Genomic DNA, 144,179 nt, shown 5'->3' with positions numbered 1-144,179 from the left:
GATTTAGTTGAATCCTCAGACTTGCGAGTTAGAGGCGAGTACGTAGGCATAGTTGACCGAACCCCAATAACATATCTGGTGTTGATTTTATTTTCCGCAATTTACTTTCTGCACCTGTATGTTTATGTTTATCGTTCAAATATTTGATTGGGATTGTGAATACATAGAAAAACCCTAGATTAGTTGAACCTAGGGGATTAATTTTTTAAATATCCAATTCACTCCCCTCTTAGTAATACACCAAGGCTAACAATTGGTATCAGAGTCACATTGCACTAGACTTAAACTTTTTTGCAAAAAGATTGCAATGACTCAATTTGGTGTATCCCCATTCGGAGAGGGATGATCACCTTTCAGTCTTCCATTATTTTGTGGTGTTGATTACACTACCTAGAAAATTAAAATGAGCATATTTATAAAATCAATGGACTGGAGGGCCTAGCAGGTGATTACCAAAGGAATTTGTATGTCAGTAGAAAATGATATTTATTTGATACATGCAAATTCATATGCCATGGAATTATTATATTGTGCTTTAGCTTCTAACATCCTTCTTGAGATCATGGCATGTAAAAGTGCACAAGAAATCCGAGATGAACTTGAAAGAACATATGGAGAATCCCAGGGAAATGAGACCACCACTCAAGGAGTGGTAAGTGATAGGGAAGTGGCATTAACAGAAGAAGAGGTATATGATTCTAACTCAAACTCAATTGATGGTTCTTACATTAACTGTTGTGATATGTCGAATGCTGAATCATCTGTTAAATACCATGATAATTCTATTGATGATGCATGTGATATTTCTTATGATGAATGCTATGTTGTGTCATATGATGAATCATCTAATATTCCTTGTGATAATACTGTTGAAATTGCATGCAATGATTCATATAACAAATATGATACATCTTATCATAAATCATGTGCTGAAGTGATAAATGAAAGCATGCCCTCATTGAAAAGCTAGATAAAACTTTATTGAAAATGAATAAATTTCTAGCGAAGTTATCTAAACAGAAATTCATTTTGAAAAGGGAAAATAAAATCATGGCAAAGCATTTAGGAAAAATAAAAGATTATTATGCCATATTAGAAAAGAGAAAGATTAAGAAGATCTTAAAAATTATCTGCTTAGAAGAAGAAATGGATGATTATTTTAGAGCTACACTCAAAGCTATAAATGAAAAGAATAATCATAATAAATCCTTAGAGATTAAAAAGAAAAATATTTTTAAAAAAGATTTAGGATCATCATATAATTCCCACTATCATGCCTCAATAAGTAATCATAAGAATTGTAAGCATAACCCTTCACATATTTATAAAACTTGCTTACATTATAAAAGAAAAGGGCACAACCGATTTACTTTCTCATCCAAAAGTGCTCGAGGGTTAGAAAAAGAAATGATGTGGGTGATCATGAAAGCAAACACTGTGGGGTCTATGGAAGAACGGATTCCAATAGAAATTGTATAAATATTTTAATCTTCCCTTAGTTTTTAGGTTTTGGGGTAACGATGACCGCAAGGCTAGGAAGTGGTCTCTGCTTAAAATATCAAATCTTGGTATATGAATGTGAATAGCGTACATATGAATATATACAGTTGCATGCATCAAACCACGCACATAAACACTTTAACTCGTTCTCAAAACAGAGCATCCCTGGTGGTGGACAAATGATGATACTTATCCATAGTTAAAAGCAAATGATATGCCATGTATGTTAATAGATGCAAATTTAGGGCTTACTGAAGTGACTTTTCATTTAACTTTCACTCATTTTTCAAAAATATTTTAACATTCATTTTATCATAATTATATTTGTACATGGTTTTTTTTAAAAAAATTTAACAAAATTTCGGCAGCATACTGTCTATAAATTGGACATTTTTCTATAACACCTATACCTGAAACATGATTGTTTTTACAAAGTAAAACATTTCAAGCATGCAACAACCTAAATCTAGTACCAGCATGCAATTCACAATGTACGGCACTAGCCATGCAGTTGGCGTTCAACACAAACATGTATTCCAGTAGTTCAATATACAATTCATATAACACAATACCATCCATCAAGAAAATATTATGAGAAAAACATTAAAACACAATTCAACTAAGGTTTTTTAATTTTGTCTAGAAGGTTGCTTTTCAAGCATTCTTGATGCAACTTGGGTTGTGCATGAAGTCTTTACTTAGATTGTAAGAAGGCGTGTGATAGATTGAGTTGGGGTTTCTTGAATTCAGTTATGGACATAAAAAGCTTTGCTTATAGATTGAGGAAATGGAATTCGGTTTGTTTTTCTTCTATTCAATGATAGTGGTGGAATCCTGGTTTACATCTTTCGTTTTCTTCATGGCAGTCTATTATTTCATTTTTTGTTCAATTTGGTAGAAAATGTCTTAATTAGAGTGCTAATTAGGTGTGAGGCTTGTGGTCTTGTGGAAGGTTTGTTGCTTGGCAGGAATGAAGTATGTTTCTCATGTGCACTTCGTTGATGATTTTTAAAAGGTTTTAAGATTGCCTTTTCTTTGTTAGAGATTTTTGAGCTTGTCTTTTGTACTTAGGATTTAGTTTGCTAACTTGAGTTTGACTATAAAAATTTTCAATATATAGGAGGTTTCGAGTTGTGATTCTTTAATGGGTTTTAATGTTCATAAGTTGCTTTCACTTATATGGCATTTAGTTCTTGACCTTTCACTGTATTCTATACATTGTTGTTCTTAGCTAAGTGTTTTAGATTTTCAATGATAAGCCTAAGATCGCCTCTTTTCTTACGAATATCAACACATGAGAGGTGTGAGTTAGAATGACTTTAAGTTATAACTGATCATGTATACGTTTCTTTGTAAATGGTTTTATTTTGGAAAAACTTTAACAAAATTTTGGCAGCATGCCGTCTGTAAATTGAACATTTCCCAAAAAATTCCTACACTAAAACTTGATAGATTCAAGCAAACAAATCACAATAATAAGCATCATGCAGATACCAGTGAGTGCGAGAACTTAAATCCACTACCAACATGCAATTCATAATGTACTACATCAGCCATGCAGTCGACGTTCAATGCATAATTGATCATGTGATTTAAGAGGCATAGTTACTATTTTTTTTAAAGAAATGATTCTGTAATAATTGCTTAGACTTGCTAGAAGAACTGTAGACAATGCATTGCTAGTGAAATTGATGGAGGACTACATTTAGCACTCATGGATGCCATAACTCAATTTTCGTATGGTTTCCTATCCCACGCACATGGACAACTTCTCAAGTTAGAGGCTACAATTTCTTTAATTAGGCCATTTTAATTTTACAATTATTTGACAGCTTTTTTAAGATTGTGTTTCAAAGCATAAATTTTGAACTTTCATTTTGTATTTGTATCTAGTTGGACAAAATTGGTTTGTCCAAATCCACAAATGCAAATCGGCTGAAATAAAAGCTCCCAAACATAGGATAAATGTGTATTATAATTTGTAGAAACTTTAGTGAAATGGCCTCACCTCTCCAGCTACTCCTATGCAGCATTGCAGCCACATCAAACTCTCCTGAAGATAGGATTTGATTCATACTCTAAAACAAGAGATGGTGTGCGCACGACCTAGTAATTTCTCTTTCCCATGTTATTTTTGCCTCATCCTTTAAAAATTGTAGCATCATTCTTAATTTAACAACATGCAATAGGTAAAAATACGCTTTTTGTTTTTTGTTTTTACACTAGAGACAGGTGACATTCAATTTTTGTTCTGCATCCTCGGACAGGAAACCAAAAACATGTGATCTCTATGTTTTATGCAGCAAGTTTAACCATAACAATTCATCCCCAAAGTAGCCTTCAAGAACCTAACTGTTTAGGGACTAACAAGAGCTCGATAACCTGTAATGCAACAGGATGATAAAATAGCCCATTCCACTAAGCAAAATACTTCTAGCCGTTTAAATCTTGTTGCTCACAAGGGGTTGAAAATATCCCGTATTTTTTAAAAAATACATAAAAGTTCATCATTGAAAAAATTAGCAAATCAAGTCTCCCTAGGCAACTTCCCCAAACAAACCATCAATAAACATCAAAAACTTAATTTGTCAAGTGAAGTGTTGATGATCTACCATATGCTCCTAGTTTCCCTAAGCAAAAAACAACAACAATAACAAGAAGTCTAAAAGTGAAATGAAATGAAAACTTATTTAGCAAATTTTTATGACAAAAGGGAAAATATGAAGAAATATTTCGTTTTGGTCATTAGAAATAAAAGCAAATATATATATATATATATATATATATATATATCCTTTATTTCTTAAAAAAGAAAACGAACTTTCTTACATCTCATTCTGGCAAAATCTTTTAGCCTCTTTGATCTTATATTAATCATATCTAATGGTATGCATGAATGGAGTAAAATAAAATAAAATTCATCCTTATATTTGTCTATATTTATCATATAAATTTTTTTTTATTTCATTCCAGTACCAAACATTGGGCTAATATTTATTTAAGCAATGAAATCAATATAGTTAATGCAGACACTTAAAAACTGATAAAAAAAAACAAAAACAAAAACAAATTCTGAACAATCCCAGAAACATACTTTGAAGGCTGGATCTGACGATTGATCTCCTAGGCAAAGGCGACGAACCCGGAGCATCAGCGGCTGTGACGAAGAGATGGAGAGGCTGATAAAAAGAGTCTAGAGGGATTAAGGGATGGAGAGACAGAGAGAAAGAGACTGGAGAGACGAAGAGAGAGGGAGAGATTGAGAGACAGAGAGAGAGACCGGAGAGACGAAAAGAGGGGGAGAGATTAAGAGATGGAGAGACAGAGAGATAAACCAGAGAGACAAAGAGACAGGGTGAGATTGAGAAATGGAGAGATAGAAAGAGAGACCGGAGAGACGAAGAGACAAGGGGAGATTGAGAGATGGAGGGAAAGCAATCAGATTGGGGAATCCGCGTGTGTTTTTTAGTGTCAAACAATTAGTGAGGAATCTTAAATTCGTCACTAATAGTGTTTAATAAATTTGTTTTTTTTAAATAAGGGAAGTATTAGTGAAGGTTCTCAAATCCGTCACTAATGAGGGGCCATATTGATGAATTTGTATATTCGTCACTAATACTCTATAACAAAAATTTTGATTTTTTTTTTAAATAAGGGAAGTATTAGTGACGGTTCTCAAATCCGTCACTAATAAGGGGTCAATAGTGACGAATATACAACTTCATCACTAATAGTCTGATGAAATGTTTATACCATTTTCTCTTTTTATAACCCCAAAAATGCTATCAACCTCGAACTTCTCTAAGCTCATTTATGTGGTGGTCTTGAAAAGGATAAATTTGTAATTTGGTGAGACACATCCCAGTAAAGGAAGAAACAATATATATGAAAACAGTGTGTGGTCAACATGAGATTTATAAATAACATATTAATTTCATTTGCAAACCATTAACATGAATTCTGAAATCATTTTCTCAACCTAATCATACACATGCAAAATATTTACCCACGAAACTACCCAAGGATAGGATGATTACCTGCTCATACAAGTAGCACCCCTCTACTCTGGTACATTAGGCAACCCAAAGGTCACAGCAGAAGCATACCAGGGCACTCACCTTACTCAATAAGCCCTCAAGTGATAAATTAATCTCGTACTCACACAATTCATTCAAAAGTTTACCAGCAAAGGCTCTTGAGAATAGGAAAATCTACCCGCCCATACAAATAATTTCCTTCTGCCCTAGCATGTTATGTAGCCTAGTGTCACATCTGATACAACCAGGGCACTCGCCTTTCTCAACAAGCCGTCGGGCGAAGAGTTTGCCCCGCCCAAACGTAACATGTTCTACTAGCATAAATACTGATAATACCATAGTATGTTATTCTATCTGTTATTTCAGTAATACACATCCGTTCATGTTCTTAGCTTTAACATTGCATAGCATTTCACTTTACATAACCTTTCACATTTTACATCGTTCACATTTCATATTTCACATTTCATATCCATTTCATTCACACTTCCATTTTATTTCATTTTCATTTCATTCATTCGTACTACAACTCCTTTTAACTGTACATTAGTTAGTCCACATAGAAATACGCTAAAATCTGCTAACACAACTCCTTTTAGCTGTCATCAATTAGTCTATAGCTCTTTTTAACTGTCATTGTATACATGGTTTCATTAACAACCACAAGCAACATAATTCATATCACATTTTTATTCTCAGTGCATTCCTTACATAACCTGCATCTTGTAACGACCCTCAATTTCTTAATATAAAATGTCACGTAATAAATAAAATGGTCAACCTGAACCTGTGGGTAGTGGGGACACCTGTCAAACACAGCAGAAAACCTAGCAGCAGTAAACATAAAATCTCAAACATCCAATCATAAAACATAATACCAGAGTTTTCTATAACATTATAAAACTGTACTTCTTTACATCCTCATATACATCAAAATATCACTAGGGTCGAACACAAAATAACTCTGACCCTATTACAAAATCTTACCATTCTCACAGGGTAATCTCACTAGCTCAACGGCGACCTTGACCCGCCGGTCTCTCAGGGGCTCCTGAAAAATTAATTAAGTTTGGGGGTGAAATACTTCTCAGTAAGGGAAAATAAACTAAATACAGTTGTGTGACAATATGAATATTTAATATAATTATACGTATACAATACATTTCATATTTCATAAACGTTCATCATACCATACTGAAAAATCACATGCTTTCGCATTTTCTAGTAAGTTATATCATACATAAAACATTTGTTATACTGATAATACTGAAAACATATACCCAAGATGAATAGCTAGCTGGTGTCATGTATTACCTCCCATGATGGGTTGTGCAGCCCGAAGGGCGGACTCGACAATGGCTGGCCGACCACAACCGAGTCAAATATGTCTGTAAGTACGATGAGCCCACCACACCCTGGTCCGGACTGCCAGGTGGACGTCCACACTCTACTGAAAGCCACATCGACTATCCATCTCTCATCCCCTCGTGGGATGGTTAGCACCAATCTGACGTAGATATTTGATCTACAATATAGCTACGATATCGAGCGCTTGAACTGAACTAAACTAACATCCTGGTTGTGATAACATATAATACATGATCATATATATAACATCATTACGACCTTGTGCTGAAAATATAGTAATTACGGCCTCGTGCTGAAATCATGCATAAATACGGCCTCGCGTCGATATCATAAATATGGCCTCGTGCTGATAACATAAATACAGCCTCGTGCCGATAACATAAATACAACCTCGTGCTAATAACATAAATACATGGCCTTACGTCAAAATCGTTTCAGGTATATATATATATATATATTCTGAAAATAAATCATTTGTCATATATTCGTTAAATTCATCACAACATAACTCATCTTTTCACAATACCTGAAATCATGCTTTGTTCATAAAATCTTTCACATCATAATACATTTCACATAAAATAATATTCATGCCACACATATACTGTTAAAAGTCATACTTCATATTCTAAAATCGTGATTTTCCGGCATCTCATACATACATATATATTTTAATCATCACAGCAGTATTTTCCCAATCGCACCTTTCATTCATAATAAACAATATAGCATATGCTTTTCTGAAAATAAATTTACTCATAATTAATAATAATTTACATGGAAAATAACTGCTTTAATTTATTTCCTTACCTGGCTACTGAGAAATTCGTTAGGACCCAAAATTTCACGCCATTGGCGTTCGAAATTTAACTCCTACAATTTACATTTTTCTCAAATTAATTAATCTATTTCTTCAAAATAATACTCATCTAGCCTTACCTAGGCTCCATATACCTCAAATTAATATTTAAACTATTATTTAACATCCCCACTTAATTTTCTAAATTTTTCCTGCGAGTCCTAAAATTACACCCGCGGCGCTCACCCAGGCCCTAAATTCCAAAAATCCTACTTCAGTCCCAGTTGCTTAATATTTTAGCATTTTTAAATTAATGCTAATTAATTAAAAATAAGCCCCTTAATAACCCCTGCACCCCAAATTTGGGGTTTTGGCCCGACACCCCCACAAGAATTTCGTCCCACTAGACTTGTAGAGAATCATCCCTAGATTCTCGTGGTGGTGTCCATTCGTCAATTAGGCTTATATTTTACAAGAAATTAAAGAAAAAAGGAAAAATGGCTTACCCTAGGGAATACGCTTGCGTCGCTCCTACCACCCGATCCGCTCCGATAGAAATGACGGCAGCGGCGAATGGGGTCCAGTGGTTTTTTTGAATTTTCGATCGAACGAAAATCCGTCATGAAATTGAGGAGAGAGGGAGAGAGAATGTGAGGAGAGAGAGAGAGAGTTCAGAGAGTTGCAGAGAAAAGAAAAGAAAAGAAAAGAAGAAGAAGAAGAAGAAGAAGAAGATAATATAGGGGGGGGCGTGAATTCAAATTAAGAATCCACCTGAAGCTTTTTCGAAGTTTCGGGTGGTTTAACACACACACACACACACACACACACACATATATATATTTAATTAATATTAATAATATATTTTATTAATAAAAATAAAAATAAATTTTAATTATTTTTTTTCTTTTTCTTTTAAATCTGATTGATTAATTAGTTCATTAATTAATAAATAAATTATTTATTTATTCATTTTTTTTTATGAAATCATTCCACTAATATTTTCTCTCTCTTTCTGGGGTTTTTACACATCTCATACGTATAACATATATTTGTATAAAATTTATATTTAATCATGCCACACAATTTAGTAATAAAATTCATACATTCCCTGTAAAATAGGTGAATCAACTTTTAATGTTCATATACTGAAAATATTCCTTTCATTTCTTACATAATTATCCTGAAAATATTATTCACTTTTATTGGTTCATTTTCACATATACATAATTAAATAAGCAGCCTTAAGCTCAAAAAATATAATTTACATGATTGACAATTTATACCCACATGAAAACTCATATACATATATAACATAGTCCATTTTTATTTAATTCATAAAAACCTGATTTAATATATATAATTTCCCCCTTACCTGAATCCTTAAACTACACCGACAGGAATCCCGCACAGATGTTCGCGACGCTCACCCGGATCCTGATTCAAAAATCCTAGTTCAATTAAATTGACCCTAAATAAAATACTATTTTAATATTTTCTAGACCCTTAAATTCTAAATAAATAATTATACCCTCAAATATTACCAATTTTTTTAATTCCTCAAATCTCACTCGCTTTGGAGTGGTGCTTAGGAAACCCAAATTGAATATTTACTTCAGTGAAAATAACGACGATCGCAACTAGGACCACATGGTGGTGTCCAATCGTCGATTTGGCTAAAGAACTACGGAGAAATTGAGAGAAGCTTCCGCCAACGGAAATCTCAATTGAAAATTTCAATTGGAAATCTTCACATATTGCTTTGTGCAATCCTATTTATTTATATACCTTTTTATCTTTCATACTATACCTTTTTATTTGTTTATTTAATACATTAAATTAATTAATAATAATATTTATTTATTTATTTTCTGGGTTACTACTTATTTTTTTTTAAATAAGAGAAGTATTAGTGACGGTTTCCAAATCCGTTACTAATAATAGGTCAATAGTAACGAATATACAAATTCGCCACTAATAGTCTGAATTTTTTTTTTTTTTTAAATGAGCAAAGTATTAGTGACGGTTCTCAAATCTGTCACTAATAAAAGGCTAATAATGACGAATTTGGATATTCGTCACTAATACTCTGAACTAATTTCTTTTTATTTTTTTTTAAAAGGGAAGTATTAGTGACGATTCTCAAATCCATCACTAATAATGGGTCGTCACTAGTAGTCTAAAACAAAATTTTTTTATTTTTTTTAAATGATAGTAGTGACGGTTATTTAATCGTCATTAATGAATATCTTTTAGTGACAGATTTAATTCGTCACTAATACCGCAGAAATCGTCGCTAATATTTTTGCGGGATAATTTATGCGCGAAAAATATTTTCCAGCAATTTTTTATTTTATTTTTAGTAATGAAATTATTAGTGACGGATTCATTTCGTCACTAATAGTGTCGTATTAGTAACGATTACTAAAACCATCACTAATACCCACTTTTAGTAACGAAATTGACTTTGTCACTAATAAATGTGCGAGTACAGTTTTACGCAGTTTTTTTCGGTTGATTTAATGATTAATTAAAATGTGCATTATTTTATATAAACTCATGTTACCACACACTGATAATAACCTACCCGTCTTATTGAGAGGTGTCTCAACCCAATATATTCTAACATTTCAGGGCCACGAGAGAATCGAGCCTAGCGCTCCAGAGGAGGACCTAGAGAGAGAGAGTATTGGAAGAAAGTATTAGAGAGTAAATTTTTGTATGTAGAGATGTTTCTATACACATGAGATTGTAGTTGTATTTTTTGGAGAATGGTCTCTGTGTATATATAAATATATATAGAGGATGACACTAGAACTCTGATTTATTGTATTCTAAGCTGGTATTGATAATTCTACTGCATATATGCATGTTTGGGATATACAGATATAGTATCACAGGTGGAATAATAATAATAATAATAATAATAATAATAATAATAATAATAATGGTAGTAATTTGGGGGCGTTACAATGTGGTCAACCGCCAAATATTGAGATATAGATCATGCACCTTACCCTATTTTTATCCAAGATTTTGTTTCATTTTTATCTTTTGCATCTTCCTAAGTATAGGTCATGGTATTATGTGAAATTGCAAGGGTTTTTCTGATATTTTTCCACTAAAATTATATTTTTTATGAGAATAAACATGATCACATATATTTCTCTCAAATGCTTTCAAAGGTTTTTCTAAAGTTTCAAAAGATTTTGGAGTTATACACACTTGATGCATCTTTTGGGTGTTCTTTGAGCTTTTCAATGGATCTTAAGTCGCGTCGGAGAAAATGGTTTTTAATCATATAAAACTTGTTTTCAATCTTTATTCTTAAAAAATTATTAAAGAATCCTTTTCCTAACCTATAATTAAAGGTTTTTGGGAACTTCAACATTTTCCAAAGGTTTCAATATTTTTTCAACAATGATTTTGCAAAGGATCACTTAAAAGATTTCTTTTCAAGTTGTTTTTGAAAATGTTTTCAAACTATGGACGACTTGATTCTTCTTTCGAGGATATGCAGGCAATCTACTTCACTATATGCATTGTTTCATCTTTTTCATGTTTATATGTCTTTTGGGTATTCTTTGTATTGTTTGCTTAATGTTTTGTTTAGGCATTTTGTGAAAGTCTTTTAAGGTCGATTCTTTAAAAAAAAATCATTTTCAAATGGGATGTACACACACGCACACACAAGGTAAGCACGACAACCATTCAACGGAATGGGTGTTCTACGGTGCTAACCCTTTGAGTTTTCAAGAATGAGGATTTGAAACGTTACCTTCCTTACGCCCAATTGTTCTCCTGAAATCAATCTTTTCAAAAGGTTTTCCTTTATTTTATCTCTCTAAAAACAAAATAAAATGGCGACCCCATGTTGACCTTATAGGTCACGCCTGGTTTTGATAATGGAAAATACTCATTGTATTTAATGCATATTTGAGGTTATGTGTAAGAATCCAAATTGACAGATCATAATGCACAAAGAGAAAGTGAAGTTGAAGACCGAATTTTTATTTGTATTGTATTTCACTTTTATTCAAAGGGTCTATAATAGTAAATAGGACTTGGTCTATAATAATCATACGCACCACCTGTATGATACAATTGGTAAGCTAAAACTAAAAAGGATAAGCTCAAAATGAAAATAACCTTAGAAATACGTCGACCGACACCAGATTTTTTCAGTGTCTTCAAAAAGACTTAGAAAAGACCTTAGGACACTCACCATTGCACTTGTATGTGTTAGGCACTTAAATAGGGTGATTGTATAATGAAAAAGGACCAAATTACACAATATGTGCACCTATACAGGTCATTTTTGCCCTAATCGACCGAACCCGGTTTGGGTCAATTGATTGACCACTGTCCAATCGACCGAGCTTCTAAAGCTTATTTAATGCCGGTTGACTGAACCCCCTAGAAGTCAACAGTTTGACTTCCTCGTCAACCGAGCGAAATTTGTATTACACCAACCTAGTCGACTGAGTTCCCACGTGTGGGAATCCAACAGTCTGGTTGACCTACCAGTCTAGTTTATTCTAGTCATGCTTGACCGAACCTCGCTAATTTGGAAAAATTACCTCGGACATACCTTTCCGATCGACCAACTCAGGTAGTTCATTTTTGGCCCAGTCGACCGAACCATATGAACTTGTGTCGACCAAAAGTATTCTGGTCGACCGGTGCTCTCGGGTTGCCCTGCATTTTTACCGTGGTTAACTATTTTTTAACAAGGTTAAAATTACTAAGTGTCATTAAAACTTTTCTAATAATCTCAACCTTGTCCCCAACGGTTATAATTCATGGGGTGTCTATATATACCCCCTCAGGGGTAATACTCAGGCACAGCATGGTGGTCAGCAAGGGGGTACAGCCCAGGCGAGGGTGTATTCCCTAACTCCAGCCGATGCTGAGAATGCGGGTGATGTTGTCACATGCATTATTTACATGCTTTCTCATAAAGCTGTTGTATTATTTGATTATGGGGTAACACATTCTTTTATTTCCCATGGATTTATGAAACTGTGTGGATTAGAGGTGCAACGGTTAGGTTATGAACTAGTAGTAGCTACACCATCCGGGGTTGCGGTCGGGTGTGGCAATGTAGCCCGTGACTTTTCGGTTGAAATACAAGGGAGGATGCTACCAGTTGACCTAGTGGTGTATGACATGTTTGGCTTTGATATCATCTTTGGGATGGACTGGTTATCATCCAGTTATGCCAGTATTAACTGCCATAGGAGAGAGGTGTTGTTCAGACCGCATAGAGAACAAGAATTTCAATTTTTGGGCTCGTGTGTGCCTTTTGCATCACGAATCCTTTCTTGTAACGACCTCCTTATCTATTTACTTATTATTATTATTATTATTATTATTATTATTATTATTATTATTATTATTATTATTATTATATATGTTAACTGTTCAGATACCCCCTGTTATGGAACTCGAGCCTCAGAAGGCTCCAGGGTGAATCTGAATATAAAATTATACCTATGCAGTAAAAACGTAATCTATTCATCCATACACATCATACAATACCATAAATCTATATTTCTCTACCATAACTATATAATACATCTCTCTCCAAAATATCTATCCCAAAACACAAAACCTTACACAAACTTACCCTCTAAACCAGGGTAATCAATATACTCTCTATCCGCGAGCCTGATCTGCTCATCCAGCTGGCTCACCTGTATAATCTATGTTTTCAACTTTTCATACTGCTAATATCATACCATACTCATCATATACTGTAAAGTTGTATACATATACATAACTGTGTTTTATCCCTGGAACTCTGTATGTCATGATTTGAACCCTTGTGATAGGGTTGTGCGGCCCGTAATCGGGACTTAATCTGGTCAGCCCTCCAGATAAGTCAATATACTCTACACTACCTCAGCCCGGCCAAACTGCATCCACTCCTAGGCTTGGGACTGGCTACTACCTCGTCAAACCGGCCCCCTCCACCTAGTGAACTGGGGAGCTGCATACTCTCCGAGCACGGTCGACGGTACCCACACACTATCTGAGATATGTGGTTGCACTCTATCTGTAAATAGCAACGGTACCGTGCTCTGTATTCTATATCTGTACTGTATTTGTCTGAAATCTTTCCATGGGGATCTAATACTATATATATACATATATACTCTTTTACTTTTTTCATTATGTTTCCAAAATTACCATAACGCTATCTTTTTGTACTGTAAATACTGTAATCTTTTTATACTGTATCGGTAGCATCTTGATGTTATCTCTGTATATCCGTTTGCATTCTTTGTCTATATACTCTGTCATATAAAAGTTGTATATGCATGCGTATCTTTCTGTATAATCTTTGTGAATATATAACTATATCTATATATTCTATATAACTCCATATACTGGAAAAACTATATAAACTGTATATACTATCCATATCTATGTATTCAGTATAGTATGATACAATGTAAAAACTATATAAGTTCTTCATCACATAAATATCTACTCAGGCCACACAAGCATTTAAAACTTATATTCTGTAAAATTAGGTAATAAGCTAGTATATACATATGTGTAAAATCTCTGTTAACATTATAACAATTCCTAGCATAGCATATTTCCCTTACCTTAACTCTGAAAAGCTCCTATAAAATTCGGGCTCTATACCTCTAGAGTTCTCCACTCAACACCCTGAAAATCAAATCCCCCAGAATAAAACATCAGTATTTTCTTACCTACAACATTTCTTATAACTACGAGAAAGGCATAATCTGAATACAATGCTTTATCCTGAATTTGGGATGATTCTCAAACCGACTCCCCCCACGATCAGCTCCGGCAGACTTGCTGAGAACTTCGCCAGGAGTGTCATGGTGGCTTCAGATCTTCAATCCGGCAAGAAAGACAGCTGGAATCGAAAAGAGAAGGGGTGGAAGACGTTTTTTGAGAGAGAGAGGAGTTTCTGGCGTCTCCCTCGTCGATGAATTCCAGGCTGCCCCAAAACCTCTCTCGGTATTTTCTCATTGATGAAGCTCGCCCTCATCGACGAGGTCCTGTTGTACCCTCGTCGATGAATCCCCTGTATTTGTTGACAAGACCCTGATAAATTATTGCGATATTTTCTCAAAGTACAATGTCGTTACATTCTCCCCTCATAAAATTTCGTCCTCGAAATTTACTATCTGTATTTCCTTCCATCATCCCATAAAGGAAAAATGGTCTACCTATTTTATTACTTACCCTCACTTATGGCGGAGGAATACTGTGGTTACATTTATGTTCTGGGAGATTACATATATAAAACTGAAACTACCTACTCACTAGATCCATACATGCACCTGCAAAAGAAACTTATCTAACTATTATATTTTACCTGAGTACCTTTGTACCTCTTCAAATAATTGCGTGTATTTCTGTCTGATCTGCTCATTGAGCTTCCAAGAAGCTTCCTCTATGGCCTGATTCCTCCACAAAACTTTAACTAACTGTATTTCTTTACTGCATAAAGTCTAAACCTTTCTATCCAAAATCTGTACTGTTACTTCTTTATATGCCAATGAATCCTTGAGCTCAATCTTTGCATAGCTAATTATGTGGGATGGGTCTGGGACGTATTTCCTCAACATGGCAACATGAAACACGTCATGAATTCGAGTCAAAGCTGGCGGCAAAGCTAGCCTATAGGCAACAGACCTTATTTTCTTAAGTATCTCAAAAGGACCAATACACCTAGGGCTCAACTTGCCATTCTTTCCAAACCTCATAACTCCTTTCATAGGAGTTATCTAAAAAAATACTCGATCTCCCACATCAAATTCCAACTCTTAGTGGCAAGTGTCTACGTAGCTTTTCTGCCGACTCTATGCGGTACTGATTCTTTCTCTAATTAATCGGACTTTGTCGGACGCTTGTTGTATTATCTCAAGACCCAAAACTTGCCTTTCACGTACTTCATCCCAAAAAAGAGGAGAACGACATCTCCTGCCATATAATGTCTTGTAAGGTGCCATGCCGATACTAGCCTGATAGCTATTATTGTAAGCAAACTCAACAAACGACATTAACTGAATCCATCTGCCTCCAAAATCAAGCACACAAGCATGAAGCATATTTTATAGTGTCTGAATAGTCCTCTCAGTCTGACCATCTGTCTAGGGATGAAAAACAATGCTAAAAGCTAACTGCATACCTATAGCCTCCTCAAAACTTTTCCAGAATCGCGTAGTAAACCAAGGATCTCGGTCTGAGACTATGGATACAGGTACTCCATGAACACAAACTATCTTTTGAACATATATCTCTGCCAGTCTATCCATGGAAAAACCAATTTTAATAGGGATGAAATGAGCGATTTTCGTCAGACGATCAACAACCACCAAAATCGCATTCAATCCCTGTCGTACTGGTGGTAACCCCGTAACAAAGTCCATCGAAACATGGTCTCATTTCCATTCTGGAATGAACAGTGGCTACAATTGTCCTACCAGTCTCTGATGCTCAGCTTTAGCCTGCTGACACGTCAAGCATTGCTGAACAAATTCAGCTATCTCCCTCTTCATTCCACTCCACCAGAAATACTCTCGCAGATCCCTGTACATTTTAGTACTGCCGAGATGGACTGTGTATAGGGATCTGTGAGCCTCCTCCAGTATAGTTCTCCTGATCTCGGCATCTGCAGGAACACATAGCCTCATACGAAATCACAGAGCTCCGTCATATGATATGCTAAACTCCTCTCCCTGACCATCCCATACTCTAGCCATCACCTCTGCCAACTCCGCATCATCGCTCTGAGCTGCTTTAATCCTCTCGTATAGTGTAGGCTGAACCACTAGACCAACAATAATTGCCTGAGGACTCTTCTCTACCAATTCCATACTGAGCCTCTCCAAATCCATCAAAATCAAGTGTTGAATCTCCATAACTGCCAGTACGGGTCCCCCTAATTTCCTGCTCAGAGCATGTGCCACCACATTCGCTTTTCCTGGGTGGTAACTAATCGTGCGATCATAGTCTTTAATAAGTTTTAGCCACCTTCTTTACCTCATATTCAACTCTTTCTGGGTAAAGAAATATTTCAAACTCTTATGATCTGTGAAAATCTCACACTTTCCACCATATAAATAATGCCTCCAGATCTTGAGAGCATACACCACTACAACAAGCTCTAAATCATGGACAGGATAATTCTTCTCATATTCTTTAAGCTGTCTGGACGCATATACAATGACCCTGCTGTACTACATCAACACGCATCCAAGACCCTTCAAAAAGGCATCACTGTATATTACGAACCCATCCTCCCCTGAAGGAATAGCCAGTACTGGAGCTAAAACTAACCGTTGTTTTAACTCTTGACAACTCTGCTCACAGTCGTCCGTCCATTCAAATTTTATATTTTTCCTTGTAAGTCGTGTTAATGGACCTGATAGCCTGGAGAAACCATCTACAAAATGTCGGTAATAACCTGCTAATCCCAAAAAACTCCTAACTTCCTTCTGTTACTGTTTCCATTTCTCTCCCTCTTTATTATTTAAATACCATTATTTTTCGGGTCGTTACATTTCTGCTATGCTAACTAGGAGGCTACTTCTTAGGGGGTGCCAAGGGTATTTGGCGTTTGTGAAAGACATGCCAGTAGAGGAATGGGATCTGGAGATGATCGCGGTAGTGCGCGAGTTTCCTGACGTATTTGCAGAAGACTTGCCAGGTTTACCTCCAGACCATGAAGTGGATTTTGCTATTGAGTTAGCTCCAGGTACGACGCCTATATCGAATGCTCCGTATCGAATAACTCCAGCCGAATTAAGGGAGTTGAAACAACAACTTTAGGAACTGCTGTACAAGGGATATATTCGACCTAGTGTTTCTCCTTGGGAAGCACCGGTGTTATTTGTGAAGAAGAAGGATGGGTCGATGATGATGTGCATCGACTACCGAGAACTGAATAAGGTGACGATAAAGAATAAATATCCACTACCTTGGATCGATGATTTGTTTGACCAACTTCAGGGCATGCATGTCTTCTCCAAGATTGACCTACGGTCTGGGTATCACCAACTGAAGGTGAAAGCAAAGGATGTCTCAAAAATTGCATTTTGAACACGGTATGTCCATTTTGAATTTATGGTTATGCCTTTTGGTTTGAGTAATGCACCTGCAGCCATTATGGATTTGATGAACAGGGTCTTTCATGAATATCTAGACCAGTTCGTCGTGGTATTTATTGATGATATCCAAGTGTATTCTAGGAATACTGCAGAGCATGAAGTTCATTTGAGATTAGTATTACAAATGCTTAGGGATAAGAGGTTGTATGCTAAGCTAAAGAAGTGCGAGTTCTGACTGGAACATATTGCATTTCTGGGGCACGTGGTGTCTAAAGAAGGTATATCAGTGGACCCGAGTAAGATAGAAGCAGTAGTGGACTAGACGAGACCGAAGAATGTTGAGGAGGTCAGAAGTTTTCTAGGTCTTGTAGGTTACTACCGTTGGTTTGTGGAAAGGTTCTTTAGTTTAGCAGGTCATTTGAAAAAGCTCCCACCGAAGAACGTGAGGTATGATTGGACAGATAAGTGCGAGTTGAGTTTCTAAGAGCTGAAATGGCGACTGGTCACTGCTCCAGTTCTGACTCTTCCATCCAATGATGGTGTCATTGTTATTTATAGTGATGCTTTGAAATAGGGTCTTGGCTGTGTTTTAATGCAGCAAGGCAAGGTAGTTGCTTACGCTTCTCATCAACTCAAAGAATACGAGAAGAACTACCTGACGCATGATATGGAGTTAGCAGTGGTAGTGTTTGCACTGAAAATTTGGAGGCATTACTTGTACAGTGAAAAGTGTGAGATTTTTACCGACCATAAAAGTCTTAAATACTTTTTCACCCAGAAGGAGCTCAACATGAGACAATGCAGGTGGCTTGAGTTGATTAAAGACTACGATTGTACTATTAGCTATCACCTAAGGAAAGCTAATATGGTAGTCGATGCTCTGAGCCGTAAGTCTGTGGATGCGTCTGTTTTGGCAGTGGAGGTTCAACATCAGATTTGTATAGACCTTAAAAGGTTGAGTTTGGAGGTGGTAGAAGGAAACCATCAGGTTGTCCTTGCTAGCTTGGTGGTACAGTCGACTTTACAGGAGAGGATCCGTGTGGTTCAGAGGGAGGATCCTGAGTTGGTTTAGATTACGGAAGGAATTCAAATTGGGTTGAAACCAGATTTTAGTGTCTCCGGTGATGGGATATTGAGATTTTGCGGTAGGATTTGTGTACAGAATGATGCCATGATTAAACGAGTCATTATAGAGGAGGCACATCGTTCACTATACACTGTACATCCTGGTAGTACGAAAATGTAGTGGGATTTGAGGGAATCTTTCTGGTGGTTCCGGGTTTTACATCTAGTTTCTGGAAGAGTTTACAGGATGCCCTGGGATCGTGACTGACGTTCAATACGTCTTTTCACCTGCAGACGGATGGACAGTCGGAGAGGACTCTTCAGACAATAGAAGATATGTTGTGGGCTTGTGTACTTGATTTCGGTGATAGTTGGATATGATATCTGCCACTTGTTGAATTTGCATATAACAACAGTTACTAGGTGAGCATAGAGGTGGCACCTTATGAGGCTTTGTATGGTCGTCGGTGTCAATCTCCGTTGTACTGGGATTAGGTAGGTGAACGAAAGATACTGGATCCAGAATTAGTTCAGCAGACCTCTGAAAAAATCGAATTGATTAGGGAAAGAATCAAAGCACCTCAGAGTTGACAGAAGAGTTATGCTGTTACTCATTGACGAGAGTTGGAATTCGAGGTAGGAGATATGGTATTCCTAAGAATCGCTCCGATGAAAGGGGTGATGAGGTTCGGGAAAAAGGGGAAGCTAAGTCCTCGGTATATTGGGCCTTTTGAGATCTTTGAAAGGATAGGTTTGGTTGCTTATCGAGTGGCTCTACCTCCATTTTTATCCAGAGTCCATGATGTATTTCACGTGTCTATACTGAGAAAGTACGTACCAGATCCATCACACATACTGAATTACAAACCACTAGAGATCAGCGATGTCTTATCGTATGAGGAAGTACGAGTGCAGATATTGGATTGGAAGGTGCAACAGTTACAGACAAAGGAAATACCTCTCGTAAAGGTATTATGGCGTAACCATGCAGTGGAAGAAGCTTCATAGGAATTAGAATCTAAAATATGCCAAAAGTACCCACAATTATTTGATGATATATAAGTATGTATAGTAGTGTAAATGGTATAGATTAAATGGTAAGATCTTTGGGAGAGTTTTGTTTACATATGTAATCCTCTGATGTATATTGTGTGTGTAATCACAGTATTCCTCTGCCATGTGTAAGGTTATGTAATGAATTTGGGCCAAAGTCGCTTTGTGGGTGACTGTCAACTCTTTTGTAAAACGGAATTATAAGAAAAGATTATGTTTAGTAATGGTTAGTAAATTTCGAGGATGAAATTCTTATAAGTAGGGAAGATTGTAGAGACCCAAACCCGAAATAAGATGGGTTCGTCGATGAAGGAGTCACATTTGTTGACGAAGTCCTTTAGAGCCGCGTCAACGAAATTCAAAGTCTCGTCGACGAGCAAATACTGAGCGGGTCAGAGAAACATCCGGAACTTGGGCTCAGCGATGAAGGGGTGGCTTCGTCGACGAGTTGTGTGGTGGATTTGTTGACAAAGACGCCACCCCGTCGACGAGTTGGACTTGGTCAAAGGCCCTATAAATATCCATTTTAGTTGCTTAGAGGCTAAGTTTCTCCCAAAGCTATCTCTCTCTCTTTGAACCAACGAAAATTTTCTCTCTCTAAGATTCTTTGTCATTCGACATCCGTTTCAAAAAACGGAAGTTGCTGGGGGGATCAGAGGAGGAAGTTCTACAACTTTAGTGGATCAAATCGTTGTTTTGAAGATTTTCGGGTTTTCCAAAAATCAAGGTAAGGATCTGATTTCAATTTTGATTGGATATTTGGATAGTAGTCGAAATTATAGTAAGGTTATGTTCTGTGGTTTTTAGGTTTTGAGGATCCCGGGTTGTCGATCTGGATCATTTCCGTACGTAGTTTCATCTCGAGTTTAAGACAAGGGTAATTTGATTACAACATCGTTTTTGAAAAAACTAAAGCGCTAAAAAGTTAGGTTATGCTTATATGTATGATTTAACTGCTTATTTGCTAAATTCTATCAAGTAGAAATGTCGGTTTTACGATTTTACGGTTTGTGGCAAAATGAGGATTTTGGTGTATGATCTCCAAATCTTACGAAAATTACTTATTTGCATTTATATTGTAATATGATATGCTTGAATCCTTTACTTTTCCTTTTAAATGATGTTTACTGGATTTACATCATTTAGCGAATTTTTGGACTAAACTCGTGTGATATATGTTGAAATGAAAATGTATGAATTTTCTATACTATTGATATAGATTATGGGAATGGAGTTCCAATTTGTTATACTAAGTATGTGGAAAACACAGGTCGGTGATACACCGAGCTGTATCAGTACACAAAAAGGGGTAAACTGAGTGGATAGGCACCAGTTTGAACCCGATGTGATTATCTGAAATTGTGAAAATACTGAAATTGTACAGGTTACTATATTTTGCTATAAATTGTATATATGATACTGGAACCATAGCTTGGGACCAATAGATGTTGAAAGAAACTTCAGTAAAAAGGGGTTGAAAAATACTCCAGTTCGGGGGTTGAAATAAACTCCTATAGCTATGTACCGATGATGGCAGTACAGTGCAACCATACATGAGAAATCAGTATGGGTACGTTAGATGGTCGATTTGCGAGGAGTTAGTAATTTGTTGGTAAAAATAAACCAGGGGGCAGTCGGACTATAAAATATGCTCGGCTTTGTCTGCACAAGCAGGACATTGTCAGAGGCAATCAGTGCACAACCCGTGCCACGGGGTAAACAGGCAATTGTCATATCAAGTTGGAGGTGTTCTAATAATCATATGCATGATTTAAATACTTGATGTGCAGATAAATGTTATATGATACAGTATTATAAACATATGTTTCAAACGTATAAGTTTGTATGAAAATGTGCATATATGCAGTCACACACTATTGTAACAATTTCTTCCTTATTGAGAGGTGTCTCACCCTATTATACAATCTTTGTTTTCAGGTCCATCAATACGTCGGTCCTAGTAGCTAAAAGGACTGGGTAGATTGTATTTTGGTTTAGCTTATGTAAGCATTCGAATCATGTAGCAAACTTAGATGAAGGTCCTTTCAGGAGGATTGTAATAACATGATCTATTCTATGTCTGGATTTATGTACTTGTGGATGTATTAGTAAGCTCTGGTATAAGTCTAGTAGAAATTCCAATGAATGTTTATGTTTTTCCGCAACATTTACATTGTAAATATGTATGGTTTACACCCGTAGGTCCCTATTTAGGGCGAGTTGTCTATGTATCTTGAACAGGTACATGTATCTTGTATTTGGGTTAACGTTCTGGTCCGTATAAAGGGTCGGGTCGTTACATCGTGTGCCTTGTTTATATTTTTGCACTTTATATTTACCGCATATGTATGTTATAGTGTGAATGATGCGCTTGATTTAAATTTCCGTACATTATATTTATTAGCGCACTTGGAATTGTATAGAAAGACCATAGGTTGTATTACATAGGTATTTCATTTAACCTAGGAGATGAATTTTAAAATTTCAATTCACCCCCTCTCTTGGGAATACACCAACTTTAACACCTCGTTTTAAAATTTTATTTATGGTCACCAATTATTGACAACCCAAGCCGGTCTTTAAAAATCCAATGTCAACGCCACCATTTATTTTTCTCTCTCAAAACAAACTCAGAATAATTGAAAAATAATTGCAATTTGGATATTCACTTCAAGTAATTTTTAAAAATAAAAAGTAAATGAAAAAAGGCCCATTTTAAGAGTCTTTGGAAGCAAATTGAAAGAGAATCTCATTTTGGGAATGAGATCGATCTACATAGAGTGCATCTTCTCTCTCTCTCTACCCCCCTCCTCCTTTCTGAATGGTCTCGAACTTATCTCTCGAAAGGAAAGCATATCCCACTGTCTCTTCATTTTCCATTGGTGAGCATCAACAGAGGAAAATCATCACAATTACTAGTTTTCCAACTCACATCCAATGCATATATCCTCTTATCCTTAAAATTTTGTGAATCTAGGCGCTTCAAGTTTGATTTGAATTTTTAGATCAAATAAAATTGTTTGAATGTGATTTAAAATAAATCTGTTGAATCATGTTTCAGAATCAGTTTGAACAAAAATTAATTTGCGAAGTCAGTACAAATGGAAATAAGTTTTAGGAGTTGTTGTGGATAGGCTTGAATCATTTCCTAGAAATTATTATAAGTATGCCAAAAAAAATTCATGTTTCAAATTTAGTTAGGATGTTTGCATGTTATAAATTGCTTAAGTGATTAAGGAATTAGTTAGTAGAACCATTTTTTTTATGAAAATTTGATTAGAAAAATTATTGCAAATGTGGTTGAGAACTTTTCTAAAACATTATGAGCATGATATTAAAAAAACAAAAAGTAAGTGTGTATATAATTGAAAACCAACTGGGTAAGGCATTTTGGATAAGACATTCTAAAAATAGATTAGGATTGGTTTGATAAAACGTGGAAAATCAAACCAATCAGGGGAGAGCAGAGGGAAGTAGAGTAATTGAGAAAACTAGAAAGAGAATCGAAGAAAAAGAGAAAATGGGGAAAGAGAAAAAAAATTGAAGAAATAGAGAAATCCAGGAGAGAGAAAGAGAACCAAAGAGAGAAAAATTGAATTGAGGAAAGAGAGGATAGTGGATTAAGAGAAAATAGAGTATAGGGAACAAAGAAATTGAGAGATGATTGAAAGGAATAATGTGATATCAAATAGAGAGAGTTTATAGAGGAAAGAGAATTTGGAGAAGAGAAGAGAAGAAGAAAAAAAGGTGGTTAAGGCTTTGACACGCTCCAATAGCAGCAATAAAGGCTGGCGAGGCGATCAGCGATGACTGGTGGTGGTTGGTTGCATACAGAGGGCGGTGATGGCTAAGCCACAACCCTTGGCCCCCTTCCCTGACTTGGAGAAATTATATAGGGAACCTCCCCCTCCACGTGTCTGTGTGCCTGTTTTCTTAATTATACACTTACTAAAAATGAGCCTTTTTTTATATTAATGAATGTAGGACCAATTTGCCACATGTTTAATATTAAAGAAATAGAGACACAGACACATGGAGGGGGAGGTCCCCTATATAATTTCTCCCTAACTTGGATGCGAAGTTTTGGAATTGGTGTCATCCCAAGAGGGGGGTGAATTGGGTTTTAAAAATTTTTTTGGTTAAATTAAGCATTTCGCCGATTCACTACATATCATATCTCATTCAATGTACATGCGTGTATGTAGAATAATTTTAACATTGAAATTAAACATACACGTGCGCAGTATATCTTATTTAAATCAAATGCATGTATGCAAATAATTATGTCATTAAACAAACATTCATACACAAGCTGAAATTTAAGTGCAGGAATTTAAATAAGATAGAGAGTGAGAGAGAGAGAGAGAGAGAGAGAGACACAAGATTTCTTATCTAGGTTCGACCAAACTAGCCTACGTCCCCGCCTTGGGCATACCCACCCAAGGATTCCACTATACCAGCTCACTTATAGGTGGAGCATAAACCATTTACATCCTCTCCTTACGGGGCGAGGAAAACCCTAACTCAATTACTAGTTTGAGCCAAACTTGTAACGACCTGCATATTTTTTCACATATTTTTTTTATATAATAATATCATCATAAAATCAACACCACACATCTCACATTCCAGCTCAGCAGGTCACAATCCACCTGAACCCGTGGGTACCAGGGATATATCAGAACATACAGCAGAAGTCTAAGCAGCAGAAATGTACAATCATATACATACTATCATATCATACATCGCAATGTACCAGAGTTACTACAATCACTGTACTTTCATGCATACATCCCAAAAATGAAATCTAGGGACAATTCCCACAAAACCATACTATCCCTACCAAAAACTTACCCTTCAAAAAGGGCAGATAAACCACACTAATTCTGCGGGGCCTTTCCCGCTCTCCTATCCGGGGCTCCTGAAAAGTTAATAAGATTTAGGGGTGAGACACCTCTCAGTAAGGGAAATAAACTAATACCAGTGTGTGGCAACATGAGTATTCCGTGTTCTACATATAGCATATTCAATACTGTTTTATCAAATCTGGGAAAACATATAAATAAATCAAACATGGCAGAACATACTGCATTTTCATAACATATCTCATCTCATATCATAATAATAATAACATAACATAAAACATTCCTGGTAGGTTAGCTGGTTGTTGTCATGTTTTACCCCCACATGACCGGGTTGTGTGGCTAGAAGGCGGGACCTGACAATGGTTGGCCGACCACTGCCAAGTCAAACAGAAGTCTGTAGGTCCGATGGGTCTGCTAGACCTGGTCCGTACACCAGGGGCGATCAACACACTACTGATAAACCACATCGACCATCCAATCTCACACCACTCCGTACAGCGGCGTTAACACAGATATCATGATCAAGAAAACCATGGACACATAGCAGCGGTACCGTGCAAGTGCCAGCCTAGACTAAGCCAACCAGGTTCTGATATCATATAATGTATACTAAAATTGTGGTACATAGATATCTCATATCATTTATTTCACATCAATCATATCATTTTGCATATATACGTGTATCATGAAAATCATCGGCCTGTATGCCAGTATTACACATTTTATCATAGCTCGGCCCGTACGCCGGCAAATTACAAAGTACAGCCCGTACGCTGGCAAATCACATAGCTCGGCCCGTATGTTGGAAAATCACATAACACAGCCCATACGCTGGCAGATCTCATCCACATAGCATGGCCTGTACGCCGGCAAACATATCCACAAAGCACGGCCCGTACGCCGGCAAATCATATACATATATATATATATATAAATATCTCGGCCCGTAGGCCGATTTTCCATCATAAAAATCCATATCATCCACATTCCCAGAAAACAGTATTTCACAACAGTTTTATACTCATGTCACACTGAACAAATTTTCCATGTATTCAACATATAATCATTTAAACAGTATTTTCCAAATATAAATCATATGTATAAATATATTTATTTTTCCTGAAACAGATGTTATATATATATATATATATATATATATATATATATATTTACATGCATTTTCTGAAAATAAAATTAGCTTAGGTTATCTCCTTACCTGATTCCTACAAGGCCCCTAAGAAAGTCTTCTCCGCACCCGCAGGGTTCCCAACTCAACACCCTGAAAATGGAAATTCCTGGTATTAAAGTTCAGTATTTCTAAGCATATAATACTTTCCCCAATTGTCAAAGACCCAAATATTGAGTAGAAAGTTTTTACCCAAAAGTATTCAAGTCTAATACCTGAGGGATTTCCTGACCAATACTCTAAAACTAAAAACCCCAGTATTTAAATTCAGTATTTTTATGCGCACAACATTTCTTATAACTAGCGTAAGACCAAATATGGCTTAAAAAGCCTTACCTCAACTCTAGGATGATTTCCAACTAGCTTTGTTCCACGATCCGCTCCAGCAAATTTGGAGAGAACTCCGCCAGGAGCGTCGTGGTGACTTCGGATCGTCGATACGACGTATATGTGGCCCAAAAATAATGAGAGAGATAGAGAGAGAGATGAAGGGGGGGGAGAGAAGGAGAATAGCTTAATTAGGAAGTTAAATCCGGATTTTTCATATTTATAAGACAACAGAATTCGTCGACGAGCCCGACCTTCGTCGACGAGTCCGACCTTCGTTGACGAGTCCTTCACAAATTTCGTCGACAAAATTCACTCCTCGTTGATGAAATTCAGTCGACTCAAAAACCCCCTCTTGGTATTTTCTCGTCGACGAGCCCCCTGTGTTTGTTGACGAAATCACTTAAGCCTTTGTCAACGAATCCCTTGTATTCGTCGACGAAGCCCTGCTGATCCCCTTTTTCCGTTTTTCCTCCCAAAGTTCAGTGTCGTCAACAAAGTCGATGGCCTCCTTTTGTTTCCGATCTCTATTTCCCTCTCTTTATTATTTAAATAACATTCTAAATTTGGGTTGCTACATCCTCCCCTCCTTATAAAAATTTCGTCCTCGAAATTTGCCGTTCACTTAACTCGTCATCCCTTAATAAGGGAAAAGGGTCTACTCATTTTATTACCTACCCTCACTTATGGCGGAGGAATACCGTGGTTACATTCTGAGTTTTTAGAGATTACATATACACAAAAAAACCATTCTCCCAAAGCTAAAATACTACACTAATTAATCATTATATGTACCTACAAAAGAAAATACCTATCTACTTACTTTTTATCCCATCAACTTTCTTGAAATAGATGCGGATACCTCTGTCCCATCTGCTCCTCGGATTCCCAGGAAGCCTCTTCTACCACATGATTCCTCCACAAAACCTTTACTTGGGGAATTTTCTTGTTACGTAACTTCTGCACTTTTCAATCCAAATTCTGTACTGGTACCTCCTCATATCCCAGTGAATCATTAAGCTCTAACTCGTCGTAACTGATGACATGAGAAGGGTCTGGGATGTATTTCTCCAACATAGCAACATGAAATACGTCGTGGATTCTGGACAACACAGGTGGTAAAGCTAGCCTGTAGGCTACCGGTCCCACTTTATCTAGAATCTCAAATGGACCGATAAACCTAGGACTAAGTTTACCTTTCTTCCCAAATCGCATAACCCCTTTCATCGGAGCTATCTTCAGAAATACGTGATTACCCACGTCAAACTCTAAATTACTGCGGCGATGGTCGGCTATAAGTCTTCTGTCGGCTCTGAGCTGCACTGATCTTGTCCCTAATAAGCCGAACTTTATCACACGCTCGTTGCACAAGCTCTGACCCTACTACTCGCCGCTCACCCACTTTATTGACATCTCCTTCCATATAGAGCCTCAAACGGTGCCATGCCAATACTGGACTGGTAACTGTTATTATACGCAAACTCTTCCAATTGCATGAACTGGGTCCAACGACCCCCAAAATCTAGTACACATGCTTTAACCATGTCCTCTAATATTTGTATTGTCCTCTCAATCTACCCATCTGACTGAGGATGGAATACCATACTAAACGATAATTGAGACCCCAGAGCCTCCTGCAGACTCCTCCAAAATTGTGATGTGAATCGTGGGTCTCGATCCGACACAATAGATACAGGCACCCCATGAGAACGTACTATCTCCTGAATGTAAATCTCTGCCAAATGGCTAAGGGAGTAGCTGATCTTGATAGGAATAAAGTGGGCGGTCTTCGTCAACCGATCAACAATCACCCAGATGGCATTCTGGACATGCAATGCCGTCGACAGTCTTGACACGAAGTCCTTCGATATGTGATCCTACTTCCACTCTAGGATAAATAACGGCTGCAACTGCCCTGCCGGCCTCTGGTGCTCAGCTTTCACCTGCTGGCACGTCAAACACTGCGCTACATACTCGACAATCTCCCTCTTCATACCACTCCACCAGTACAACTCTCGTAGATCCATGTACATCTTCATACTACCAGGATAAACTGTATATAAGGATCTCTAAGCCTCCTCTAGAATGGTCTTCCTGATCTCAGTATCAGCAGGAACGCATAATCTAGAATGGAATCGCAAAGCTCCGTCATCTGCAATACTAAACTCCTCCCTCTGTCCACTCTGTACTCTGTCCATCACCTCTACTAATTCTGGATCCTCCTTCTGGGCAGCTTTAATTCTCTCCTGCAGAGTAGGCTGTACTACCAAGCTGGCAATACACATTAGAAGATCACTCTCCACCAACTCTATGTCAAGTCCCTACAGATCCATAATGATCAGATGCTGGATCTCCATAGCTGCCAACAATGGTTCCATGGACTTCCTGCTCAATGCATCAGCTACCACGTTTGCTTTTCCCGGGTGATAACTGATGGTATAATGAAAATCCTTTATCCGCTCCAACCACCTTCTCTGCCTTATATTCAGTTCCTTCTGCGTGAAAAATTACTTTAAACTTTTGTGGTCAGAGAAATAATCTCACACTGCTTGCTGTACAGATAATGTCTCCAAATCTTCAATGCGTGTACAACTGTAGCCAACTCAAGATCACGTGTAAGTTAGTTCTTCTCGTATTCTTTCAGCTATCAAGATGCATACACCACAACCCTGCCATGCTGCATCAACACACAGCCAAGCCCCTTTAAGGATGTGTCACTGTAAATAACATACCCCTCGCCCTTTGATGGGATAACCAATACTGGTGCTGTGACTAATCTCTACTTCAGCTCCTAAAAACTCTACTCACAGCAGTCATCCCACTCAAATCTGACATTCTTCCTCTTCAGCTGTGTCAAGGGTCTTAATAAAGCTGAGAATCCCTCAACGAAATAACGATAATAGCCAGTTAGCCCCAAGAAACTTCTGATCTCTTGGACATTTCTCGGTCTAGCCCAATTCACTACCGCCTTAATCTTGCTAGGGTCCACAGATATACCATCTCTAGATACAACATGCCCCAAGAATATGACCTTCTCAAGACAAAATTCATATTTACTGAACTCGGCAAACAACTTCTTTTCCCGAAGTGTCTGCAAAACCTGCCTCAAGTGCATCTTATGCTCCTCATAGCTCCTCGAATAGACCAGTACATCATCAATAAACACAACAACAAACTGGTCTAGGTATTGGTAGAAGACTCTGTCCATCAAGTCCATAAATGCAGCAAGAGCATTCGTCAGACCGAACGGCATAACAAGAAACTCGTAATGCCCGTACCTGGTCCTTAAAGCCGTCTTCGAGATGTCTTATGCTTTCACTTTCACCTGATGGTAGCCATATCTGAGGTCAATCTTCGAATACACCCGTGTACCCTGGAGCTGGTCAAACTAATCGTCGATACGGGGTTGAGGATACTTGTTCTTGATCGCTACTTTATTAATTTCCCTGTAGTATATACACATCCTCATAGTCCCGTCTTTCTTCTTCACAAATAAAACTGAAGCTCCCCACGGAGATACACTGGGTTGTATGAAGCCTTTATTTAGTAGATCTTGCAACTGATTCTTCAATTCCACCAACTCTGCTGGCACCATCCGGTATGGTACTTTAGAAATCAGTGCTGTACCAGGAAGTGTGAGTGCACTCAGAAGAAATCCACAGCCATAAAACCAGTTTGTAAATAGTGTGAGTACACTCTATAAATCGTAAATTACTCTAGCGAGTATTCACAACATTTAAGTCATCGAGGTTCTTAAAACGTACAATTACAATTTATGCAATATAAATAGTATCATAAAAATCACATCATTTCTTAATATAAAACTTGTATTAAAATCTCATCATTATTTGCAATTGAAAAGCAAGGTGTAGTCCCAAGAGGGGGGGTGAATTGGACTTTTAAAAATTTTCTTTTAATTCCTTTTAAGACTTCTTTGTATTTCTTTTAACCAATTATTGACTTGTTTGTTTAATTTACCAATCACACAAGAGCTTAGTTCTTCTAATCCACAACACTATTGTTTAAACAAACAAATAATCAATTAATCAACCAAACCAATTATCCAATCAAACACAACATTCAAACCAAGATATATAAGAAACAAGATTTCGACTTTTGTTTGTTTGCAACCCTGTTGTTAATGCAATCCCTTTGATATCGAAATATCTTTCTCAAAAATGATTTTTTATCAAAACATTCACACTATTCCCAAAATTCAAAATTTAAATAAACTCTTAGTTAATTTATCTTTGGAATGTTAACCAAGTAACGTATCCCGTATGGTTTTCGCAAAATATGGTTTAACCAATGTACTCCCTTTCGGTTTTTGCAACCTATATCAAAATTAGACTTTAAGTTTACTTGATTTCCAAATATACGTAGTATATATGATTACCAATTAAACCATCCACGCCATTTAAATGCGCTAAAAAATAAAAAGTAAGGAAAGAGAGAGTGAGACCGAGATTTTTACGAGGTTCAGCTTATACCCAGCCTATGTCCTTGCCTTTGACAAACCACCAAAGCATTACTAAAATCAGTTCCTTTTCCGGGCGGAACAACACCTATTACATTACTCCTTTGTTAAGGCTAGAGTACGCCTTCTCCAAATGATGTACCCTCGTTCAGTCACTCCTTCAATTAGGCTAGAGCCTGCCTCTCTAAGCAATATCCCCTTGCTTAGCCAATGATACAAAAAATCTTTGGAATCGTCAATCTACAAGATACAAATCAATTAGATGTACAAAAAGTGCTCTCACAAAGAGCTGATTATTACACTTTGAAAAACTAATATACTTCAATTCAAAAAATACCAAAAGATTGAAGCAAGAAGCTCAATGTAAATAGCACCAGTTTACTTCTCTTTGATGAGGATCAAGAACTTAAATCATACGCTTTAGAGAAGATGTAAAAAAATCAGAGTTTTCTCAAGAAATTCGCAGCAATTTAGAGCTTGAAGCAGCTAGCAAAATGGCTTTGTGTGAAAGTGATTTTGAAAGAATGTTCAATACTTCGTTGGTTTTATTTTCATAAACCATGTATATATAGGCTTTCAAAACATTCACATTCATGCTGCCCAAGTTTACTTGGAGTGCTCCCTAAGTTTCAAAAAAGATTAGGGCGCAAGTCAACTAAATTTGAAAATAAGAAGTTTCAGAAATCTGCTCGTTGTCGTACCTCAGTCGCCTAAAGTGCAACCTCGGTCGCCTAAAGTGGGTTTAGGAGCCTGAAGATACAGGGTAAGATGCCTGAAGACACATTGCCTGTTTGAAATCGATTCAACAAAATCTTCGATCGCCTAAGGTTTCCACCTCGATCGCCTGAAGTTGTCTTTCTCTAATTTTTCTTCCCTTTTTCAAAAATATTTGACTTCCTTGCTTTCTTGCTTTTGAAAAAATATTTTCTGAGATTTTTAAAATAAAGTCTTGAAGTTCATATCAATCCCCTAATAAGCTTCTTTTCATTCACAACGATATTTTTACCATTGAAGTTCTAACATGAAGATTTCCTAATCAATTTAAACACTTCTTTTTCTTTGAAAACTTCATGATTATCTTTGAGCTTTGAGTTCATTCCATCTTCAGCTGTCTTTGAACTTCTCGTTTTGATCACTTCATGACACATCATACACCTTTGAGCTTATTGGTGATTTTTCGAAATTTTGTTGATTTTGGCTTTTTAAGATTCTTGAAAACATCATTACTTGAACACACAATGATATTAAACATTTCCTTCATTTGTTACTATCAAAACAAGAGGTGAAAGTCTTGTTAGGCTAACAATAATAAAACATGTAATAAATATAACACAGTAAAAATCTCATACTTGCTCATTTATGCAATAAGATAAGCTAATGCTATATGATTTACGTGTTAATCATTATTATAATTTTATAAATTATCTGGTATATTTAAATAAAAAGCGGGTATGATCAAATCTATACATTTTAATTTAACTTAGATATATTTAAATAAAAACCGGATAAGATCAAATCCACTTAATTTAATTTAACTCACGTATATATTTAAATAAAATAGATATAATTATATTCAAGTACTTAATTTAAATTAGGTATATTTATGAAAAATCAAACATAATGTAGTCTACTTACCTTAATCTACTCCTCTAATACGGTTTATGATGAATTCTTAAAGTGAGTTGGTATAATTTAGCCCACTTACCTCATCATGATTCACACACATACTCCGGTATAAATGTATTTTAAAGTTTATTTATTTTTGCGGTATAATTATTTATAAAAAGTAACACCCTAAACCCCTATCGGATTTGGGGCGTCACATTTGGTATTAAAGACCCAAGATATAGGTTCTATAGACTTTAGAAATAATTTTGACTAAAGTATAGATATAAATTATGATAAGGGTAGGAATGAGTAGATTAAGATTTTTTTTTTAAACTTATTATTTTATTTTGCTTTAAATAATATATTTTAATTAAAATTATATTTAGCAAAATTTTGAGGATGAAATTTTTATGAGGGGAGAATGTAACGATCCCAAAAATATGTATATATGATTAATGTAAAAGAAAAAACTAAAATTAAAATTTTAATTAATTAAATAACAAATAAAATTAAATTATTAATTAATTAATTATTTAAATAATATATATTTATATATATGTATATAATGATAAAGATAAAAGATATAATATAATATATATATATATATATATATATCCCCCCCTAATGCCCTTTATCCTCCCTCTCTCCCATCGGTCACTCCCTCTTTTTGTCCCTCTCTCTCTCTCTCATTTAATTTAATATATTTACTTATTTATTCATCTATTTCAGTTCTTAATCCGTAAGAAACATATAAAATTACAAAAATACATTTCCTCCAATTCCCTATAAATAGGATCAGTTTTAAAATTCATTTTTATGAGAAATTTCAAAGAAGAGTTGATTGAAAGGTAAGTGGGCTTGATTATGTTAGTTTTTTATTAAAATATTTTCAAGTTTATTTATCTTTGGATAATTTAGAGTATTATTATATTCTTTTAAAAATACATACTTTTAGTTCAAAAATCGTATGACATGAGCTTATTTGTATTTAACTACGCTACATGTTAAATATGGTAAGATTATACCTTAAATAAACCTCAAATACATTTATACCATGACTCATGATGACGTAAGTGGGCTACATTATATCAACTCACTTTAAGAAATCTTCCTAAATCGTATTAGAGGAGTAGATCAGGGTAAGTAGGCTTGATTATGTCAGATTTTTCATAAATATACCTCATTTAAATTAAGTACTTGAATTCAATTATATTTGTTTTATTTAAATATATACCTGAGTTAAATTAAATTATGTGGATTTGATCATACCCGATTTTTGTTTAAATATATCTTAGTTAAATTAAAATACGTGGTTTTGATCATACTCGTTTTTTATTTAAATATATTTGAATATATTTTGCTAAGAAATATTATAAATTTTCTCAGGCAATTTATAAAATAATAATAATAATAATAATTAGCACGTAAAACGTGTGGCATGAGCTCATCTTATTACATAAATGAACAAGTATGAGATTTTTACGGTATTATAATTATTACATGTTTTATTGCGAGTAATGATGAGATTTTAATACAAGTTTTGTTGGCCTTACAAGACTTAAAATCTAGTTATCTTGTTTTGACGTTAACAAACAAGTGGAATTTAACATATTTGTGTGAGTAATGTTGTTTCAGGGCTCATATATGAGAAAGTAAGGTTAAAGTGCCCACAAGGATCAAATATGATGAAAGCAAGGTCAAAGTGCTCACAATGATCAAATGAAGCTTAAAAGAGTCAAAGCATGGATTTAAAGATGATCTATTAAAACTTGAAGAATATGAGAATATGAATGATTTGTTGAAAGCCAAGGAATGTTAAAGTCAAAAGAGCCAAAGAAAAGTAAAGTCAGGAAGCTCAAAGAATATGAAAGCTTGAAGAAAAGATGGACTCAATCCAAGGACAAAGCATGAAGACTCAAGAATCTAAAATGTTAAAGTCTTAAAAGTTTTCATGTAAGTACTTTAATGTTTAAAATATCGTTTGAAATATTTTGAAGCTCTTAGGTTAACTTCTTAGACCTAGATACCTTTTAAAATAGTTGGAAAATATTTTTATAAGGTCAAAAATTATTTTAAAAGGGTTAGAATCATTTTTGGAATGAAAAGCACAAAAAAGAGTTCTTCCAAATGCTGTCAGTTTTTATATAGCTGCATTGAGGTGAATTTTTCCATATAAAAATCTCATTATTTTAAAATGTATTCAACACTAAAGTTGTAGTATTTTATCTTATCTTTATTTTGACACAAAGAACACCTAATTTGGAGTTATACAGAAAAAGTTATGGCCAAAACACTGAATTGGGGTCACTGTTGTTAGACATCTGAACACTGTTCACGGGAGGGACTTTAGATGACTGAACAAACGACCTCAGACATCTGAAGAATAAGTTCAGACATCTGAAGATTTTCTAGATAGAATATAAAGAAGGTAGTAGCAGTTCAGATGTCTGAACTCGCGACTTCAGACGTCTGAACATTGTTCAACGGGCAAATTTTTAAATTCTAATATTTTAAAATATAGCCGTTTGAGCTCCAAACTTTCTAAAAATTAGGAAACTCTCAAAGGAAAATTTTGCAACATGGAAACAAGTTTTAAAGGCTATAAATACATGGTTTTTCAAATCAAAATACATCCAAGAATTGAAAATTTTGTTTTGAGAAGCTGACAGTACTCTTGTTCTTCCTAAGTTCTCTTGGTCACTCATTGAAAAATTCTTTTGCTGAGAATTTTGAAGCGCTGATCCTTCTTTCTATGAGTTCCTACTGCTAATCCTCTTCTAAGAAGGATATTGGTGAATTCTACACTTGAACTTCATTGTATTTCATATTGATATTTTACATTCAAAATATATAGTGCTGAAATTGTACTAACTTGCTCTTTGAGAGAGTATATTTGTACGTAGATCTTATCTTGTGTTTCTTATAGTTCTTTGACGTTCCAAGGGTTGTTTGGATCGTTGGTTAAGCAAGGGGACATTGTTTAGAGAGGCGGGCTCTAGCCTATGTAAGGAGTGACCGAACGAGGGAATATCGTTTGGAGAAGGTGGGCTCTAGCCTTAACTAAGGAGTATTGTAATCGGTATTGTTCCACCCATCAACGGAATTGAACTAGTGAATCCTTTGGTGGTTTGCCAAAGGCGAGGACGTAGACTAGGTATAAGCCGAACCTCGTAAAAATCTCCGTCTCATTCTCTCTTTCCCTTACTCTTTACTTTCAGTGCATATTTAAATTGTGTGGATGGTTTAAATTTGAAAATCATATAAACTACATATATTTGGAAATCAAACAAACTTAAGGTTTAATTTTGATTTGGGTTGCAGAAACCGAAAGGGAGTACGTTGGTTACACCATATCTTACGAAAACCATACGGGAGTACGTTACTTGGTTAATATCCCAAAGATAAATTTACCAAGAGTTTAGTTGAGTTCTAGATATTGAGAAGAGTGTAGATATTGTGTTGATTGAATGTTATATTGCACATCATATTGAGGAAGTAAAACCATATATACAGGGCTTACAATTTTATATCCAAGACCAACAACAAAAGGTATATTGTGATTGAATGGTATAAAAGCTTGAGATTGATTCGATAGTGTTTGTATTCCAAGAGTGCTAAATCTTGAATGATTTCATCAATTTAATAATGCTGCAGTGAACTTATATTTGATAAATAAAGTGTGGTTGTGTTGGTGTGGAGATTGTGATTAATTGTTTGAATGTTTTATTAGCTGTGTGGTTGATTAAAGAGATTAAATTGTTGTGTGATTGGGGAAATTAAACAACAAGTTAAAGAACTGGTTAAAAGAAATAAAGAAGTTAAGGATTCTTAAAAGAAGTTAAAAAGAAAGTTTTAAAAGCCAATTCACCCCCCCTCTTGGGAAGCTATTCATAATTTCAAGTTTTATGTTAAGAAATGATGAGATTTTTATGATACTTTTTTTATTGCATAAACTATAATTGTATGTTTTAAGAATCCGGATGGCTCGAATGTTATGAATACTCGGTACCATAATTTAAAGAGGAGTATAAGTGTAACCACGTTGTTGTATAAATGTTGGTGGATTGCAGTCGATTTATCCTGAGTGCACTCCTGATTCCGGACCTAGATTTAATAAGAAAAATTTCACTTACAAACATAATGTTTTAATTAGTTTGATCGACCAACCAATTAAATCCAGTATTCAAACCGCACAACTCAGTTATGAGGGTAAACATGACACCACAGGCTAAAAGGAGTTTTTTATACATATTTATATATTTATATGATCAAAGTCATTTATTAGGCCTAAACAATGATTTGAAGGAAAAGTATGCACATATATATATATATATATATATATATATATATATACATGGTCATATTTAAAGGGTATATGATGATTTTCAGTACAAAAAAGTATACACGTATATGTGAACAAAGCCCCATTTAGTTTGACTAAATGATGATGTAAAAGAAAGGTATAAAGGAAAATATATATAGTTGGGGGTGAGCAAACGGTTAGTTCGGCCAAATTCGGTTAATTAACCGAATTAACCAAAAATTTCGGTTAAAGAATATTGTTAATTGAACCGACCGAACCATTGGGCCTCACCGAATCGAACCTGACTGAATTTCTTTTTCGGGCAATTCGGTTAACCGAATTTAACCGTGAAATAAGGGAAGGGGCAAGCCGAGAAGGGGTATCTAGACTGAAATAAGGGAAGGGGGGAAGCCGGGAAGGTGTATCTAGACTGATGTGGAGGAGAGGTGGTTAGGGAGACAATTGGGCTCGGGAGAGGGGGAGTTGGGGGTGGTTCTCAGTGAACTAGTTCGTGCACGAAAGAAAAAAAAAATGAGAATGAGAAGGAGCTTGTGTGCTGGTGACGATGGCCGCTGATGGCGATGGTGATGGGCGCAGGTGATGGCATCACGTGAAGAGGACTGAGCTCGGGTGAGCGAGACAGAGGTAGTGAGGGCCTTTTGACTTCTAAGAGTAGTGACTGTGTTGGTGACGATGGCCGGCGACGGCGACGGCGATGGGCGCAATCTATGGCATTGCGTGAAGATGGTGGTGCGGAGGATTGAGCTTGGGTGAGCGAGAGAGAGGCAGTGAGGGCCTTCTGACTTCTGAAAGCAATGAGACTGAGAGGGAATAACCGGATTTTCATTTACTAATTTATATTTAAAATTTAATTAATTATTAAATCGGTTAATCGGTTAACCAAATTAATATTTTATATTCATCGAACTGAAACCCGATTCACCGAAATATTGGAAAGCAAAACTGAACTGACCGAACCAAATTTTTTAACTGAACCGAATTGACCAATTTCGGTCGGTTAATTCATTTTTCCATGAATTATGCTCACCCCTATATATAGTTATATGCATACGTCTAATTGGATAAAAATGATTTACAAGTACTAAAATTCAGCTTTAAACTGCTTAATTATTAAGTGAATTTTTTCACTATAAAACTCATCTTAGCCTCACACTGATAATAATTTAGTCTTTACTTATCGAGCATCATTTCACCCCAACTATTATTTCACATTATAGATACCTATACAGGACGTACTACAAATTAGGCATAACGAGCGTCTGGCGAGATTAGAAAATATAATTTAGAATAAATATTTGTATAATACTAGTTAAAAATGTTCTTACATTTCACAAGATGAAAATATTGTTATTTGAGATACCTATGTAAATGCGGTTATTTATTACTCCGGTGTACAACATTGAGGTTTCAAATTACTTATGTTGCTTATATTAAATTATTTATAGAAAATTGCACCCTAGACCGCTGCTTATAGTAATCACAACCTCGAACCCAACCGAGTTTTAGGGCGCTACAATTGTGGTATCAGAGCCAAGTTGATAGGTTCTGTAAAATTTAGCAAATAATTTTATGAGAGTATATGTATGAATTACGATGAGGGTAGGAATTGGTAGGTTAAGATATTTTTAGCCTATTATTTTGATACGTTGTAATTTATGGTTCTAAAATAAATTTTATCTTTTTCTTCAGAATGAACCCCATTGATAACAACATGAATGCTGAATGAAGTAATAATAATATGGGAGCTTTCAACGAAAAAGACATTAATGTTACTACGGTGCTATGTGGGGTAGCCCAGCAAGTCATGACAGAAATTCTACAGAACTCTAAGGGACGGAATTGTCCACCCACTGATGAGGATTGTACAATTTAGCAGTTCACCCACAGGAACCCCCAAACTTTTGAATAAAGAGATGATCCAATCATTATAGAAAATTGGATCCAAGAAATGAAGGAGTTACAAAAACTCATTCGCTGTGCGGACGAGCAGAAGATGTTATACTCCGCTTTCAAAATGACCGGTGAGGCCAAACACTGGTGGAATTCCATGAGACGTCTCCTAGAACAAAGGCCAAAACCAGCAACCCTTAGATGAGAACGCTTCAAGGAGATCTTCTTTAGGCGATATTTCCCCACTTCCACTAGATATGTCAATGCAGAGGAGTTTACAAATTTAATCAATGGGAACTTGACCGTTCAACAATATGTGGTCAAGATTATTGAGCTATCTCGATTCGGCTTGTACTTAATTCTAAATGAATCAAAAAAGGCTCAAAAATTTCAAGCTGACTGAAACTCGTCGATGAGGGTGCAGGTTCGTCGAAGAACTTTCTAAAGGACTCGTCGACGAATCCAGCCCTATAAATAGCTGAAACTCGAATTTTTAACCAAAATTTCATCGCAGAACCCTTCTCTCTCTCTCTCCTACGACCCCCTCCCCTTCTCTCTTCGATCTTGGCCCCATTTCTCGCCAGATTGAAGATCTGAGGCCATCACGACGCTCCTGGCGAAGTTCTCTGCAAGTCTGCCAGAGCAGATCGTGGGGAAAGTTGATATGAAATTCATCCCAAATCCAGGGAAAGGTATTTTATTCAGATTATGCCTTCCTTGTAGTTATAAGAAACGTTGTAGGTAGTTAAATACTGATATTTTGTTCAGGAGAAATATTGTTTTCAGGATGTTGAGCTAGGAACCCTACGGGTATAGGGCCAGAATTTAGTAAGAGCTTTTCAGAATTAAGGTAAAGGAAATATGCTATGCTAGAAATTTTTAATATGTATACAGTATATTATGAATGAGTATTTACAAGCATGTATATCAGATTATTTTCCAGAGAATTATGAATATTATTTTTAAAGCATAATTACAGAAATTGAGCATGAGACTACGTTTATTCAAATTTGTGGCGTGAGTTTATTACAGTACCCTATATATAGATTTTACAGTGTTACAGATATACAGATATTCAGATATTTCAAAATATTAGAAATGAATGAGACTTATAGTATTTTCAGAGAAAAACATGATTTCTAGACCATAACACTCAGACAGTTTGTTCAGACAGATTATATAGTGATAGCATCAAGATGCTTCAACAGATATACAAAATATACAGATATTATATATAGAGCATACAGATATTATATACAGAGTATACAGATATTATATACTGAGATCTTATACAAATATTATAGATAGTATAGACAGAAAACACAGATATTACAAACAGATAATATATTATATATTTCAGTCAGATATCGCAGATAATACAGTTCAAAATTTTAGTGTTATGGTTGTTTTTGAAATCATGTTAAAAGTAGTAAGATGAGCATATATTTATATATGTATACGGTATTACACGATATCAGATCCCTATGGAAATTACAGACAGATATAATCACAGCAAAGTATGATACCGTTGCTAGTTTTAGACACGTGAAATCACATGATTCAGATAGCATGTGGATTCCGTCTAACCGTGCTATGAGAGATTTGCAGTCTCTCTAGCATGCTGGGTTGAGGTAGCTGGTTAGACGATAACAGAGGTTTGAGATAGCCCGGAGTGATTGCAGTGGGCCAGGATCAACATAGATCATTACAGATTAGCGAAGGATAGAGATTAACTTACCTGGAGGGCCGACCAGAGTAAGTCCAACCTACGGGCTGCACAACCCTATCATGAGGGGATATATCATGATATACAGATCCCAAGGTATAGTAGAAGTTCCTATGTACAGATATATCATACAGTAGCAATTTATACTATTATATTAGTAGTACCTTCAGATAGCAAACTCAGATACACAGTTATATTTTAAAGATTACATGACAGATATATATATATATATATATATTCCGTACAGTTTATTAGTTTTCTCAAATTACAGTATTATTTCAGTATTTTAAATATTTAACTCAACCGCCACACACTAGTAATAACATATTTCCACTTACTGAGCGTTGTCTCATCCCAGTGACTTATCATTTTTCAGGAGATCCAGTTAGGCTAGCATATTAGGCTCACGGTTAGAGGTCGATTTAAGATGCCCTTGTGGGAAGGGTAGGTATTTTTGAGATAACAGTGTTTTGGGATAGTTTCCAGAATATAGTGACGTCACTAGGTTTTTTGTATTGTAATTATATTTCAGATTTCTATAGTTTTCTGGTATTGTATTGTACATAACAGTTCTCAGTTTTGTGTACCTCTGCTTAGATATGTATGACAGACAAAATTTTCCTCAGTGCTCTTTGGGCTTGGGATGTTATTTTCAGTATTACAGACAGATGACATTTATTATATTTAGAGAAAAAAAATGTTCAATAAATAGCAAGTCGTTACATTATTATTATTAATTAATTAATTAGGTGATTAAGTAAATAAAGTAATAAGTATATATATACATACATATATATATATATATAATTATATACTTTGTCCTTTTCCCCATTCCTGTTCCTGAACATGCAATATACCCCCTAATTAATGCTCTTTTTTCCCTCCCCCTTTCTTCTGTCTTCCTTCTTATTTCCCCACGTAAACCCCCTCCCCATGCAAGATATATCCTTTCTCCATTACTTTTTCTTTGTTTGTTGCCATAAGAAACCCCATATTCTACCTCATTCTCTTGTTTACATTTAAGACAAGAAATTGAATTTGTTTTCCACCCCCACATGCATGCATCACACCTCCTGCTTACATTTAAGTGTCCTACATGCGCGACAAACCTCTCTCTTTCTCCAACGTATAATCGTTTCATTCAAAGTTTATCTTTCCCTAATGCATGCATGCGAGACCTAGGTGTTATAACGCCCCGACCCTTAATATGGCCCTAGACTGCTACTATACATACAGACTACTTGTATCTGATAAACATACATAAACAACCCGCCCTAAATAGGGACAAACGGGTGTATCTCAGACATATCTGTAATCACGCATAGCGGAAAACATAAACATTCCCATTCGGAGTTCTATTAGACATATACTAGAGTTCTATCTACATTCCTCAATACAGAGGATCCATGTTTAAAACATAAACATATTACACTCACTTACATTCTACCAGGCTAACTACCCAGTACTGATACAAAAAAGCTTAGGTCCATTCCCTCTAGGAGAACTAGGACCGATGTCCTGTAAGACCTGAAACAGAGGTTGTAAGACTGGGGTGAGACACTTCTCATTAAGGTGGAAGATATTACAACAACACGTGACTACATGAGTTTATTCCAGTCAAAAAAATTTGCACAACATTACATACACAGTACAGTACTATCAGAGATAGATAAACATAATACGTCATCATTACAAGCAAGAGTCCCTGAGGTTAGGGTAGAGTACAGGCTCATACGCTATATGATTCCCTCAACACGATACTCAACCCTGTGACTTTACCTATTTCAGTTTTTAAATCATGTATATGAAAATTTAGGACAATGACCAACTTTGAAAGTTATGTAAATATGCCTAATTACCCCTTGGCACGGGTTGTGCACCGATAACTCTAAAAGAGCTCTATTCGTGCAGGCACTGTCAAGTATTACATATATAGTCCGACTGCCCCACCTGGTCCATTATTTCACCAGTGGCCCCATTCACTCCTACAAGCCGACTTTCTTGATACCCACACCAATTTACATGTGTGGTTGCATTGTACCTTACTAGCAACGGAACCGCACCTCTGGCTATTTAAAGCCTCTAATAAACTGGAGTATCTTTCAACTCCTTTAGTAAAAAGTTGTGGTCTCAATCAATCATATATATAATTTACAGTAAAACATAACATCTGTGCAGTTCAAGTATTTTCACAATCATAATCATGCAATCTTTCATGCATTTTTCTTTCCTATCAGTCAGTGGTGTTAACCAGCACAAACGCTCTTGGTTCAACCCCTTTTCCATAATAAGCTCGGTGGTTAACCAACACCTATTTTCCATATTTTCAAATATCATAATGGAATTCCAGTTTTCTCAGTACATTCACAAATATAATAGTCGAATATGTTCTAATTCATATCACATGTCACATTCGTTTCATCTAAAACTGCTTTAATCAGTATATAATTCGAAAAATACCATTTGGGTATCAAGCAGTTCCTACCTTAGTTTTAAAGCAATTAAAGTAGTTTTAGAAAATTTAGAGGTCGTATACCAAAACCCCTATTTTTTTCCTAAAATCATAAAATCGTAAGAAACAACATTTATACTCGGTAAAATTTTGCAAATAAGCAGTCAAAATGTGCAGTAAAACATAATCTATCTTTCTAGCGGTTCAATTCTTTAAAAATACTGATGTAAACAAATCCCCTTACCTTAATCCCGAAAACTGAAACACAAACAGATTGATCCAAAACAACGACTCGGGATCCCTGAAACCGAAAAACCGAAAAACATTACTTCACTATAATCATGACCACTACATAACTACCGAATTAGAAATGAAATCAGATCCTTACATTGTTTTTAGGGAAAAACCCGAAATCCTCAAATCGAAAATCTGATCTACTATAATTGCTAATCCTCAAATCCTCAAATCCTCAAATCCTCCTAATCCACGTAATGATGTCGGATTGTTGATTCCGACAACAAACGACACGAAATCCTAGAGAGAGAGAGCATTGGTTCGAGTTCAAGAGAGAAAGAGAATGAGATAACTTAGCAAGGAAGAAAAGGATATTCTATTTATAACTAGGTTGACCCGACCAACCTCATCGACGAGTCGGAGTTCTCGTCGACTATCCGAAGAAGACCGCTCGTGGCTGAGAAGGTGACCTCATCGACGAGCCTGAGATTTTAGAATCTCTGAAAATCCCTCGGCATCTCCTCGTTGACAAGCCCTGGCGTCTCGTTGCCTAGCCACAGAAGAAACCTCGTCGACGAGAAATGGAGCCTCGTCGACGTGCTTTATTATTTTATCCTTTTTAATTTCCCTTCTCTTTTCTTTATTTATTTTCCAAATTCGGGTCCCTGCAGGTGTAATTATTAAAACTTCAATTCATACTTCCCCTGGCTGCATAAGCTACATGCAAACTTGCAACACACATCCGGTTGAAATTAAAAAAAATGTCATTCTTCAATCCTGTATAAATTAGAACAGCTCCTTAGTTAATTTTCATAATGAATTTCAAGGAGAAAAATTAAGGGAAGAGTGGGGGGAAAGAGTTAGTGGTAGACAAAAAAAATTTTGGTATGCTTAAGATTCTTACTCTCGCACTATTTCCAAACTCATTTTGGAATTTGTTATTTTATTACGTTAGCGGGACGAATTAAGGTGAGTGGGTTAGATTATGTGAGATTTTATTTTAAAATATACCTGATTAAATTTGAGTACATGAATATGGTTATATTTGTTTTATTTAATTATATACTTGAGAAAAATTAAAGTACGTGGGTTTGATCATGTCAGTTTTTATTTAAATATATTTGAGTTAAATTAAAATATATGGTGGTGATAATACCAGCATTTTATTTAAATATACTCGAATATATTATTATATATTTTCTCAGGTAATTTATTAAATTATAATTAGCACTCTAATTGTGTGGCATGAGTTTATTTTACTGCATAAATGAGCAAGTTTGGGATTTTTATGGTATTATATTTGTTACGTGTTTTATTATGAATAATGATGAGATTTTATTACAAATTTTATATCAGAAAAATGATGCGATTATTATACTGCTTTTTTTTTTTTGCATAAATTGTAATTATATGTTTCTAAAACCCTCATGGCTTGAATGTGGTGGATGCTCGGTACCGTAGCTACACATAAATACGAGTACAGCCACACTGTTGTGGAAGTGTTGGCGGTGGATAGTGGATTTGTCCTGAGTGCACACTTGCTTTCGAACCAGGATGTGATAGGAAAATTGTACTTGTAGACATATTACAATTTGATTTAGATTGTTCGGCCAAACAAACTAAGTCCAGCCTTCAAACTGTATTACAGATAATAATTGGTTTTTCTTAGTTGTTAGTTAGTTTCATTTTTCAGTTTAGTTTGTTTTCTGTTGTTTCTGTTTCTTCTTTCTGTTTCTTCTTTTCTTCTATTCTCTGGTTATATATACAGAGATCTCAAATTGTACAAGGCAGTTTTTGAATGAGAGAATTCTTTGGCTTTGTCTTGAATCTTCTCTTTCCTCTCATTACTCTCTCATTACTTTATTTCATGGTATTAGAGTAGATATCCTAAGAGAGTCTACTGCAATGTCCATTTTGCCTGCTTCTGCATCTGTTTTTATGTCTAACACAAGTGTAAAGAGTAGTCCATACCATTTACAGAATGGTGATTCACCAAGTGCAATGTTGGTGCCCAATGTACTCACTAGTGAGAATTATCATACATGGAGCAGGTCCATGATGATGGCCTTGAAGGCGAAAAACAAAATTGGCTTTGTGGATGGATCAATGGTTTGGCCAACCTACACAGATCCTTTAAATGCATTATGGGAAAGATGCAACAATATGACATGTTCTTGGATTTTCAGTTTCGTGTCAAGAGAAATTGGAGCTAGTATCATTTGTTCACAAACTGCAAAATATATGTGGCAAGATCTTAAGAATAGGTTCACACAAGGAAATAGGCCTAGAATTTTTTTACTCGTAAAAGATTTATCAATACTGGTTCAAGAAAATATGTCGGTAAGAGATTACTATATGAAATTCAAGTCTTTGTGAGATGAATTGGCTAACTACAATCAAATTACCACCTATTCTTGTGGTATTTTAAGAACTTCAGAAGTTCTTAAAATATCAAGATAGACAACATATTATTCAACTCTTGATGGGATTGATTGAATGTTTTTCTCATATTAGAGGTCAGATTCTAATGATGGAACCTCTACTACAGATCAACAAAGTATTTTCTTTAATGGTTCAAGAAGAGAAATAGAGGAAAATTAGCAGAACTAGTGCAATTGACAGTGTAGCCTTTATTAGTAAAATGCAAACTCAAATTCTTCCGGCAAAAGATTTGTTCCTAGAAATCAACAGCAAAGGAGAGCCAAATTGTTTTGTACCCATTGTGGGTTGAATAATCACACGGTTAATAAATGCTACAAAGTACATGGCTATCCTCCTGGATTCATATTTAACAACTCTCAGTATAAAGGAAAGTCTTCATCAGCAAACTATGCGACAAGCTAACCTCTCGATACAACCTCTGTGTCTTCTAATCAACTACCTTTCTCTCATGAGGACTGTCAAAAATTGTTAGCTTCAATTCACTCGCAATCTAATAAAATCAACTATTATCTGTAATAGACCACACAACCTGATCATAAGGGTAAACATGATATGTATGGGCCAGAAAAAGTTTTTTATACATATTTATATATTTATGTGATCATGGCAATTATTAGGCCTAAACAAATGGTTTGAAGGAAAAGTATGCATATATATATATTTGTAGTTGTACATTGTCATATTTAAAGGGCCTACATGATGATTTTCAGTAAAGGAAAGTGTACGCGTGTTTGTGAATGATGATTTTCAGTAAATGAGAGTGTATACGTGTTTGTGAACAGAGTCCGTTTAGTAGGATTAAATAATGTTGTGAAAGAAAGGTATAAAAGAAAGTATATATAGTTATATGCATATTTCTTTTTGGATAAAAATGAATTACAATTATACAAAGGCAATTTTAAACAGTTAAATTGTTAAATGAGTTGTTTTTATACCGGAAAGCTCATCTTGGCCACACACTAATAATAATCTAGTCCATACTTACTGAGCGTCGTCTCACCCCAATATTTATTTCATATTTCAGGACGTATTGGAAATTAGGCATAGCAAGCATCTGGGTAGGACTAGAAAATGTAGTTTAGGATAAATGTTTGCGTAATATTAGTTAAAAGTTTTTTTATATTCCACATGATGTAAATATTGTTACTTGGAGATGCCCATGTAAATATGGTTGTTTAGTACTCTGGTTTATAATATTTGAGGTTTTAAATTACTTCCGCTGTTTATATTAAGTTATTATGGAAAGTCGCACCTTGGACCCCACCGGATTTAGGGTGCCACACAAGGCCCTTGGAAAAGAAACAATAATCACGTGGGACAAAGACAACCAATGGGAAATCAAATTTATCAAAATAATCCACCAAGCACACATTGTCCAAAATGCAATCAAAGACATTGGGGTGAATGCCGAGTTGGATTAAAAGTTTTCTATCAGTGCTATAAATCTAGCCATATTGCATGAGATTGTCGTGTGCCGTAGAATAATGCATCTACTCCTAATCAATGCATAGGAAACAATTAGGCACCCTAAGGCAACTATCAAAAGAACACCGCCCAGGCGCGTGTCTACTCTCTCACTCTAGGAGATGCAGAAAATGCCAGTGATGTGGTAATAGGTAATATTTCCATATTCTCAAAGAAAACAGTAGTATTATTTGATTGTGGAGCAACGCATTCCTTTATATCTATGAAGTATGTTAAAATGTGTGCGGTGGGAACCCAACCATTAAATGCTGAATTATCTGTGGTTACACCAACAGTGACCTCGGTAGTATGTAGAACGATGATTAAAGGTCATCCAATTTATATTTAGTAAAGAATGTTACCTGCTAATTTAGTAATATTTAATATGCATGGGTTTGATGTGATTATGGGGATGGACTGGCTAGCTTCCACCTATGATAGTATAGATTGTTACAAGAATGAGGTAGTGTTCAGACCTCTTGGAGTGTAAGAGTACAAATTTGTTGGATCATGCGTGCACTTCTCACCATTAATATTGTCAACTATTCACTGAAAAAGGCTACCCTTGGATGGATGTCAAGGGTATCTAGCATGTGTGAAGGAAGCACCGTGGGAAGAACTAAGGCGTGAGGATATCACAATAGTGAGGGAATTCTTAGATGTATTTCCTAAGGACTTACTTAGGTTACCTTCCGATTGCGAAATTGAGTTCGCTATTGACTTTCTTTCAAGAACAGCACCAATATCTAAAACTCCATATAGAATTACTCCAGCAGAATTGAAAGAACTAAAGGAGCAGTTACAATAGTTATTAGACAAGGGTTTCATTAGATCTAGTGTGTCACTATGGGGAACACCAGTTTTATTAGTTAAAAAGAAAGACAGGTTGATAAGAATGTGTATTGATTATCGGGGAATAAATAGGGTGACAATTAAAAACAAGTACCCACTACCCCGCATAGATGACTTGTTCAATCAATTCCAAGGAACACAAGTCTTTTCTAAGATTGATCTCTGATCAGGGCACCATAAAGTGAAAATCAAGTCAGAGAATGTTCCAAGGACTGCATTCTGAACTAGATATGGTCACTACGAATTCTTAGTCATGCCATTCGAACTGACTAATGCTCTTACTGCATTTATAGACCTTATGAACAGGGTCATTCATAAATATTTGAATTAATTTGTGGTGGTCTTTATTAATGATATCTTGATTTATTGGAAGAGTCTCGAGGAACATGAGAACCATTTGAGGTTAGTCCTCAAAGTACTAAGAGAAAAGAAACTCTATGCCAAACTTAAGAAATGTGAGTTCTGACTGGAAAGAATTACATTATGAGGACACGTGGTGTCCGGGGATGGTATTTCTGTGGACTCAAGTAAGACAGAGGTAGTAGTAGATTTGGTGAGACTGAAAAATATTCACGAGATTAGGAGTTTCTTAGTCCTTGCCGAATATTATCGCTGATTTGTGGAAAGGTTTTCTAAAATATCTGGTCCACTAACGGGGTTGACAAGAAAGAATGTGAAGTATGAGTGGACTAATGAATGTGGGTAAAGCTTCCAAGAACTAAAGCAAAGACTCATCACTGCTCCAATGGTGACAATTCCTTCAAGAGAAGGTAGTTTTGTGATTTATATGATGCGTCTCCGAAAGGGTTTGGGTGTATACTAATGCAACAGGGAAAGGTCATTGCATACGATTCTTGACAACTCAAGGAGTACGAGAGGAATTATCCTATGCACAATTTGGAACTGGTAGCTGTGGTATTTGCGCTGAAAATTTGGAGACACTATCTGTATGGTGAAAGGTGCGAGATTTTCACATACCATAAAAGTCTCAAATACTTATTCACGCAAAAAGGAATTAAACATGAGTGATTACGCATCAAAGATGCGTAATTGAGCATTTAATTCATACATTAAAGATTATAATTTTAACTAAATGTCCGATTATGTTCAATACTTTAATCCGCGAGCTTGTTTGTTAATTTTTAGATAATTATCCTATTTTACCATGAATTTACGTATATTCGTGCTTTATTGTTACATAATAATTTTTGGAAACTGAAGTCGAGATAAAAATGAAAGAAACTGTGCATCGGGTGAAGAACCATGGGCATGCGTGGGGCTAAATAAAGACGCGACCTTCATGGAAAGACTTTGAAAATTAAATTTGAAATTAAATGTACGTGACCGTATGAACGAACACGTATCCGCATCGAAGTGTGTATGCTTGAACGTCGAATGGTGGGTGTGAGGCAACCGAATACACTGCAAAGGAATTAGGTGTGCACGTGATGGAGTGGGCTTGCATGCGTGCATTTGGAGGCCCACGGTCGTGTGTGAGCGGGCTTGAAGCAAGAAAAGTGGGCTAGAAAAAAAGAAATGAAAAATAACTCGTGTGCAGCCATGTAGTGGAGTGAGGCGCTGGGTGTAGCTAGTAGTAAGTAAAGGAGGAGGGAAATAAAAAGATAAAAAAGAAAAAAAAAGGACAGGAAAGGCTAAAGCAAAAAGGAGGCCATGGTTAATTTTGAGGAATAGGGTTTTTGTGGGGAGTGTTGTTGCGTGTGGGTTTTTTTTTTGTATTTTTTGAAGACCTTGGGAGTTGCGCCGCCCTACAGTGCGTGGAGACCTGAGTTCCCTCTTCCTCACAACAGCCATCTTCCATCTCCTTTGCTCTCTCTCTCTCTCTCTCTCTCTCTCTCTCTCTCTCTCTCTCGTGTTAATTAGTTATTATTATTTATTTTCATTTTGTCATTCAATACATGCTTTAATATTTAGTTTGGGTTAATCTTTACATTGAACACTCTTATTTGGAGTTAATGTTGAATTTAAATTCTTGTTTAAGTTAGTTGGTGCATTAATTTACTTCATTGTTAAAGATTTTTTCTTAGTTCACTCTCTCTCTCTTTGTGTCGTTTTAACATTTGTTAGAGTAGTGTTAAATTTAGTCTTTTTTTATTTATTTAATGTCATTATTAAATTTAAATTTTGTTTGGGGTTATTTATAGTGGTTGCTTTTATTCTCTCTCTTTTAGTCTTGAGTCTTAAATATTTGTTGGAATTAAATTTTATTTGGGTTGTTAAAGTCAGTTTGTTTTTCTTTTAAATTAAAGTCATTAAATTTAGTTTAAGTTATACTAAGTGTTGAGTTTGCTTTGCTGAATTTATTTAAAATTACTGTTGGATTTAAGTATTTGTTCAAGTAGTGTGTTTAGGTTATTTTATTGTTGAAGGACTTTTGTTTAGACCTTAAGTTAATTTGTTTGTTTGATTTTGTTATAGTTTGTTAAGATGGTGGAATGGATTGTATCAAGTTAGCTTCATTAGTTCATTTGTTGAATTGCAGGGTAGTTATTCTCTTGTTTATGCATGTTATGTTTTTGTTTTAGGTTTTATTCTGTTTTAATTTTGCCACAAATTTCCAAAACCCCCAAGATTTCAAATCTGAACCATGTTAAGTAAAATTATTTTCTTATTTTCTTTTCCTGTTTCGCGCTAGTTTAAAACTAATCTGCATTCGCTAAGGAGACAATATGGCATGTTTGAGCTAATTATTAGACGACGTAACTCCCATACTTGAGATAGCCATCGTGCTACTCATTTTTAGAAGTGAATCAAGTTTTTGGTACCGTTGTCAGGGAATGCCATAATTAGTTTTAAACTAGTGCTTCTCTTGTTATTTTAATTTTTTTCGTGAAAAAAAAAAGAAAAAAAAATTTCAAGAAAGTATGGCTGCACCTACACCGCACAATCTTATGCATTTTGTGTAGCCTGCATGCATCACTGCATCATTTTACACTGTTTATCTGATAACGCACTTAATTTCATGACTCAGCATGGGAGGATGTCATTGATACCTCAGTTATATAGGATGAAGTTCGAGTGTCCTTATCGACACCTGGCGAAGTTTGAGTTAACTTGCAATATTTTTTTTCCTAGTGCTAGAACTGATGAATTTACTAGACTTCGTTTATTTGCTTCCTCTTTGAATGATAGAGTGAAGATGAGGTTTAATTCTTTGGTGCCTCATTCTATCTCTAGTTGGAATGATATGTGCTAACTTTTTGAGTCCGATCTCTATTTTCATGCTGACAAATTGCCAGTGTCTTATGTGTGCATTTAGTGCGTGAATAGATTTTCATTTCAGCATAGACATATGATACTGAAAAATGGAAGTCCGGAGGAACTTAAGGCTCACATCAATCTGGCGCATTCCATGAAACTAAAGAGCAAGACAGAAGAAGACATACACTTTCTATTGTAATTGCATTTGTTTTTATATTCTGGTCTGTAATAATGCATTGCATGAATGATGTGAATGGATAGCTTAGAATGACCATAAACAAACCCTAGAGACCAGCACTTTCCACAAAAACTCATTTCTTAGATATCTAACTGGTTTGGGTTAAAGATTAGGGCTACAAAGAAGTATTACAAAAACTTTGGTTGACCTTCGGTCGAACGACGCCAGATTTTTGGGACAAATTAAAAAGCTAAAAGATCATAGACTGACTTTAGGTCCCAAATTCTCACATGAAAAGTCTCCATTATCTTAGAATCAATTATCATGTGAATAGGGGTGACTTCATAAGAAGAATAGGGATGAATTGCACAAGTTTGGGGCGTTCGGTCGACCAAACCCCAACACAGAGACAACTTCGGTCGACCGAAGTTCCCAAAGGTCAAAAATTTGATGAGTCGGTCGACCGACCAGGAATGTTCTCCAACACCCTGGTCAACCGAACCTCCCTGGGGTCAACAATTGACTCTTCGATTGACCGACCAGAAAATGAACTCCAACGCTCTAGTCGACCGAGCATCCTTGGAAGAAGCCCCAACTGCCCGGTCGACTGAACCTCCTAGTTCAAATTGATCCATTCAACCAAACCGCAAAGATTTGGGATATCACCTTCAAACCCTCAAAATGGTCGACCATCTTCTTAGTTCAATTTTTACCTGGTCGACCGAATTGGGCACCACAGTCGACTGAACCATCAAGATGGTTGATCGACCCTCTCGGGTTGCCCAATATTTTATCAAGTTTAAACGAGGTTAATTTTAATTAAACATCATTAATATTTTTCTAAAAGGACCTCTGTGTCCCCAACGATCATATTTTTCCCCATATCTATATATACCCCTTCATTTGTCTTAATTAGAGAGAGAATAGAAAAATCATTAAGAATTTTTTCTCTAAAATTTTTATATTCATTTTGGTCATATTCTTTCAATCTTTTTCAAATTATACTACTCATACTTCCTCTCTCTTTTACATATCTTTGAAAAATCATTTTGAAAGAGAGCACTTAACTCTTTGGGCATTTATTTTCTTCATTCAAAGCTTATACCCTCACTTGTTCTTTGTTTATGTAAATTTATGTTGACTCTATGAGTCCAATCTGGTTTTGATAATGACAAATTACTTGGTATTTGATTTGTGCATTGAGATTGTGAATAGGAACAATGTTTAGCATGCATGAAAAGATAACAAGTCATGGAAGCCATGAAGATTAAAGAATACATATCTAGGCACAATCCATGGAACTAAAAGAGTTGAAGAATGAAGATGCAAGCGACAAGTTCGAGAACGTCATGGGAATGGGTACTTAGAACTAATGTACTTACATATTCATATGACTTAATTTGAGGCTCAACATACCCTAAAATGACCTTAGGACTCATGCATCTCATGAACATCATTAGGGGATATTTATGGACTTAGAAATATTTTTAAAACCCTGGAAAATAGTTTTATAAAAGAGTCTAGAAAGAGAGCAAAATAGATTTTTTGAACTAAAAAGGAAAATCCAGGATTTGGTAACTTCAGTAGACCGAAATCAATGTTTAGTCGCTTGAAGAATTTCTTCAGGAGACCGAAGATTAAGTTCAGTCACCTGAAAAATTAATGGTGAAACACAAAACCTTGTCGAAGCACCTCAGAAGACTGAACTTAGACTTCAGTCGCCTGAACCCGACACTTTAGTAGACTGAACCCCAACTTCAGTCGCCTGACCCAGTGTCCACGTTAATTTTTTCGAAACTCTAAGGAGCTTTAGTCATCTAGGCCCTTAACCTCAGTCGCCTGAACTTGCAAGAAAGTTTAAAATTTTAATTTTTAATGAAAGAACATGTAAGCTATGTTTTGATCCAATTGTTGAGATATATTATAAGGGCAAGATACCTATATATTGAACATCTAAACCCTAGTGCGTAAGTTAAGATCAACAAGAACAAGTAGAACGATAAGAAACAACTATAAAAGGAAGAAAATCAAATCTTGGGAATACGATTGAGCATATTAGCACAGATTGGGAGATCACACTACTGAGGTTGTGATTGGTAAATCACACTACTTGTTAAGAGTTATTCTCATAGAGTTTCTTCATCCAAACTGATTTGCTGATTGATATCTATTTTCAAAGAGCTTATCATTGCAAAATCCATTTTTGAATATTTGTTAAGAGGTTGATCTTGAGTGTGCATATATTAAATCATTTTGATAAGATTACCACTTGAGAAAAGCTTTTGTTATTGAAAAGATATTTTTTATTCAAGAGAGTTTTCATTCAAAGACTTAATATTTTTAATATTCCAAAATCTACTTGATTGAAAAGTCTAAAGGTTATTTATATACATTTGAGAGAAATATTGTTTGTGACAAAGTGTGTTTCAAATCTTTGCAATTTTCAAAGCTTTTTATGTATTCAAAGATTTAACCTAAATTCTCCAAAGTGTTGACTTATATAAATAGTTTTGGGAGATTTGATAAAAGGGAAAGTTAGTGAATCATACTCTTGCATCTAACGATTATATCGTTACAAACATTTTGAGCTCCAAGTTTAATCATATGATTATGTGTTAGGAATTTCAATTGTACTCACTAGCTTTGTTAGAAGCAACATTGAGTGTTTTTCAAATTTGATATTATATTGTAATCACGGTTCACGTTGTGAACCGAATTTGAGGAAAGAATTGTATCTCTTGTAAGCAGCGGAGTAGGAGGAAATTGAAGCTCTTGTAAGATGCGGATGTAAGGGAAGCTCCGTCCCAATTTAAGGAGCAAAGATTATAGTGGAATCATTGAGTGGGTTGCTCAGGGCGAGGTTGTAGGCCGAGTTGGCTGAACCTTATAAAATCGCGTTTGCATTCTCTTTTCCCTTATCCTTTTAATTTCTGCAACGCACTTCGTTACTTATATTGCATGTATGTATGTTGAATAACCACACACGAACTTGATAAGTGATTTGTTAAACTTAGAAAGAGGGACTAAAAGGTAAATAAGTTTTAAAGAATTTTAAAATACTCAATTCACCCCCCTCTAGGGATTACACCTAAGTCAACAATTTATTTTTGAGAGTTAGCTGTTTGGATCTCCCATATATTTTATTGATAAATATCATTGGGGGAAAATTTATATTAGTTATTTTTGAAAGACTTGAGCACATATAACTTGTGCTAGGAAAGTTTTTTTGCAATCGTGCTTGCACTCACATATACTATTTTGCAAGTTCATTTGTAAGCAAACAAAAACCCTAGATTCTCCTGCACTTTATTTAGGAAAAACATATTTAGAGAAATATTCTATTATGATTTAAATCATTGAGCATCCATCATATATATTTTTATTTAAGGATTATTTTTAGCAAGAAAATAACATACTCACACTGAGCTTATTTTCACATCATACGTGAGTGTATCTTGAGCTGTATTGTTGTACACATCTGCTTAGCGTAAAAAGCACACTTGATTGTACACAAATTATTCATATTTGTTGTATTCCAGGCATGGACCTGAAGAGGGAGACTAGCCTTGTTGAATAGTCCCGGATTGGCTTAGACTCAATTAGGAAAGTTAGGTGCACCATCCTAGTAAGGTGTAGGTTGAGGTCAGTCTCGTTAATTGATCTGACTATAAACGGTGCTGCTCCACTCGTTAAGTGAGCATTAGTAGAATCCTCGAACTTGCGAGCTAGAGGTGGGGACGTAGGCACAGTTGGCCGAACCCAGATAACATATCGTGTGTCTGTTTATATTTTCGCAATTTATATTCCTGCACGTGTATGTTATTGTGTGAATGCTGCGCATGATTTAATTTCCGCACATTTCATTTATCTGCACATTTGGGTTTATGAGTATATAGACAGACCTTAGGTTTAATATTACTGCTGCTTATTTGAACAAACTTAGGAAAAAATTTTAAATACCCAATTCACCCTGCCTCTTGGGAATACGCCAATTCCAACAATATGGAATGTGAATTTCAAAATTACTTTTCTCCCTCACAGCGAGCTCAATTTTTGCATGAACAAAGCAATCACTTTAAGCAAAGAGCTGATGAGAAATTTCATGAAAGTTAGGAGCGATTTAAAGATCTGGTCAATATGTGTCCCTACCATGGATTTGAATCATGGCTCTTGATAAACTATTTCTACACTGCGTTGACTCCTGAATCGAAACAGTTCGTTCATACTATGTGTTCAAGAGATTTCTTTGACAAGGAGCCTAGTGTGACATTGGGTTTCTAGATTATTTAGCTGATTATGCTCGGCAATGGAACGCTAGGATTGACAAAATATCAATTACAGCTCAACCATTGAGAGCGATACATGGTGGAGAGTGGTATGAGACACTTGAAGATACAACTGAGATAGATGAAGTTAAAGAAAAATCAGAGGAAGCGAGCCCGAGAGTGAAGAAGTCAGTTAATGAGGAGGCCGAGACTAATAAGGAGTACCAACTTGTGGTACCGTATCCTCGAAGATTGGCAGTTGTGGAACCGTCTCTCCCTACTGGAGTAAATGTCAACGAGTGCAATGCTGAAGCAAATCCCTGCAGTGGTAAGGTGATTGGTACACCTGATAAGGAGGGTGAGCAGAATGGTGAGAGCTTAAATTTCAAGAAACCAGGTAAAAATTCTAATGTTGATGTTTCTGAAGAACCGAAGGTAATTGTTCTGACACTTTTTCCTTAGAGACTGGTTCTTAAAGAATTGAATTTCCTGGAAAATATATTGAATAAAGATCCTTTCTTGTTAAAACGAGGAAGATAGTTTGCACATGTTTTGTCTGGTACCTTAGAATGCATTGACTTATTTAAGGCTAACTCTCGTGCATGTGACAAGACTGATTCACTGTGGCGACTCAAATTTGGAGACTCGTCGGTTCAATTTATAGACCTGCACCCACCAAATGAAATTCCTCCAGAGCCTCCGACAGACATACCGTGATGTTTTTCTTTCCTTTGTTCTTCATTTTGTTTTATTTTGTCTTATTTTTGGTTTATTAGCACGTACATTTTCCTTTAACTTCAGTTTTTCTTTTCCCTTACCGCTCTACCCAGGTACTCCTCTACTTCCCTTATTATCATTCTTTTACTTCTCTTTTCAAATATTGAGGACAATGCAATATTTTAGTTGGGGGGAGAGAATTTGCAAGTGCAATTGTGTGCTTCCCTATGATAGAATTTTAATGTGAAAATTGCATATGATGTTTGCATGTTTGTTAGGTCCACCTTTTGGGAAATACTGATATTGAGCTCAAAGCATGCTAAATTCCTTATTTGTGAACGTTACATGCCCAATTTTTTTTTTCTTTTTGAGGATATGGAACATGTATGATATAATGCAAATCAAAGTTTAAATCAAAAGAGAGCTTTATCCATTTCATTTAGTTGTAACAAAGGGAAGGAGGTTGAGAGTCTAGCTACACACACTACACAGGTTATAAGACTTAGAAATACTACCTTAGATAATTTCCGGTTGATGTTCACTTCAGTTTTTTAGGACTATAATGAATCATGTCCTAATGGCTTAGAAAAAAAGGAAAAAATAAAAAATAAATGAAGCAAATGAAAACAAGAAACAATCCATGGATCAATTGCAAAAAGAAGAAAAGGAGAGAAAATAAAAAAATAAAAATAAAAAATAAAAAAGAGGGGAACAATTGTGTCTTGGAAATGGTTACTTATTACCGGGATCTTAACTAAATAAAAAGTGAGTACCTTTTAAAGTGTAGTAATGTGACCTACTATTGGGGTCCTAACTAATCAAGAAAGTGGGTGTCTTCTAAAGTATAATAGTGTGAAAGCCGACAATATAATGGTTTTGAATTAGAGTAAGACCATGCGGTTGTTTTAGACTAACTATTGTGTTTGAAACCGTTAATGTTCGCTGGTGGTCAATCTTGAAATTCTGATCCTCTCTTGTACACGTGAGCTTCGTTACACTCCATTATCTTGATTGTTTTACTAAATGATGTATAAATCTCTCAGTTGATACTTAACTTGGATTAATCTGTGTCTTGTAATCCTAAACTCATTAAGTATATTTCATGGCATGTAATTTTCATAAGTATTAGAATTTTAGTTGTTATTCCCCTAGCTTGAATGCATTCACGTTATTTGCTAGGGACTAACAAAACATTAGTTGGGGTATGTGATTACGCGTCAAAGAGGCATAATTGGGCATTTAATTCATGCATTAAAGATTATAATTTTAACTAAATGTCCGATTATGTTCAATATTTTAATCCGTGAGCTCTTTTGATAATTTTCAGATAATTATCCTATTTTACCATGAATTTACGTATATTTATGTTTTATTGTTACAGGATAATTTTTGGAAACTGAAGTCAAGATAAAAATGAAAAAAACCGAGCATCGAGTGAAGAACCATGGGCGTCCCTCTTCCTCACGGCAGCCATCTTCCATCTCCTTTGCTCTCTCTCTCTCTCTTGTGTTAATTAGTTATTATTATTTATTTTCATTTGTCATTCAATACATGTTCTAATATTTAGTTTGGGTTAATCTTTACATTGAACACTCTTATTTGGAGTTAATGTTGAATTTAAATTCTTGTTTAAGTTAGTTGGTGCATTAATTTACTTCATTGTTAAAGATTTTATCTTAGTTCTCTCTCTCTCTCTCTCTCTCTTTGTGTGTTTTAACATTTTTTAGAGTAGTGTTAAATTCAGTCTATTTTTTTTTTATTTAATGTCATTATTAAATTTAAATTTTGTTTGGGGTTATTTAGAGTGATTGCTTTTATTCTCTCTCTTTTTGTCTTAAGTCTTAAATATTTGTTGGAATGAAATTTAATTTGGGTTGTTAAATTCAGTTCGTTTTTCTTTTAAATTAAAGTCATTAAATATAGTTTAAGCTAAGTGTTGAGTTTGTTTTGCTGCATTTATTTAAAATTACTGCTGGATTTAAGTATTTGTTCAAGTAGTGTGTTTAGGTTATTTTATTGATGAAGGACTTTTGTTTGGACCCTTAGTTAATTTGTTTGTTTGATTTTGTTATAATTTATTAAGACGGTGGAATGGATTGTACTAGGTTAGCTTAGTTAGTTTATTTGTTGAATTGCAGGGTAGTTATTCTCTTGTTTATGCATGTTATGTTCTTGTTTTAGGTTTTAATATGTTTTAATTTTGCCACAAATTTCCAAAACCCCCAAGATTTCAGATCTGAACCATGTTTGAGCTAATTATTACATGACATAGTTCCTATACTTGGGATAACCATAGTGCTACTCATTTTTAGAAGTGAGTCAATGAGACAGAAAAGATGGTTAAAATTGATCAAAGATTATGATTGCACCATCAATTATCACCAAGGAAAAACCAATGTGGTAGTAGATGCGTTAAGTCGAAAGTCATTGAATGCATCAGTCTTAGCAATGATGACTCAACATCAAATCATGATGGATCTGAAAAATTTAGGTTTGGAAATAATAGAGGGAAATCATCAGACTCTCATTGCGAATCTGGTAATCCAACCGACCTTATTGGAAAAGATTAAGGCCGCACAGATGAAAGATGCAGAGTTTGTGAAGATTATGGGTAAGGTAGATAGTGGACTATGAGTGGACTTTAGCATCTCAAAAAGGACTAGTTCCAACTCAATATTTTGACAAAACAACCAAACAATTATATTGGGCAAGTCAAACTAAATTAAGAGTAAAATACATATTATCAAATGCCTGTATATGTAATGTCACGCCCCAAGCCCGTAGATGGGTCCTAGGTGTGAATATAGTTACCTAACCTATCTCTGAATCAATTAAAACATACATGATACAATACCAAACAAGGACCCATCCCCGTGGGGTACACGGCTGCCCTTAAAACATAAACATACGCATCCATACTCATCAAATATACATTGAAATACGGTCTTTCTATACATGTACAGTACCATACCAGAGTCTATACAAAGCGAGGATATACATTCCCATAATTACAAAACATACCCCGGGTGTCTACAAAAACCATTACGACAACCCGGTTACAAAAAGAACTCGTACCTAAAAAGGCATTAACCGCAACTAACGACGCCCTCGCTTCCAAATGCGAGGATGCTAATTACGGCTACCTGAAGGACCTGAAAACATTTGTACGTACATTCGGGGTGAGACATCTCTCAGTAAGGAAGAAAGCAGGTTATATTGGTGTATGGCATACCAGTGTTATTTTATGTAAAACATAACACCATACAATACAATATAGTTTGAAAATATTTCCATACAGTTCCAGTATTTTCATAAATCCATTCCAGTGCATACGATACCCAAACAGACGGTCAGTGTTGTCACACTAATACGCAACTACTCTATGAAACCCAAAGCTTCACAGCGATTACGTTGCCAATACGAGCACCCAATATCTCATGGAAACCGAAGCCCCACGGCAATATCGTTGCCACTACAGTGTAGAGCACACCCATTAGTGACCAGCCGGAACACACAAGCGATATTTAACACCCTCGGATATAGAGTCGAACACTCTCGCCCACGGTTTTGACACCAGCACATGGCGCAGCGTACGGTAATTAGACGCCACTAGCTGATTTCACAAAACCTTGAATCATTTTGGAACTCACGTTCCTATACTCATCACCATACAGTAATTAGCCGCCACATAGCTGTTTTACAAAATACCTGGAACAATTACATACAACCATACATTCCACACTTATTTGGTTTTCGGCAAATCATATCGTTTTCCAATTCAAGCATATAGTTTTATACAAATATGGATATCAGTAATCCCAATAATACAGTTTAAACTAAACAAATGGTTTTCCAAACAAAGTAGAGATGATACCCAAAATCTCCAAATTATCCCGAAAACTGTAACCTAAAAATCCCGTATTTTACCCGATAGATTTCTCCAAATAAGTTACTAAAACATACATATGATCGTAACCTACAGGTTTACTGATCCCGATTTCAAAAGTAACTGATATAAACTGAATCCCCTTACCTTAACCTGAAATCCAACTACGAACTCTACAATCCCCACAACTACAAATCGAGACTCCAAAACCTATAAACCACAGTACAATATATGCTTACAACTCGTACTACTACACATATTTCGAATTAGAAAAGAAAATCGAGTCTTACCTCGATTTTGGCCCGAAACCCAAAACTACTCGAAACGAGATTTCAATCCGCTAAAAACGTAGAGAATCCTCCCTTGATCTACGTAGTCACGTCGAATTTATGAATTAGGCGACGAACGGCGAAGAAACCTAGAGAGAGAGAGTTTTTCAAGTTTTAAATAGAGAGGGAGAGGATATTTTGAAATTACTTAGCTCCAAAGTAATGGAAACTGACATTTATAGCCCTTGACTCGGCCGCCCTCGTTGATGAAATGGCGCCTTCGTCGACAAGCCACTGAAGATGCCTCGTTGACGAGACGGTGACCTCGTCAACGAGCCTGAGATTCCCGGTTTCCTGAAATCTCTCAGTTTCTCCTCGTCGACGAACTCTAGTCTCGTCGACGAACTTTGATCAATTTACCAATTTACTCTTCTTTTACATAATTTATCCATATATCAAAGTTCGGATTCTTACATGTAATAATGACATTTTTCTCAAAACTCAATAATTCTACGAGTTTATTCTTGTTGATAGTGGCCTAATCACTCGCAAAAAACATTTTGACAAAAAAATGACAAAAGGGTTGCTTTTTGCACGATTTAAATTCGAGAAGTTTTAACCCTTCAAAATTGGAATCAATTGATTCGTATGGGCAAAATATTTTCAAAACCATTTCAACATCAAGAATGTTCTTATCTAGACTATAAAAATGTCTGGTATAACACATTTTATTTTTGGAATTTCAATCACTCCTGATTTTTCGATTTCAAAAAAGATTTTTGAAAAACTGCTCCAAAGTGGTTTTTCGAATGGTGGATCTATTTTGGGGCCACTCCCCAAATTCTTCCATAATTTGTTAAAGACAATTTGTAGATTTTTCAAAAAAAAATTATTGATTTCATATCCCGATGCGGCTCTCTACAAGTTCGTAGTTCAGTTCAAAGTCCCATGGATTTTATGTTGGGGTTAAATTCAAGTGAAAGAGTTCAACTTTGCCTCATCTCTTGCTAGAAAGTTCCGCATCAAATGGTGGGTTAAGCTACCCAATCTTGTTCAACTTAGTCCAACCAATATTTAGATGTGGTTTTAGGAATCAATTGGCGCCTCTTCAAAAGCAAGATCTTAAATCTTGATACAGGATAATTTAACAAACTTTGAAATGATTTAACAAACTTTGAAATGATTTAAACAAACTTTGAATTAATTTAAACAAACAACAATATAAATTGAACAAAAAAATATTACAATAAAATTATAACTTACAATATAGAGGGAGAATGAGACTTTTCCCAAACAAAATATTCTCACTTTCTAACTCTCTTATATTTCTCTCTAACTTCGATACCTTCCTTCGATGGAGTGCTATGCTATTTATATTAGTTTACAATAACTAATTGGAGTCTAAATTATCACAATCCTTTTGAACTTGTGGTTGGGGTTCCATTGTTGGTTGAATGGATGTCTTGCGGCTTTAAACATATGCATCCAAAGTATTTGACAGTAAGATGGAAATATATACATGTGTTTGTTAGATTTTGATGGGAATCTTTTCTTTTATCTTTACCATGAAATCGTAGCATGTGCTTGTGGGGCGAAAAGCCTTTTGAAAGTAGGAAATCTTGAATTATTACAAGCCCACCAACTTTGACTTTATTGCAAACTTTCAAGACGTTAAGTCTACGAAAACCACTCATTTTGAATTTCTTGAATACTTCCATATTTGAATTATTGTAAAAATTTAAATTGATCAAAATCTTCTGTAAAATCTGCTGGATCCTGGGAATCTTGAAAATTGATCTGATTATCTTTTAAGGAGGATTCGCCATCACTTTCGAAAGAAGACAAGGATTCTTTGAGAATTCTCTTATACTTTTTCTTTTGATGATGCCGCAGCAAGTCTGGCTTGGAAACAACTTTTTGAATTTAAAAAATTTGAATTATTTATTGATGTTTTTGAAGAGACACCAATTGATCCCTGAAACCACTTATGAATATTTGTTGGACTAAGATGATCGGGATTGGGTAGGTTAGCCCACCATTTGATGCGGAATTGTCTGGTAAGAGATAATACGAAGTTGAACTCTTTCACTTGAATATAATTATTCATAAGTGGTTTAAGGAATCAATTGGCGCCTCTTCAAAAGCAGGATCTTAAATCTTGATACAGGATAATTTAAACAAACTTTGAAATAATTTAAACAAACAACAATATATATTGAAATACAAAATATAAATTGAACTACAAAATATTGCAATAAAGAGGGAGAATCAGACTTTTCCCAAACAAGATGTTCTCACTTTATCACTCTCTTCTATTTCTCTCTAACTTCGATACCTTCCTTCTATGGAGTGCTAGGCTATTTATAATAGTTTACAATAACTGATGGAAGTCTAAATTATTACAATCCTTTTGAATTTGTGGTTGGGGTTCCATTGTCGGTTTAATGGATGTCTTGTGGCTTTAAACCCATGCTTCCAAAGTATTTGACAGTAAGATGAAAACATATACATGTGTTTGTCAAATTTTGTTGGGAATATTTTCTTTTTTCTTTATCATGAAATTGTGGCATGTGCTTGTGGGTGAAAAGCCTTTTGAAAGTAGGAAATCTTGAATTACTACAAGCCCACCAATTTTGACTTTGTTGCAAACTTCCAAGACGTCGGCTCGGTCTATCAAGCTCACTCATTTTGAATTTCTTGAATACCTCCATATTTGAATTATTGTAAAAATTTAAATAAATCAAAATCTTTCGTAAAATTTGTTGGATCTTGGGAATCTTGAAAATTAATCTGATTATCTTTTAAGGAGGATTCGTCATCACTTCTGAAAGAAGACAAGGATTCTTTGAGAATTCTCTTATACTTTTTCTTTTGATGATGCCACAACAAGTCTTACATGGAAACAACTTTTTGAATTTAAAAAATTTGAATTATTTATTGATGTTTTTGAAGAGATGCCAATTGATCTCTGAAATAACTTCTAAATATTGGTTGGACTAAGATGATCGTGATTGGATAGGTTAGCCCACCATTTGATGCGGAACTGTTTGGCAAGAGATAAGACGAAGTTGAAATCTTTCACTTGAATATAATCCCGACATAAAATCCACGAAACTTTTAACTGAACTACGAACTTGTAGAGAGCCGCATTGGAATCTGAAATAATAAAATTTTTTTTTTCTGAAAAATCTACAAACTTTGGGGAGCGGCCCCAAAATAGATCCACCATTCGAAAAACCATTTTGGGACAATTTTTTGAAAATCTTTTTAGAAATGGAAAAACCCGGAATGATTGAAATTTCAAAAATAAAATGTGTTATACTAGTCATTTTTATAGTCCAGATAAGAATTGTTTGAGTCTTTTTGATTTATAGAGATTTAAGATCCTGTATCAAGGTTTGTTTATATTTATAAAGATTAAAAAATTTCAATGTAGTGATACTTATTTGCATAAGGAAAATAAAGATAATTATACTTAGAATTATAATTTTTACTATTTTCAAGTTATTTTTTTTATTAAAAAAATGCAAAAAATTCATATTATTTATATATAAAATTAAATATTGACTTTAAATGAATCAAATGGTTTTTAAATACCCACACACACACACACACATGATGCAAGAATCAAGACATGGCTTAAAAGGAGAATTTTATTTTTGAAAAGAGTGAAAATTAAAACGAGATTAACATGAATGAATGTGCAAGAATCAGAATTAACCATTTGGATCTGATCATAGTTGGCACGTGCATGCGATTCCAGAGCGTGCTAAATGTACAGTGCCAGGTGGTTATTATTGGGGGAGCACGAGATGATGGAACTCTGGAGACACTCATCCCGTTACAACAGACTAGAAAATCTCCCGCAACTAAGGGAAAAAAAAAAAAAAAAAAAAAAAAACAGTAGGCCAAAACAGAACCGCCCTCTGCCTGGGAAAAACGCGAATCTCTCTCTCTCTTTTCACGAGAGCCAAAACGAAAACTGCGAGAAACAAATCGTTCTAAAAAACGGATCCAAAAGGGCCAGAACCTGATTAACAGAAAACCCTAACCCTAGCCTCGACCTGTACCCCCCTTCTTTATCTTCTTGTTCTATCTCCCTTGTCGGTATTTGTTATTGGAAATAGTGGAAGATTAGGATTAGGGTTAGGGTTTCGGTGATGGAATGCGGTGGTGGTGGCGGCTGTTCGTCAGGGCGATGACCGGTGGGCGATGTCACCGACGGAGGAAGATGATGGGTAGGGGTGCGGACGGGGGTTGTGGGACAGAGGAGAAGCCGTGCCCGGTGGCTAGGGTTCCGGCGAAGATTCCGGCGAAATTGCCGGAGGAAGGGTCTTCAGTGGGTGTTGATTTCTTTGCTCAGGCAGAAAAGGTGCTGTCGGAGCGGTCACCTTTTGACGCTGAGGATGCTTCCGCTCCTGCTATTCCCACACTGCCAGCTTCATTGGCGGGTTTCCTTTCCAAGCACTCGGATAGTCGGAAGCGGCACAAGAAGTCTCATTCCGGGGTAGATGCCAAGTCTTCAAAGCTCGATCGGTCACGGAGTTCCAATATTTGGGCGGAGACTGAGGAATACTTCAGAGACGTCACGTCGGATGATATTAAACGTTTGTTTGACGTGTGTTCATTTTGTTCTTCAGCTGCTAGGAAGTGCTTCTTTATTCCATTTTTGGGAAATGCAAAGGGTTCAATTACCGTTAATGGTGACGCTGCTAATGGAGCAAAATCAAATGCGAATAGTAAAGAGGGTGGCTCTGATATTTTGTTCCTTGCTAAAGAAGAGCAGAAGGATGAGGGTTTGCAGTCAATGGAGATTGCTGCTGTAGCTACTGATGTGTTGCCTCAGGAAGAAAAAAATTGTTCCGTGTCGCAGTCTTTGTCATTGTCTAATAGTCTAGAGTGGCTTTTAGGTTATAGGAATAAGATTTTCGTCACATCAGACCGGTCAAAGAAGCGAAAGCTTGTGAGTGAAGATGGGCGATTGGAGAAACTTCTTGTGGCCCAGCCTGTGGAAGGAAACTCATCTTTGTGCCATTTTTGCAGTCTTGGTGACATGGGTGATGAGTTGAACCGATTGATTATTTGTGGCTCCTGTAATGCTGTAGTTCATGAGAAGTGCTACGGTTTGAGGGAGGAAGTGGATGGGTCTTGGTTGTGTTCTTGGTGCAAGCATAGGAATTGTGTGGGGAAAGTCTTGGGAGCTGACAGCAATGATCTCTCATTGAAGCCTTGTGTGCTTTGTCCAAAGCAGGGTGGTGCTTTGAAGCCCATCTATAACAGTGTTGGATCTGTGGAGTTCGCTCACTTGTTCTGTTCACAGTGGATGCCTGAGGTCTATGTAGAGGATACTAGGTTGATGGAACCAATTTTGAATGTCGATGGAATAAAGGAAACTCGTAGGAAACTAGTATGTTATTTATGCAAGGTTAAGCATGGCATGTGTGTCCGGTGCAGTAATGGTATGGTTTGCTGTCTCCCTTAGCTCATGCAGTTTTGCACATCTATTATTCAGTACCTCATTTCTTAATCGTATGCTTCTCTCAAAGCACATTTTAGTAATTGAATTATGGCTATCTCTACATTTCTAAGATCTGAGAGAGTTTTGCAGCTGATGTGAACTATTCTGAGTTCTGTTGTGATGTTTTCATTGGATGACTAGACTTTCAGAGTTGTTTACGTTTTCAGATTATGTGAATTCTTCCCTATTGTGTGGTAATATCACTATAAAATATTTTAGTTTTTTTTAATAACAAATTTATATCCATGTTATAGGATGTTGGATCTTTACATTTCTGTTGTATGCATATTATAAAAAAAAAATATTTAATGAAAACGGACTAGATTGTCTTGTGATTATTTTTTCTATTTTGTGAATGGGCCTGTAGGTTTGCTGTTTCATTAATGTATCGTGGTTAAGGTGTGGAAGATGTACCTTTTTTTTAGAAGACATAACCAAGAATTAATTTTAAGTGACACTTGACTACTGCATCCTAGCTACCACTTTCTTTGAGACTTAATAATGGAAATCGTCTGAAGGTACCTTGGCTTCTGTGCTTTAGTGGGTCTTAGAGATCTTACTGACGACTTATGTGTTTTTAGAAGCCAGAACGGATATTTATGCTATTTGAGTTGCAGAAGTCCCACGGTAGCAATGGTATTGGGGAAACGTTTGCCTAGCTATGAGGCTTTATAATTCACTATGTGGCAATATTTGTCAAGGGGAGAAAAATTTATGTTTATATGAATGTTTCATCAGGTGTTAGCAAAAATACCAACAGATCTCATGTTACTTGTCCAAAATTTGTCTTTGGGGTGGTGGTAAGTAGAATCAAAAAATTAAAAATGTAACTTTTTAGTTTAAAGTTACATTGGGAGCAAGTATCATTTGGCTGATTTGAGTTCCATTTGCTCTCCAATTCTGCATGATGGATTGGTGGTGAGACATACGCAAAACAGGAATGATGCATTGCTTGATAAATGGTTATGGTTGTTTGATGGGGAAGACTTATTGAAGAAAGTAATTGGATTGAAGAATTGTGGTCATGCATTGTGAATATGCAAAGCAATGATGATGGTGCATTGTGTTTTAAGAACAAAATTTTGCAGTGATGTAGGTAATGGTAGGAGGGTTTTCTGGACCAGATTTTTGCTGATGTTGTGTTTCTTGGCACCACAAGTTTATGGGATCATACTTTTGTTGTTTTCAGTCTCTTGGATGTTTTTAAAATCTGTAGTTGGGATGCTTCTAAAGCGGTGGATGTCCATGGCTTCTACTAACATCTGTTGATCTATTGAATTGTTCCTCATGCTGATGATTTTGTTTCGTGCTAACATGTCCTCTCCCTTATCGTAGTATTTGGAGGGCCACAATCCCCTCTAAAGTTATGGCTTTTATTTGGTTGGTTGTTCTTAATAAAGTTAACACCAAAAATCTGTTGTAGAGTAGGATACCTTTGAAGTATTTATCTTTGAGAATGTGTACTTTATGTTTTGACTTGTTCTGAATTCACTCTTTTTTGTTTTGAAGTTGTTGTTTTACTCGGAGGGTTTGGATTAAGTTGTTTTGTTTGCTTGGAGAGAACTGGATCTGCCCAAAATTGGTGGAGTTTTTGTTGGCTATTTCCTATACGGGTTGTGGTAGGAGTAGAGATGGCTTGACATTGTGAAGTGGGATTTTTGCTGATTTAATGGGAATTTGGTTGGAACAGAATGCTTATATCTTTGTAGGGAAGAAGCACGACACTTTCTTTGCTCTGAGATTTATGCTATGGCTTCATTCTCGTCTTTTGCCACTAGTTGTTTAAAGGGGTGTCTTTTTTTAATTTACGGAGAGATTGCAGGCTTTGTTATTTTCTTCTTTGCAAGATAATTTTTTTAATCTCCTTTTTGTATATTCTTTTTTCTTTAATGAAATTTCTTCTTTTTGTATAAAAAGAATGAGGACCTTATAGAATTGTAACCGAAAAGTGGTCATGCATCTAAATTATTGATTGTGAATTTAGATGTGCATGATTGGATTTGGAATTTTCGCCTTTGGTTTTTTTCCTCACAAGATTTGAAGGTTTAATGTATTAAATCCAAGTACAAAACTTTTGTTATTGATGGGCAGAGATTAATGATTAGTGGGTTTAAATTTATGTTATCATAAGGACAAACAGTTAGGGTAGGAATTTAAAACTAAGTTCTGTATTTTTTCTTTTTTGCTAGTTATTGGCAAATTTCATGTTTACTTTCTTTCTTGGAGGTTCATTGCCCTTTGAATGGTAGGGATGTCAGGGTGTGGGCTTTGGATGCTTAAGGAAAATTTTCTTGTCATTTTTTTTTGAATCATTTCATATTTCCTTATTGTACCTTTGCCCTTTCAAAAGCTTCCACTAAAATTAAGCCATGTATTCAGTTGGTAGTTTTTAGTAGAGTTGACCAACAATCTGGCTGCAGAAGGAGATCCCACAAGATATTTTTTATTTAAAAATCTGTCAAGAGAGATTTCTCTAATGTAGCACCAAGGGAATGTTAAGTGTTGAATCAACAATGCGATAGGGTATCCAAGAAGTCAAGAATTTCCTGTCTAGCATGTAGAGCCCGATTATTAACCAACTTGTAAGAGTTGTGTGTACTTCTCTCTCTCCACACTATTCAAAAAATAATCAGTGAAAGGCAAACAAAACATCAAGGGGAAGGTGAATATTTTAATAATGACAAGGAGAAGGACAGAGCAGGGAATTGAAGACACTTGAATTTTTATGAACTATGACAGGAATGAGGAATTGAAGACTGGCTGCAGCAGGGGTTATTTGCAGGCTTATGATGTTAATGCTCAAGTCTTGTAATCTTACGGGTCTTAATGATAAAGATAAATGGTATGTTGTTAAATGTTGAAAGAATGGAAAGACGATTTGGTGTGCTAGCAGGAAACCTAGTTGGATACTCTTGACAAGAACGCCATTACTGTATTTGGGGATACAACAACAGCAGCTTTTCTTGGCGTTTTATTGGTGTGTAAGGATGAGGCGAGGGACCATCTAGACACTTATTTGGGAAGAGCTTAATGAAGTTAGAACAAAAGGGGTGCTCATTGTGGTTTATTGAGGGGTATTTCAACATGGCGCTCTTTATTCGTGAAAGGAATGTGGGAATTAGTACTATAGAGTATGTAAGCATGAAAGATTTTAGGGACTTCCTTAATGTGAATGCTCATATTGACCTCCCTCTTGTTGGGGGCTCTTTTCCTTGGTCAACTCAAGAGAGGTTCACTCTTTATCAAGATTTGACAGGCTTTAAATCTTGATGAGCAGATTTGTCTGCTTTTTGTTGTGAGTGTTATGTGAAGTTTCTCACCCTTTTTTGCATTGCTCATCTGCTTGGGGATTGTGGGCTAAATTTTTTGGTTTTTATTTGGGGAAAGTCGAGTTTGTCAAGAATTGGTGAATTATTATTGACCTCTAAGTGGGTTTAGACACAAATGGACTTGGTCACTTTTGTTGTCTGAAGACATTTTCTTGGTTAGTAAATGGGTGCAGAAATTCTCTTTTGACCCTGATCTTTGGGGTAAGGCTAGTGGGAGTAAGTATATCTTGAAATGATCTAGCAAGATGTTAGGAGAGCCATTTTACTACAAATGCGAGTCCCTGAAAGTTCATTCTCAAGTTTCCATTTGATTTATCCACTTCACCTCTTTGAATTGGGGATGCCTTTTGTTCATTTTGGAAAATGTTTGGAATGGCACTATTCCTTTGCTTGTTTCTTTTCCTCGAATTTATAGACTTGTTCATCTTCACAATGCTCCATTTTTTTGTTTCTACTTGGGGAACAATTTTTTACTTTTCTGTGAGTGGGTTTATACACACATTTACAGATTTGGAAATTTTGTTTTCCGAAGACATTTTCTAGTTCTATAAATGGTTGTAGAAATCTCTTTGGAGCTTGATCTTCGGGGTGATGTTATTACAAGTACGGTCTTTGATTGATTTGGTGGGATGTTAGGACATTTGTTTCGCTGCAAATGCGAATCTTGGGAAGTTATTTTCTTAGGTTTTCCATTTGTTTTGTCCACTTGCCCCTTTTGAATTAGAGGATGTCTTCAATTCATTTTTGTAAAGATGTTGGGAATGGTACTATCCTCTTGCTTGTCTCTTTTTCTTGAATTTGTAGATTTACTTATCTTCACATTGCTCCTATTTCTTGGGACTTACACATTTTTAGGAATTTTAACGAGGGAAAATTGATGAGCTTCTACATCTAGTGGAGGCTCTTGCATCTTTTGTCCTCATTCTAGGAACATATGTTTCTCTTGTAAATGTTTTTTGTGCATCTATAGGAGGATTCCCTTCTCTATTTTTTCTTCCTTTGGACAAGGTCGTTTGGAAAGCAAAACTTCCCCTATAAGTCAAAAGTCTTGACTTAGATTCTAGTTCTTCACAAATTTATTCTAATGACTTGCTATTGGCGAGCTAAAGCACTCGGATAGATATGGGTGTGTGTGTGTGTGTGTGTGTGAGATGCTGATTGTTTGCTTGGACCTTTGTATATATGCTAGCTCTGAACTAGTTCAAAAATAAGTGATCTAGTCATGTTTGTTAGTGCCGCTTAATGGCTCTTAATTTTCTCTAAATCAGTTGGACAATTAGACTTGAGTATGCAACTAATTTTCTTGGGCATCTGGTCCTTATGTGAATTGGGCGTCTCTTCCTCTCTCATTATAGCCTCACTAGTGACCTCCATGTCTTGCTCAAAGTTGTCTCTGTCATCCTCCAGACAAGGAACGGTCTCCATGAACAATGGGAATGGTGATCCCTCACTCAATGCCCTCTCTTTGTTTGTTTGACAATGAGAATGGTAGGGGCAATGACAAGGGTTATAGTCACAACTTGGATGTCATGTTGTCTCTATGAAGGATGCATCCTTTACTTTTTATGGCTCGTTTGGTTCAGCAGAATAGCTATTCATTGGAATAATATGGAATATAGTTTAAATTTTGGTTATCAGGGGAATAGTTACTCCTTATATATTCCTAATTATTTCATTAAACATGTTATAAGAAAGGAATAGACATTCCCATGATAAAATTTGGGAATAGTTGTTCCTTGTCTCTTCCTTATTATGGACTCATAAAATGTTTCACATTGTTATTTGCTGTATAGTAACAACATAAGTTCTTGTGTAACTAATTGTAACTAACTAAATTTAATTTATTCTTGGCAATAGGCATTCTGCAAACGAAACGTAACCTCAAATTTTTACCTTTTTTTTTTGTTTCTTTTGAGTATGCTTTTTGTCTGGTCTCATCTTCAATGAAATGAAAATTTGGGTAATGATGTACTATATTTTGTCTTTGTCTTCAATAAAAGTTGAGTTTTGATGCTAAATTCTGATTTTCTTTTCTTATGTTTTCCCCCCTTCATTTTGTTACTTTTATCTTTTTTTTTTTTTTTGATTTTATGTTTTTACCCTCTCTATTTGTTGTTTGGTGATGTAGAACTTGAAAAGCAAGGGAAGGAGAGAGATGAGATAATGAAGAAGAAGTACGTGGGGAAACACTAACTTCCAATTCAATTTCATAGTACAGCTTACCAATATATATGGGAAACAAAAATTAAGAAAATTACAAGTGAAATTCAAAAGCAAAAATCTTTGTAAACAAACCCCCACTTAAGCATAAGCTTGACTATATAATCAAATTTAAACGCAAGACATTTTGGGTTTAGGACCCACCATGCCTGTAACACTATTCTCTCAAACCATCCTCCAAAAAAAGGTCAAATTGATCTGTCGAATGATTTGTTCCCCACTCAACATTGTTGCCAGGAAAATAATATGTCCATTATGGTAATTTCAAACTTTGTAGCTGGGTTAAATGCATAATACTCGGGAGAAAAAATATCTTATCAGCAATTATTTTTTTTCGCTGGGGCCTGAACAGTGTTTGCAATAACTCAAATCAACTCATTTTCATCAGTTTCTTTAGCAAGAAAATTTTTAACTTGTCAAACAATATTGCTTTTTTCTCTTCTCATTTGGTTTTTTTTTGAAGTGTTATTGGGAGTGTTTCTCTAGATGGTTTGTTGATTTGAGTTATTTTGTTCTTTGTTTTCGTAGGAGCCGTAACCTCTTTCATTTTTTTCATCTTTCATAATAAATCATATTTTTACATATGAAAAAAATCTTACTTTTTCCTTCATTGTCAGATGGAAAACTATCTTTAGAATGCTCTTTGCTCTTGCGTTGGTGAAGCTTGAGTGGCACCCAATATGTGGGGGATTTCTTATTAGTGAGGTTTTGGGGTTTTGGGAAGAGCAGGAATGGAAGAGGTTTATGGCGAGGCACGGTTTTTGCAATCCTGTGGACACTGGCTTTAGACGAATGTGGAAACCTTCAAGGATTGTTCAATCTGTTATGAGCTAGCGTGTTGCTTTTGGGGTCTTTGTGGGCCATTCCTTTTGGTTTTTCAGGGGCTCTCTTCGTCTGACTTTTAAAGGGATTGGAGGGCTGCCTTAGCATAATTTTGATTGTGTTGTTTGTACTTCTTTGTTGCTTTTTGGAGTTCATCTCATTCTCCTCTCTTTGTAATCTCTTTGCTTTTGGGAATAAATATTTCTCTTATCCCTAAAAAAATTTGAAGGTAATAATCAATGACACTTGCAGCAAATGCATAATTGTTCTACTAATCGGTCACTATATGAATGTGGGACATATTTTTGTCCCAAAATATATTTCATTTTTTATGTGGTTCCCTAAAATGCTTTGCCCCTTTCAGTCTTTTACCAATATTGCTTTGTCAAACCAAAAAGTTATGATTTTGGGAACTAGATGCACTCACAGTCAGAAAATTCAGAGCGTAAAATTTTCCATGTCAATTAACCAATCTAAGAAATAGTAAGGGTCCGAATAACCATCAAATTCACAAGGACACCTGGGTTCTGTCACGTGTGGAGGATTGCCCCTATCAGTCCTTCGTCTATATTGCCTTGCCAAACTGAGAAATTATGATTTTGCAAAGTAGATGCACTCATGGTCGGGAAATCTATTTGCAAGTAAAATTGCTCAGTATCATTTTTTTTGTCATGACAAAAGCAGATGTATTAAGAAAGAAAATGAGATTACACCCTGAGAGAGGACACAAGATCCTCATTAAAAAAGAAAAAAGAAACAATGAAATAAAAACAAAAAATTTAATTCAAAACTAGGTAAGGGAACCCCTCTTTTAAACTGCTTCCATTATAACTCACCTAACACTGCATATTTCGAATTCCCACTGACTCTTTCATCTTCCTTTTACCCCCAATCTCCCATCCAAATGAACTTGTTATGTCCAGGATAAGACAGGCAGAAGCCCATCTTATCCATCAATGGTTGAGCTTCAAAGTCCTTGCAATATATCTACTCCACAGGAGTTGTCAAAATCTCATCATAATTCATCGAACACTGCAGATTTGCTAATTCCAGCTGATACTTCATCTTTATTTTACCCCCATCCAAGCTAATTTCATTACCCCAGGGCCTGAGAGCCACAAGCCCATCTTATCCATCAATTATTGAGCTTTGGTGTAGGCAAAATCTCATCTTTACCCTGAATCTATTTACCCGATGATGGAAACACCCACCAAACCTTCCAAAGGAGATGGTGGCGCACACAAATATACGATACATCCCCAAGTAAATCCAACGATTCAAAAAGGTAACTGTATTGTTCAAGTTTGCATTGTGTAACAATTAGTTATATTATTTTATTTAGAATAAAAAATTAAATATATGACAAAAATATTATTTATATTAAATTTAAAAATTTAGTTTATGTAATTGCTTGTTAATTTGTATAATATATATGCTTCTAATAATTGAGAAGGTTAAAATAGTACGTATTCAGATATTAGATACCAAACCATTAAAATAATTTAGTATTTGGATTTAGTGATGGGTTCAAGTTCAATTTAGAACTAGTTCACAAAATTAGATTTGAATTTAGTGTTCAACGCTTAATTTCACTAAACATTTCCTACATCCTGCACACTAACCTCCTCCACAAGGAGTAGCTACTAACCCATCCACGCTTCATCTCACATAACATTTCCTACATCCTGCACACTAACCTCCTCCACAAGGAGTAGCTACTAACCCATCCCCACATTGATTGGTCACAACAAAATCTACACCCAGGCCTCTTCTCCTGAAAAATAGTGACATCCTCCAACTGTTCTAATGGAGGAGGAGGCACATAGGAAAGATCCCCAAGTGCCTAGGAAGGGTTGGAAACATAAACCACTTTTCCATCAATCAAATCCAATAAAAGACCACTATCACATGCTAAATCACTACCTTACTAACCGTCCTCATTCATGATATCCTCCCTCTCCCCTCTTCCTTCTGAAAATGATTTTCTTCTATATCAAAATCAGACATAAAACAAATCAGAGATTCTTCAACATAAAACTTTCCGATAGTATCTATTTTTTAAAATTTACCTCCCTGAATGTTTTAATTCATACAATTATTAACAAGTAAACTTTTCTTACTTTTCCCTTCCTTCCATGCTGATGCATAATTATACAGCTTCATATTGTCAGCCATTTACACTCCTTTCATTTCTTTTACCAGAAATACTCATCTCTTGTAATTAGGTGTACCTTGTCATAGTATTGGCTGCTCTTCTAATGCTGCATCTGATTCGATGTTAATGTAAAGGAATACATTAACTTCTATCTTTGGTTTCCACTAAGCGGTGTTGATATTTGTGAGTAATCATATCTTCATGTATTGTCCCAAGTGTTTAGGCATGATATTTAATTCCTTTATTTTTTTGAAAAGAATTGTTTAAGAACAATATAACTATTGTTAAATATATGTTTGCTTTTCTGTCCCGAGAGTTTAGACACAATGTTTGTTTGTTTTTTTTTTTCTCCTTTTTTTTTTGAAAGAGTTTTTTTTGAGGCAAAACTGACATTGAGGTTTCTGAAGGGGGATGTATCAAAATGAAGAAAGGGCACCAAAGGGGTGCAAACTAAATTCAGAAACAGATAGTTTCAAAGCTTGAACATTTACGGAAATGCCCATCAAGCCATGGCCTAAATAGTTCTTTGGGCCTGTACATATGCTAGGAGGCTTGGTTATAATTTTTTCCTTATGTTTTGTACAAAAGGATCTGATATTTTTCTTGATTGTTGTGGGTTTGGGGATTGGGGTTAAGGGCACTGCTTTATATGTGAATCTTAAGGTTTGAGGAGTACAATTTTTCAAGTCATGGCTTTTCCCCAGCTTGTGCTGTTAAGTTTTTGTTTTTCAATCGGTAATGATGTATTCAATAAATAATTAAGCTGGACTTCCCTTAACTATTTTTGATAGATTTTCCTAAACAATTTTTGATGGGGACGCATTATTAAACTGGGCATGCCATTTGGGTGTGCTTTTTCACTGGGGTAATAATTTGCGATTCTAACTAAATTGGATGTTCTATGGGTTCTCTTCCTCAAAAAAATAAAATTTTTTTTTGCCTGTTGTTAGAGATGGTTCTTTAGTGGTCACCATTGCAGTTTCTGTTGCTGTTTCAGTGGTTGGCATGCTACTATAACCCTTTTCTACCTGTTTCTGTCAGTTATTTTGGTTATTTTGCTCTAGTAATTTTGAGAAGTTCTTGTCTTCAATGCTCTTTGAGATCATTTGAATAATCATCCTGATGATGCTTTTTGTTTTGATGGTTACATAGGAATTTGCAGAACTTCCTTCCATCCTATATGTGCAAGAGAGGCGAGACATAGAATGGAAATTTGGGGAAAATTCGGCTGTGATGTAGTATGCTTTTTTGTTTTTTTGTTTTCTAAAAAGTATAATCCTAATTGGAATTATTACTGTTACTAACTGTATGGTTCAAAATGTTTTTTTTATCTTAATGAAATTTGCTGGCTAAGTCTTCTGTTTTTACAAACACTTGTAGGTTGAATTACGGGCTTTCTGCTTGAAACATTCAGAAGTCCAGGATACTAGCAGCACTAACCAATCATTGCATTCACCTGTGGCTGTTGGCAATAATCCTTGTGTAGTCAAACACGCCCCAGTGACTTTATCTTTGATCAAGCCCCACATGTTCAAGGTTGGCCACAAAAATGGGGATAAAATTGCAGTTCATATGGAAAGAAGCAGTACTAATTCTGATAAAATGGGCAAAAACAAATTGCAAGAAATAGGGATATCTGATAATCAAACAGTAGGTGGACTTCAGCCAGAATGTGGTGATGCATGTGACCTTCCTATTATGGAGGCAGTGGAGAGAAATAGCATTGAGGAGGTTAATGCATCAAATTTCCCCAATTTCGCACATACCTTGAAGAAGGTATTAAATTCTGTGTGTGTATGTTTGCATCTATGCTCTACAAATCTGCATATATGCCCGAACATAATCTAATAATTATTTATTTTTGTGTTGTATAGCTAATTGATCGAGGGAAAGTTAATGCAAAAGATGTAGCATTGGAGATTGGTGTTTCACCTGATTCATTGGCTACAACACTTGATGTAATGCGTACACTGAGCACTTCTACTACAGCTAATAAAATTGATCTTATGGTTATTATTAATAGTACTAATATTGTTTGCTGTCAGCATTTGTGTGATAATGTTAAACCTTTCGCTGCAGGATGATAGTCTGGTTCCTGACTTGTGCTGCAAAATAGCCCAATGGCTCAGAAATCATGCTTTTATGGGCTCTTCACAGAAAAATCTTAAAGTTAAAGTAAAATCTTCAATTTCATCGATAGCTGATATAAGAGCAGATGATGGTTCTGGTGCTGTTCCAGCATCTGAGTCTGACATCTCAGGTATTTTTCCTGTTAAGTCAGTACTGCCACGGAGGAGAACCAAAAATGACATGAGGATTTTGAAGGATAATATAGGACTATGCTCATCTAAGGAAATGTTCAGTGGAAATGGAATGGTGACAGACGAGGTCAAGACAGATCAAAATGGCGTGCAGAATAATTCAAGCAAACATTCTAAGGAAATGCTCTGTGGTAATGGAGTGGTGATGGACAATGTTAAAACAAATCAAATTGTTGGGCAAGATCAGTATAGTAAAGATTCTAATCATATTGCCAATCAAAAGGTAATCATTTAATACTATAGATATAGATATTGCCTTTACCTTTGTTTTGAATTTCATAACCTGAACATGGTGATAGATCTGGACCCTTTTTGTGCTGATTGAATAGAAAATAGCTGAAGTTGTATCTGCCTTTGTTTCTAGGTTTTGGCTTTGTTTGACTGGTTTTTAACTCTCTTAACTGTTTGGGACATTTTACATCTGAGACTTGCTGTTAATATGATCACATAATTTGGTTTTACATATTGCTTCTTGGTATTTCTGTTCTCTCTCTCTCTCTCTCTCTCTCTAGTGAACTTCTTTTCTCTTTGTGCTGTATTTTTTATCTTTCATGGCTTAACCCTCATTTTGAGTCATATTGTCCTAGTAGAACTGTGTTACTTCTTCAGTTAACCTTCTTTCCCCTTGCATTAGTCCCTGACTCTCCAAGTATTCATTGTGCAATAGGTGGGAGCACTGGAGGAGAGGGTTGAGGAGAAGTCGGTTTTCAGTTTCAGTTTCGTTTTACAAGTAAAAACAAACCAAAAAACCAATTAGGAGTTATTTAAATTTTTAAAATTTAAATACTATTTTGGTTCCAATTGTTTAGAAAGATTTTATATTTTACTTTTATTATCTAAGTCATAGAAAGTTTTTGTATTTTACTTTTATTATCATAGTCATAATTTTTTAATATCCTCCAAAATTTATAAAAAAAAAATATATTACTTTCTTAAATTCAATTATTGCACAAAATAAACACAAAGAAATGGTAGTCTTTAATAGAAGTAAAAGAGAGGTATACCCCTTTCCCTGGGTGATGAGGGACAAGCGGCATCATGTTAATGAATTTTTTATCCTAATTTTATTTTTTATTATTTTTAAGATGAAAGCTGTTGGTATGATTGTTTGTTTGTGAGGCTTAGATTATGTTTAGGTTTGTGTGATTGTCTAGAGTATCGGTTGTTTCCTTTTGGACCTCCATGCTATCCTGCAATCTCAGGCCCTTCAACTGTGGATATATGCATAACTTTGAGAAGGCACTTTTTGGTTAAGGTTTCCCCTTCCTGTTGTTTTGCTTGCCCCTTGTTGTACTTTCTGTGTCTTTTTCTTCCTTTCTGTTCTTCTCTGTCTAGCTGCCATTCTCCCTCCCTCCCTCGCTCTCTCACTGTACCCAAAACCCCAAAAATTTCATTTCTTTAATCTACATTTTTTGTTCAAAACAAATGATCACTGATTGACAGATTTTTATTTGGTTACATTCTCTTGAATTACTTGTATTTATGAGGCCTGATGTATATATATTTTGGTATATGATTGGGTATATAAGGTGTTAAGAAAAATAATAATTATAAAAAATGTGTCTTGAGATATCACACCAGTTCAAAATTCATTGTGCTTTTAGCTTATGCACAAATTGGAAATCCTAGCTGGTGATGCGTCTATCAACAAAACAACCCAATCCCGTCCTTCACAAATTCTTTGTTTTTGCAGGTTCTTTCAATAATCCAGCCCTTTTTTTTGCTGACGGGTCACAGGGATGACTTTACGGTTTTTGGAAGGGTTTTAGAGTTTGGTCTTGTGCTATTATAATGATGGTTAGGCTTTTTAAAAGCAAAATAATCAAGTTGACGGTATTGGAGCACTTTTTCATCTGCTTCCGTTTGGAATTATATTTTTAAGGATTTTGTGGGGGATTTTCTCAATAGCAATGGCTGACTCTATTACTATTTTTTTTTCCCTGTGAGTGAATAATAATTTTAGCACTATCTAAGTTCAAGGTTTTCAATTTTTCATGATATTATGATGAGAGAGAGGACAGTGTTATGCAGCCCCTCACTTATGTGCCATAACTGCATTACAATTTGCAATTATGCTGTGGGGCCTTGTGATTGGTTGATTATTTATTTCCTTGAGTCATTATTCAAGTGTCTTTTAGATGAATGTTTCCTTCTGTTTAATTGTAGTTCCTTTTTATATTTTTTGGGTGTGGTTTCTATTGGTTGTCAAAGCCATTGATCTCTTGAAAAGGTGCTGTGCTTGCTGTTACTCCACCTCCTCTTTTCTAGTTCATTCTACCTGTAAAGAGTTTTTATTCATTGTTCATGCAGAGTTTGGTCGAACCCGTGGAGTTTCAAGATTCTTTGTCAATGCGGTCACCTAAATCTGAAGGTATGCTGCTTCTTATGATTTATCTTTTTGGTCTAGATTTTTTTATTTTTTATATTTATTTAATTTTTTCTATTTTGATAAGTAAAGGAAACTTTATTGAAGAGGCATCAAGGGGATGCCATCCCATGGTACAGTAAATCAAGCACCCTGAAAGGTGTCAGACAAATCAAAGATTACATCATAGTCATTAATAACAGTTCTACTATGCCATCTATTGACCGCGGCAAACCAGTGTTCTTTGCTGTTTTGGGTCGTTGAGGTTGAGTTTTTTAACACTTGTCTATTCCTCTCATACCAAACGCACCAGAAAATTGCAAGGGGAATGAGGGGCATAGCTTTCTCTTCTATTTTGTTGCCCAAATCCCTTTCCAGCCCCAGAGTTCCCCTCCCAGAGTTAGCCATAACCCATCTCTATCCGATCGGAGCCAGTGCCATATTCCAGAGATTCTTTGTCCATGTGCAGTGAAGGAGGATGTGCTCAACCGATTCTGCGTCAGCCATGCAAAGGGGACACCCCTTATTTGCAAATTATTCATTGTCAAAATCTTTCCATGGGTTGCCTCCCATGCAAGGAAAGGCAACTTTTGTGGGGGCAGCTGCCTTCCAAATCTGAGTCCAAGGGAAATTAAAGTTGTTCAACTCCAAAGGGAAGAGCTTCCTGTAGAAGGATCTAACAGTGAAGGCCCCCTTCTCATCTAAGATCCAAATAGGAAGATTAGTGCTATTATGGTGTTGGAAGTTGTAAAGAAAGCGGTAGAAGTCTGTGAGCTGGTTGAGTTCACAATCATCCACATTTCTAAGGAAGTGGTTGTCCCAAAAGAGCCCTTGATCTGAGTTTGAAGGTGTTGATTGACACGGGCATCTTTATCACATGCCAAGTTATAGATGGCTGGAAAATAAGATACGAAGAGCTTCTCGATTAAGCCTCAAGTCAGGCCAAAAATAAATGTTGCGTCCCCTCCCCACTTGAAATCTGATGCAAGAAGAAAAATCATTCCAGCCTTTCCTGATAAAATTCCACACCCGTACACCATTTGGTCCTCTGTTAGTCTGGGAAATCCAATCGTTATGTTCAAGGCCATATTTCACAACAATGATTCCCTGCCAAAGGTGGTCTTTCTCCATCATGAATCTCCATGACTATTTCCCTAATAGGGCTTTATTGAAAACTTGGAGGGACTTCAAACAGAAGCCTCCTAAATGAAAGGGTTGTTTTGCCATGCCCCATTGACAAGGCGAAATTTGAATTCCACCCCAAAGCTCCCCCAAAGAAACCTCCTTTGAATTCCTTCAAGTCTTATGGCAACTGAAGTTGGAAGGGGAAGAAGAGACATGAAGTAAACAGGGAGATTTGTTAAGGTGCTTTTAATGAGAGTGAGTTTCCCACCTTTTGATAAGAAATTCCTCTTCCATCTAGCCAACCTTTGTTTTTCAATTTTTCTGTCGATGGGATTCCACACTCCTTTAGCTTTGAATTTGGCATCAAGAGGTAGCCAAAGATAGTTAATAGGGAAAGTACCCATTTTGTAGCCTAGAGGACCAACAAGGAGAGGCCCATTTACATTTTCTCCAATCACAATGATTTCACTTTTTCCAAGGTTAGCTTTCAAACCAAAACTGCCTTAAATCTTGCTAAGATACATCTCAGATTCAAAATGTGGAGGGGGTCATCCTAACAAAAAAATGATAGTGTTATCAGCGAATAGGAGATGTGTGACCTCCACAGACCTATTGTGCCTGCCAACTCTAAGGCTTTTGAGCAGTATCAACATAAGGCTTAACACCTCCATCACCGTGATGAAAAAAAGGTCTCATACCACTGGAGGAGCGGAAGAAATTAGTGGGGCGGGGGGGGGGGGGGCTTTGATTAACACTAAAAAGCTTGGTGTGTTAATGCAATGAGCGATCCAACTACACCAATGCTCTACAAAACCCATTTTCCTGAGTGTAAAGAGAAGGAAGTTCTAGTTGACATGATCGAAAGCTTTCTCCATGTCAAGTCTGCACACCACCCTGTTTTTCTTTTCCCTTCGGTAAGCATCCACCACCTCGTTTGCTATTAGGGCTGCATCCTTGGTTTGTCTTCCCTCCATAAAGGTGTGTCTTTAGAGTGGTTTTTTGAAGCCTTGCAGAAAGGACTTTAGCAAGGATCTTATAGATACTTCCCACAAGGCTAATTGGACGGAAGGCCTTAATGTTGGTTGCCCTAGGTTTCTTTTGGATCAGGGTAAGGAAAGTGGCATTGATGCTGCTCACAATTATACCTGGTTTGAAGAATTCTTAAAAAGAGTTAATAAAATCCTGCTTAAGCTCACCCTAGTTTGACTGAAAGAATGATAAGGAGAACCCATTTAGCCCTATCGCTTTGTCTCCATTGCAGTCTTCAATGGCTTGGAGGATTTCAACTTCCTCAAAGGGTCTCTCAAGCCACTCTGCGGTGGAGGGGCTAATAGATTAAAAAATGACGCTGTCCACAACAGGTCTCCAGCTTTCGAATTTAGAGTAAAGAGCTTTATAAAACTTGTTGATTTCCCTTTTGATGTCCTCCTCTCAATTAAGGTGTTCTTCCCTATTTCAATGTTGGAAATGGTGTTCAGTCTATGATGGGCATTCGCAGTACGGTGGGAAAATTTGGTATTCTGGTCTGCCTACTTGAGTCATAAGGCTCTAGTTTTCTGCCTCTAGAAGATCTCTTCAAGGCTAATGGCCTCAGTCAGCTCCTTCAACAAAACTCTTTTAGCCCTTTCTTCAGAACTAAGCCCCTGTCTTAGTTCTTGCTCATCGAGGATCTTGATGCCATTCAGAAAAATGGTCTTCTTTGCCTGAATGTTCCCAAAAGTGCTTTTATTCAACACTTTATGCTTCTCTTTCAAACCCTTCAGTTTTGAAGCTAGCACAAAGCTTCCCCTCAATGTGCAGCATGACCACCAGAGCTAATGAGGTCTCTAAGGCCATTGTGCTTTAAACACATTTTCTCAAAGCGGAATGGGGTTGGTCCCCATTTGATTCCACCTGTGACAATGATGATAGGGAAATGATGATGTGGGCTTGGGTAGAAGCTCCTGAGTGATTTTTGGAAGTGAGTATCCCAATGTACTGAGAAGAAATGTCGGTCCCTAGAGTTGGTCCAAGTGAAAGCACCACCAATGAGAAGGAGATCAATGAAGGCATTCACATTGTTGGAGTCCTGGAACTCTCATACATGTGTTCTCAGCACTGCCTCCACTTCTTTCATGAGGGTACAACACCATGTTGAAGTTCCTCCAATGACCCAAGGTGCATCCCAACGGCCTTTTATCTGCAATAGCTTAGTGCAAAACAAGTGTTTGTGAAGTCCTTTGCTTGGGCCATAGACCCCATTGAGAATCCATAAAAATTGTCATCCAATTTTTTTAAACAAACATGAGGCAGAGAAGGAGTTGATGGAGTGATCGATCATCTCCACCACATTAAGATTCCACAAAATTAGGATGCCTCCTGCATATCCCACAGTGCCAAGGGAGATCCATCCACAATTCTCTGTCCCCAAATATTTCTGACTGAGAATTGATCCATATTTTCCACTTTAATTTCCTGTAAGCAGACAATGTCACCTCTCTATTCTTTGAGAAAGGATTTGATTAGGATCCTTTCATATTTGTCATTTAATCCCCTCACATTCCAGGAAATGAGTTTCCTTAACATGGTTTTGTAGTGCACACCCGACTATTGTTCACCTCCACCGAATCCGTGCGACCAGCCAGTTTATCATAATTTATTGTACATTTCAAGCATTTCAGATCCCTATTTGTGTCCAGTTTCTTGTTGTTGCCCATAGGGTTTTTGGAGCCAAGCTGCGCCTTCTCTCTTCTCTTCTTCTCAATTTCCTCAAAGCAATTGAAAGACACCCTATGGCTTTACTGATCATTTCATTTTCCGCAACTCCCACTCAAGAGACTTGCTCCTTAAAAAGAGTGCTTTCTGGGTCTAAACCATTCAACATTTCAAAGTTGGGATTGTCCTGGGTATCAGCTGGATTGGGGTTGGATTGAAAGGCCTCCAGGTGGTTTGAAGGAGCTGGAATTAAGGTTAAAACAGTGGCATCAGCCTGCATTAATGGATGCCCTGAATCTGGTTCCTTCTTGGTGTTGCCAGAAGCAAAGACCTGGGAGCGGGGCTCAGTTGCAGGGTCTTTACAGAAGAATGGATACTTTTCAACTTCCATGGAGGGTCCTTTGTGGGAAGTAAAGGGACTGTAAGCATTAGGACATGGGAAGTTTTAGAAATAGGGAGGCCAAAGGTGGGGATGGCCCCCTCAAGCAGGGTGCCTTTGTTCACCTTCAGGTCAGTCCCAAGCTCTATGAAGAAGGAGAAAAATTTAGGTTTGCCCAGACCTATGCCGTTCTTCTCAACAATGTTCACAAAAATTCAGCTTTTGGGATCAGAAGAAATTCTTGCAACTGGTCAGTTTTTGGGATTAGAAGAAAAGTTTCTCCGCACCAATGACAGGTGCAATGGGTGCAAGTCTGCACTGTAACTGGCTTCGGCAAGGTCCCAGGTGCTGCAACAGAAGCTGAGGTCTTCAAACCTCCCAGCTTGAGGAAGGGAGGCAAGGATCTGGATAAGGGGTTCCAGAAAGAGGGTGGAAGCAGACGCCAACTCAGTTCAATTACTTCATTTGAGATTTTGAGTCATCATTTCAAATCGAAACCCTCTGGTAAGACAATGTCTCCGTCCTCTGCTGTTGGTTTCCAAGAGGGAGATGAACTTGCCATGTTTGTTCGACTTCAGTTGGAGTGACAAGGTTTTCTTCTTGTTCTGCATTCTGTGAAACCACGAAGATGAGAAGGGATGATCTAGGACAAGTATGGAAATTTATATATGGAGAGAAAATTGAGAGAAGAAGAAGTACTGCAATTAAACAAATAAATTACAAAATAACCCCCTTGTTAAACATGCCGGCAGGCAAATCTAGCAAGGGGAACAAAGTCAAACATGCAGGCAAATCAAAAGGAGGCCTGACCTGCATTGCATTGTCAATCACCATTGTAAAAAATAACCCCCTTGTTAAACATGCAGGCAGGAAAATCTAACAAAGAGAACAAAGTGAAACATGCAGGCAAATCAAAAGGAGGCATGATCTGCATTGCATCGTCAATCACCATTGGAGAATATGTAGTAGATTGTCCAACTGCAAGTAGCATAGAAGGCTGCAATGTCCTCTGATAAAATAACAAGTCCTCCAAACAAGAAATCAATTTAGTATCCAAATCGATTGGCAGCTTAAGCAAATAGACATTCGGTCCATATTCTAAGATGATGGACAATGTTTCGTTAGATTTGGTTAAGTAAAATGTAGAGGAAGAAGTTGCAGGTGATGGAGGCACAAAGTTTACTAGATTGAGGAGAAATAATCCCCAGAGGATTTTCAGCAATAGGTTTCATAATTAAATAATTTTCAGCAAACTCTGAAGCAACCATTTGCTCTTCACTCTTTGGGTTAGAAATGGGAAGTTGAGGTTGAAGAGCAAGGTCATTGACAGGCATATCTGTCATAGTAGTTGGCAATTCATCTTGCTGTTCATTGCAAGTCTCAACAATCAAGTGTGGTGACAAATCTAGGTCTATCTCCAGCCTAGGGGCCCCAACAGTGCTTAGGGTCACTAAAGACAAGTCTATGGCCTCATTTTGAGAAGATTCATGACTCACATCAACAGAAGAATCAAAAAACTGTGCACTAGTTATTATGCATGTCATTTATGTAGTCATGATTTCATATTATGGAACAATTTGGATGGGTACTTTTGATATCCTCAACAAGTTGAGTTTTCGCTTGAACATCTTGGGTTGGCTTAGGACTACCTTCTGACCATAGAGAAGATTCGTAAGTCACGTCCACTGAATAATAAAAAAATTGTGCACTAGTAATATGCAAACCATTTATGTAGTCATGATACTCAACTACACATGACTTTGCATTGACACTTTGATTTTTGATTGTTTATCCTGAACAATTTGAGTTTTCTCTTGAACATCTTGTGAGGATCTAGGAATACTATGTGACCATGGAGAAATTGATCTAGATGATGAAATTCTTTAAGATAGGAAGTGGTGTTATAGGTTGGAGGCTGGAGAAAGCCTCAGTTTGAGTGGTTGGATATTTTTGAATTCACATAATCATAAACCTTCTGATTTCATCCCCCGACCCTTTTTTCGAACAAAATTACAATTCTAGCTTCCTTACTAAGAGCACAAGTACCAAATAGATAAGCAACATTTAATCAATTTCTATGGAGTCCAAGTAGTGTAAGTCCATACAATGTTACCAAAATGTTCTTGCTCTGACTTTGTAATTTTGAGATCTTCAAATATTTCACTTCAACTTTTCATAGATGCTTCAAGAACTATGCTAGCACACTGATTTTACCCTCCAAAAATATGTACTAAGCAATCCAAGATTAGTTTCTTCAAATTAATCTCACGAGGGAAAGCAATTTGTCACAGTAAAATCTCAAAACGCAGCAACTAGGCCTCAATCTGGATGTCGGCAGACCATCAATGCTCTGAAATTTGCTCGAGCCGCCCAAAATTAGGCAATATTTGACCTTAGGAATGCAAACCAAATTTAGTACTTCAATATTAAAGAAGGCTTCAAAATATCAGGGAAAAAAAAATACAAATTCTTGAAGCTGGAAGCAATTTCTCGCAATTATGAGCAAAACAGGGGAAGTCCAGCAACTTTCTCACGCACGTGTAGCGGGTGAGCCGCCAGCGATGGACCTGCGGTGATGGGTTGCAATCGGTGGTAGATCAGGGGGTGGGGATTCTAGTGAGGGTGGAGATGTAGCAAAAAAGATGCAGGAAATAGGGGATTAAATGGGGCTGCCAGCTGGGCTAACTTCTGGTAGAACGTGGGGGCCACACCCTTGTCAGATGGAGATGATATTGAAGAGGAAGGAGTTACGGTGGTGTCTGTCTGCGATGTTAAAGAAGCTGCTGTGAAGTGCTGCCTGTAATTTAGGGTTTCGAAACCAGTGGCATGACTTTAATTTCCTGGAAAACTTGCAGGCTGATGGCTGCTGTTTTCTGGGATTTTCCTGCGACTTCTGACTTGTTATTGCAGTGATGAAGCCTGTTAGGATATAATGCAGTTGAGTGGTGGATGTGGTTTGAGTTTTTGGATGAACCTTAATGGAGATTGTTGTAGTAATTACAAATCTGATGGAAGAACAGCAACAGGGAAGTCAGGGACTGAATCGAATTAGGCTATGATACCAATTTGATGTAGGACAAATACATAACTTTATATATGGAGAGAGAATTGAGAGAATTAGAAGAAGAAAAGCTCCAATAAAACAAGAAATTACAAAATAACCCTATAGTACTTAACAACAACAAAAACAACAAAACCAAGCCTTAGTCCCGCTAAGTGGGGTCGGCTATATGAATCTTTTTCCGCCAAGTTATGCGATCTTGGATCATTTCTTTTGATAGATTCAAGAATATTAAATCCTTACTCACTATCTCCTATCAAGTTATTTTAGGTCTACCCGTACCCCTTCTACTGCCCCCCACAGTAACTAAGTCACTCTTCCTCATAGGTGCCAATATAAATTCTAAGTCCCAAACTAAAATATAAAAATCTAGATACAATATGAACACCTAAAATTCTCCATTGGTGGTTGTCCATCACGGGGCTTCTTCTTGAGTTCTAGAAATCTTCCCAAGCTTGTAGGAACCAAGCAAGATGCTCCAAATCCAGAAAGATGGAAGTGCGGCGACCTTTCAGAAGTTTCGTGAGTCTCAGGATGTTAGTTTCCTCCCCTAGGTAACGCAGAAGATTTATGGTTTGCAGAGAGAAAGAGAAGGCTGGGGAAAGAAGGGGAAGGGGAAGGGGGGGGGGGGGGTTGGAGAAACGAACAAGGGACTTTAGGTTTAAGGATGCCTCCCATCATTGCAAGAGGGAGGAGGCCATGCCGTGAACCAGGAAGGAGGGGTCAGGAAGGGGAAACGATGGAGGGAAGCATTGCAATTCTTTTAAGAAAAATCTCTTTCAATGGTCTAATCTTATCCGCTGTTTGAGATTTACTGTAATTTTCTTAACGAAGCATTTTTATTTTTTATTTTTAATCAATTTACATTTTTTTGATAAAACAAAAAGAGTGGAAAGGATACAACCAAAGAAAAAAGAAAAACTATATGAGAGGACAATGCCCCACAAAACAAGAGAAACAAAGAAAAACAAAAAAAGAGGAAAGAATACGACCAAAGAAAAAGAAAAAACATGAGAGGACAAACCCCCACAAAACAGGAGATACAAAGAAAATAGAGAGAATTATAGTACAAATTTGGTGAAAGAAAGTACTCCAATCTCTATGCAAATCTGCTACGGAAACATTTTAGGCATAAGCAGAGCACACAATAACAGTGCAAGGAAAACCATTGTGCTCCAGACCAAGTAGAATTACAGAGCCCCTTAAAAATTCTTGCTTTCCTCTCTAGCCAAATGCGCCAAATAACAGTAAGAAATGCACATTGCCAAAGTTTTCTTTTCTTTTCACCGACCAAACCCTCTATGCATAACAATCATATTGCATGCAAAGGAGCATGTCAATGCTCCCACAGAGCACTAACCAAGCTATTTATTAGCATCCAAGTAAAAGGGTATTGTAAGATGTGTGCAATTCTCACACTCCTAGAATAGAAGACACAAATGCCCGGTGTCAAATATTTGTACTCCACTTCCAAAGCACATCATTAATATTAATTTTATTTAAGGATTATAGTCCTGGTAAAAACATTCATTTTTGAAGGAATGTTTGCTTTCTGAATTGAAGAATGAAGCCCAAAAGGAATATCATGTGGATCATGAATTAAATGAGGCTGAAGGGACTTGCAAGAAATATCCGAAGAAGAAGCAAGAACTAAATTCTTCTATCCCTCTGCCCCAAAATTGTGAAAATAATTGAGCACGTCCAACAAAAGGACAAGCTCATCTATCTCCCTATCGTTTGGATTTCACATAAATTGAAATGCCAAGACTGGCCATCATTGTGCAAAGAAAGGGAGTGTAAGATTGAACACCCATGAAGGGTAGATAAACAAAAGAAGTAAAGGGACGTCCATGGGCCGGAAGGCTACCCGCTTTGTGAGGGTAGGGGGAGGGTCATCACAGTGTACTTACTCATGCTTTTATGTAGGGAGGTTGTTTCCTTGGACTTGAACTCGTGACCAACTTGTCACAAAGGAGCAATCTTACTGTTGATTTAAAGTTCGCCCTTAGATAAACAAAACAAGTGAGGATACAAAACAGACAAAAGGAGCTTCCCCAATTCAAAAGTTATCCAAAACTGAAACTGTCTGCCCCTTACCAACCTTGTGATATGAATTGGGCCCAAAATTATGACAAATCTGTGACACAAACTAATAATATTAACTCAAATTTTAGCATCCCACCTATTTTGTTGAAGTAGAATTTTACTGCAAATAACCCTATGCCAAAAAGAGGTTCAGGTTCTAGACTCTGTGGTAGGGTTTCTGTCTTGAAATATTATAGATCAATCCTGATAAGGAAATCTTTGCTGTTTTCATGCATATAGTTTCCTTTTATTTTTATTTTTATTTTTATTTTTTATACAAGGTGACATTATTAATTTGCTCCTAATCCTTCTGGTTTAGATTTCTGCTTACTTTTGTTGCTTTCGTGTGGCAATTCTCAATTTTTCTCTTTTGATTGTTACAATTTTTTTCTTGAACAGTGTTGTTAACTTCCTGTGTTTTAACTCTACATTTGAATTAATTCAAAATTGTGACTTCTTCCCTCCAATCCTTTATGTGCGTGTCACACGTAAGAACTAGTTTTTTGCAAATGGCATGGAGAATGGATGAGTTGTTGCCTGAATTGACATATGGCTTGATGAAATCTTTGTTGTAATTATTGTCAGTATAAGAGTCAACCCATATGTTTAATATCAAGTTTAAAAAAATTGTTTTGAGAAGGTAACATACGACCCAAAGTTCTATTTTCACAATTTTTTAAGCACAAAAAATTGACTCAAACAAGGAAAGGAAGGTAATCATGTAAAAAAAAAAGCGATAAAAAAAGAAATAAATGTTGCTTTGGGGGTTTTAAACTAGTTGGGCTCGTTAGGATATGATAGGTCTAGAATCGTGTGAATCGAGAGATTCTGATCAATTCAGTAGATTAAACAACGATTCAGTTGATTTTAGATTCGCTAGTAAGATTGGTGTCGATTAGGTGCAGAATTGATATGAATTGAGTGTGAATTGAATCGTGAATCGTAAGTTTGTACTGTGTTCATTTTCCATGAGTGACTTGAGTAATTTTCTGTGGTTTTGTCCTTATTTTATTAATGGTAAAATTGATGTACAGTAATCAGTGTTCTGCATGGCTGAGTTGGTTCTGTATGCTTGAACTGTGTCCTTATAATCAAATTTTCCTATCTAGAGTTCAAAGGATGTCCACTTCTCTGTAGGTGTTTTGGTTCTTCTTTCATGTTCAATATATTATTTGTAATGAATACTGCTTCCACAGCAGCTGTTTTTTAAATGTTTAGGCTGTTTTTTTAATATATAAACTGTGTTGTTTCTTGTTTCCTTTTTGAGCATCATTAGAACATGTTGTACAGGTATTCCTGTTAAACCACAAAACTACAGCTCTGAAACTGACCAAGCAGGGGAGGCTGGTATTCATGCTCAGAGCACTTCGCTGATTTCAGATAATGGAGGTTTTCGTTGTTCAGTTGCTGGGGATTCAATTGTCCCTGATCTCATGTGAGCTTTGAAAGACAATGCTTTTTATTCTTTTTAATTTGTAGATTTTTTGTTAACAAAGCACTTGCTTGTTGATCCAGGAAACTAATTTTTTTTTTCAGTACTCTAAATTTCTAAGGTTTTTTTTTTTTCTGAACATCTCTAACTTCTTCATTTTTATGCAGAAATGCAGGATCAGAGTCTAGTTCTTATATTCACCCATTTATTCATGAAAAATTGATGCAAGTTCCAGATGGGGTGCTTGGTAAAGCCTTTTTTGTCTCATGCATGATGTCATATATGAAGTGGCTCAAATGTTTACTGACTTAGCTTTTCAGGTTCTAGAGAGAGAGAATTTTCTTCTATGGAGGCGTCTTCAAGTGCTGGTGTTTGTTGTTATCACCGAAATCAGCATTCAAGTCTCATGGACAAGATTAAAATATTTGATGGAGTACATTTAGAACAGTTGGTTAAGGCTAAGAACATGGGAATTTTAGATTTGTCTCCGGAAGATGAAGTGGAAGGGGAGCTCATTTATTTTCAGCATAGACTGCTAAACAATGGACTTGCTAAAAAATGTTTCATTGGTCTCTTCCTTGATCTTTTTCTTTGTATTTTTGCCCTCCTTTCCCCCATGCAACGATCTTGGAACGTTCTGTTTCTAGATCCTTGTACTTTTAGATTTGAATTTGCTGTATGCTTTATTACAGTCATTTGTATTTTAAGTAGTTTTGTTTGTTTATATACTATTTTTGCAGATGATTTAATTTGTAAAGTTGCAAAGAGTCTACCAGAGGCAATCCATGCTGCACGGGAGCGAAGATGGGATGCTGTCCTTGTTAATCAATATCTCTGTGAACTTAGAGAAGCAAAGAAGCAGGGAAGGAAAGAGCGAAGACACAAGGAAGCGCAGGCCATATTAGCTGCTGCTACTGCTGCTGCTGCTGCTTCATCTAGGGTTTCATCTTTTAGGAAAGATGTCTTTGATGAATCTGTTTATCAGGTCATAAAACTTTTTATTTTTGTTGTTATTATTACTGCTGCTGCTGCTGCTGCTGCTGCTACTACTACTACTACACTAATTCTCATTGCCTAATTGTTTTAATCATCATTTTATTTTCCCCATTGCAGAAGCCACCAAAATTGAACACAAATAGGGCGAGGTCTGGGCTTTATCCTCAGCTGGGGTCACGGGCAAAAGAGACACTTCCTCGGGTAGCTTTTGCAAGGGTTTCGTCAGAAAAGCACTCTAATTTTCCTCAGTTAACATCTGATTTCTCCAAAGAACATCCCAGATCCTGTGACATCTGCGGGCGGTCTGAGACGATATTGAACCCGATATTAATATGTTCTGGTTGCAAGGTTGTCTAGCCATAGTGACAAGTAGATTTAGAACATTTGAATTTTATTTTATTGAGTTCTTACATAGTTATTACCTATCAGGTTGCTGTTCATCTAGATTGCTATCGAAGTGCTAAGGACTCTACGGGTCCATGGTACTGTGAATTATGTGAAGAGTTGTCAAATTTATCTGGAGTGCCAGTTGTCAATTCTTGGGAAAAGCCTTGTTTGGTTGCAGAATGTGGCTTATGTGGTGGCACTACTGGGGCTTTTAGAAAGTCGACAGATGGTCAATGGATCCATGCATTCTGTGCTGAGGTAAAGCAAAGAATGCAGCTCTTCTTTTGTTGTTCAACCTGGCATTAGGATTATAGTTGTTTCTAATTTGCATTACCATTACGTGTCCTAGTGGGTGCTTGAATCAACATACAGAAGGGGGCAACTTAATCTTGTTGATGGAATGGTATGTCTACTTGAATCTTGGATATAAATACAATTAGTAGTTTATGTTACGTGCAAGTGCCTGATGTAAGAAGATACTAGTGGCAGTATAATTTTCATGAACTGCGAAATTTGTATTCATTGTTTCTGCCAGCCTATGTGAGTGGTGCTGAAATTCTCATGTAACACTTACCATTATATATAATGGAATGCCAGGAGGCTCTGACGAAGGGGAGTGATGTTTGTTATCTCTGCCATCGCAAGCATGGTGTCTGCATAAAGGTGAAAGTTGGCTTTGGATTTTTGTTTGTTCATTCTACCATAAGGAGTCATTTGCATCTGAGAACTGATAATAAATCATCTCTAATTTTCATGTTTGTAGTGCAACTATGGCCACTGTCAGAGCACTTTTCATCCTTCCTGTGCTAGAGATGTTGGCTTATACATGAATATGAAGACAAAAAGTGGCTTGCTGAAACACAAGGCTTATTGTGAAAAGCATAGTGTGGAGCAGAGAGCAAAGGTTGAATTTAATTTCTTCTTACATTAAAATGTGGTGTGCTTTTGTGGTCATCATTTCTTCATGGTTCATCTTAAAACAAGAAGAAGAAGAAGAAGCCTTATGGCTCATCTTAACATTCTTGAATTTATACAGGCTGAGACTCAAAAGCATGGTGTTGAAGAATTAAAGAGCCTGAAACAAATTAGGGTGAGTACAGATTGTCTTCTCTATTTGTTGCAGCTTGCTCCATTGTTCTAGTTTTGGTTGAATTCATTTCTGTTTTGTTTTGTGGGAAATTGTTGGTTCCAGTGTTGTTAATTGTTGAAAAGTCAATCATTGTTTCTTTATTGTGCTTCATGATATGGCCCCTGTTTGAAATGTCTTAAAAAATAAGTACTTCTTCGGAAAAATACTTTTTATAAGAACTTATGTTAATAAGCAATGTTTGGTTTAAACTTCATTAAGTACTTCTTCAAACAACCTTTTTTTTTTTTTAGGAAAGTATGTATTTTCTGAAAACAGGGTTTTTTTTTTTTGGACAAAGTACTTGTGTGAAAAAGTACTTATAATAAGTAATAGTAGATTACTTTTAGATAAATAATTTTTCAAATAAGCACTTTTTCCGGAACTAATTATTTGGTCATGTTTGTTTGATTATGATTTGTTTGACTTGGCTAAACTTCACTTGTAATTCTATTAACAGATAGAAGCTGTCACTTTGCCATTAATTTCAAAGAAATGTAATCTATTTTATTAGGATTATATAAGATGTGTAACAAGATGCATGTAATTATTATTATTTTTTTGGAAGCTCTATCTTGGGTAAATTTTTCTGTAATTATTACTTAGAGACCCTGTTTCACATGATTAGAAATACATTTTGAATTTAATTATCTAGCAAAAAATTTCTGTTTTAAAAGGGACATTCTGTTTAAAAAAGTACCTGCATAATCTTCTAACTAGTTCAACAGCTAGACAATGTTGGCCAGTTGGAAAATTATGTGGGTTCTTTTTCCAAGAACTGTATATTTTGTACATATTGTAAAAGAAAGGAGAACTGCATTTATTTGAAATTAATTTGTTAAATATGATTTTTTTGCAATTACCATATATATTCATGAATACTATGTAGCATGGTCGTAAATCATGTATACTTAATGTAATGTAATATAAATATAAATTTTTTTGTTGAGAGGAAATGAGGATAAAAGAAATCCCTGAGGCTGCATAATCCAAATATTTCAAGGGTCCTATAAATCATATAGAAAAAGCTATGGAAGGGCTTTAGATCTAGACTCTAAAGTGATGAGGAGAAAAATTAATTTGTACCTAGATCTGTGCTATAATGTTATATCATGGCTCGGAGATGATGTTGAAAGGTATTAACATTGTTCAAGAAGAGATAGTGATTCAGGTAATGGAAGATATGTGTATAGGGATTGGGATGTCGGGCATTGTTTTCTGCAGCCCCTTTCATGGGAATTTTTTTTTTTTTTGTTTTTGTTTTTGTTTTTTGTTTTTCGTCTTTTTATTTATGGGGAATAGAAGTACTGGTCAGGAATGGACTACATGAATGAAGTCACACTAAAGGGTTGTTCTCTGGCCACCAGATCTGGGGCTGGAACAGAATTTGGGGCTGGATGGTTACATTTGAAGAATTCAAAACCTAGGGGCAGTGGTTGCACTGTTGGTTCCAATGTTTTAAAAGGCTCAATCGAGACTTGCCTCAAAGCAAGGTATGCCTAGTATCAATTTAAAATGCCAAAGTCCAAAATAGCTAATGCATTAGATACCGAGGCTGACACATTTATACAAAGGCATGCCTTTTGTGCCTTTCTAGTTGAGGCTTACACACTTTTGGTGTGTGATTTTCTTGTTAGATTTGAGTGGAAATTTTGACTCCATGTTTTATATAAAAGGAATGACATAATATCAGTTGATTGCTAAAACTCTTGAACCTCAACCTTTCCAGAATAATCGAGAGTTGTATCTTCCGTCTTGAAAGTAATTTGAACTTTGTAATTTATGCTATCACTTGTCATGATTTAGTAATGAATTCAAGTTAGCAATTTTTGAATAGCCAACAAATAGTTTGCAAATTATATTTGTTCTTTTAATGATTTTTAAAATATATGTAATTTATTTTCATATTTTTATCTAAAAATAAAATTCTCAAAAGGCTTGAGGCTTACACCTCGCCTCTTAAGTATTAAAAGGCCTCGCCTTATGCCTTTGTCTTTTAAAACATTGGTTGGTTCTATTTATGGTTTTTCATGATTGTGATTTACTGATTTGAGTCGGTATTTTAAGGGATGAATAATAAAATACAAGCAAAAACATGGAGAATGGGCATTTTATATGTCTCCTTTATTTTTTATTATTTATTTCATTTAAAAAAAAATGCTTCCCCCATAATTTTACTTATGCTGTTGGAACAAACAGTTCTAAAGTAAATATTATGCTAAGCATTCGTTCCTATTAATAGAAAATTCTCCGTGCTGTGCATTTTTAAGTCATCCTTCATGTATGCTTACATATTTATATGTATGTATATATCTGTGTGAGTGTGTATATATATTCCTATGTAATCAATTATTTTGGTTTAGATGTGGTACTACTGCCATATTGGTCTATTTAATAGCACTCACCACCTTTTGGGGGTTTGTTGAGTTTGAATAGGCTTGGTTTGGTTGTAGGTAAAGTTTGTCCTCCATGAGTGCCACTTTTATGCAAAATGTCTGCCACTTTTATGCAAAATGAACCTCTTCGTTCTTGCACACATAAAAACTGGTTTGTACCCTGGACCGTAAATATATTCTCGAACAAGGTAGATTATTTTGTTATTATTTTGAAGTTGGCGGAAGATAGATTTAAAATGTGATATGTAATTGTATTTGTCCGGGCTCAGGTGGTAAACAGTTGGAGTGGGTTTAGGGAAATTCAATGTTCAAATGTTAATAATTAAAAAAATTAAAAAGAAAAAAAAAACAAGAAAAAAAGTTTTCTATGGAAAGCTGTTTGCTGGTAATATATTACAAGATAGATTTTTTTAATTTTATGAAATGCTGAAGTTCTGGGACAAAAAAAAGAGAAGTTTATAATCTCTCTCGCTTCCCTTTTTTCGCTCATGCATGGCGATGAGTGAAGAACAGTTGCTGTGGAGAGGAAATCCTTTGACCTTGTGCTTGAGGGCTTGAAGGTCATTCTTCTCAGAATAACTGTGTAAAGAAGGTTCGAAAGTTTTCTATCTTTTGATGGTGGACAAAGTTGATTGGTTCATTTGTTTGTGCGCTGAGTTCTGGGTTAGGAGGTAAAAGGTCAGGGTGGGGAGTATTAATCCAAGGCATAAATCTTACCAGTCATTTTTTTGAAAAAAGAGGACTGTGTCTTGTCCTCATTGAGTCTGTAATCATTTCCCCTGTTTAGTATTTATTTTTCAATCAGAAAAGAGTTTCATTTTATTGGCTTTTTAATATTTTTCAATTCCATATTTTGTAATACATTCTCTGTAAAAGTATGTAACGAGCCATCCACATTCATGATTTTCAGATCAAGCAAGTTATGCAATTTTTTTAGAATTTATTATGTGTTTGGGAATAATTTTTGTCTTTTTATCTATCTGGTAGATTTTACAAATAATGTTGCGTAATTGTGAAATATAGCAATTTTTAAGGCCTTCTTTTTATTCAAGTTAGTTAAGTGCTACTTCTTCATAAACATGTATCTGTTTGAAATTCTAGCATATGAAATTAGTGCTCCAATCTCATCTTTTTATTCTAATATAGAATTGTTTTTGTGGGATTTTCAAAATTTCCCCTGGAATCTTGTTGACAAATTATTTGATGAACTAGTCAATTAGATGATTGCTTTTCATTCTTTTGTTCTCACCCTAGATGGGACATGGGATGTTTTGAAGAGAGCAAAGCTTTTGAGATGCCTGTTGCAATCCTTTTTGTTGCATAGTTGAGATTCTATTCTCTTCTGTCCTTCCTGTTGGATAAGGCAATTTAGAAGGCCAAGATTTTTCTAAACTTTAGGCATTCACTTGGACTTTGACTCTCAGTAGAATTGATGCTAATAGTTTTGCTAGTGAAAAAGACCTACAGGGAACTCATTCCTGACATTTTATGATATGTCTAATTTCTAATAAGATGAGTGGTCGCCTGCTTCTTTAGAAGTGGCCATGCTGTTTTGGTTTAATGTCAAGGGAGAGCAGATGAAACTGGTTGGTGTGGGTGAATTTATAGGGGCAAAGTTATGTCATTTTTGGTGAGAGTATGTTTGGGAAGGTGTTGTCATATGTACTTGGTTTTCTGCCCTTTGGGTTCTACTGAAGGAGAGGAGTCATTTTCAAGGATCAGGATACATTATGCTATTTGTGATAAGTGGTTCAGGTTTTAGCTTCTGGTGTTTAGGGTCATATATTCAAATGATTAGCAGAGGGATATGAGGGTTATTTTATCATTTTTTTTGGTTGAAGGACATCTGTTCTCCCTTGATAGGAGTGTTCATAGAAGTCCAAGGTCTTAAATATCGATTTCCACTCAAATTTTGAAGCTCCAAAAGTACAGAAATTTCGACAGAAATTTTGTTTTCAATGTCAATTCGATTTTGATTTGAAAAAATAACGGAAATTAGTAGTAAAGCATGAGATTCTTTGTGAATCTTTAGAAATGGTTAATAAACATAATGATGTAAGTTTTAGGACAAATATATTACAAGTTAAATATATCTATGTCGTGTATGAGGTGGAAAACTTGTAATATTGTATGTGTATCAAACATATTTGTAAGATAAATGTACATTAAACATATTCAGTTAATACAAATGAAATTTGTAAATCATTTAAATATTATTTATTATACAAATAATGATAATTTAGACATGAATGGTTAAATAAAATGTTGCTGTTAGTTTATATTTTCATATAATTTCAAAAGCACTTGTAATAATCTTTTGTTTCGATAAAAATAAATAAAATAAATCAAGAGAGAAATTTCACTTTACTCCTAAATCTCTTATTTGGATTCCGGGGAAATTTCATTGTATAGTTAAAATTTCGACAAGTTTTGCTAAAATTTCGAGATTTCTATAAATTTCAGATGATTCATTGAGATTCGACGGGAATTATGCAAGACATAAATCGATTGCCATTTTGATTTCAAGGATGACGGAAACCTGAAATTTCGACAATTTTGTGGAAATTTAAGACATGCATAGAACTGACCAACCTGACCCAACCCAATCCAAATTGCCTACAAAGAATGGTTTCAGAGAAGAATTTTGGTTGGATTGTGGATTTTAATTCCATACAAACTGAACGTGTGGGTCGGATGATGGATTGGGGGTGCAAATCACCTGACCCGACCCAACCTAAATATAATGGTAAAAAAGTAAAAGAAACAACAAAAATAAACGGGAGAGAAGGCTGAATGTTGCATATTTTGGGTGTTGCTTTGATGTTTTAAGGTTCTTTAGAGAAACTTTTTCCAGTTCAATCTATATCTTTTGATCTGTTGACACTTGCATATGTTTTGCAAAATTTCAATTTCACTTATACTTTTCTATGTTAATTTCTTCTTTGAAAAAATAAAACTAAACCGCCAACCTGATCCCATTCACTTGTGTCAACCTGACCCAAACTGATTCAAGCTGCATCCAATATGGTTCAACTTAGGTTTGAGTTTTTTTATCAAACCAACGTAATTGGTTTGGTTGGAAATTTGAGCTCAACCTGACCCACGAACATCCCTATCCCTTAGTGTGCTTGTTCCTTTATAAATTTCTTCTTCTATCCAACTAAAATTGCCTGGGCTTGTTACTCATGGTTATGTCATTGAAACTTAAACTAAAAAATTCCTGAATTTTAAATCTGCTCTTTGAGTGAATTTTGTTTCAGAAAATTGGACTATTTTTAAACATGGTTCTCATTGACATTTTGAAACTGTCTCTTCAATACTACAGCACATGAAAATTATTTACCCTAAAATTAAAGTTATTGTTCTGTACTTAATTTTATCTCAAGTGTCCCTGGATCTCCCCTCTGACTTAGTCTAATTGTTTTTATTCTGTGTTTTCACTCATGCAATAGTTTCATTGTTATGTTCATAGAGATTTTTTTGGTTTGATGTAATTTTTGCATATGATTGTCTTGTGTTTAATGTATGCTAGCTGTGGGCACATGCTATGTATGTGCTCCGCAGGTCCAAACTTACTGTTTGTTGGGGAGATAATATAGAGTTATGGTTAATTTTTTTTTTTTAGGGAATCTCAATTTACTATTTACTCATTTATTTGGTGAATTTATTTTAATTCTAAACTCATGGAAGAATGAGGGCATTTCAGGAATAGTAAGGTTGAACAGTGCTGATTGAAACAATCTTTTCTTCTTTAATTAATACTGGAGATTCATTTTTCTTAAAAGATAACTGTTCTAATTGTCCACTTTGTGATTTACTTTTGCACAGGTTGAATTAGAGCGATTGCGCCTTCTTTGTGAGAGAATAATCAAGCGAGAAAAATTGAAAGTAAGCCACGCAAATGTTTCCTCACTTTAAGTGATATGTGTGTACGTGTATTAAATTTTACCACATTTCCGTTGGCTGTGCACTTATTTTATTTGCTGAAGTGGGTACTAAAGGAAATAAATATATCATGTGTTGTAATGAGTCTTTTGTAGTTGACTGCATTTAAGCCCCTGTTTGGTACCAGTTAAAAAATAAGTGCTTATTGAAAAAAGTACCTAAAATAAGTACTTGTGTAAAATGTAAATAGCAGGATAGCTTCCATGTAGTTGCTCCATACATTTCAGCATCTCCTTTGCCTGTTTTATTTTTGAATGCAAAAATTGCATTAATGTAAGATTAATTGTATATATACACATATATATTTGATTTTAAAAGAATTCATTAACAAGAGAGAAGAATTTACTACAGGTGGAGGATAAGAGATTCTCCTAAAAAGCTAAAGAAGTAAAAGAATTTATAGTAATGCATCCCTCCAGTTCCACTGAAGGTTTGACAAAAGTAATCCCCAAAAATAGCCAAAAGAATGAGCCCAAGAAGATGCTAGGAAACCAACTCTGTCCTATAGGATACAAATTGGGGTTGCTTTGCCATTAAAAATACTTACCTTCCATTCTGTCCAAAGAGTTCAAAGGATGGAAAATATAGCACATCTCCAAAGAACCATCTCATCCTTACTTCTTCTAAAGCCTTTATAATACACTTTCAAGAAGGCTTCAACAATCCGTGGGAAGACCGCATCCTCACCAAAGATTGAAAATAACCTAACCGACATCTCTTTAGCCATCTGGAAACAAAGGATCAAATGGTTGATAGTTTCATTAGAATCATGCACATAAAACAAATAACTGGATTTATAGCTTTGTGAGGCCTCTGCAGCTGCAAAATATGTGTGAGGCCTCTGCAGCTGCAAAATATCATTAGTATTAAGCCAGTAAAGGACCAAGGTCCAGATGAAAGCCCTTATTTTGAAAGTAACCTTAGCTTTCCATATAAAGTTATTCACAGTGAAAGTGCAAGGGCTCAAGGATTTCATAAGTTAAGAGGAAAAAAAAAAACTTGGTGGAAAAAGAACAATAGGAATCCCCTACCCAAATCCTTGAGTCATCTCTCATTGTTGGAGAAAAAAATTCCAGCACTCAATAAAATGGTTAAATCATTACTCTCTCCCACATTAATATTCTTGAAAAAATGAAAATCCCTAGAGAGGGTCTCCTTCCAAAGTGTAGGAATCAATAATCTAGAATTATGTAACCTAGACAATCTAAAAAAACGGGGGAGTAAAGACTCCAATGGTTTCTCACCCACCTAGGTATGCTCTCAAAAACGTATGCTATTTTTATTTTTTGAAGATTTACCTTCATGTAGTTATTTCCTTTTGCTTAAGATGTGTTTAGAATTATCTCTGTTTTTTTATTTTTCTTATTACAAGGAAAACTTGATGGTGACGAAATCAATAGCACTATTAGATTTGGTACCTTGAATCTATTATGCAAGCTGGAGGAGAAATTGAAGATATAATGCATAGAGTTAAAGTAGGTTGGATAAAATGGAGAAGTGCTTCGAGTGTGCTTTGTGATCATAGAATACCTTTAAAATTAAAAGGAAAAGTTCTATTAGATAGCTGTAAGACCAGCTATGCCATATGAATAAGAATGTTAGGCGACTAAGAGACAACACATCCAAAAAGTGAACTATTTTGAGATGAGAATGCTAAAATGGATTTGTGGTATAATGTTAGAAGATAAATTAAGAAGTGAACATATTCATAGGTTCGGTGTAGCTCATGTAGAAGATAAGGAAGGGACGACTTAGATGGTTTGGGCACTTGCAACGTAAGCCAAATAGTGTGCCAGGGAGGAAGAGGGAGGTTACTGTGAAGGGCAATAGAAGGGGTAGAGGTAGACCTAAAATTACTAAGAATTAGATAACGACTAAGGATTTAACAGCATGAATTTTGTTGGGGGAAATTGCCCATGATTGCATAAAATGGCGGAAAAGCATTCATGTTGTCGAATCTACTGGGGACGGCTTAAGGGTTGGTTTGTGTTGTTGTTGTTGCTCTTACAAGGAAGACAAGTGATGACAAGTTGATGTAACATCAAAGAGGGATAGGAGAGTGGGAAGAGAGGAACATAAAGGGAATGGGGAAACACTTAGTTTTTCAAATTCAATAAAATAACTTTTTCAAGCATGCAACCTACTATTATATATAGAAAAACCGAGCTTTTTATTATTGAACTCTTAAGTAGTTTTTTTTTTTTTAATCCTATGCACAATTAGAAAAATGAACCCATATATAAACATATTTTAATTAATGACTATTACATACATTGTGCTAAGCCTCAGTAGGGGGAACAGAGTGGGAACAGACAGAGAGGTGGGAAAGGAAAAAATGGTATGGTTTGTAATTTCCCTTGCAGCATTGGGCACTTGAAACTTTTTTCAAGCAACTTTTGGTGACAAGCTTCAATGGGAAGGTAGATCATAGGATGGGCGTTTGAAAAGATGGTCAAATGCTTGGACCTGTAATGTAATGTACTTATAATTCTTGTTGATCTTGCAAATAAGAGGTGGGCATAAGTAGTTTGAAGAAAGGGAAGGACCCTAACAAGAATGATGTGTTGCATGGGAAACTGATGTTGAGGTTACAGGTTTGGTTTACAAAATCTCTCACAGCAAGGAATTTTCCAAAGGTTTCTCTAAAGTCTGCTCCCAAGGCCGATCATGGATCACTTCTTTATTCTTCTTGACACGGGAGGAGTTAAATGGGGGCCAAACCCTCTCTGTTTCGAGAACATGTAGCTCTAGCATGACAGGTTCGGTAATCTGGTTAAGCATTGGTCGACTGCTCTTCATTTTGAGGGAAAAAACAAGCTTTGTAGCCGCCACTAAATTGAAGGGCTGAAGGAAAAAATGAAATGTTGGAACAAAAATACTTTTGGTTACATCCACTTAAAAAAGAATGCAATCCTCGATTGCATTTAAGAGCTGGACATTGAAGAGTTAGGTCAAGGCTTCATTGTCGAAACTAACCCTAAAAGGATCTTGCTCAGGAAAGAGCTTGTTGATGTTATTAACATGGAAAAAACCACTTGGAGACAGAAATCCAAAGCACTTTGGCTCAAGGAGGGGGAACCGAACACCTGTTTCTTCCACTGAACAGCTAATGCACATCATATGTTTAACTTGTCAGCCAGAATCAAGGTTGAAATGGGGGGACTCTTGTGCTGGAAGAGGATATTAAAAGGAGCATCTGTGATTTCTACCAGAATCTTTACACCAAACTGGAGACTTGAGGCTAATAGTTGATGGCCTAACTTTGAGCGCCCTTGTTCCTTCCTCAGTGCAGTGGCTTGAAAGGCCCTTCAATGAGGAGGAATTTATCAGGCCATCAAGGGCAGCAATGGGGCTAAAGCACCTGGCCCTAATGGTTTCACTTTGGGTTTTTTTTTTTTTTTCCAAAAGAATTGCGACCTTCGTGAACATGATATTTTCAATATTTTTGATGAGTTCTACAGAACGGGTGGGTTTGTGGGTAGCATCAACTCCACCTCTTTTCACCTTGGTTCCCAAGAAAACAAGGGCTTGCAACATCAAAAGCTTTTGTCGATCAGCCTTGTGGGCAGCATTTTTAAGATCCTATCCAAAGTCCTCGTTATGAGGCTTAAAAAAGCAATTCCAAAAGTTATTGGCCAGCATCAATGTGCTTTGGTTGCAGGAAAGCAGATTATAGAGGCAGCCCTGGGTGCAAATGAAGTGGTGGATGGCCACAGTAAGGGAATGAATAGTGGGTGGTCTTTAAGCTTGGCATGGTGAGAGCATTTGATTGTGTGAATTGGAACTTTCTCCTTTATATTCTTGAAGAATGGGTATTTTTTTGGGAGCTCTGGTGTAGATGGATCCAACAATGTATTACTACCCAAACTTTTTTTGTGCTCATTAGCGGCTGACCTTTGGGCTTGTTTCACTTTTCTTGAGGTCTAAGGCAAGGAGACTCTCTCTCTCTCTCTCTCCTTTTGTTGTTATGGAAGTGTTGAGTCTTTTGATTCGAAAAAGCTACTGAAGGAGGGCCTTCTTGAAGGTCTCATTGTCGAAAAGAATGTGAGTGTCTTGGAATTCTTCCATCTTCTTTTTGTGTATGATATCATTGTCTTTTGTGAAAATGATCCTCAGATAATCCTCAACCTTAGTTGTATTTTCCTTGGTTTCGAAGCAGTTTCAGGTCTGAAGAATAATTGGGAAAAAAGTGAGATTATTAGTATAGTTGGACCTCTCCTTGTGGGTCTTTTAGGTTGCACACTAGGGGTTTTTCCTATTACCCACATTGGTCTCTGCCTTGGACCCAATCATTGAAAGATTTGAAAGAAATTGGCTGGTTGGAACAGGAACTACCTCTCAAAAGCAGAGTGACTCACCTCCCAGCGCACACTGCCCAACATCCTGGTTTATTTTACATACCTCTTTCCCATCCCTTGCTCAATGAAGGAATTCAAAAGAGATTTCTGTGGTGGAGGGCAGAGGATTCAAATATCATCTCGTTAAATGGGGGGCGATCAAACAAACCATCCAAAAAGGAGGCTTGGGGCTTAAATCTCTCTCTACTTTCAACAAGGCTTACCTGGGAAATGCATCTAGATTCATGAAGGAGAAGGACCATTATTGGAGGGAAATCATTGCTTGTAAATATAGTCTGCCATAATGGTTGGACCATGATGGAAGTGAGAGGTGTTATGGCATCAGAGTGTGGAAATTCATCAGGAATGGATGGGATAGATTCATGTCCTATATCAAATTCCAAGTTGGGAATGAGGACAATGTATTTTTGGCATGATGTTTGGTGTAGTTAATCTCCTCTCAGCAATAACCTCCCTTCCATTTGCCAGAGGATATTGCCCAAGATTGTGCAAATTTGCAGAAAAAAATTCATGTAGGTGACCGCACCCTGTGGGACTCGAGGCTTGGTGGTGGTTGTGGTTTAATTTTGATGGTTTGCAGGATACTGAAATTTGATAAAGGAGAGTGGAAGAAAGATTGAAGAAGTTTGCAAGGTTGGAATTTTTTGACTGACAGCAGGGTGGATGATTGGTTTTTGTTGAACTAAGGGGCTTCAGGCCTTCCTTTTGGGGGTTAATTATTTGATCCTTTTCTGGTCATGGTTATAGAAGGGAAGAATATGAGAGATTAACAGAATGGGAGACGTGGAAGAAAAGATTGAAGGTGAAGATTAGTGGGTGAGAAGTTGTAGAAAGAGAAACCATATGTGGGCTCTGATGCATGAAAAGGGAGAGAAAAGAGAGGAGAATGAAGAAGATACAATGAGGAAACACACATACTGTTTAGATTTCAAATTTACTAAAAAATTGTTTGGAACAATTCAACCTGCTCAAAATTATATATAAATAAATAATAAAAGAATTACAAACGAACCCCTTACTAATTAAAAAAAAACCTCCTGCACACTTAAATTAAAAATGAACACCCATGTAAACATAATTCTGATTAACTACTCCTTAACATATTGGACCCAGCAATCCCTTAATTCAGTTCTTCAGAATTAGCCTCCAATGGGGTCCACCCCCGGCTTGTAGTTCTACATTACATGTTTTCATATTTTCCAATTATACAGGAAAAGGAGTGTTCCAACTGGGGGTCCACCTCCAGTTTCTGTTTGATGCAGTTGTAAAAAAAAAAAGTTATCTTTGTCCAAAATTTGTACATTTTGCGATCATGTTTATAAAAAAAAAAATTACATTTTTTTTTTTTTTTTTGCAGCTAAAAGAAATAAGTAGGTGCCATTTTGTCGCTTTGTAAATTTCTTTTGAGAGAGAGTTTTTGCTTTGTAAATGGTTGTCAAACATGAGAGGGAGAGAGATATGGAGCCAAGTTTTGATTGCTCTAGTATTTTTAATGGCCGTGTTAGTTGTAATTGAGATTTTTGTGCGGCAGACTCTACAAACCTAATTGGTGATTTCATCCAGTTGCAGTTGCACGTTAGTTTTGTTGGTTTGCACAATCTTCTTGGTGTGGATGATATGGTTTTGGGTCTGCATAGTCTTCTTGCCTGGGTTGGTTCTGTTTTCTGGCAACACCTTTTTTTTTTGTGGTCCATTAAAATCCAATATGCCTGGCTAATGTAGCATGAAAGGACTGACAAATAACTTTTTTTCTTAGACTCCGCTTGCATATTAATGTTGTTGCATAGAAATATTTAAAGTTTACCCACACACATGCTCAAAAAATCGAACACTTTGTGGTATGCACACAGGCAAATGCCTGAAGCTTGGATGAAAGATTGGTTCTTTGCTCTGGTATGTTTGTTATGCTGCTGAATCAGAAACGGAACTGGCCAATTTTTGTTTTGTATTTCCTTCTTAGGTTCACCATCTCATAATTGATTTTGTTCTAGAATTAAACTTCAGTGGGGGTTTTTTTACATGCCCATCGTTGGAAACTTGTGACAAGTGCAATTGGAATGCTGTGAATTGATTTAGGAAGAAGATGCATCTTGGTGATTTAGTGTAGCTAATGGTTTGTTACATGGGCTCAACCTTGTGGTCTTTGCTTCAACTGGCTTTATCAGGTCTTATTTAGGTTATATACATCTGTGGCAAGGCAATATCGCACCCTAGGAGGGGTTTGGACTATGTTGTGATTGTGAAGAAGCTTTGGTGAGGGGTCTCACCCTTTATAAACCTTATTAAATAATGAATTAGGGGATGAAGCTACACTTAATGAGATGTGTAGATTTTGTCTTGATTGCAAAGTAGATTTGGCAAATGAGATTTTTCTTTTATAACCATATTATAGATAAAATGATTTTTGTTGCCTTTTATAATATTCTCATGGATGCTTTCCTCCTTAAATGGGGATTGAATTGTTTTGGAACACTTTTGGGAGCCTTTCTTTCGACAGAGTGCTATGAACTTTGTTGAAAGTGCCTTGGTAGTATATTAGTTGGATACCACTCAATTTTCCTAAGCTCTTATCAGAGTGCTAAGTTTGTGTATATATAGATTTTTGTCAGATCTTCAAAATTTTTAAGGGCCAATTGTTATGCTGGAGTGGTTTGAAGACCAAGTCTTTCTGGGGATCTTGAGCTCATAGTTATTGCATGTAGAGTCACAACAACAAAACCAAGCCTTAAGTCCCACTAGGTGGGGTCGGTTATATGAATCATTTTCCGCCAATTTATGCGATTTTGGACCATTGCGTTTGACTAATTCAAGGCTATTAAATCCTTACTCACTATCTTATTCCAAGTTATTTTAGGTTTACCCCTACCCCTTCTTCTGTCCCTCATAGTAATTAACTCATTCTTTCTCACTTGCTCACTATGTGGCTTACGTTGTAAGTGCCCAAACCATCCAAGTCCTCCTTGCCTTATCTTCTATAGGAGCTACACCTAACTTACCGTGAATATGTTCATTTCTAAATTTATCTTTCTGTGTTATATCACTCATCCATCTAAGCATTCTTATCTCGACAACTTTCACATTTTGGACATTCTGTTTCTTCGTCGTCCAACTGACTCCCTTTAAATTTTGAGGGTATTCTACATTCACAAAGTACTCGAAGTACTTTTTCATTTTATCCAACTTGCTTTAACTCTATGTATTACATCTTCTTCAATTTCTCTTTCGGCTTGCATAATAAATCCAAGGTATCAAAATCTACTAGTGCTATTGATTTCTTCATCATCGAGTTTAACTTTGTGTCCAATGTTCCACCTATTATTATTGAAATTACATTTCATATATTCTGTTTTATTTCTATTTATCCTAAAGCCTCTAGATTCTAAAGCTTCTCTCCAATTATTTTAACTTAGATTCTACTCCACCCATAGTTTCATCAATCAAGACAATATCATCTGCCAACAACATATACCATAGAACCCCACTTTGGATACTCTTAATCAGTTCATCCATCACTAAAGCAAAAAGATAAGAGCTCAAAGCAGATCCTTGATGTACACCTATTTTGATTGGAAAGTTTCTAGTCTCTCCGCCTATAGTCCTAATACTAGTCATTACTCCATCATACATATCCTTAATGACATCAGTTTACCTACTACATATCATATGCTTTCTCTAAGTCAATAAATGCCATATGCAAATCCCTCTTCTTTTCCCTAAAGTTTTCCATTAATCGTCTTAAAAGATATATAGCTTCTGTAGTAAGATCTCCTAGGCATAAAACCAAATTGATTTTTTGAGACCTTCGTTTCTAGTCTTAATTTTTGTTCAACTATCCTCTCCCATAGTTTCATTGTATGGCTCAATTTTAATTCCACGATAGTTATTACAATTTTGAATATCTCCTTTATATTTGTATATTGGTATTAAAGTGTTTTTCGTCCATTTATCTAACGTTTTCTTTGTTTTTATAATTGTGTTAAATAAATTAGTTAACCATATAATTTTGGTATGACCTAAGAATTTCCAAACTTCAATTGGGATGTTATCCGGTTTTATAACTTTTTCATTTTTCATTTTTTTAGTGCAAACTTAATTTCATTAACTCTAATTTTGCAAAAAATCTCATATTTGTACTCTTTTCCTCATTTTTCAATTCTATGTTTAAGCCTTCTATTTGGTCTTCATTAAACAACTTACTAAGGTAACTTCACCATCTTTCTTTTATGTCTTCTTCCTTAACCAAGACAATATGATCCTCACTTTTTATAAATTTTACATTACCTAAGTCCTTACTCTTTCTTTCCCCTTCTTTTGTATCTAATCTATCATACAAATTATTAACTGATCTATGTTTAGTGTCACTAACGGCCTTTTTTGCATCTTTTCTCACCTCTTTATATTTTTCGAAGTTATCCATGTTTCTACATTTTTGCCATCTTTTATGCCAAATTATTTTTGTCTTTACGGCTTTTTGGACATCTTTGTCCTACCACCAACTTTCCTTGCTATTCAAGAATCTTTTCCTTGATTCACCTAAAATATCCTTTGTTATCTTTTTAATAGAGCCTAACTATCCTACTCCAAAGGGTATCTGTATCTATCCTATCCTCTATAGTCCAATAACCATCTTTGATCATTTTATCTTTAAATTTTTATATATTTTCTCCCTTTAGGTTCCATCACCTAGTTCTCTTACACAGGTTTATTTTATGCTTTCTCTTCCATTTTTTAATACATATATCTAACACTAAAGCTCTATGTTGTGTGGTTAAACTTTCACGTGGGATAACTTCACAATCCTTGCATGATGAATGATCTACCCTCCGATTTAAGAAAAAATCTATTGACTTTTATTTTGTCCACTTTCAAAGGTTATTAAGTGTTTTTCTCTCTTCTTAAAACAAGTATTCATTGTAATAAAATCATATGAAATAGCGAAGTCTAAGATCTTCTCCCCAGACTGATTTTTGTCTCCATAACCATATCCCCCATGTATTCTCTCATAACTTTTATTATCCTTTCCAACATGTCCATTCAGTTTTGCTCCTATGAATATATTCTTAGTCCCTGATATGTCTTGTATAATAATATCCATATCTTCTCAAAATTGTCACTCTTAAAATTTTTTGCTAAGCCTATTTGAGGAGCATAAGCACTAATGATATTTATTATCTCTTGGCCTAAGACCATCTTGATTTTTATAATTTTATCTCCTTCTCTATTTACTTCTATAAAGCTATCTTTTAAGTTTTTTTCTACAATAATTCCTACCTCATTCTTATGTTTTTCTTTTCCAGTGTATCATAGTTTAAATCCCGATTTATCAGTTTTTCTAGCTTTCTTCCCCACCCACTTAGTTTCTTGAAGGCAAATTATATTAATTTTTCTTCTAATCATTGTGTCCACAATTTCCATGATTTACACGTAAGTGTCCGTATATGCCAAGTTACTAATCTAATCCTAGTCTCCAGAACTAACTTCTTTACCTGCCCACATCTAGAATGATGCAGGAACCCTTACACATTTGACACCGTACCCGGGCGCTGACACGGCGCGTCACTTTGGGACAACGACCTAGCTCACCCTCGCTCACTTTTCGCTAAACCTGGGTGGTACAAGTGCAACACGTTGCTCGTAGGGGACGCCTTAGCGGATATTTGGTAAGGATTCATAAATAGTGATTTGACAAATTTTACGTTAACTGTCAGCTACCTAACGCAACCCTCTTCCTTTATTCGGGCTTGGGAATGACTGTGTGTGAACATATTAGGACACTAAGTGCATCACAAGTGGAGTTATTGTGTGTAGATTATATTTTGGAAAAACTGTTTTACGCCCTATTTGTCTTTGTTATTTGTTTCCAACTGAAAATTGACTAAATAGATTTCATTTTCACTAGATTGATATCATCATTAAATGTAGTTTAATTATTTTTCATTTGCTTTAGAAGATGCTTGTGATGGAGGACTGCCAATGGAAAATTTAGGCCCTTACATTCTGGCTATTGATTATTAAAATGGGTTTTATATTTTAAATTTGTGAAAATTTGATAGCTTGGAAATTTTATTAATTTGGAGATATTTTTGAATATCTTATGGGTTATTTTTTAGATATATTTTTTTTAATTGCAAAAGAGGATACTTAATTAAGGAGAACAAGAAGTACAAGAAGGAGCATAAGAAATCCTCATCAAAAGATACAAGAATAAAAAATAAAAAATAAAAAAATCTAAAAGTCAAAATAGTATAGGATGTTGTTTTGGTGTTTCCAATGTGCGTTGAAGGATCAGATGCATAATTTGAATTCAATTTTCTCCTCTCTTTCTCTCTTTCCCTTCTACTCGTCCATCCTTTTTGTTTTCTCTTTCTTATCGATTATCTCTCTTTAATCTCTTCTATTTCTCTCTTATCTATCTCCTTGCTGCTCAACATCAAATTGGTATCAGAGAAACCTTGATTCTCCTACCATTTGCACTACTGTTATCCTTCATTCTATCTGTTCATCACATCACCTGTTTGTGTCCAACTACGTCCTGTAATTACAGTACTAATCCTTGCCATCTGAACCCTAACATCATACCCTACCCTACCTATAGAGCCCCAATCCTTGTTCATTCCTCTTTCATTTCCCTTTCGTTAGTTTTTCTCTCTCCTGCAAAGAATTGTTTGTAGCTCCATGGTTATTTGGGTTGCTACCCTCTGCCCTGAATTGTGATCCCCATCGTGCATAATCAAGGGTCGAAACATCCTGGATTGATCATTGAAAATGGCAACCCATATTTGTTAACCATTTTCGTATAAAAATAATGCAAAAATATTTATAAAGTTGAAAAGGTGTAAGAAAACTTACCGTGAGGGAAGGATGAAAAGAACCCCCATCGGAGAGTGAATAGAACATGAAACAGTGAGCTCCAAAGTAGTGGGAGGAGCCCAGGGCTGCGGCCGTGTGCTTGTTGAATAATGAGCCGGTGACTCATAGGCAGTGGCTTGGTTAAGGGAACCCATCGGAGGTGTAGCGAAACATTTGTATGAATTTGAATTAATTAAGTCTGACCATAATCTTGCGAAATTTGTTGAAGTTTGAGTTCAAAATGTGTTTGAATGGTAGAACCATAGGGCAGAGAGATGCTAGACATTAGGCTTCCCGCAACTGTAAAGCCTGCAATGGTGTGGGAAGAGTGCCCCGACTTCCTTGATGTAGGATAGATATTACAATATATAGATAGATAGAAGAGAAGAACAGATAAGGTGAAGAACAGAACAGAAACGAACAGAACAGAGGTGAGAGGCAGAAATCAGAAGAGAAAGGAGAAGGAAGAAGGAGAAGAGAGGAGGAAGAAGAAGAAGAAGCTGTGTGGGAGAGAGAGACACACACACAGAGAGGGAAACTGCAATCTGATTCAAAAACAATAACTGTACAATAACTTGCATGTCCAGCACTTATGCCACTAATACAACTAACACATATTTACAAATAGGACATAACTAAACACATAATTACAAACACTAAAGAAGTCCCTAAAAAAATACAAAGAGGTCATCCATACACATTTCCTTAACCTTTCTAAATCTATGCCTAAAATACGTGTGCTAATGTGCAGCCTAGGGGATACAGGTGGTCCTCGATCATTCTCCCCCAGCTGAAAGGAACTCTGCTTCGCCGAGTGAGACTGCAATTAGGACTCCAGCAAGTCAGGAGTCCAGCACTTATGCCACTAATACAACTAACACATATTTACAAATAGGACCCAACTAAACACATAATTACAAACACTAAAGAAGTCCCTAAAAAAATTCAAAGAGGTCATCCATACACATTTCCTTAACCTTCCTAAATCTACGCCTACAATACGTGTGCTAATGTGTGGCCTAGGGGATACAGGTGGTCCTCGATCATTCTCCCCCAGCTGAAAGGAACTCTGCTTCGCCGAGTGAGACTGCAATTATGATTCCAGCAAGTCAGGAGTGCTGTCACGAACAACATCCTTGGCAAGCCATATAGCGTCTGACTCGGGTCGTCCTCTCCACTGAACCAAGTAGGAATGAAAACTACCATGAGGAGACCCAAACTCATCATCCAAAATAGACTCCATTGTTTCCTGTGGTCGAGGAATAGAGGGAGGCTGAGGAGGTGCTAAACCTGCATGGGCATCAAATGGCAAACCAGGAGGCTCAAAATTGCCTCGGTAAGGTTTCAAATCCTCTACATGAAAAGCTGGACTAATGGTCATATGAGTAGGTAAATCAAGTTAATATGCATTAGGTTCAAGTTTCTTAAGGATGATGAAAGGACCAATGGCACGAGTGTGCAGCTTTGTAAATGAATTTCTAGGGTAGTGCTCAGGTTTTATGTGAACCATGACACTATCACCTGCATTAAACTCTCTAGCTCTACGATGTATATTTGCAGCAAGCTTATAATCCATATTGTTTATAGCAAGTTTTCCTCTAACCTCTGCATGCAGCTCATGAATGTGGTGGACAAAAGACTTAGCAAGCTCATAAATACGGGCATTTGGTGGCAAAGGAACAAGATCAATGGGTACATGGAATTTGTAACCGAAAACACACTCAAAAGGACTCTTACCCGTGGACCTATTCACATAATTATTATAAGCAAACTCAACAATAGGCAGCCCCTAGTCCCAATTGCCTTGTTTTTCTCCCACAACACACCTAAGTAGGTCACCAAGACTACGATTCACAACTTTAGTCTGCCCATCAATTGGGTGGGTGGCAAGCTGAAGAAAACAGCAAGTTCCACACATTTTCCAAAGTGTCTTTCAAAAGTAGCTGGAGAACTTGATATCCCTATTAGACACTATGGAAGTTGGCAATCCATGCAATTTGACGACCTCTCTAAAGAACAATTTGGTGACATGAGATGCATTAGAACTCTTATTGCATGGAATGAAAGGTGCCATCTTGGAGAATCTGTCAACAACAAATATGGAACCATGCCCCTAGGCTGTTTTGGGGAGTCTAAGAACAAAATTCGTACTTTGGTCTCTCCAAGGCATGTGTGGCAATGGCATAGGGGTATAAAGGCTAGTGTTGTGTCTCTTAGCTTTGGCTAACTGACAGGTGCGGCACTGAGACACTATCCTAGCAACATCTCTCTTTAAGGAAGGCCAATAAAACCTATCCTCAACTAAGGCAATGGTTTTATCCTTCCCTAGGTGATCACTAACCCTCTGGCATGCAATTCCCAATCTAAAAGATCTCTAACGGAAGTACAGGGAATGCATAACCAAGTACCTTTAAATAGGTATCCCTCCCGAATGATGAAATCTAAAAAATCCCTACAGTGGCCCTCACTCTCCTCCTAAAAGATAATCACAAAATCAGGGTAGGTGGAGTACTCACCCTTCAGACAATCAAGCCCAATGACCTTAGCTCTCAAGATATGGAGAATAGCCACTACCCTACTAAGGCCATCAACCACTTTATTCTTAACGCTAGAACTATGCTAAAGAACAAAAGTGTACTCATTGAGGAACTCTACCCAACTAGCATGCTTTGCACTCAAATTCTTCTGTGAGCTTAGATATCGTAAAGCAAGGAGGTCAAATAAGAGTACAGACACTTAGGGTAACAAGTAGTGTCTCCAATATTGGAGGAATCTCACTATAGCATAAAATTGTTTATCATATGTGCTGCATCTCTATTAGGCATCTGAGAGTTTTTCACTAAAAAATGCTATAGGATATCCCTCGTGACTCAAGACCCCACCTATGCCTATCCCAGAGGCATCACAAGCCACCTAAGAAACTTTACTAAATGCCGGATGCCTAAGTATAGGTGCTTCAATCATCTTCTGTTTGACCTCGCTAAAAGCTTTACCATTTAATGGGGTTTGCTTTCTTCAGACACTTGGTGATAAGAGCCATGATGGTGCCAAAATGCCCTGTGAATTGCCTATAGAAAGTAGTGAGGTCATGAAAACTACGAATCTTAGTAATAGTCCAAGGCTCAAGCCACTCTCTAATGGTCCTAACCTTTTCTGGATTAGCGGCTATTCCATGCGCAAAAATCACAAGACCAAGAAAGAGCACACAAGATTGTAGGAAGCTACACTTCTTTAGGTTAGCAAACAACTTCACTTCCCTCTAGGTGGCAAAAATCTCATGAGATGTATCAAATGCTCCTCCTTAGACTTACTGTAGACTACTAGTATATCATCAAAGTAGACCACTAGGAACTCTCCCATGAATGACTGCAAAATATGTGTCATAACCCTAATAATAGTGCTGGGCGCATTGGAAAGTCCAAATGGCATGACCATCCACTTGAATAAACCATATTTGGTATTATAGGTCGTTTTCCACTCATCTCTCGATGTAATTCTAATTTGGTGATACCCACTACATAGGTCAATCTAGGAGTACTAGCTAGAGCCAGCTTTCATGTCTAGCATATCCTCAAGTATAGGGATAGGGAACCTATACTTGATGGTGATTTTGTGGATTGCTCTACTATCCACACACATCCTCCAAGATCCATCCTTTTGTGGAGTTAGGAGAGCTGCTACAACACATGGACTAAGCCTATGTCTCACAAAGCCCTTGTCAAGGAGTTCTCCCACTTGCCTATTCAATTTAGCACGCTATTAAGGGTTCATATGCCTATCCAATTCGGCACGCTCTTTAGGGTTCATCCTATAATGTGGCAAATTAGGTAGCTATGAACCGGGAATGATGGCATTCTGAATGTCTCACATAGGTGGTAGAGTTTAAGTGCGGCTAGGATCTTTTACTCATTTGGATGAAGCAAGGAATTCGTCCATATCGGCTGTAGAGTTTGTAAGACTATGACTGAACCTGAAAGGGGATGAATGGAAAAAACAGCATGTCATATCAATAGAGAATTCCGAGAATATTTCATTCTTACCGGATCGGCACAAAACCTTGTTTTTATTCTTGGGACGGAAAAAATGAATGCTCATTAGGTAACTCACTAGGCACAACATCAAAGAACTCAGCTAGCAACTCTCCTACCTCAAGTGGGCACTCACATAAAGACGCTTGCTTCTCAGAAGGAACCACTCGAGCGATGACAACTAAAGTGCACTTGATTTCTAAGCTCTCTCGCACAAAATTCCTACTATCAAGAAGGCAAATATTTCTTTGAACTAGGGCTTGACAAACATCTTGTTCCTTAACTTAGGGTCTTTGGGGTGGCCTTGGTAGGGGTAAAAATGATGTTCCTATCTATGTGTCTAAACACATAAGTTTTTTCCCTACCATGATTAGTGACGTCATGATGAAATGACCACGGTCGCCCTAACAAGACATAGGCCACATCCATCGGGAATACATCATAATAGACCCTATCCTTATAATCTCCCATCTAGATGGGTACTAGACACCTCACGGTAACTGGTGTATTTTTCTTGTTTATCCAATTCACCTTTAAAAGGCTGAGGTTGTGGCTCTCCCCATCAATAACAAGCTTACATGTCCTCTCTCCACAATGAATGAAAGAGTGGAAAATAATGGTTTGTTTCCACTTCTCACTAGCCATGTTAGTGGATAAGACACACCTAACCACCTCCTCAAAATTATCTACAGGCTCACCTTCATCTCCCAAGTACTCAATAGCATCTACAATCCAATCCTCACAATTAGGCAAATCATTAGTCTCACACTCTATAGCTAAATCTTGTTGGGGACAATAAGAAACTATATGACCTCTAGCTTGGCAACGATGACATTGCACATATGAGCTACTAGCTTGAGGAATACTGGGTCCACTAGAGCGAACAACATGATGTGACTATTTGCTTCGCAAAACTCTCTCTAGAGGTAGATTGAGGGAAGGTAGGTCTAGGGTGAGGAAAGGATTTGGACTGACGTGATTCACTCACCTGAGATGAAGACCTATGAGAGCTCTTGAGGTACCTTTTGATGGGAAGTGCTTTTTGATAGCCTGCCTCTAAGGACTCTGGAGAGAATCGCCTAACATCGTCCTTAAGACCATTCACAAACCTAGCTATAGTATGATGTTTGACCTCAACAATATCACTCCTAAGCATCAATTCCTCAAATCGATCAATTTAGCTAGCTACAGTAGTGGTTTGTTTATGGTTCAAGAGCTTGTTGAACAATTGGCTCTCAAAGGAAGGAGGGATGTACTTTTCTTTCAACTTTTGTCTCATCACTTCCCACCGGGTAATAGGAGGTTCACCTAACCGTTCGAGGGTTTGTTGTACAGTTTGCCAATACTGCTTTGCCGGTCCTATAAGTTTCATCTTGGCAAACCAAACTTTATCCTCACCCTGTATATGGTACCAATTAAAGAAATCCTCCATCTCCAATGCCCAGTCTAAAAAGGAGCTTGGGTCGAGTTTCCCTTCATAAGCATGCACAGCCGCCTTGACTTTTTTTTTTTCACATCTCCATGGTCTTCCTAACCCTGCCTAGGGTAATGTGGAGCATGCCTAGGGTTAGCTTGGTACCTAATATCATTAAACTCAATGTTACCTTCCTCAAACCTAGACTCTAGATTAACTTGGGGCTTGAGGGACTAAACTGGCCTAGCAGTCTGTTTTGGAGCCTAACTCATATTGTTACGTACTAGAGGAACCCTGGGCTGACTACTGAATATGGGGAGTCGTTAGGGTGCCTAATAGATGGCTCTATGTTTTCCAAAACAGGGCATTTACCTAACATCTTCAAGACTAGGTCAAACTTCTGTGTGAGGTACTCAAACTTTTGGTCGAGAGACTCCTGAAGAGTTTTTAATCGGGCAGACAAGGACTGGGTGTTGGTGCAAGTTTGTTGGAATTGCGGTCAATGATTTTGTTGGTGACCATGGTTAATGCAATATGCTACAATTATGCTGAGGACTAAACTTGACTATGAATGATATGAACCCTAAAATTATTACAATGCACAAACATAAAGCTATAGAGCATAATGCACATGAATGGATATGTTCACACATAACATGGGATTGACAATGTATGGATATGAACAAGGATGCAATGATGAATTAGCTTGGGAAATATATAGAACAAAGGACAGATTTTAAAAAAAAAATTATTTATTTTAAGGGTGATAAGAAATTTGGTAGTATGCAACTACGAATTTTCCCTAGTCATACAAACAATAGTCCAGAAAATGCAAAGACTTTGTTCACCCTGCCAAGAAATTAGAGCACAACTTGAGTTTGCCATTGAATTCCAATGTTAGACCAGCAATTTCTCAAGTCCCTTCTCTCTGATTCTCGGGAAAACAGCCATTAAACAGTATTAGGAACTCAATCTGAATGCTGGCGATGCTTCAAATGTCTGAAATTTGCTCAGGCAGCCCAATATTAGGCTGTATGTGATCTTAGGAATGCAAACCAAACTTGATAACTCAATTTCTCCTCCAAAAGCTTCATAATCTCAGGAAACATGTCAAATTCTCAAGGCAGGAAACAGTATCTCATGAGTCTGGGCAAAACAGGGGAACTCCAGCAACTTCCCTACGCACGTGGCTGGCATGTGGAGTGCCTGAGCTACTGGCAATGGGGTTCTGGTTGGGGGTAGATCAGGAAGTAAGGATTCCAGTGATGGTCTCTGTGCAGGAAAATGGTCCCTGTGCAGAAAAAAATTGCTGGAAATGGGGGATTTAGAAGGGCTGCCGGCTTGGGTACTTTCAGGTGGCGTTTGGGGACCGCTCCCTTGTCGGTTGGGGATGATATTGTAGGGGAAGGGGTTTTGGGGGTGTCTGATTGTAGTGGTATGGAAGTTTTCGTGGTTTGGTTGGTGGAAAAGTGTGCTCGAGTTTTAGGGACATGACTGGTATTTTCTGGGAAGTTTTGGCAATGTACAGTGTTTAATTTCTGGAAATTCAGACTTAGATTGGCTGCGTCATGATCGTGGTGTGCTCTGATACCAATCTGATGTTGGACAGATACTAGAATTTTTATATATATAGATAGAATTGAGAGAATTGGAAGGAGGAGGAGGAGAAGAAGAAGAGAAGGAGAAGAGAAGTGGTAGCAGCAGTAGGGAGGCAGACAGAGAGAAGAACAGAAAAGGGGAAGACCAGAACTGAACTGAGGTGAGAGACAGAATTGGAAGAGAAAAGAGAAGGAAGAAGCAGAGGAGAGGAGGACGAAGGAGGAGAAGAAGAAATGATGAACAGAACCTGCAAGAGAGAGAGAGAGTGAAAGAGAGACAGAGAGGGAAACTGCAATCTGATCCAAAAACAATAATTGTACAATAACTTCCATGTCCAGCACCTATACCACTAATACAACTAACACATATTTACAAATAGGACCCAACTAAACACATGATTACAAATGCTAAAGAAGTCTAAAAAAAACGCAAAGAGTCCATACACATCTTTCCTAAACCTACGCCTAAAATCCATGTGCCTAATGGGCCGCCTAGGGGATACTGGTGGTCCTCCATCACTGCTACTGGCCTACTTCAATGGTGGATGGCTTCAAATTGAATACACACACACACAGAAAGGAATTTACAGCCCCACCCCACTCCCCCTCCTTTTTTGTTGTTCATGCAGCAGCAGAAAGGAATGCTAAACATTCATTTGAAGATTGTGCAGCCAATAATTTTAATCCCATTATATTAACTTGTAGCTTTTTTATTTAAAGGATCCAAGAACTTTGTTCACTTAGTAGTATAACATTGTTATTAAAACGTTAACACATTAATTTACATTAGAAGAAATATATTAATTTACTAATTAGTATTGGTTGGTCATTTATAATTTATTTAATTAAGAATGTTAGTGGTGCAAGTATGTTTCTCTCATTGAACTAGCACACCTAGATGACCCAAGTATGTGGTTTAAGCGTACCACGATCAGAACATGGCGTACTGACCAAGCCTACTTCCTCATCAATCATGTACCTCTTAAGTAGTCTACCCTGATACATATACCATGACCTGAAATTTGCCTCATTCCTGGTAACTTTATGCCTTCTTATTGTGCAAAATCTGGTCACAGCTTGTGAAAGGAAGCAAAGTACTGAGGCCCTGAATTGCTGGTAATCTTACAAACCAAATCAAAAACACATTGTGGCAGCAGGATCCAGAGGTGACCACATACCCACACCATTCACAGTATGCCATCTTGCGCAAAAAAATCAACAAAAAATGGTGCGCAAGCAGCTGCCATTTCTCAGATTTGCTTCTGTCTGTCATGTTTGTGTTACCACTCCGCCACCATTACAACCAATGCTGCTGTTACAGTAACTATCAAACCCCGTCCATGGAAACTGCTTCCGCCTTTGTTGGAGAAATTTCCAACTTCTCAGTTTCAGTTCCACTGTTGGTTTTCTTGTGTTTGGCACTGCAGTAAATCTATAGGGTTGGGAAAGTAATGAAATTTATAATCTTTGATTGGAATTCTCATGATAAGCTTGTAGAGCCTTTTTAAACTGCACATATACTTTACTCTCATGAGAAATTGATAAGCAAGCAGAAGATCTAGTGTGAGAAATAGCATCAAACAGCAAGAAGTTCAACTTCGTGCAAGACATTCACTGTCTTGTGTGAGAAGCTTGCTTTCTTGTAAGGAACTGGCTTTTCTAGAAAGATATTGAACCAGATTGTAAGTGTTGCTAGGTATTGATGCTTTTGCATGAGATTTATTGATTTTATTGGCAACAAGTAGGAGCTGTCTAATATTCTGTACCTTTTGTGAGAAATTGGGGATATTTTTTTTATTTTTTTTTTCAAAAAAAATCTGCAGGAGAAAAAAAGGGTTACTAGCCAGCTATTCTGGTATGTGCTTGGATGCCCGTAGAAACTGGTTTAATATTGTCTTATCTCATTGGTGAGCTTGAGTATTTGCATGGCTCCATGTACTCCGTGTTCTTTATATATATGTTTGTACTTCCATTGAATAGAATGAACTTAGTTTGACATGTGGTTTTTAAGTAGTTGTCAATTCTCAACAAGAGATGGAACCCAACTATCCTTGTGATTTTTAGTGTTCAGGCCCTTACTATTTCTTAGATAGGTTAATTGATATGGAAACGACCTTGTGAATGGCACTCCCCCCTCCCTCCCCCCTCTCTTTTCTCCCCTCTTGAAGTTCTCATTCCCCTCTTGTTTTTGCTTGGCCATGGCTACCACTCACCATAAGAGAAGACTGTATTCAGTGAACTGTGCAGATCAGATCCTTCTGTCTGTGACTGGAAAAGTGGGACAGTGGGTTTTATGTTTCTGCTAGAGAGAAACCCAGTACATGATTGCTGTGTTATGGTTTAGCTTTTCTGAAGATGTGTGTTGAGGATATTAGGGTAAAAGCTAAACCCTAACACAGCATGTGAACTGTTGCATTGAGTATCATGATTATATTAGCACATATTTTTCTAATCTTTCAGTGATTCAAGTCATGAGTTATTATTATCAGAATGAGGCCTCAGGCTTGTCTTTAATGACCCTGGATGATTTTGATGCTTTTTCTAGCCCAATGATGGACCTTAACCTGCACTAAACCTGGTTGTTGAGATACACTTAAAAGTTCAGGATAAGTTGTGAACTATGAGGATTGAAATGCTTGCAAATGACTCAATTCCTAAACCACAAATGTCCACTCCTAACCCCAAGAATAAAAAAGAGCTACGATTGTTTTCTCTAGAGTTTGTTGAAGATTCTTCAATATTTGATCCAATTGTTTCAGAATCTGGTTGAGCTTTGAGTCTTGAATTTCACTTCTGGGAAAATTTTGTTAAATGGTCAAAATTTTGACAAATTTTGGTGGAAGTTTATATATCAATCAATTTTGTAATGATATTTTGAAATTTTAGCAGAAATTAATTGCCATTTTTATTTTGAGAACAGTGGAACTGGAAAGCGAAATTTTGACAAAGTTGGACAATTTTGTTGAAATTTAGGATCATGCTTGTGCCTGATCAAGAGTGATGTTTTGGGCCAGGTGAAGCAGTCTTTGTTGTGCCTGATTATGCTTTTTGTTAATGTGTTCTTTGTTTAGAAACTTACTGTATGATCGACAAAACAGGCAATTACACTCGGTTTTGTACGATTCCATGCATTTTTGTCCTTCCTGGAAAAGGAAGTGGCTATGCTTTTTAGTCATGCCAAACTTGGATGGGGGCATGGTGGGATAGAAGATTCTTGGCAGAGTATTGTCTAAATGTTGTGTTGTTTCAACCTATTTCTGTTTCCTTCTTGTATCTTTCTATCATTGTAGAACTATATGCATTTATACAAGCATGTGTATATCTATGTCTTCTTAACTTTCACCCATTGCTAAAGGGTAGGAGATGGGACTCTACTGGCATGGGTGGTTTGAATATTTTCCATGATTAGTTGCTATACGGTTCCAGTCTCTGCCTCCTTGCAATTGATTTTTGTGATTACTTCCTTTCATCCTATGTTTAAAGCACGTCATTGTTTAGTCCAGTGCCTATTTCTGCAATTAAGACCAACTTTCTTGGAGCATAACTTGCTAATGGCTTGGGAACTTAGACCCATCTGGCTCTCTTTTAGCTGGCTAGAACAACCACTACGGAGCACATTGTGTAGCTCAGCTTGAATCATGGAGCAACATATCCTCAGGCCTGTTAGTTTGTGACATGATGACAGATTGTACAAAGTTATTCCCCCCCCCCAGTGTGTGTCTCTTTAGGAATACCATCTTGTACTCGTGTGTCAGCAGACATGCCAATCTGAAGGTGACATTGATATGACATAGAATCCTGAGTTTCTATGGTCTAGGCATTTGAAGTTCATCTGTTAATTTTGGTCTGACTGATTTTAAAAGTAGGCATGCTAATTTTATGATTGAAGGTGATTGGTTTAAATATTGGTGGTACATCTGTGACTGTCAGTATAATTGTGCTTCTTTATGTTCCTTTTTGAGTGTGGTGGTGTGGCTGCTGTCTTAGAACTGTTATAGGACTTTGATTTCTTCCATTACCACTTGTTGAGTTCACATTGTGTTTTGCTATGCTGTTTGTGATTTCTTATGTCATACTTTCTTTTTCACAATTTTATTGCCTGCATCCCGAAGTCTTAATTTTGTTCTTGTATGGCTGGAGTTCATGCATGAATTGTGTTCTTTCCTTGTGAATGTTTTGCAGCGGGAATTGGTTCTGTGTTCACATGAGATACTTGCTTCTAGAAGAGATTCTGTTGCTTTGTCTGTGCTTGTTCATAGCCCATTCCTTCCACCCGATGTTAGTTCAGAATCAGCTACAACCTCTCTTAAAGGGCATACTGATGATTACAAATCATGCAGTGAAGCAATTCAAAGATCAGATGATGTAACTGTGGACAGCACGGTTTCAAGTAAGCATCGGATTAAGCTTCCCATTTCCATGGACACTGACCAGAAGACAGATGACAGCTCTGCATCCCAACATCTTTTTATACGAAAACCAGAGAGGCCTCTATTTTCTGGGAAGCAAATCCCTCGTAGGAATTCATCCATTGCATCCCAGAATCTTTCTGATGATGGAGAGAGATGGTCAAAGCATAGGAAGGTAAATATAATGTCATGGCAGTAATTTCTTTATTTCATGTTGCAACAATGATGATTTTCTTTCAGTTGTGTAATTAAACCATTTCCTCTTTTGTAAACTGAAATTGTGGATTATTAATATGTTGTATCGATAACGCAGCACACAGAAACATTTCAGAAGGAGCTGGTAATGACATCTGATCAAGCATCAATGAAGAACCAGCGGTTACCTAAAGGGTATGTTTATGTTCCTATTGGTTGCCTTCCAAAGGAGAAGCAAGTTGACCAGGATGCACATTCTCATGAAACAGTGGAACATGATGGCTAGACCGGATGCATTTCCTTCAGGGATTTTGTTTGCTGTCCCAACAGCCAGAAACCATCTGCCCCAGACAATTGTTTCTGCCCTGTAGCTGCCTCAGCTAGTTAGCTCCCTGATTTACAAGCATGAGGCTGGCAGGTGCCAAGTTAAACTCCTGGCTTGTGTATCATCCTTCTGATAGGAATGACATTCTGGTAACTTTGAACGCAAGGAAGTTTTGGCATCGTTGTTGTATATTCATTTTAAGAGGAAGTGTACAGTGGGTGAGGGCTTGTTTCTTTACATGAATATCAGCTGGTTTAGATAGCTTTTCTCTTGTTGCTCCGCTCTCTTGTAAGGGCAAAGCAGAAGCTTTGCTTCTTGTAACTGTACACGAGAAGGTATCACCTAATGTGGGTGCTCTGTAAAGTTAGTGTATATATTAGTACAGTATTCTAAAGAAGTTGTGCAAGATCATTTAAATTATTTGGCCAAACACACACCATTTTGATTGGCCCTATTCAGTTGTCAACCGGCTAAGGGTATGGTTTATGAACAGAAGTTTATTTTTCTTGGGTTTCTGTTGTACCGTCATTCATTGGTATTGGTTTTCAAGTTCATTACGTCCTGCAGTGCTTTCTTTTCCCACTGGATTTGACTTTGCGCTGTAGAGTAATAGTTAGACAGTTTATACATTGTTTGTTTCTTATATCATGTAAATGAGAAGTATGTATTTGGTACAAGCTTCGACATGCATTATTATTCTTCGGAGGTGAATATGAGGTAACTAAGAGGTCTACTATTATCAATCGAATGCATGGGCAGTCAATGATCCTGGCCATCTGTGCAGCAGGTCTTGCAATGGGGCTTGCAACATAAATTGCCAGCATCATTGACCGCTGTCACTTTGACTGACCTTGCATTTTTGGTAATGAATTCAGGTCTTCAATGGTATGATGAAATTTGCTGTACGTCCCCCTAATTGATGGTAAGATTGATCTTGCGTTTCCCCTTAGCTCTTCCTCTCACATGCTTAAATTGATTTTTGTTACTCATTATGCTTATGCTGTTTTTTCCCCCCATTTTCTGTTCCTGAAGGGAGAACAAATTTATTCTGGACAGTTGGTCCCTTGAGTAGTTTTGCAGCATATGGTTTGTTGGCTGGCTCAGTAGGTTCTTGCAAAGAAGTTGAAGGTGCGATCTTTCACTTTTACAGCACGTCTGTTGCATGTATATATATATATATATGCACTCATTTTGTGGGGAGATAATGCTGGCTTTCGTCGGCTAGAATTTTGTGAGATGTATATTTTTTTGTGGGGTTGCACTGTGGGAACTTTTATTATTATTTTATCGAAAGTTCAATTTAAATGGAAGAAAGTGCAGGGAAAAAGATAGAACTCAAAAACACTGTAGACAATTTATTACTTGTATTAGTGGAAGTCTTGAAGGTTTAGAACTTCAATTGATATTCAGTAGGGTTCTTTTGTATGAAAGTTTTCCTAGCCTGTGTAAATTCCTTTCTCATCTTTAGTTATTGTTCTATGATGTTTGCTGTTTTTGTACATTCCAAGGAGGCTGAATTACGGGTTCTGGTTCCTTTTTGTGCCAGGTTGTGTTTATTGACATTGACATTATTGATCTAGAATGTACTGTGCTGCAACTGAATTTGTTCAAAATATTGTTAAGAATGAAATACTTTATGTTTACTATCCGTTCAAAGCCATGGTTTTATGTGGATTAATGTTATGTTTTCCTGCAGCCCAAGATTATGGGCTTCGACTTCTTTAGTGGTTCCTCTGTTTTTTATTTTATACCTGTCCTGAGGCAGCTTTGCTTTAGTCTAACAAAAAGAATAGGTGCTCAAATTCAGTTTTTTATTTCCCCCTTCTTTCTCAAGGTAGACTTCATCTGAATTATGATCACCATCCCAACATGTCTTTTTTCCGTTGAAACAACAGAATCACATTAAACTGGATCCTTTTAAGCTAACAGCATTGAGAACATCTTACGTGTATTAGCTGAAAGCATTACGAAGATCTCATCCAAGCTGTGAACTGTGCATGCACCAGCATGTGATGGGTTCAGCATATATGGTTCCCCCTCGGAGGGGAGACGTCCTGTGTCTTATTTGGTTTGAGGCCCCAGGGTCTGATTAGGGAGAGAATCCAGCCTTTGATGGGTTTTTCTTATGTGACCAAATTTCAAATTTCAAATTTCTTAAATTCTAACACTACATTTCGGAACATGGATCTTGGATCTTGGATTTGGATGAATTTGAAACATTTTTAATATAATTTTATGTCACATCTTATTCAAATTCAATATAAATTCAAATTCAAATCCAAATCCCCTTAGCAGGATGATGATAGACGCATGAAGTCGCTTGAAACAAACTATTATTTCCCTTTTTATAGTTAATACATTCATATTTGGTTACTATCAATAGTTTAGGCCTTGCACTTAGTTGACGCATTTGCTAGTTTGCGTACTTGCATTCTGCATCTTCTTTGGAATGTGCTCTAGGGTCCGCAGCTATGTGGATTTAATCAGTTGTATGAGAGCTGTTTTGGTGAATGGAACCTTGTTTGGTTCATTTAAAAATTCATTTTTGTTTTCTCCCAATGAAGATGGACGAAATTGGTGACCAGGTCTTCCTGGAACAGAGGTTAAGAATTAGTTTAAAATGTCAAAATACAAGGATATTTGGCTTAGGTTTTGGCAAATGCTTTTAAAATACAAGGGTTTTGTACATATTTTATTGTTATAATAATTTTCTCCATGAATGGTGAGTAGGGAAAACATCTATCTTGAATTCTTAACTTTGAATAATAGTCCGCATTTCAAAACATCGGAAACTTTGCAGCAGATTGATATTATATTTCTAACCAAAAATAAATAAACAAATATCATGCCATTATTGATCTATGAACAATAATCATATTTTGTGCATAGAGTTTACCAAGAATAATAGCAATGTCAATAATAGATAACCCCCACAAAAATTCCAAAAGATAAATATAATAATATTTTTTATTATTTTTTCTTAATATAAAAACACAAAGTAGCACTCTAATATTATTGGAATAAATATAAAACCTAAATCATGCATGTGAATTGCATATATTTAGTTTGGATCAAAAATTTTGGTTGGGAAAGGAAAGGAAAGGAAATGAAAATGAGAAGGAAGCTTATTTTTCATTGTAATTTTCTCTTTATTTCAAATATTACTAAAAATAAAATTTATTTTAATATGATTAAAAATTGAAGAAAATTAAACGTGAATGGAGTATAAAATTAAATTTTTGTTCATTGATTTGATATGTTTTTCATTTTCTTTTTTGATTTCATTGATGATCAAATATGAGAAATTAAATTCCATTATATTTTCATTTTCTTTTCTTTTTCTCATATTTTTCAAGTTCTAATAAGGCTTTGGCAAAAAACATTCTCTATAAAAAAAAATGGGGAAAGAAAGTCTAGTCAAATACTCTTGCCTGGTCAGGGTCAGAGGAGATGGAAGATTTAAGTCTAAACTTGGGAGGGGCACAATATACGTATCCATTGTAGCTTGAAGATCCACCACTAGTGACTAAGTCCTCAAGAGGATTTTCTACCATTCAATTACTCTTTTCAACCTTCTCCAACCTTGTTGGTCAGCGAGGGCCACCAACACAGCCATGGGTAAGAGGATAAAGAAACATATGAGCACCCTATAATACAGAGTCAAAATTTAAATCAACTTGTCGTGCGACTATAGATGTGTTACGTTGAATTCTACAACAAGAAGAATCCAACAAATCTCATGTACACAAAGTCACATGCAGCAAGTTTGGCAGACCGTGAACAAAGATATATTCCACAAATGGTGGGTCTCTCTCTACTATTGTTTGATTATCCACTTACAGCTGTAGAACTTTTTCTCGTAAACCCTCTTGGGTTGATTCAAAGTATGGATTGATGTACGTATACGCAGCAGTTGTAGTGCCACCATCCCACACAAGGTGTGTGTTAGGGATTATCTTGGGCACATATGGTTTAGGAATCAACCTTACAAAATGCCTTTTTAATTATAAAATTGTGAGGTTCAACGGATCAAAGGAGACAACTTCATATGAGGGTATTCTCATGTTGATGGATCTTTAAAAAAGATGTAGGACTCCATTGGAGAGCTTGTCATAGTCCCACATCAAGTGTGTTCTAGGAACATTTATATCACAAGCTAAAAGCTTGTCAATTCGAGATCAACCCTAAAAGCAACACATTTGCATGAAAGATTTGTATCACAAGTTTTGACCCGGAGGATCAATCCCCTTTTATATGTTTATTTTTTTAAAAAAAAAAAACATGAGGCCCATTAGATCTAAGGGAATAATACCTCATTGAAGTTGGGTTGAGATTTATATATTACTTCTATAACAATGTAGAAAGAAATATACTTTTACAGCAATTTAAAAAGAATGGGGCATTTTTTCTATTAAAAGATTTATTGGACTTGGGCTATATAATGGAGTAGTGAATTCCCATTCCAAACTCCTTTCTATGATTAGATGTTTGGACTTATGATTAATCTAAAAGTAATATAAGGAATGTCTCCTTGACAAATTTTTTTTTTACTAATGTGGGTTTGATGTTAAACTAGTTTTGCGTATGGTTGGCTAGCCCTTTGAGTTCAATCCTTAGAAGGATGCACTTGTATCACTAGTTTTGACTTGTAAAGGATCAATTAAATGGTCCCTTCAAATAGATATTTTAGGATTTTGGTTGATGACATTAGCGGATGTATTTTTTCTCATACTACATTTTTGTTTGTTTCTTTTATACTTTTTTAATTTAATTCCTCACATTACCAAAAAATATTTTTTTTTTTAAAAAGAGTGCAAGGTGATGACATGAAATAGAAGACGACATAGAGGCTTGTTAGAGATTTCGCAAGGTGTAAAGATGTAAGACAAGCAAGGAAATGCAATGTTAAAGATTAAGAAGTAGTGAGGCGGTTTTGTTTCAAGGCTCGTCTTCTAGGTGTCCTGTTTTGTTTATGTACTTTTACAATTTCTTCATGGTTATAGGGGATTATCTCCCCCATTTGTGGATGCATTTGTTGAATAACTTAGAATTGTTCTTTGTTGTATGTGGTTGTGTGTTATTTCTTAGGAGACATTGCTAGTGATTGGAGTTCTGTATTTTTATATTGGAGATTTCTGGTTCAACTCTTTTTAAGGATGGAAAAGGGCATAAAGTCGGAGATCAACTACCTTCTGTGGTGTGGCTTAGACCTAGTGCAGGCCTCTGACTAAAAAAAAGTTTTTTCTAAATTATTTTTAAATTTTTATATTCATTTATTTTGAAATTTTCTTGAAAAGAAGGAAATTAAAATTTATTTAAGGATCATACTTATCATAAAAACTTAATGGGCTAGAAAAGTTAATAGTTCATTCCAAGTAAACTGGGACTAATAATGGCCACTATTGCTTAATTAAATATGATAATAATCTTATGACATGCCATCATTTCTTACCTGTTTATTTTTTTTATTTTTTTGTGTCAAAGCTTCTTACCTATTTTATTAGAGTTATCAAAACTTTACTAATATCTATTTTGGAGGGCTATTATTTCTAAGTGATGAGATCAACCAATAGGATTCACATAACAAGTCATTGCCACCATTGATTATGCTAAGAAATGGTAGGAATTGTAGGGGAAGGGAGGTAGAGAGGTCATAGAAAAAGCCACAAATATCTCAAGGTAATCCTTTCGCTTATAAAATTCAACACTAATTAGAACAATCAATTCCTAAAAATTAGAAGTAATCATAATCAAAAACATAAATCAGTCACACAATCACAAAGGTCTTTTGTAGCAAAAACTAAAGGCATGCATTAACTACAATCATCAAGACCAATAATTTTTTGGCATACAAGGCAATATAAGTCAGCATCAACAATGTGAAATTAAACTAGACTAAGAAATAGAGAGCTTTCACAAAATATATATATATGTAAAATCCCAAATGACAATCAAATCATCTAAAATAAAAAGAAAAAAATATATATATGAGTTGCGAACAAGCTATCAAAATTTCAGTTCAATCGAGCAAGAAGAAGTCGTTTGATCCTAAAGATCAAAATGACTACACTAGGCACCTTTAACCCATAATTTTTTTTTTAAAAAATGATTTTTTCTCTCCCTCACTCACTTCTTGGCTATCCTCAAGGAGGCAAGAAGCTCTCTAATTGGAAACAATAACTTCCAAAATTAATTGTTTTAACTTCTCCAAATATGATCATTCATTTTCCAAGACAAGCCAAAACTAACTAATTAATGAACCACTTCATACATGAAGTACAACTAAGTGGGTTACGTTAAGAATAAAATTCTTCTCCTCCCACATAGTCATGAATTCCACTTAGGCAATGACCAAGATATCCAAGTAGGCAAATCTATACATGTGGGATATCCTCAATATAGGAGGAAAACCCAAAAATTTCACCCTCCTGATTACTTGGAGGAATTTACCTTCAACAATCATACAACATGTTTCTGAGCCATTTTCATCAATATGAATTTGTTTAATTTATATTAAATTAGAATCCAACGCATCTTTAATCTAATGGTAATTCACATCAATGTTTTTAGATCGAGAATAAAAAAAAATGTGATTCTTGCAAAGAATGAATCACACTTTTACTATCAAAATGCAACACATACATTTCTTGCTCAAGTCTAAGCTCCTATAAAAATATTTCAGCCACAATACTTGCTTGCAATATTCAGTAGCCACAATGAACACTGCTTCATTAGTAAAAAGAGCAAGACATTTTGCAACTTTGATTGCCAATCAAAAACCCACCTCATGAAAGTAATCAAGAATCCTAATGTTGACCTTCTAATATCAACATTTCCATCCATGTCTGCATGTGTATAACCAACTAGTATAATTTTTCATTCTCAAAGCAAACATATAACAAGGAGGTACTTTAGAGATACCTACAAATTCATTTCAGAACATTCAAATGCTCTCTACTATAACGGAGAGAAATGTTCTAATAGGACAACAACATAGTGATGTCTTGACTCATAAACCATTGCATACATCAAAATTTTGTTGAAGCTAATGGAACTCTTGTCATCTCCTCCTTCTCTTTCTTGATGAAAGGAGACTATCTATAACTCAACTTGATGTGATTAGCAAAAAGCGCGCTAACCCCTTTGGCCTTGTCCATGTTGAATCTTTCATGCACTTTCTTGATGTATTTTTCCTATGATAACCACATCTTCTTAGCTTTCTTGTCACTGGTGATTGCCATACCAAATATTTTCTTTGCTAGCCCCAAGTCTTTCAAGGAAAAAGGCAGACTTAAATCTTTTTTTAACCTGACAATCTTAGACATATCATGGCCAACAATTAATATATCGTCAGCATAAAACAAGAAAATAAGTTGTCCAAAAATATTTTAATGAAAAGTAGTTTTTTATTTTTTGGTAACCATGTTGCTCCATAATTGACTCAAACTTCTTATACCATTGCCTTAGTGCTGACTTCAATTTATAAAAATTCTTTTTTAACCTAGAAACCAGATTTCCCTTCCTTTCACTTGAAAACCTTTTGGTTGTCCAAATCATTTCTTTTAAGTCATTATAAAGAAAGTAATCTTCATTTTCATTTTCTCTATCTTTATATCCATGCTACCTGCCAAACCAAGCACCAGTCTAATAGATGAAATCTTTACAACTAGAGAAAAAAATATAAACAAACCCAATTCTCTAGTTTTGGATTAAGTCTTTCACAACTAATCTTGTCTTCTACTTGAGTCGTGAACTATTTTATTCAATCTTTAATCTATATACCCGTTTATTCTTTAGAGCTCTTTTTCCCTTAGGCAACTTTACTAGCTCAAATGTGTGATTGTCATATAGAGATTTCAAATATTTTTGCATAGTCTTCAACCACTCTTCTTTGGGCTCATGTTTTGAAACCTCCTAATAGCACTCTAGTTATCCCTCGTTAGTGACCAAAATATATTCATATGAGGAATACCAACTTGAGGGTTGGTGGTCCCTCAGTGATCTCCTCAATGGTATATGATGAAACTAGTCACTTTTTATGTTATGAATTAGCTACTTATCTTGTTCAATTGCCTCATCACTAGTTGTGGGTGGATCTACTTTGCCTAGATGACCCTTATCATTATCTGCATCATCTCCAACTTGTTTTGAACTTTTAAAAGGTTGAATCCAAATAAACCAAGTCATCACTATATGTTTTTTCCTTTTCAATAATTTTTTCAGTGCCTACAATAGTTTGGTCTTCAGCAAATACAACATCCTTGTTTTTTATCAATTTATTCTTAAATTGATCATACAACCTATACCTAAAATTGTTGCACCCATATCCCAAAAATATACAAGGTTTCATTTTTGCATCAAGCTTTGACCTCTCATCCTTAGAAATGTACAAAAAATCTTTACAACCAAACACTCTCAAGTGATCATAGGAAACATCTTTCTTACTCCAAACTCTTTCTGGAATGTCACATTGTAAGGCAATGCATGGAAATAGATTTATCAAATGGATTGTTCTACCTAGTGCCTCACCCCAAAAGGATCTTGGCAACTTAGCATGTGATAACATGAATCTCACTCTCTTTACTAGAGTCTCATCTATTATCCTTTTTGCCAAACCATAAAAATGAAGAGTTCTAGAGGAGTTTTCTAATGTCGAATGCCTTGAGCTCTACAATACTCATCAAATGGCCGTAAATATTGACCACCTTTATGTTATTGAATGCACTTTATTTTTCTATGTGTCTTTTTTTGAACACTAGCTTGAAATTGCTTAAATACATCCAACACTTGATCTTTAGTCTTTAAGGCGCACACTTGTACTAGCTTGGAATGGGCAATAAAGTAATAAAGTACAATGCATAGAATCTAAGACATTAGACTTTCTAGATGGAAGAGCCTATGTTGCTTCCCAACTAAATAATGTTCATGTTGACTTTGGTGTATTCCCAAGAGGGGGGGGGGGAGCTGAATTGGAATTTTAAACCTATTCTTAGGTTAAACCAGATGTTAGCAGTATTTCAAAACCTAGGGTCTTTCTATGTAATCTCAATTAAATATTTAAACAATTAAACGCAAACATTCAAGTGCTTAAATTTGAAGTGCGTAAATTAAAAGTAGGCACGAGAAATGTTATCGGGGTTCAGCCAATACTGCCTACGTCCCTGCCTCAGCTCGCACGATTGATGATTACTACTATTGCTCAATGGGTGGTGCAACACCTAAACCTTTCAAGCTGGATTACCAAGACAATTAGCACATGACTGACCTCAACCTTTACAATCAATCCTTCCGGACTGGATTATTGCCCCTTTAGGCCACGCTTGGAATACAACAGTATTTCAATACAAGATGCGTACAAATATAATGCTTCTTAATCAAGCAGATTTGACTAGTAATAATCAGAACACGCCAATAATGTAAAAACAATAAACTCAATGGTGTATATGTGAAATCAACACTCAGAATAGTGATTATCTCAAATCAAGCACAAGAGTGTATCGGCAAACAAATCTTTGAAACTAAGTAATGATAAAATATCAATCTCAATTTAGGGTTTCAAAGATTCAAACCAATAGAAATTTAGAATATCTCAAAAATAGTTTTCTCAATATCAAAGCAAAAAGGGATATTCAGATATGAACTTGTAAAAATATTTTTGCACACAAAAATACAAGCCCTAATGAGTCTTGCAATAATAATGCAAAGACTGACAAAGCTACAAATTTTTCCCAACCAAAGATTTATTAAATAAAATCAAGGAGAAAAATCAAGCTAAACCCTCAATCCAAAAATCAAGTGAACACTACACAAATGAGGGTTTCTAGCAATATAAAATAATGAATAAAACACTCACAATGCTACGTATCTCAAAGGAATGGGAGTATATGAGTGTATGAACTTTGTGTGAGAAAATAGGATTTGGAAATTTTCAGAGAGTTTTTTGCTAATCAAATGGCTAATCACATGCTAATCCAAGCAAATGAACCTCTATATATAGAATATGTTAAAATTATAATCGTTGGGGATATGTAGGGCATTATTAAATTTGTTTTAAAACCATTTAAGAAAATTAACCCTTTTAACTTAAAATAACCATGGTAAAAATTAAAACAACCCGAGAGTTTCAGGTGCTTGACCCATGGTTCGGTCGCCCGAATAGACACAATAGGAAAAGTTGATTTTTGAAGTTTGGGTGCCTAAGTGTGGGTTCGGTTTGCTGACTGAAGGCGATTTCTATTCTATCCGAGGTTCGGTCGCCTAGTCCAAAGTTTGGTTTACCGAACTTATGTGTTCGGTAGCCCGAGGCATTTTTGAACATGAAGTTAGGGCTGCTGAGTTGGTGAGAAAAGTCAGCATTGTGGTTCGGTTGACTGGAGACACTATGTTCCTTTTGGTTCGATCGCCTGAAACCAAGTCAACACTTTGACTAGTCAATGGTTCGGTCGCCTGAAGTGTTTTGAACACAACGATTCAGTCGCCCAAAGCGTCACTAATTTTACCTTATAAGTCCAGTTTTACTTCAATTAATTTTCCTGATAATATATGTATTTTTGGGGACAACTTATGTGTATGTGCAAGGACCTAAGGTCTTTCTAAGGTCTTTTGAGCTTATTGCATCTACATGCATGATATGTAGTGATTAGTACAGACCTTTTCCTATATTACTATTACAAACCCGAATGAGCATAAAATAAATTACAACAAGAATAAATCTTCTGAGTCTTTAGACTTTAAGCCTTCTCATGCCATCAAGTGATCTTGCAAATATGAATGTAACGCCCCGACCCTCTAAGTGGCCCCAGAGTGCTACTAATCCATTCATTTACCTGATAATCCACATTCTAATACCATTTATGCAGCGAAAAAAATAACTATAATCTTCCAACAAATATAATACCAGAGCTTTCTAAATCTATCTACATTCTAACATAAATCATATATCCACCCGTGTTCACATATATATATATATATATATATATATATTTCCAAAACATAATCCCCAAATACTAGTATGTTTCACAACCATTCATAAACTCTAGAAGACTTAAAACATAAGACATAAGACATAAAATATCTACATCCTAAAATATTGTCAAAGTTATACCCTTTTTCTCACAAGTGCTATAACAGCTCGAGCTCTCTAAGCTCGATCTCGTGGAGGTCCTGAAAAAGATAGTTCATATTCGGGTGAGACACATCTCAGTAAGGGAAAAAACAATATATGAAAACAGTGTGTGACCAACGTGAGTTTATATATAACATATTAGTTAACATTTGAAAATCGTTAACATAAATTCTGAAATCATTCTCTGATCCTAACCAAACACATGCAAAATATTTAACCCACGAGATTACCCAAGGATAGGGGTGATTACCCGCCCATACAAGTAGCACCCCTCTGCTCTGATACTTAGGCAACCCGAAGATCACAACTGAGGCATACCAGGGCAATCACCTTACTTAGTAAGCCCTCAAGTGTTAAATTGATCTTGTACTCACATCGTTCAATAATAGCTTATCAGAAAAGGCCCTAAGGATAGGGAAATCTACCCGCTCATACAAGTAGGTTCCCTTTGCCCTAGTACGTTATGCATCTGCTGCCACATCTAAAGCTACTAGTGCACTTGCCTTCCTCAGCAAGCCCTCAGGCGAAGAGTACGCTCCGCCCAATCATAACATGTTCTACGTACATAGGTACTTCTGATATCATAATACATTATTCTCTTTGTCATTAATCAATCATACTTTTATGTTCATGTTCATAACTTAAACATTGCATTGCATTTCGCTTTACGTGATCTTCTACATTACATTGTTCACATTTGTCGTTTCATTGTCATTGCATAACATTTTCATTTCATTTCCTTCATACTACAGCTGGTCTTTAGTCATCATCAGTTAGTCTACAACTTCTTTTAGCTGTCATTAGTACAGCTCCTTTTAACTGTCATCAGTCAGTCTACGTAGAAACGTGCTAGATCTGCTAACATGGCTGTCTTTCAGCTGTCTTACATTTACATGGTTGCATTTAATATACACACTCAACATAGTCCATATCATGTTTTATTCACAATACTTTACTTACTTAACCTGTATTTCACACATTTAACATATATTTGCACAAAATCTCATGCCACACAGTTTAGCAATAAAATTCATGCATTGCTTGTAAAATAAGTCAACCAACATTTAACGTTTATATACCGAAAATACCTTTCATTTCTTACATAATTATCCTCAAAATATTTTCCACTTTCAACAGTTCATTTTCGCATAGACATATCTAATAAACAACCATAAACTCAGAAAAATATAATTTAAATGGTTGGCATTTTAAACTCATATCGAAACATATACATGTATATATAACACAATTCATTTTCCATTAAATTCATAAAAATTCTAATTTAATATATACTTTTCTCCTTACCTGGTTTCTTGAACTACGCCAACAGGGATCCCAAAAAATACCTGCGGCGCTCACTCGAACCCTGAAATTAAAAATTCTAATTCTGTTACATTAACCCTAAATAACATAATATTTTAATATTTCCTAGGGTCATAAATTCAAAATAAATGGTTATACCCTCAAATATAACCAATTTTTCAAAATTTTCAAATCCACTTTCGCTTTGGAGTAGGGCCTAGTAAACCCCAATTAAAAATTTACCCACGTCAAAATGACGACAATTGCAAGTAGGACCACGTGGTGGTGCCCGATCGTCGATTTAACTGAAGATCTAAGAATAAATTAAGGATTTTTAGGAAATATACCTTTCCCAAGGAGTGGTGTCTACGCCGCTCCCACGACAAATCTGCTCCAGTAGAAATGTCGGTGCCGAAGCTAGGAATCCCATAACACCTTCTGTTTTTCGATCCGCTGCAAATCCATCAAGAAATTGAGAGAGAGAGAGAGAGAGAGAGAGAGAGAGAGAGAGAGAGAGAGAGAGAGAGAGAGAGAGAGAGAGAAGGAGACGGAGGCGAGTGTGACAACTCGAATAAAAATGGAATTTGACTAACTAAGAGGGAGGGAAATAGAAACAGAAACAGAAGGAGGCCGTAGACTTCGTCGACAACATTGCATTTGGGGGATAAAAATAATTTTAAGAGATTGCCTGAATTCGTCGACAAAGGCTTTAAGGATTTCGTCGAAAAATACAAGACTTCGTCGACGAAGAAATACCGAGAGGGGTTTTGGTGCCAACTGAATTTCGTCGACGAAATTAGTGAGAATTCGTCGACGAAGTATGCGGCTCCTCAACGAAATCCCCTGTCTATATATATGAAAAATCCGATTTTTAATTTCGTCCTTAAGTCATCTTCTCTCTCTCTCTCCCCTTCGGCCCTCTTTCTCTCTTTCTCTCTCTCTCTCTCTCATCATTTTTGGGGTAGTTTTACACCGGATCAACGATCTGAAGTCACCACGACGCTTCTGGGGAAATTCTCTCCAAATTTTCCAGAGCGGATCGCTGGTGAAAGTTAGTTAGAAATCATCCCTAAGTTGAGGTAAGACTTTTTAAGCCAACTTTGATCTTATGGTAATTATAAGAAATGATGTACGCATGAAAATACTGAATTTTAATACTGGGAGTTTCAAGTTTCAAGGTATTTATCAGGAAATCCTATGGGGGTTAGACCAGGGTATTTTAGGGGCTTTCTCAGTAGCCAGATAAGGGAATAAATTAAAGCAGTTATTTTCCATGCAAATTATTATTAATTATGAGTAAATTTATTTTCAGAAAAGCACCTGCTATATTTGTATATCACATATGAAATGTATGTTTCGAAAATACTGCTATCATGATTAAAATGTATATGTATGTATGAGATGCCAGAAATGATGATTTTAGAATATGAAGTATGACTTTAACGGCTTATGTGTGGCATGAACATTATTTTTATGTGAAGTGAATAATGTTATGAATGATTTTACGAGTAAAGCATATTTTCAGGTATTTTGAAAAGACGAGTTATGCTATATTGAGTTTGATGAATATATGATAAATGAGTTATTTTCAGAATGTAAATACTTGAAACGATTCTAGCGCGAGGCCGTATTTACTATTTCGGCACGAGGTCGTATTTATTATGTTATCGGCGCGAGGTCGTATTTACTATGATTTTGGCGTGAGGCCGTATTTACTATGACTATGACACGAGGCCATATGTATGAAATTATGTACTATATGTTATCAGAACCCAGATATTAGTTTAGTTCAGTTCAGGAGCTCGGTACCGTAGCTATATGTAGATCAGATATCTACGTTCAGATTAGTGCTAACCATCCCACGAGGGGATGGGAGATGGATAATCAATGTGACTTTCAGTAAAGTGTGGACGTCCACCTGGCAGTCTGGATCAGGGTGTGGTGGGCTCTCGTACTTACAAACATATTTGATTCGGTAGTTGTCGGCCAGCCATTGTGGGGTCCTGCCTTCGGGCTACACAACCCGTCATAGGGGGTAATACATGACATTAGTTAACTATTCATCTTGGGTATGTTTTCAGTACTATTCAGCTATAACAGATGTTTATGTATGATATGACTTATTAAAAAATATGAAAGCATGTGATTATTCAGTATGATATGATGAATTTTTATGAAAATATGAAATGCACTGTATATGTATAAATGCCTTAAATGTTCATGTTGTCACACAGCTGTATTTAGTTTATTTTCCCTTTCTGAGAAGTGTCTCACCCCCAAACTTAATTAATTTTTCAGGAGCCCCTGAGAGACCGGCGGGTTAAGGCCAACGTTGAGCTAATGAGATTACCTGTGAGGAGGGTAAGATTTTGAAATAGGGTTAGAGTTATTTTGTGTTTGACCCTAGAGATATTTTGATGTATATGAGGATGTATAGAAGTACAATTTTATAATGTTATAGAAAGCTATGGTATTATGTTTTATGGATGGATGTTTGGAATTTATATTTACTGCTGCGTAGAATTCCGCTGTGATTGACAGGTATTCCCGTTACCCATGGGTTCGGGTCGACTATCTTTATTTATTATGTTATATTTTATTGAGGATCGCTACAGCGAGTGTTGGGGGGGGGGGGGCGACTTCTCCTTTCTGTACTGAAATTGAGGAACTCAATCTGGATGCTTCTCAACATCTAGATTCATAACCTAATATATAATATATCATATTATATTATAATATTATATAAACATATATATACATATACATATATATATATATATATATAAACACATAAATATCATATACTTAATTTAATTAAATAACATTTAATTAATTTACTAATTCAATTAAATAATAATTAATTAATTAATAATTAATCTAATTTTATTTTTTTCATTATTTTTTTTCATACTATTTCCTTTATCTATTTATTTATTATTTTATTTATTATTATTTTTTCCTAATTATTTCAATCATTTTAATTTTCCGGGTCATTACAATGAACCTGCACACAAACTTAATAGACATCAAATACCTGAGTATTTGTCATAATTAAAACTAGGTATGACCAATAAGGTCAATATTCTCCCCCTTTTGATGATGACAAAAACATCATGCAAAAGTGGGTACAGTCTTGAAAGGCTCCCCTTGACAATACGCACTATTGAGAATTTTTAAAGATTTAAAAGTTCAAATATTTCTCAAAAATATACCCAATTTTAAAATATACCTAATTTTGCCTCTTCTCCCCCATTTGGTAACAGCAAAAAGGGTTGTGATAAACATAAAACACATAGGCATAGACATTGAGTATGAATCATTATGTTTGGGAAAGTTTTTATAAATTTCGGCAGCATGTCCTTTGAAAATAGAGCATTTTTTCAAAAAAATACCTATATAGAAATGACGTGATTGAGTTTTAAATTAACAATTTATCCACAATAATCAACTCAAATAGTCCAGTATGAATCGAAATAATAAACAGAATTATAACTTTCTATAATAATCCCAAAAAGGGTTATACAAGATTAGTGGAGTAATTTCCAATATATATATATATATATATATAATTAATTAAATTTAAAAAAAATAAAAAAAAATATTTTTATTTTTATTAATTAAATATATTATTAGTATTAATTAAATATATTATTATTATTATTATTATTATTATTATTATTATTATTATTATTATTATTATTATTATTATGTTATATACATATCATTACCTCCTGAAGCTTCTACTTCAGGAGGCTTTCAAAGGAAAAGAAAAGGGAAATAGAGAGCTGCGCAGGAGCAGCCCCCCAGTCTCACTCTCGTTCTCTCTCCCTCTCTCCTCATTTTTCCAGACAAATGCTCGCTTGATCGGAAATCGGAAGATACCGCTGGACTCCGTTTTTCAACGCCGTCATTTCTACTGAAGCAGATTGGTGGTAGGAGTGGCGTAGGTGTATCTTCTAGGGTAAGATAATTTTCCCTTTTTCTTTAATTTCTTGCAAATTATAAGTCCAATTGATGATCAGACACTACCACGAGAATCAAGGGATGATTCTCTACAAGTCTAGTAGGACGAATTTCTCGTGGGGTCGTCGTGGACAAAATCTAAAATTTGGGATATGGGGTTATTAAGGGGCTTATTTTTAATTAATTAGTATTAATTTAGGAATACTAAAATATTGAGCATCTTGAGTTGAAGTAGGATTTCTGAAATTTGGGGTTCAGGTGAGCGCCGCGAGTGTAATTTTGGGTCCCGCAGGCATAATTTAGAAAATTAAGTGAGGGTGTTAAATAATAGTCTAAATGTTAATTTGGGGTATATGGAGTTTAGGGAAGGTTATATGAGTATTATTTTGGGGAAATGAGTTAATTAATCTGGGGAAAATGCAAATTGCAGGATTTGAGTTTCGGGAGCTAAGGGCATAAGATTTGGGTTCTAACGAGACTCTCAGTAAGTCAGGTAAGGGGAATAAATTATAACAGTATTTTTAGAATTACTGTTTAAATTAATATGTGAAAATGAACATATGGTATTTTGCCTGAAAGTTATTATGATATAAATATTAGATAAATTGTGTGGCATTTGAGTAATATTAAACTGTGATGTTTTGGAGTGTGAAATTAATATATTATGAATATTAGATGAGAACTGTGTGGCATACGATGTATGTTGAAAAATATGAAATATAACGATGAGTAATTTCTGAGAAAATATTAAAATGAGAATTGTTGATATGATTGGTGGAAAATAATGAAATATGGCATTTATATGCGAGTAGAAATAATTTGAATGAAAAATGAGATTTTGCGAATTACTGATATGAATATTTTGAGAAATGTTGAAATATGTGAAACACAATATATATTATTATGAGATGATGAAATGTGTATAAAAAATGATGAGAATATTTATATTGAATTGAATTGAGATATACTGAAATATGATTAATGATATGCCAATACCGCATAAAAATTGCGGGTAGGTGGTTTTCCTTTCCTTCTGATGCCGTTGGGGAGGTATGCTCAGTATGGAGATTTTGTATGTGAAATTTCTCCTAATGTCGTTAGGGAGGTATGCTCAGTACGAAGATTGTGTGTATGAAATTCCTACTGATGTCGTTGGGGAGGTATGCTCAGTACGGAGATTGTGTGTGTGAAATTCCTACTGATGTCGTTGGGGAGGTATGCTCTGTACGGATATTGTGTGTGTGAAATTCCTTCTGATGCCGTTGGTGAGGTATGCTCGGTATGGAGATTATGTGTGTGAAATTCCTTCTGATGCTGTTGGGGAGGTATGCTCAATATGGAGATTGTGTGTGTGAAATTCCTACTGATGTCATTGGGGAGGTAAGCTCAGTACAGAGATTGTGTGTGTGAAAATCCTACTGATGCCATTGGGGAGGTATGCTCAATACGAAGATTGTGTGTGTGAAATTCCTTCTAATGCCGTTTGGTAGGTATGCTCAGTATGGAAATTGTGTGCGTGAAATTCCTACTAATGCCGTTGGGGAGGTATGCTCAGTATGAAAATTGTGTGGTGAAGTTCCTACTGATGTCGTTGGGGAGGTATGCTCAGTATGAAATTATGTGATCTATTGTATTATGTAAAGTTTATAATTGTGAATTTATGTATACATAAATATGTAATGAGTTAGAATGTGAAATGATTATGAGATATGAAAGAGTGTGTTGTATAACATAAATAATGGAAGCGAAGTAAGACTCTCCGCCTGAGGGCTTACTGAGTAAGGTGAGTGCCCTGATAGGTATTAGATGTCGCCATTCCTGACTACATAACGTGTTAGGGCAGAGGGAAGATACCTGTATGGGTGGGTAGTCTTCCCTATTCTCAAGAACTTCGCGGGTAAAAATGTGTTGGAATGATTGTTTTTGAGAAATGATTTTAAAGCTTATAAAAGCTTGTATTGTATATCTATATGATTATAAGAACATAATTATCAATGTATTTTCTTAGATGAAATGTTGTTAAAAAGTAAAGCGTGTTATAATTGAACTCATATGACCACACACTGTAAATAATTTATTCCTTCTTACTGAGATGTGTCTCACCCAAATTATCTAAATTTTTCAGGGAACAGGGATAGGCCAGGTGATAGAGCTCCGTGATCATAGGGAACTGGGACCCTGACAATTTAGGTGAGTTTCTGGACTAGGGTAGGTGTAATTCCCCCAGAGTTGAGTTGTTTTTTGAGTCTGTTATGGTGATGTATAGAGATGTATTTCGATACTTTGGGTATTGTATTCTAACTGATATATATATGTTGTCTTCCGCTGTTAAATAAAATGACTTTTTAACCCGGTACCCAATGCGAGTCGGGTCATATGAATGGTAATATGGTGGTTGACGTGGCCAATTTATGGATGTTGTCGATGATGTGTAAATTATTTATTATTGATTTATTTAAAAAATTGTACGAAAATAGGGGCATCACAGTTTGGTATTAGAGCCTAGGTTGCTAGGTTCTGTTGACTTTGGGAGACAGCGGAATACAATACCAGAGTATAGGAGTGGATTTTGAGGAAAATAGGTGATGGGTAGATTGAAATGTGAGTTAGTGATTGTTAGAAGATGAGGTGAGAATTTAGGATTCTATCTTGCAACCTAGAGACAGGAGTACCGAGTTTGTTTCTGTGTTTTTCCTGGGGTGACGATTTCAAGAAAACCATGGATACTATCACTGGGTCTTGTTTCTAAGTGGTATGATTGAGTCATAAAGGGGATTAAGGATGTGGATAGAAAAGTAATTTATGAGTTATAGCGGTGTATGGATCGTGTGATAGTAATTGTATGCTAAGATTAGTTGTATCCTCTGTGGGATGGATTCGGGGAATAGTAACACAAGTGCGGGAGGTGATGGAGTAGGACCTTCTAGTATTGGTGGTGGAGACCCTGACGCAGTGTTGTGTAGCGTCACTCAGCAAGTGATGGATGAGATGGTTAGGAGCTCAGAGGAGTGGAGCTGCACGATCAACCAATTCACGCGTATGTGACCCCCGCTTTTTGCTAGAGGAGCGAACCCACTGATAACAGAGAACTGAGGTCAAGACATAAAGGACATACTAGCAGTCTTCTCATGTACAGATGAGCAGAAGGTGTTATTTGCAACATTTAAATTGACCAGGGAAGCAAAGCACTAGTGGAGGTCCGTGAGATTACTTGAGGAGCAGAGGCTTGACCCTGTAGCGATGACATGGAGTCGCTTTAGGGAGATTTTCTTCGAGCGGTACTTTCCCTCTATGGTCAGGAGTGCGAAGGCGTCAAAGTTTCTGTATCTGACACAGGGGTCTATGACGGTGCAGCAGTACGCAGCGAGGTTTGTTGAGCTGTCCTGGTTTGCCCCGTATATGATGCCAGATGAGAAGAGGAAGGCAAGGAAGTTTCAGGTACCGCCAGTGGTAGCAGCTGCTCCTTAACCATACAGAGGAGGCTATCAGGCACCTCAAGGTGGACAGTAGAGGATACTGTTTCGGCATGAGTGTATGCACTGACGCCTGGAGATGCTGAGGCGGCAGAAGATGTGGTGACAGGTATTGTTTCAATACTGTCATTTAAAGCTACTGTCTTATTTGATTCCGGGGCAACTCATTCTTTTATCGCTCGAGAATATGTTAAGTTGTGTGGGTTTGAGCCTTAGTAGTTATATATAAGTTTGTTTGTTGCTACGCCGACTGAGGCTGTTGGGATATGTAGAAAGATACTCGGGGACTATCCAATGTATATTCATGAGAGGTCTTTGTCAGCTAATCTGGTTGTTTAAGAGATGCATGTGTTTGAGGTAATCTTGGGAATGGATTGGCTAGCTGCCTACTATGCCAGCATTGATTTCCATCAGAGGGAGGTAGTGTTCAGACCTCCAGAGGGATAGGAGTACAAATTCGTGGGATCACCTGTGCGCACCCCACCTCGGTTACTATCTGCTACTTAGTCACGTAGGTTGTTATCAGAAGGTTGCTAGGGATATTTAGCCTGTGTGAAGTCGGTATCAGAAGGGGAGCTGAGGGTGGAGGAAATCCCAGTGATGAGAGATTTTCCTGATGTATTCCCTGAGGATTTTCCGGGACTACCTCCTGATCGTGAGGTAGAGTTTGTCATTGATCTGGTTTCGGGAACAACGCCGATTTTGAAGGTGCCGTATGGAATGGCATCGGCAGAGCTGAAAGAATTGAAAGAGCAGTTGCAGGAACTGTTAGATAAGGGGTTTATTCGGCCCAGTGTGTCACCTTGGGGAGCACCGATTTTATTTGTGAGGAAGAAGGATTGGTCGATGAGGCTATGCATCGACTACAGGGAAATAAACAAAGTAACTATCAAGAATAAATATCCGCTTCCGCGTATCGATGATTTGTTTGATCAGTTATAGGGGACACAGATCTTTTCTAAGATAGACTTATGCTCCGGGTACCATCAGGTGAAAGTCTGGGTGGAAGATGTTCCGAAGATGGCATTTAGAACACGGTATGGCCATTATGAATTTCTAGTAATGCCGTTCGGTTTGACGAATGCTCCTGCGGTGTTTATGGATTTGATGTACAGATTCTTTCACTAGTATTTGGATCAATTTGTGGTAGTGTTTATTGATGATATACTGGCATATTTGAAGAGCCCAGAGGAGCATGAGGAGTATCTGAGTATAGTGCTACAAATGTTGCGAGAAAAGAAGCTATATGCGAAGCTCAAGAAGTGTGAGTTCTAGTTGGAACAGGTTACCTTCCTTAGACATGTTATGTAACGACCTTCTATTTAACTGGGTTTATATATATACTATGAAATTTATAATGCTTTGATACCAAACTGAATTAAACCCAACCATCAACCTAAGCAACGAGAAGAAAAAATCAAATAAACATAGCCATATGTAATTATATACAATACCAGAGTGCTAAAATGTTTCCCAAAATACCCTCAACTGGCTTGGGCTATACAAAAATACTCCCAAAAATACTCACTCTACTGTCAGGGTAATACTGAGGCCCCTCTATCTGTGAGCCTAGTCTGCTTGCCTACTTGGATCACCTGAAAAATGTTAAAGTAATGGGATGAGCCAACGCTCAGTAAGACGAAATATGTTATTGCTAGTGTGTGGCAAATGAGTTACAATACTATAAAAATTTGTTGCTATATAATCGTATATAACTGGATCTGTAAATACAGTACAAGTAATAAAAACCACCACCATTTCCATGTTGCTTAACATATCTATATTTTAGGTTTCTACTCAAAATACTTCTAATATGTATAAGTATATTTTCTGTCTCTGTAAATCTTTATATACATAATAATAACTGAAAACTTCCCTGTGGATAATTGTGTGTCATGATTTAACCCCTCATGACAAGGTTGTGCGGCCCGTAGGCGGGATCTACCCTGGTTGGCCAACTAGGGTAAACCACTATACTCCCTCAGTCAGATCAGTCACTCCTCAACCCATATCTGATGGGGAGCATGTCCACGTCTGGACACGATTGACCTACTACCACGTATTATCTGAATAGGCGGTTGCACTCTGAACCGAATATCTATAGCTACGGTATCGTGCTCTGCTGTAAAGTCCAATAGGGTCTGATACTATATAATATATTTCTATGTACAACTATCTAATTTACCATGGTTCTGAAATAACTATATTAACCATGACACTGAATAAACTGCAACTGTGTCAACTGTATTTCTGAACTGAACTATAATATGTGAGTCATGGTACTGAAAACTGTATAATCATGGCACTGAAAACTGTATAATCATGGTATTCTGTAATTACTATAAAATATATCCACTTGTTGTATATTCTGTAAAACATAACCTGAAAATACTATAAAACATACTTTTGTACTATATTTATATTCTCAAGCTACATAGTAATTTAATACATAATATTTATAATTAATAAACTGTATAAGTCTTG

General features: G+C 36.2%; 1 protein-coding gene across 1 annotated transcript; it reads left to right on the top strand.

The window, feature by feature from the left end:
* Positions 1-64,123: 64,123 nt before the first annotated feature.
* LOC131162404 (uncharacterized) lies at positions 64,124-122,338 on the top strand. Its single transcript, XM_058118849.1, has 19 exons — positions 64,124-65,759; positions 75,497-75,582; positions 75,725-76,120; positions 76,219-76,302; positions 76,424-76,888; positions 78,976-79,036; positions 89,665-89,809; positions 89,974-90,053; positions 90,127-90,375; positions 90,547-90,791; positions 90,920-91,150; positions 91,232-91,447; positions 91,539-91,592; positions 91,787-91,852; positions 91,953-92,093; positions 92,226-92,279; positions 98,540-98,599; positions 121,086-121,487; positions 121,626-122,338. Exons 1-19 carry the CDS (start codon positions 64,466-64,468, stop codon positions 121,791-121,793), a joined length of 4,497 nt encoding a protein of 1,498 aa, XP_057974832.1. The 5' UTR covers positions 64,124-64,465; the 3' UTR covers positions 121,794-122,338.
* The last annotated feature ends 21,841 nt before the right edge of the window (positions 122,339-144,179 follow it).

Source organism: Malania oleifera, chromosome 8, assembly GCF_029873635.1.
Source record: "Malania oleifera isolate guangnan ecotype guangnan chromosome 8, ASM2987363v1, whole genome shotgun sequence".
In the NCBI taxonomy this organism is placed as follows: domain Eukaryota; kingdom Viridiplantae; phylum Streptophyta; class Magnoliopsida; order Santalales; family Ximeniaceae; genus Malania; species Malania oleifera.
The sequence above is the reverse complement of the archived record's forward strand: the minus strand, read 5'-3'. Positions and strand labels throughout refer to the sequence as shown.

Bases quoted from the DNA above. Each gene is read 5' to 3' on its own strand.
- LOC131162404 (XM_058118849.1), top strand. From the start codon at position 64,466: ATGCGGTGGTGGTGGCGGCTGTTCGTCAGGGCGATGACCGGTGGGCGA. The intron at 90,376-90,546 runs GTCTCTTCCTTG...CTATTTTTGCAG, and splicing joins TGCTAAAAAATGTTTCATTG to ATGATTTAATTTGTAAAGTT. The intron at 98,600-121,085 runs GTAAGCCACGCA...AATGTTTTGCAG, and splicing joins TCAAGCGAGAAAAATTGAAA to CGGGAATTGGTTCTGTGTTC.